We start from the raw sequence: 142,500 nt of genomic DNA, 5'->3' as shown, positions 1-142,500 counted from the left end.
ATTAAAGCTGTATATTGATCAACATCGCCTGAACTTTAACACCCACTCAAAATGTATGTTACATGTGAACAGAGATTTTCGTTTTTCACATTTGTGTCTTAGAATATAACCACTGTGAAACAGTTGGAGATTAATGGTTGATTGCTCAAATTCATTATTTTCTTGCGCCAATCAGAGCTCTCTAGTATCCCTGACAGAAACACTGGAGGAAATGTGTTTCAGCTCCATTTATTTCAAAGCTTAGAAGCTGTGTTTTTTTTTTTTTTTTTTTTTTTTTTTTTTTTAGATTAGAATACAACCACTTTGAAAAAAAAATCAGAGATTAAGATTAATTACTCTAATTTCACTGCATTTTTATTAGAATTGGAGCTTTCCCTCATTTATTCGGGGGCTTCCTTAATAAATGCAGATTGTGGCAGGTTTGTGTCTTTACAAAGTGTGTAAAGCATCATAAACAGCATCATAAACAGAATAATAGTTTCCTAATCTATCTTTATTCAAACTGAGATGACTGAGACACAAAGGTGGGACAGAGATGTCTATCACTGGAATCCCTGTCTCATAGTCTCACATTTACTAACTATCGGAGCCACTTTTGTGAGGAAAACTTTCCCCTGCAACTGTTTATTCCCTTGTTGCCTGCAGTCAAATTGAAGGGAGGAAAAGGAATGGGGGAAAAAAGGATAAAGACACTGTGCAAATTTCAAATAAAACTATAATAATTGGTTTGGAAAGATGAGTAACACCGTAAATTACAGAGGTGGTTTAGTGGGTTCCAGCTGCCTTTCAAGGCCTTTAGCTGAAGGGGGACCCTATGCTACTAGGAATCTTATAACATGATTAGACTGTTGTAGATTATTTTTTAAGGCTTCAGTTAGGAGTAAATCACACCATTCACTTTAAGCCACTTCTATTTTGAAGTTTTATGAAAGAAAGCAATTGGCTGCAGCAAAACCAATTATGTCTATTACCATTGACTAATGCGCTCTTCCAGTTCAATTAAGATTTTGCTGTGGAAGTCGTAGACCTGTGGGAGCACACCCAGTATCTCTCCCAGTCTCTGCTCATCCAGCACCAGTTCCCCTTCCTCATCCACCGTCTCCATCACCGATGACCGGAAGTCCTGTGCAAGAAAGGCCAAATAGTATTTGTCAAAGACCAAGATATGGGGTAGAACAGCAAAACAAATAATAAAGGAAATGTTTGGGATGGTGGAAGGGGGAAGCAGAGAAGGTGAGCAAGAGGAATGAAAGGCACAAAAGAAATGAGGAATGAAGATAAAAATGGAAGGAAGGTCAGATCCTCCTTAACATCCTTCCTGGCACCTTCCTTCATTTCATTTCAGTGCTTTGGGCTCCATTCAGGCATTCAGGAGAGATGATCCTGGTTTCACAAGAGCTGCACACCAAGTGTTAATAATGACCTTACTCCCTGACACAATTTTATTTCGTACCAAGCACTGACCTTTGATTGCTTTGTGACAAAAGAGACTAATATGAGTATTGGTACAAGAGAGTTTAACAATGGAGTAAAGGCTGTTTATCTGGGCGAATTGTTAGGAGATGTCAATGTGCTTTGAGAAACATCGTTTTTTTGTTATTCCTTATCAAATAATGGAACAATAGCTCATATGGGCTTCTCACCTAAGAGTGCTCTTTGTTTTGTTTTCCCATACAGTGTTTTTTTTGCACACGCCTTTGCCAGCTGAATTTCCCAATTTAATTATAATTATGACTGCATCCAAGAGTGACATCCCAAGAGACCAGTTTGAAGACTAATAAGAACACATAACGCCATCCCTTTGCAATTTGCAAGAGCATGATGAAAAAAAACATGCAATGGCACTTTTGAATGTGACAACATTGCAATAGCTGGTTTTATGAAAGAGAAATGTGAGCCAGAGTTACTTAGTATCATTTGAAGTGACAATTTCTTAAAGCAGATAATTTACACTCAAATATATTTCATGCAATCAATGCCAAATATCTCTACTGACCTATAGCACATTTTTCTATCTATTGTTTGTCACACATGAGCTAATTAATATATTAGAATTGCATGATAAAATGGCAGATTTATGATCATTATAGGAGTCCACTATATAACAATTTAATTAATTGTTAATTAATAATTGTGTGTGTGTAAAATAACTGTTTTAAGTGCTGCAGTATATATTTCTTAAATCTGTATTTAACTTTTGTGGGACTTTTTTGAAAGAGTCTGTTAGCAGGACCTTACTTCAGAGTCTCGGAGTCTTTCCTGAGTCTACCTTTAAATCCACTCTCCTATCATCTTCACTCTACTGAGTAAACTGTTCACAAGGATCTTTAGTTGTACATCTAATATCTGCAATATAAAAGGCCACAACAGTTTTGTGGAATTTCATTGGCAATTTGCCAGTTGAGGGAGCACAGACATTTGAAGTATCAGATGAGTAAGGCTGCAGGGATAGTGTGTGGTGTGGGCACACATATTACAGCTGACCACACCATAGTACAACATGACAACTTTGTTAGAACCAGGAAGTAGATCTTGCTGGAGCAACACTGATAAACTTGAACTAAGTATTACAAAGGGGGGAGGAGGAGGAGAAGGAGGAAGGGAAGATTGAGACAGAGACTGGGCAGCAGACATATAGAATATGATCCTATCAGTAGGTCAAATAGGCCTCTAAGCAGGAGACATTTTAAGTGTATGTGGCAGTAAAGGTTTTCCTACCTCCTCGATGTGTTTGAGGCGACTGACATGCCTGCAACAACAAGAAGAGATCATCATTAGATAGGGACTTGGAAGGGAACTCACAACCCTCTAAACAAGTGTTAATTTTTCTTCAGGACTATTTTAATTATTTAAATTGATGAGAAAACTGCATCAGAGGAATGTTTAAGTGTGCAGCAGGATGCTTGTGTAATTGCCTGTCAGGTTTTCTCTGTACAGCTTGATGGATTAACATAAAAGCAAGTTAGTAAACTGCAGTGTTGGGGTGCAAAAATACTAATACATTTTAGAAGATGATACAGCATGGTGTTTGTGAATGTATATGGGGAATTCGACATATGTTGGTACTTACAGTCTCTCTGAGTCTATGAGCTCTTTGGCAATGTAAAACGCTCGTGATTGACCATCAATCTGTGTGACAGGAAGGGACAATAGAGAGAGAGAGAGAGAGATACATAAACAATGTTTATGTTGAAAGGCTCACTGTGGGAACTTGTTCCACTCAAAGCTTAATAGGAAAATAACAGGGTAATAATAAAAAGTAGCTAAAAAGGCTGACAAAAAACAAATTTAGTTTTCTTTAGATTTGTGCTGATAAATTAGACTGATTATTTAAAAACAACTGTTACTCAGTCTAAAATGCTTTCTCAAATAGGAGATTTTCAAAATAAAAAATAGCTCAGTAGCACCACCTTAAAATTGTTTTAAATCGAGCCCCTTGTATGAATTTTGCCAAAATGCACACAAATTAGTGGGTTTATGGATATTGGCAACCTGCACACAAAAGTCTCATGGACCCATATTCTTGAGTGCACAGGAAGTCCCCCATTTTGAATTGAAAATGTGATTTTGCGCTGATTTTTGTGATTTGAAGACCTCATAACTCCTCCCAATAGCATGACAGGGTGCAAAAAAGCAAACAAAAACAGAACAAATGATGTAGTAAAACAGAAATCTATCAATGATTGGAATAATTTCATCTGGCAACACATAGGATACGTGGATACGTCCTGCCTCAAGTGGAGGAGTTTAGGTATCACGAGTGAGGGGAAAGATGGAGCGTGAGGTTGACAGATTGGTGCATCGAATATGGCAGTGATGGCAATGCAGGGAATTTAAACTTTTCGCCATCAAAACTGTGTTTGCTGTAGCTCCAGTGTACATTTTCTTACAGACCTGCACATTCCTGTGTATGATCAGACTCGCCCCCAAACAGATCCATTCATGCTGATACCTGATCATACTCAAAGCACCAATGTGTGGTGAAAGGACATTAGAAGGTTTGGCTGTCATGGTGTGAGAATGTGGGGGGATTTGGGGGGCGGTGGCCAAAGGTGCAAGAGCCCGATCAACGCTGCTTGCAGCTTTAATTTAAAAAGAAACCATCCATTGGGCCAACTGGTGTCCCTCCAGTGCCTTCCTTCTTAATATTTCTTCTTTAATTTATTGTACGTACTTTGAAGAGAAAGAAAACAAGGTTTTTGTGACCATGTGACAACAGGGAGGTGCAGTAACAAAAGGAGGGATATCATCTATCTCCATGTGCCTGCGTAATAGGGGTGTAACGATACACTAATCTCACGATACGGTACGATACACGATATTGAGGTCACGATAACGATACGATACGATATTATAGCAGTATTTTTTAACAACCTTGAATGAGAAACATATGACTGGAATAAATGGTCTTTTATTTGAAAGACACAAAATATAAAACAATGCTGTGCGTTTGCCTTATTGTTACAGTTTGTAATGCTTTATAACTGTTTAAGTTTTAAAGAGAAAGCCAGGCCAAACATTTTCCACAAACTGAACTGAAAGTAAATGTCAGGTTTGCATTATGCATCTTCAGTTTCATACACGTACAAATATTTTGCCACAAACTGAATAGTTTCTCTCATGTATGATTTGACTTTTTCCTTTTTTCGGATGCGCGTTACTAGTCAACACAATAGATTAATATTAATATTCCAATATCGCGATACACTTTGTCACCTCCACGACACGTATTGTGACGTTTTTGTATCACGAAATTTTGTGGCACGATATATTGTTACACCCCTACTGCGTAATGGCTGCTTTTTGTAAATCTGTGGATAATTCAAGGATCCTTTCATCTGTTCTTGCAAAATAATCTTGTGAACATGAGACACTAAATAGCAGCACATACAGTATATGAATCACCAGGTTCTACTATTTAGTGTTTGTTATATTGGCTTTTTCTTAAGCAGTGTATTGAAAATATGTTAAAAATCCAAATCAAGAGATTTTTAATGACACCTATAAAACCCAGACGTCTGTGAGTCATGGTTTTACTAGTCCAGGTGGCAGCCCAGGGGACTGCATTTATCACCTGTGTTTCTGTATCATAACACTCACCTGTCGGTCATAACTTTGCTCCACAATCCCATCTTCCTCCTCTGAAGTACGGCCGTGGTCCTCATCCACAGACTCCCCAGCAGTGATGGGGTTCATGGGGAAAGGCTCAGTATACGCACTGCCAAGTGAAAACAGCAAAATGACGACTGTAAATATGCCGAGTTTAATGTGACACCACTTATACTAACAAATACCTTAAGGAGCAATGCAGAAGTACAATTTAACAATGCAGAACAACACTGAATATTTTGAAATGTGATTGCAGGACAAGATGAAGATCGCAAATTCCCAGCTGTCATTCCCAGTAAAAGTCTACTGTATTCTCACAGGACATTCTGAAAACACTGAGCAACACTCCCAACTGTCTGTAAATATATGCTTTTCTTTTTCCCATGTGTGTCTAACTGTTCCAGTCTTCATATATGGAACCCTCCAGAGGTACATTGTAATCCCTTCCTGATTTGCACTCACTGCTAATCCTTTTAAACACTGTTATACCTGAGAGGCATGCACTGTTGGTCATTCCACATGTAATCCCTACAAATGGAAACTGCCATAGTAATGCCCTATGGCCCATTAAGACCTAATTAGTGTGTTTGACATCATTCACCTCACAAGTATTATAACTGGATAACAAAGCTGTAAATGCAGCAATGGGACATGTAAGAGTATTGATAGTTCTTACTCAGCAGTTTCATGACATATAAAAGCGTTCAGACAGAAGTTTCCACATTTAATAAGTATCTCAAAAACATGACTTTAAAAATTACACTATCCCACCCTGCACACAAGCAGAAACAAGGGAAGTTTGTGGGACAGCAGCTTTCTGCGTCTTTGTGAGCAATGTGAGAACTCAAAAACACAATGAGCTTTGATAACTTCCAGTGGACAGCGACAACATGCAGACAGCAGACACTCTAGAGTAAAGTTCATAGGCTTACTGGAAAGACACAATAAGGAAAAAGTGGTACAGTGCCTACTGCTACACTGTGCATTCCTGTAAAAAAAACATTTCAATTCCTTTCTTAAATATTTTCTATATTGGCAAGTGATGATGAAACAGTATCATGAAAATAAAATAGATAAAAAAAAACACCTGTGTCCTCATTAAATATAAACTGAAGCCATCACAAAAACGAATGATAAACTTAAAAGTAATATCTTTGGAGTATGTCAGTAATAGTAAATGTCTTCACTTACTTAGAGCTCATGAAACATAACTTTTTATTACAGAATGTACCTCTAGGGGACAAGTTGTGTTCTGTAATGACTGAAATTGTGGAAGAGGTTGTGATAATGCTGTGCAGGCTAATAGCTGTGATTTCTCTCTCCACCACACAGTAAATCCTACTGTCTCTTAAAGGTCCAGAAAGAGAAATACTCAGGACAGAGATACTTTAATAAAGGCTTCCAAAACCTATAACATCAGTGTCAGATACAGGAGAGCAATTACAGCACAACGGTTCTTATGTTCTTTCTTCTGTTCATGCAAGACGGCCTACTGTTTACGTTTTCATTATGAGCCTTATTTTCTAACTCATCTGCTCCTTTCTATTAACACTTCGACTCTCTGCTGCTCTCACCTTTTCTTTTATCCTCTTTTTTCTCGATGTGTGAAAGATCCCCACCCCCAATTCCCCACCCATGTCTTCACTTTTAATTGCATCCGTCACAACTTTTTCCAATCTGCATAAGCTGCTTCAATGAGCTACCTATTTGCGTTCCTTTTCTGGGTAAAACAGGAAAAGAGAGATAGAAAAGAGAGAATGAAGAACAGAGAGAGGAGGGGCAAGGACATATTTCTAAAAGGTACAAAAGACAATATAAAGAGTATTAATTATCCATGAGCAATTACTGAAACATGGTTAGTTGCTGTACTACAGAGATGACTATATATGTCTATACAGACAGATGGAAGCAAGCACTGGGATGGTCAGAGGGTAAGACTGCAGGTCAGCATGCAGCTCAGGAAGCACTGACCTGCAGTGAAGCTCTGGCCTGCAAAAGATGTACAGAAGAGAAAAAGAGGGGGCAGACCCACACAACACACTACAAGAACAATGGAGCACAATTATGCTTATGAGACACTTTTAATTATTAACTGAGGAGTGATCTGAAGAAAGGAAAATGAAGAAGAAGAAAGCAAAAGGGGTGAGGGGCACAGCTCAGTAGATTTTATTTTTTATTTATTCCTTATATGTTTGAGTAGGGACAATGCACTACTAGACATAGATACAACAAATGAATCTGATGTGCTGCATATAGAGACATACAGTAGCTACAGCCAATATCCAGCTGGGCTTTTAAATGATCGATAAAATCACAATATCACAACACTTTAAATACAGTTAGCCCTGGGGTCTCAGCCTCTAGTCCTCTAGGGCCGTGATTCCCAACCCCCGGTCCCCGGACCGGTACCGGTCCGTAGAGCCGTTACTACCGGGCCGTGGAATGGCTTGTGTTCCGATCATAATTAGGGCTGCAACGATTCGTCGACGTTGTCGACAAAAAAGCGATAATCAAAATTGTTGGCAATTTTCACCAGACGTTTTTTTTCCCAATGGAGTGAGGCATCTCACTTCACTTCACCTCATACAATCTCTGCCGACAGCCGCGCTGCAGGACGTCTCAGCGCAGCCTTTTTTTTTTTTTTTTTTTTTTTTGCGTCCCTGCGCAGCTGCGGGTAACAAAACTTCAAATGTTCAGGAGCATTTTAGCCTGGATACGGCGAATAAAAGAAGACTTGCAAGTAGGGTTGCCACCCGTCCGGTAAAATACGGAATTGTCCTTTATTTGAGAAAAAAATGTTGCTCGGACTTGGACTCGGGCTTCACCTCCAGGAGTTGGGAATTGGGAATTAAAAGTTCCGTATTGAACCAATACGGACATATATCATGCCAGGCCCGGTTCTACGATGGTGCATAAGCAAGCATTGCACCCTCAGTTTGTGTTTGCGTGCTCAGTTGAAAAGACGAAAAGAAAACTGACAATGCGCCCGCGTTAAGCCTGATTTATGGTTCCGCGTTAAATCGACGGCGATGGGTACGTGTGCGACGCGCACCGTACGTTCGCGTCCCCGCGTATCCTACCCCGTAAACTCTGCGTTGGTGCAACGCGGAACCATAAATCGGCCAGTGTCCGTCACTCATCTCCGTGCAGCAGTTTCCTGCACCAGCAAGACGCTGCTCTCTGATTATGGCTCACAGTTTATGAAAACCCCAAATAAAAAATAAATTAGAGAATATTTTATGAAATCAATAAACAATTCCATCATCAAAATTATAACAAAGGTTCAAAATATCATGGTTTGCATGTAATAAGACTAGGTAATATATTAGTTTCACCTTTTAAGTTGAATTATTGAAATAGATTAACTTTTACACCAAATTCTAGTTGAATTATTGAAATAAGTTAACTTTTACACCAAATTCTTCACCTAAAGCATTTTTTTGTCATATAATTTCATCCAAAACTTGTACAAATCGAAATGTGTTTCTTTGAGTGGCAGCCCTGTCATGGCTTGGCGGACAATAAGTTCTGGTACCGGTACTGAACAGCGCAATGCACAGGTGCTGTATGCAGGTTAGGTACAGTCTGCTGCTGAGATGAGCGGACCTCAGCAAACCTCCATGAGCCGTTTCTTTACTGGTTGTTCGAGTAAAAGAAATAGTGATGAACAAGTGGAAAATCCTACCAAAAAGAAAAGCAAAAGCTTTAATCGCAAGTACGACATTATGTATATAAAATACGGATTTGTTGCAATTGGCGATTTGGAGGCGCCAAACCCACTATGTATTTTATGTGGAGAAACGCTCGCCAACGAAGCAATGAAGCCATCCAAGCTTCAAAGACACTTAAATACAAAACATCCTTCTCTCAAAGACAAACCAGTGGATTTTTTCGAAAGGAAAAAACATGAGTTAGATTTGCAAAAGCAAGTTTTAAAGGCCACAACATTAGCTAACGTCGCTGCAACGAGGGCTTCATATCTCGTTGCTCACCGGATTGCAAAAGCTAAAAAGCCCTTTACAATTGGAGAGGAGCTAATACTGCCCGCCGCAAAAGACATCTGCCTCGAACTTTTGGGGGAAAAAGCAGCTGGCAAAATGTTGCAGAGGTCTGGCAATTGAAATAGGCTGTTATTTTCGTAAAATTAGTCGCCACCTGTTGGTGGATAAATATATGCACCTGAAACCATTGTAAAGTTAGTAAAACAATGATAGCCTGCATTTTAAAATGCATTGTTTTTTTCTAAAATGTTTATTAAAATTGACATAAATTGTCAACCGGTCCCTGAGCTTTTTGTTTATACTTCTGCTGGTCCTCGGCACAAAAAAGGTTGGGAACCCCTGCTCTAGGGCCCTAGTCCTGCATGTTTTAGATGTTTCCCTGTTTCAGCACACCGTGTACAAGGAGCCGTGTCAACAACAGAGCTGTCCAGACCTTGATAATATGATTAGAGCTGTCCCTTTAATCCCAACAACATGCTTTAACCTGTGCAGTAAGATGCTGATCTACGGTATCAAAAGCAGCACCGAGGTCCAGTAAAACTAGAATGGACACTAATCCATCATCTGAGGCCATAAGAAGTTCATTTGTGACTCGAACCAGTGCTGTTTCTGTGCTATGATGCAATCTGAACTCTGACTGAAAAACCTCAAACAGATCATTTCTATACAAATGATCACATAACTACCTTTTCAAGAATTTTAGATATAAATAGAAGGTTTGAGATTGGTCTATAATTTGCTAAGATGTCTGGGTCAAGAGAGGGGTTTTGATTAAAGGTTTAATTACTACAACTTTAAAAAATACGTGGCACGTATCCTAAGTTTAGGGATAAGTTGATCTGGTCCAATTTTGTCGCACAATTTAGAGTGAAAATTTTATTCAAGCACTTTCTTCAGTTTCTTAGTTGCCTCTGCCAGGACATTTACTGCAGCTCAGTGAGCTAGTTTTATTGTTGTTGATCATAGTGTTGTGAGGTGACACACAGTTGTTGCAAGGTATGAATGAGACAGGAGTCCAAAGTTACTTGGGCTGATTTAGCCAATAGTAGCGACAGGATACTACAAGAGCTAGACTATCATCTGTGCTCATGGTTAGGACACCTGTCTGTATGGAATACAAATCTGAGATTATGTTTTATAAACCAAAAGTATTGACATGTAAATGCTCGTTTTCCCAAAGCTCTGAAGTACATAAGTACGCCGAGAGCTTTCATACTTCTTGCTCTCGACAAAGAGCTCCCTCCTATTTCTGCCCTGCTGCTGCTCTCCGTCTTGTGCTGTCTTGTTAATGTATTTTGGAGCCTCTCTCTGCATATCTTCCGAATTCTAAAACAATGGATCTGTTTAGCTGGTCTCTCAACGAAACTGACCAAAATTTCTCAACGAGAAGCATGAGCAGAGGGGAGCCCTCTTGCCCCCAACAGGATGTTCGTCACTGGATACACGATGTACTCCAATGAAAAGTACTCGGAAATAAAACACTAATCCAGTGAAGTTTAGTTGAGATGTACCATCGAGCAGAAAAGTAATATTATGCTATGTGTGTTTTGTTTCATCCATTTTGAGCTGGTCGGTTAAGGTTTCAAGACCCATCTCGAAAGTCTCAAAAATAAAATAAATATCCCTGTATACCACTGGAGATTACGTAAAAGGAAAGATTATATTTAAAGTTTTTTTTTAAGATGAAGGAAAATGAGTTAACTTTTTACTTACCTTTCAGTGTCTGCTTTTGATGGCTGGCACTTGCTGTCAATCCCAGGAAAACTGTTCATATCCACATAACCATCATTCTCATTGCTGGGAACTGTTGTACGGTTTGGATTTTCAAAAAACTCTGTAACGGTGTGGGATCTGGTGGGTCTTCCTGCAATCTGGATGTTTTCATAGTCTGAGCTCATGGCTGGGATGTTTTCATAGTCTGAGGTATCTGCGCTGGGGAAGGAGATGGAGCGAGGTTTGGTCAAAGGCAGTGGCATGATAGAGCGACGAGATCGATCCTCAAAGGACTCCACTCTGGAAACGCTTCTGGCATAAGCTTTGGGGTCACCTTTCCTCCTGTGGTGGTCTTTATAGACTAAAAATGAGGATGGCAGGTCTGAAGGATGCTGTGGAGGGTTCACAATGCAAGACTGAAGCTGAGGAGAGCTGCCAGTGCTTCTATGATCAAGCTCTACAACTCTCAATGGACCATGGTGGCTGGACTCAGAGGAAGAGCGTGAGGAACGGACACTCCCATCACCGAAACCCTTTGATTCTGTCTTCTTCTTGAACTTGAGACCCAAAAAGCGCTTGAATGAGGACTTCTTCTTTTTGGGTAACTCACTGGGTTCATGCTGGATCAGGAGGGATGGTGAACTCTTGGTGACTGGTCTTTTGGTGATGTATGCTAGCTCAAAAGGTGGAGGTATGTCCACTAGAGAAGTTGGTGTGGAAACGCCACTGGAGGACTGATGGCTACGCTGAGAGAAGCTTCCAGAAGATGTTATTACACATGGAAGAGAAAGGGTATCATTCTTCCTCTTTATCCTGATCAGATCCTTTGGTGATTGGTCATTCTCTATTGAAGGTTTCAAGGATAAATCTGGACTTTCTGTTGGTCGAGAGTATAACATGAAGCTCTGGGACTTCATACCTGGAATCCCATAATTGACTCCTTGCTGTTGTAAGTGGTTAAGAGGTTCACTGTTCTTATCCAAGTCTACAGTGCAGTAGTCTTGAGTCTGGTATTCTGTCCCTGTTTCCTCTGGTACAGTTTCTGGCACATAGCCCGGAATTTTCCCAGAATAGGATCGTGATCGAGTGACAATAGTCTTCAGATCAAACGTTGCAAAATTCTCCCCTTCTGATTCAAACCCTGCCTCTTCATATATATGCTCTTCACTGTCTGAGTCTGTGTCTTCATAGTAAGGCACAATATGGCAGTCCAGTTCTTCAATGTCTTCTTCAAAGGCCTCAGTGGTGTGAGCAAATACCACCCTGTTGGTCAGCTCTGGGGTACGGCCCTGGTCTAGATCTGCAGGCACAGTGATGTTGCATAACCTGAGGCGAGGCTGGCAGCTTCTTCTCTGGCTGTCTAAGGACTGCTCTCGTTTAGCTGTCCTCTCTTTTGCACTTTTTACTCTTATATGTTTCTTTTCCTTCTCCTCCTCCTCTTCATCATCATCATCACCAATCTCAACATAATCTTCTGATGAGATACATCCTGATTGCTCAAGGTCCTCTCCTTTTGGGCAGAATGAATCGTCAATGTCTGCATACTCATCTGCTGAGTCATTGTAATTTGACTTTTCTTTTTGATCAGTAGACTGTTCAATGCCCTCCTCAACACGATGCAGTTCTGAGAGGGTTTGCTTGTCGTCCAATTTGTCCACATCGTCTGATGACACATAGTAAGGATCCTGGTTAGAGGCACCTCCTGTTTGAGCTTCATTTGCAGCTAACATTTTGTCATCATCGTCAACATAATCTGGACTCCATTCAGGATCAGCTGTGCTGTGCATATTTTCTGGAAGAGCTTCTATGACAGCATAAGGCTCAAATACATCCTCTGTGCTGGATGTGAAACGAAAACAACCAGAGGGGTCCTTTGTGGCTCGTTCTGGTTGCCACACCTCTGCATCCCCGGTTTCAACTGTGTCACATGATTCACATGTATCACTAGCATCATCTTTGGGTCCAATCATATCATAGGGATACTCCTCAGTTACAGTTGGAAGAATGCTGTATCCAAGTGTAAATCCACTAGCTACAAACTCACTCTCATTTGTGAGCAAGTGCTCACAGCCTGCTTCATTAAGTTTGTGATCACTCTTCTTATCACCACAGCTGAATGATTGTGTTTGATCAAGTGTTTGTTCTTTGACATGTTCGCGTGAGCTTTCAGGAGGGACACAGCATATTTTAGTCCTTTCTGTAGAAGTATGTTCCTTTATTTCCTCCTGCTCTGCTTCATCCTGTGGTTTAGTTGAAGGAAGTGAAGATAATGTATTCTCATTATCAGTGTGGTTGCCACCTTCAGGCTGGATGAGGTCATATTCAGTGATTTCATCCTCAATAGTGTCAATAAAATCATTAGCTGTGACTGTTTCATCAGAGCTCACGCTATCCCCATCACCATCATCATCCAAAAGGATTGTTTCTTTTTTAGTTCCCGCCACAGTTTCTGTTGTGTCCTCTTTGTTGTTCCCTCCTGGGCTGTTGTCACTAACCCCACCCTGTTCTTTTTGCTCCTCATTGTTATGATTATCCTTAGCCATATCACGGAGATCACCTGTCTCCAGATTTGGCTGAGTCAGTTCTCCATTACTGAAGTTCTGTTGAGGACAGGACTCTATATGCGGGTTAGGCTGATATGGTGGTCTGGGCTTTGGGGGGACAGGAGGTTTTGAGCAATGGACAGTGGTGCCAGGCCTTGGCATTAGCTTGGAGTGCACTTTGATAGTGAGACGATTGCAGACCTTTGGTCGAGGGACTGTAGAAGGAAGATCTGTAGAGAGAGTGAGAGTGAGAGTGAGAGAACATTAAAAGTAAAAGCTAGACAAATTGTATTTATAGTAATCCTATAGTATTTTTGTTTATTTGCAATGTCGAAACTACTTGAGGATAAAAATTCAATTCAATTGAATTTTATTTATATAGCGTCTATTACAATACAAGTTGTCTCTTGGCGCTTTCCAGAGACCCAGAACATGCTGCTGAGCAATTATTATATAATCAATGGCAAGTAAAAACTCCCCTAGTGGGAAAAAAAACCCAAAAGCCAAACAGTGGCAAAGAAAAAAACACCCCTTTAAGAGGGAAGAAACTTTGAGCAGGACCTGTGGAAGGCCAGCCAGGTAGAGCAGGAAAAGGGAGATAGGACAGAGAGAATGAGAAACAGAGAGAGCAGAGGCACAGACATATTGTCAATTGTACAAAAGACAAGATGTATCAGTATTGATTATCCCTTAGCTGGAGAAGTAAGAATTATATGTACATTTGACTGATACATAGTTGGTGGACTATAGAGAAGACTACATAAACAGGTTTAGACAGCAGACACTGAGGTGGTCACAGGGTGGGACTGCAGGGCAGCATGCAGCTCTGGAAGCTCTGGCTTGCAAACATGTACAGAGGAGAAAAAAAGGGGGCAGACCAGCACAATAAACTACAAGAAAAAATGTGGCTCATGCTTTTGCAACAAATGTTGACAGGAAGCTGGGCCTGGTACAGTAGTAAGTGACAGGCAGAAAGCGGCAGGGGACATTAACAGCAGGAAAAACAACAGTCACTTTGTACTTAGATGAGGGACAATAACATCTTAGACTGGGAAATGACACATGCAGAATGGGTGCTTATAACAGCAATGACAAATAATAGATTTTTTTCATTATGCTGAAAACAATCTCATACTGGTTCCACTAAATTACTCGCATTCATTAGAAAACAGCAACAGCAAGGGATGATTAGGAGGATTAAGCCATTAAATATCCTTATTCTGATTTCAGTTAAGTTTAAAAAAAAAAATGTGTAGCCAGTGCAAAACATTGCTTATGAAACACACCCATCCTTAACAAAGTGTGTACACCCCCAGTCTCTTCCTGTTATTTAGTACCTGCCCTGACGCACATCCTACTAAACCCTGTGTGCACTCTGGTTATCTCTTAATGTTTTCTTGCTCGCTCTTTCTACGAGTGATTTTTTTTCTCTTTCTCTTATTTCTCCAGATATCCATTTCATGCGAGGCAGTCGTCTCTTAATAACTGTTATTATTTTCCCCAATATCAGTGTCACAACACTGGCTTTCAAGAATTGCAATTGGTTGAGCAGCCAGCAGAGCCTGTATAAAGAATTCCACAGGATGTTCACAGGGGAAAGACATTAACAGAGAGAGCCACCATCACTCCTCTGTAAACCTCTAGTACACATTTTTGAAACGCAAATGGATTTCCTTCTCCTCATTCTTCCATGACTCTCTCACACACAAACATGTACACACAACACAGGTCGGTACACACTTTTTTTCTTCTGTCGACAAAAAGGCCCTTTGAGTACGGCAAAGAACAATAAAAGAGGGAGAACAAGCAAGAATTCCAGTTCGATAAAGCCCCCAACTCAAACAACAGGATGTGAATTATGCAACAAAAATTCAATTCCAACAAATATTTCAGGAACAAAGGAAGAGTCAGACACTGGGATCTTGACTTTACCAGACTTTTTCCACAGTTTTCTGACAACTTCTCTTAAATTTGAATTGACATCAAACTACAAAAAAAACATGGTTTTCATTAATGGAATAAAGATTGTTTTTGGGGGAATTCCAGTAGAATAACAGATTTGTTTAGGAATGTATTTTTTGACTTCTTCTATTTGGGATCAAAACCACAGGCTACAGGACACACACTTACTACACAGGTCATATTCTAAGAACAATCTCTGTGTTATAGTATATTGCTCATTTAAAGACTTATCCTTGTATCTTGTCAGGTTTACTTGACATTTTTCCTAGACATCCACAGAAAGCAGCTTTACTGGGTCTCATTCTAATTTAACCTATGGATTTGAACCACTCCAACGTGTGTATGCCATTAATCCTAAACTTATATTTGTGACAAAAAAAGCATCAAACTAACCAACCGGAGCAGTATGTAATTCAATACCGAACTACATTGAATATGTAACAAAGTAAATTAATTGATGAAATAAAGGCAAATTGCATGCAAACTTGACTTTCCGGAATTAAAACCATTCTCTTAGATCCACACAAGCTGTGCGGCGCACTAGTTTAGATTTTTGGAACTCTTCACAAGAGGCTCAGTAACAACCAACCTGCGCTCATTGTGGGACATCATCTTCCACGGCAAACGACGGTCGTCCTCATTTCACCCATAGATGCGCTGCCCTTGCAAATCCTCCGCAAAACCTAATATAAGCTCATAACATCAAGTTGCGGTGGAAGACTCATTGTTCTCTTGGAGAGTAATCTGCAATATGTCCCCTCCCGGTTCAGCTCTCTATGTCCACAGAAGATGCGAGTGAACACTGCTGCACTCCCCTGTGAAAAAGGGAGGGGTGTTCTCTCTTCCTGAGGCTGGACTGCACAATCCACATCAGGTTCACTCCCCCCCTCTCTCTTTTCCTCAGTGCACGGCAGACTACATTTTAAGCACCCTGAAAATCTACACTGATACAAATATTGTGATTGATCTACTTAAAAAAAAAAGTCAACTTTTTGCATGAGATTATTATGTAGATCAAGAAAGACTAGTCTTTGTATAAACTACTTAATTTTATGTATGTAAATAATACATTTTGCAAGTACAGTCAACTTAATTGTGTTAAGTTTACTTTATTTATCAAAATTAATTTGAATTTAAAAAGAAAAAAAAAGGAAAAAAGAAGAAAAAAGAGAAAAAAAGGAAAAAAAGGAAAAAAGAAAAAAAAGGAAAAAAATTAAGTTGACTTTACTTGCAAATGAATTTTGTACATACTAAAAATTAAGTAGTTTATACAAGACTAGTCCTTCTTGATCTACATAAAAAAATCTCATGCAAAAAAGTTGCATAAATTTTTTTCAAGTAGATCAAGCAAGATATTTTTTACTGTTGTGTTCAACATAAAACAAATAAAGCATGTTTCATCTAAACGTTGATCAATCTACCCAATAGATTAAAATTGTTAAAAGAAAGGTAAATACAACTAGATAATTGCTTGTTGTTTGTGTGTAAATGAAAAGATTGCCTGAGATTATATAAATACTGCTTGTTAAGGAAAAAATGCACAATGTCTTGTTTTTTGAAAAAATGCAGATTCAGTTCAAAACTAGATGTATTCATGTAAAGCAACAAACTTCATTTTTAATTGTTAATATCACAGATTTAAATATGTTATATTTACATGCGCTTAGATTTATTTTTTTCAGTGTATGCACTGAAGATATTTTTTCTTCAGAGTAATCCTGTTTATTTCATGGCACAGAATTTAACAAACAGAATCATATAATGCATAAAACCGTAAACCGGAGGATGCCAAATCCACAAAGTTTGTAGCCATAAGCCACAATTCATGTTATTTCATATTCGGTTGTCGACTTCAAATCTGTAACCACTGTTTGTTTTTTTTAAAGACAGTTGATTGCAGTCATGACTTGTCACCCTTCACTGACATGCAAATAACCTAAAACGCCAAATTGCATATAAAAAAGCATTGTTTGTACCAACACTGGCACTAACCCACCATATATATGCAGACAGTTATAGAAAATAAAGGAAGAAATAGAAAAAGACGAAGACCACATCAAAGAAGAAGAAGAAACTTCAAAATTACATTAGCTGCACAACTGACTGTCCTGCATAAAACCCTGCACCATCATTTTACTTTAAAACACATAAGCAGGAATTAACATTTTCACAAAGTTCATGGACAGGTTCCTAAAAGAAGTTTCTAAAAAAAAGTTTTTCTTGACTGCAAAAGCTTTTACTGTTGGCTGGGCTTCCTGACCCAGCATCTGTTGTGTGACTGAATGAATGCAATCCTTGAAAACCTCTCTTCATAACAGGAAACGGCTCTCCCTGTTTCCTGTACAACAGGCGACACTTCCTTAGCAACAGATGGGAATGGTTGGTAAAGTTAACCCCTTTGCTTTCAACAGAGCTGCTTGACTGGTGCTGCCCAGAGTATCACTGTTTTGAGGAACTGGATGCCAAGGACAGAGAAAGAAATTCTCAGTATGGGGGACGCTTTATTGTTGTTCTTGGTTCGATGATTTGACATCTCCCAACCGCTGGTTAAACACCCACGTATTGGGCTTAGACTGTTTTACCTCTTTTTTTCCTTATCTTCTAGACACTGGCACAGGCAATGATGATCTGGATAGAAGTGAAAGCACAATAAAGGAGTCAGACACTGAATCTCCACAGGGCTGCGGTGCTGGCAACCAGACCCATTCATTACATGCAGCACAAATGTCATTCCAGATGGTCTGCTGCAGAAAGGTGTGGGCTTTAATACACGTGCAAAGTGCTATCAAGCTCTAGGTGGTGATTAAAGTAATATCAAGTCATTAACGGCTAACACATGGCTTCTCTAATATGAGGATAATCTCATTTAATATTCAGTGTTTTGGTATGTGTTGTGATGTAGATTCTGAATTAACATGTAATTATAAAAGGTATTAACTCTTTAAAACCTAACACATGAGATAATACATAGAAAACATTTTTGTATTTGAATTGTTTACTATTTGTTTTAATTTAATTTATGTTGAAAAGTGATAACCATGTTTGCTGGATTATTACATTATTTGTATAGAATGCTGAATAATGTCGTTTTGAATCATGTTTCACGAAAAATGGTTCCATCACTGTGACTCAGTTGTTTTGCTGTAAGTGTGATCATGTGACAACCATTGTTGAAGGCTTAAGCCAAGACAGTTTTTTTTTTTTTTATGTAAACCATGTCAGTAGTAGCACATATTTTGCTTCCATGAAGTAACCTTTTGTTTTTGAATTGGATGACAAATATAGCTCTGTTCTGGTCTTTTGGCAGGTTCAAATACACAACTCTCAATTGTGCAAAATATGTTTTGCTTAAGCAGGGTATGCAAATAGATCCTGTCAAGAGTATTGTGTCATGTTTTATGAAAAAAAAGAATGGTTTTAGGGGTAAATATCCCGCCAGATGTGGAACAGATGGTCAAAACATGTTTTTGGACAGAGGATACAAGTTTCCTGGACAGCCTGTAGCTGTGAGCCGCGCTCTGGTAACCCACCTGGAACAAAGAGTGACTAGAAGAAAAAAGGAGGAAAGAAAAGATATTAAGAAAAACATGCTGTAGTAGAAAAGAAGAAGCCATCCTTATCTCCCCTCCACCTGCCTGCACATGTAACACAAAACAGGAAAGATAAGAGACGAAGGGGTCAGCAGCTTCTTCCCAAGGCTGAGACAGTCCATAACACCTGCTTACCAGTGGATGGACATGGCTCTAAATGAATGCTCTTTGTGAGTTAATGCCCTTTTAAGAGAATAAAATTATGAAACACCACACCCATATTAAGTGATTACTGGAAAGGACATGTTCAGTTTTTGATTAAAAGATGTATGTTAGTCAAAAATATGCTGCTGAAACTGCAGGCCTAAAACTAAAACAAACTATGTAGTTGTGCAAACCGGCTAGTAAATTAAATCCAGATATTGATTTATGTGATACGCAGAAGCAATCAGGCAAAGGTCTTTTACTCTTTAGAGTAACCCCAAACACCTTTGCAATTAGATTGCAAAACATTTGGCTACTGCAATGGATCAAATCGTAACCAACCAGTTGTATTGATTCCCAGGCAGACAGGAGGGGAAGCACGTATTTGTTTCAAACTTTAGATACTGATAGGAGACCTATATGTGTGTGTACACACACACACACACACACACACACACACACACACACACACACACACACACACACACACACACACACACACACACACACACACACACACACACACAATATATATATATATATATATATATATATATATATATATATATATATATATATATATATATATATATATTGTGTTGGGACTGTCCTCTTCTTAAGATGACAATGATCAAGTCAGCATGGTCTCCCCCTGCTAAAAGAGGGTAAACAATGAAAGCCTACTCAGCTGGAATTTCAGCAGTAAGGGGTGAAAGATAAATATCTCTGTTAAGGGAGCAGCAATTATTGGAGTTGCCGTTTTGAAAAAGAACGGTGCAAGCCCATCTGATCTTGCAGGCTTTTTGTCTTTTTCACTATCACAACAGAGAAAAACATCCAATCTGCCTTGTAGAAACAGAGATGAATAAAGAGAACATTCTCAAGTAGCTTTATGAATAAGAAATATTTATGTCCTTTGACAGCTTTTTCTTGTCACTGAGAAGCTGTTGTCTATATATCCCTGCAGACTTTTACTGAATTATATAATTTCTCAAACTGCCCACAATGCCTTATAGCTTTAATAGCCTTAACATTTGTTCCTTAAATTGCCACCATGTTAGTGTTTCTGAATGCTTGCTTTTTGTTTTTATGCAAATGTTTGCCGTTTATAAATGAGTGTACCAAGCAAGTGTTTGTTCTACCATACCCACAATTTATATTTGATACACTAGTAAAGGATCTGGAGTGAAAACAATGGGATCATAAAAAAAAAACCCACCCGAGCCACTGTTTACTCTTCCTGTGAGTGTTTTCATATTTCTCAGCCAAAGTGGAGAGGGAGGATGCAATTACTCTTACAAATAAAACTTTTTTTTTTTTTTTTTTTTACATAATCTCATTGAAGTCTGATTGAAAGTGTAAGCAATTATTTGACTAATACAACAAAGTGTGACAGGAGAAAGTGTGCCGGCAGGCAGGACTTAAATGCAGCATAATCCTCCATGTTTTTTTTTTCACATGTCATAGGTGTCAAGTGAAATACAGTAGTGGAAGGCTTTTTCACACGCAAAAAAAAAAGCATGATAAATCATATAGATTGGCGCTAAATATCAAATCTCTGATACTATTTGTTGCAAAAGAAGGTGCATAAATTGCATATGTTCTGAAAACAACATTACTCCTTGGCGGGGGGGGCTTTCCAACTTTCAGACAATGCATCTTTCATCATATTGCACACATGAGCTGATATGAATGAATGATGATATGTCAGTTTTCTCGTGTGTGTTCACTCCATGGTTTAGATAACTGCTCCAGTCTGAAAAAAACACTGATGTTGTTACTTTTGCTTCTTCCGTCAGATCTGTGTGACCTTTTACACAGAGCTAACAGGAAAGTGTCTTATCCCTGGGACACCCCAACTCCACCACCTCCCAACCAAAAAACAACCAGGCCTGGCAGCTCTCAGACAGAGGACTTCCTCCTCTCAAGTTGTCTGATAGAACAATATCAACAGTGAGCGCCACAACCTTCCTTCTGTGTCTCCAGCTGGCTTTTTTTTTTCTTTCTAAGATCTTTCTAAACAGTACAAAAATGGAAAATGGAAGAACTATACTAAAATCAAATCAGGCTGTGGTACTCTGTAAAATGATGTAAGACTAATTAAAATGGTCTTGTCAAGCACAGAAACATTATACACACGCTAATAAATAATTTGTTTTAATACATTTTTTTCTTATTAACAAGTTCCTCATAATTGTATTATTTTGTTAGTTAAAAGCAAAAAGTTATCGTTGGGGCATGCTTAGTTGCATAACATGCCTAGGTTTATTACATATTACTGCAAACTAACAAAAAGATCCCAGTTGTCAAATATTTTAGATTAATTTGGATATAAGGTGAGCACTGTAGTTTACAGTTAACGTAGTTACGTAGTGATGATTGAACCTACATCCTTCCAGTAGGAGGACTACTCCATCCACATGTTTACAACTATTGTCTATGCTTTAAGACACAAAGACAATACCTACTGTTAGCAAAGGATTATTTATGACTTTGTTCTTTCTGGAGGATTTTGAGATCAACAACAAAAACACCATCAAACATTTCATGGGGTGGTCTCAGTTGCTAAATAAATTTATGTAATTTGTTCTCTGTGGGCATTATTATGCATTGTTCGTGTGTGTTATTGTGTCATTTGTTTGTGCTAAATGATGCTCAAAATGATGCAATCAACTCAAACTCATCATCAACTCTCCTTTCAAGGACAGTCTCTTCCTTGGAGAGCATTGATGTCCAATCTGTAACCTATTCTCCTTTGATTTCTTTTTTCACTGAGGCACGCCCAAGAGACGTGTCCCTGGTCAGAGATTTTGCTGAGGTTTCACTCTGGTCTCTTAAGCATTCATGCGCATTGTCACATAGGAACTGGAGGCTTTGATGTCAGCATATGAAAGCTTGGTCAATTTCCATTTAATTACAAAAAACAGTAAGCCATGTATTATGCTTCAACTTGCAAATTTGATCGAGTGCAAAAACTTGATGCAGGCAACAACATTGCTATATTGCGGTGGTGTGGTTAAATCAGTAATACTAATTCTGACCTTTGAGCCTTTGAAAATATGTTTATCTTCAAGTAACAGTATTTTGTGTCGGGAAATAACTGTTGAATGAAGCTTAAAAGTGACCTGATTATTGTGAATGATTTTGAAAAAAATCTAACATTTTAAAATGTTATATGTTGATACTGAATTTTATGATTAATAATAGTTAATAATAATAGTTTATAGTCTGCTTTAATACAGAGATAATACAGATTGTGTACCAATATAGAAATTAACCTATATATATAACCTAAATGTAGATGGGTAAGCATTGACGTTAATAAGAATATCTTTTTTTTTTAGGTGTGGTTGCTTTTGGGGTGTGAATATAAGGTGAGGACAATTGAAAATGTCTATAGGCAATAACAGTTGACAAATGCAATTCTTAACACTATCTTCAGATGTAAATCCACTGCTATCCCTTACAGAGACAATGCGTGTCCATGGCAACATGGAGATTGAAAGGGTCACCTTTGATACAATGAGGGAAAAGAAAATCAATTGCTGAAACACCATGGCCTGATGATATTGTGCTGTCACTATATTGTGCAATGAAAATCCCTCCTGCTCCCTCTCCTGGGATATACTTCTCTGCTCACCTCTCATTAAACCAGCGGTCATAGCCTCTAATAGCTAAACTTGTTTTTCATGCACAGTTGTGGGTCTGGTGTGACACATTACTTTATGAATCAAGCAGAATCCTTCAATTCACATTTTTTATGAGTTCCATTACAAAGCTCAGACATAAACAGGTCCTTAAATAAACAATATCCTCCTTGGACCAACCTTCTTAATTGGAGTCCTGTTTTCCTCAGGATGGATATATGCTTATTGTACTAAACAATAAGCATTGCTGCTCTTTTTATCATTGATAAGCATTTGTTTTTGTTTTTTTTTCCATCTTAAAATTGTGTGATTATATGTGTATTTATCCACATTTGTAATTTTCTTACTCTTAAAAGGTGAGGGCAGAGTTGTACGATGTGCACATCTTCTGTCAGTGTGAAATGAAAGATAACATGTCAGGATAGTTTTTATAAACAGCATGCCTTTACGTCAGACAGTGAGCGCAGATGTGACAGGTGAGTGAATGGGGACAGGTGGGGAACCAAAGCCTGTGGTGGAGGCTCATATACTGTATGTCTCAGTCAGATGGATAACAGCAAAGTCCAAAACAGCAGAGCCACTAGCTCTCTGCAGACGCTGGCAGTTGAGGGCAAATCAGAGAATGGTCAAATCTGCACTTCTACTCAAGACACACCAGCAACTGTTGTTAATGTTATCATTAATAAGGTGTTTTCACCTGCCATATAAAAAATTTGATGAGATCATAACAGAAATAAAACAGATTTTGTTTGATGTAGCTGTGACCATTTTCCTAACCTGCAGAGGACAAAGCTTACAGAATCTCATCTGCAATATGCATCCATTACAATGTAGTATTAGTCTACAATGCGACACCGTCACCACATGGGCAAGGCCCAAACCCTTATGGTGCTTTAACACTGAAAGCGTCAAAAATCGCCTGTTGAGGCTCGGGACGCCTGCATCACGCTGCTTGCCAGAGCCTGTCGATGCCTGTCGATGCCTGCAGAACTGGAGTGAACAAAGTGCATATAGTCTACACATATCTATATATAGCGTGCACAACTTCAGTTTCCTCTTTCACCATGGATCGCACTTTGGGAAGCCTTCTTTATATTTTAGCGTTATTTCTGCATAGATAAGAGTGAGTTTGATGCTCCTTAAAGGGGACCTATTATGGTATCTAATACCTATTTTAAACAAGCCTTGAATGTCTTAAAAACAAGCTTTTGATTGTTTTTGCTAAATAAATTAGAAATTCAGCCTCTGAGCCATGTCTTTATCTTCCCATTCTCTAACCTCATTATCTATGAGGGATTCTGAGTGGGCGGGGCTATGATAATGAGGCACTGTGCTGATTGGCTGCCTGAATGACGAGATACACCACTACGAAAAAATGGTAGAAGCTCTGGCCGGCAGAGTTAGTTGTGGGCGTGGTTTCACGCATCGGAGGCCAACTGATGTAAATTTCATTTTGGTTACGCAACGAAAGGGAGCAGAATCTGAGCGGCTCGTAGATCCACATCACACTGGATGGCTCATCCGGGCGGCTGTACAGACACTGCAGAATTTGTTGCTTTCCTCCTTCTCTGAGTGAGCAGGCTGAGTGGAGACCACTTTATATATGTTAAAGCAAGAAAAAACATGTTTTTCATAATAGGTCGCCTTTAACAAGGTTGGTCCGCAGATCAACACCAACCATCGACGAGCCGTTGGTCTCGGTGAATACTGCAGTCTGTCTGCGGTGAGCAGCACTGACACACCGGGTCGTAGCAGATTTGGTCATATTGTTTAAACTGTGTTTTGTGATTAATGAGCACGGTTTTTAATTATTTTGCGTTGGATCGATGTAGCAAATAAAATCGTTCGGACCATCCAGCTCCTCAACCATCAGTAACGTGTTTCACATGAGCAGAGTTCAGGTAAAAACGGCAGTCAAATCAGCAAAAATGTTGCTGGATGAAATATATTAATTCCTGATAAAATAAGTCTGTTAGTGCACAGCTCTGCTCATTTACGCATGTGAATGAGTTTACGTTTGTGTGTACATGAAAGTAAAATCTGCATTGAAGCTTCTAGCTTTGTGAATCCCGGTCTGTGATTGGACGCTTATATATGTACTAATATATGTTTATATATTAGTATTTTTTATCAGAGATTCAAGGCTAAGAAGCTGAAGTCAGATGCCCTTCCTACTACAGCACTGCTTGGTTCAGATCCAGCTCCCAAGCCACCTGAACCATTGACCCAATTTAGACCTGACTCAAAAATGGAAAAACCAAAGAAATACTGTCCTTACTTTGATAATGTCCAACACTATTTCAATTAAGGAATTGAGTTAAAGAAATTTACCACAGTCCAAAGGGCAGCCTGGTTCAAAACTGAGAGGCACTGCTGGAGAAAGCATCAAGCGCTGGAGTGCTATCTCAAGGCCAAGTTCCAGCAATGCAATCAAACTCATCTGGAAATATTACATGGGGTCAATTCAACCACAACTACCAGATCAGAGGACCCACCCCCAGAGACTGTGCAACCAGTCACTTCCTGCTCTAAGAAGCAGCTGTGTTTTGCGGAAAATGGTCAAAGTAATTCCCTACAATGGCAAGCAGAGACTTGAGATCTATGCCGTCCTTGATGATGGTTCTGAGTGCACAATCATTCACACATACAGGCTTCTGCTGTGGTAAAAAAGGACCCTTGCAATGCTCCAAAGGAAGCAATCATGAGTCATCTGCGTGGTACAGAGAATCGCTTTGCCAAAGACTCCAGCAAAGCAGTTTCCTACAACAAAGACATCAAAAAGCTACTGGATGCTGGCTACATCATAAAGCTTACTTCACTTCAAGAGCAAAGTAGCAAATCATGGTATATACCACATCACATGGTCAACCACAAACTTCCCCTAACTCACCTTTGCCAATGCCAGCCAATTCAGCACATTGAAAGAGTTACTAGACTTTAGTAACTAGAGGCTTCAGTTCAAACATGTCACAGGGAGGCCACTAACCCCAATCCCACAGCCGACAGTTCAGACATGCCGAACTGTCTTTGCTCATCCCAGAATCCAGTCTCTTCCAATAGCAGACTGTTCACTTTAGCCTCAGAATATGACTCTGTGGCAGGGTGGAGAGGTTGATGGGACACACGCACCTGTGTCCCATCCGCCTGAGTGGCTGCCGCTCTCCACCCTGCCTGCCTTATAAGGCAGAGCTGGACAGCAGCGAGGGGTCGGAGGAGCTGCTGGTGGCTGATGCTATGGGAGAAGGTGCTTCTGCACGTGTGTGGTGGTGATCTGGGTGATCTGGTGAAATAAAAAGGGTTCTGCACTAAACTCTGTGTCCTCTCCATCCTGTCGGTCGGGCCCCGTGGCACTCGCCGTGCTACAGACTTGTAGGACCCCCTCGTAAACGAGTTGTTACAACTCAAGGGGCTTATCCTACTAGAAATAAACAACTTCAACTTCAACAACAACAGACTCCAAAACTAATTTGGGTGGGAGGCAGACTACAACGACGTGAGTATGGGTGGGACGATACGGGTAACTCACGATTCAATACTGTGGCAATATGTGGCCCACGATAACGATAATATCACGATACACGATATCTACGATATTCGATATATTGTAAGAAATTTCATCAACGACGTTTGGCAGAGACGCTGTCTGCAAGCATCAGCACAGATGCCCAGAATGCTGCAAATTGTGCAGTCAACCAGTCATTTCAAAGATGTCTGACCTCCTGCCTTCCAGTTTAAGATTACGTAAACCACCATTCTACTCAACAGGAATGGACTGTTTTGGGCCTTACTTACTTAAGCCTGTTTTGGGCCTACTTAAGATTGGGAGGTGCAATGAGAAATGTTGGGGCATAATATTTAAGTGCCTGGCAACACATGCAGTGTACCTTGATCTGCTAGCCAATATGGACATTGACTAATTTCTCATTAGCCTACGCTGTTTCATTGCCAGGCGGGGAAAGCCCACAAGCTACTGTCTGATCAAGGGACAAACTTTAAAGGTGGCAGCTCAGAACTCAAAGATGCCTTCAACTTTTGAATAGATTAGATGGTCCTTTATTCATCCCTCAGTGCGGAAATTCACTTTGAGCAGCAGCAATACACACAACACACATGCAGAGAAAAGGGATAAAAAAGTAAAAAATATATAATCAAAAAAATATAAACAGTATATACAGAAGAAGAAAAATAGTGCAGTATGAGATAATGAAAAAAACTGCAAAAAAACAGGTAGTGTTAAGCAATGTAAAAGAAAGCGCCTTTATTGATGTTATTGGCAGTACTTTTATTTTGAAGGATGTTTCTACCGAGTGTGATGTGTGATACTAACCCCGGGAAAATTGTAACCTGTTGGGTTACCTGTTGCCTTCTTCACCTTAGCCTGACCAGTCCTCTCTCCACCTGAGCTGTGAAGAGCACCATGCTGGGTGGGGGGTGGTGATTGAGCTGGGGGGGTTTCATGGAGGGCGGTTGATGGATTTGGTGGAGTAGGGAGTGGGCTGGGGGGTTGTAAAGGAGCAGCAGGGGGCGGGGGGTGGACAGGAGGGTGGACAGAGGGGTTGTGGAGGAGGAGTAGCAGGGAGGGGGGTTGAAGTGTGGGTCCTTAGAGCAGCAGGGCTGGTTGGGTGGGGGAAGGGGTGGCTGGTTGTTCAAACCTGATGAAACTTACTTACCTCTAATCTACATTCCCGATTCACCAGTCAGCAAATTCATTTTTATTTCAACCTGCCAAATTCACTGTATTTTTGGGGCTCTTGGGAGGGGGAAATTCGCTCCATCAAATCCGCTCTGCACATAATCCAAGGGTCTCGTAGCGGTTTGATCCTCATCCCTCAAATAATCATCAGAATACGGTGGTTTGTATTCTCTTCAGTAGATTCTTTCTTTACTGGGACACACATGCTTCATCATTGTTTAGGCGGCCATGCGGTTGTAAGTTTGCCTCTTTCATTTTTTGGCGAGTTACAATATAGAGTATTGAGTTCTCGAACATAATATACTTCATCAAGTTTTACCGGTTTAAATTCTGAGTGTTTTCGACATAATATTCATTATTATTACCAATGTGTATCAGTGTAATTCTTAATTTGTTCTTAATTGCATCTAATTTAGCTGTTTCCTAGGTATTTTCGTAATTTACAGGTGGTACATTTAAAGAACATAGGAATTCTGAAATTCCCCATAATCTTTCTTAAAGGGGACCTATTATGAAAAACATGTTTTCTCTTGCTTTAACATATATAAAGTGGTCTCCCCTCAGCCTGCCAACTCAGAGAAGGAGGAAAGCAACCAAATTCTGCAGTGTCTGTACAGCCGCCCGGATGAGCCATCCAGTGTGATGTGGATCTACGAGCTGATCACATTTCATTTAGCAAAAACAATCAAAAGCTTGTTTTTAAGACATTCAAGGCCTGTTTAAAATAGGTACAGTATTAGATGCCATAATAGGTCCCTTTTAATATCCAATGGTGCTTTCAAGAACAACTGGCATTTTCTGCATTTGGCGATTATTTACCAAAATATTTATATTTTCTTTCTAATTCACTCTTTTGATTAATAAACTGTAATAATGATAATTCTTACACCATCTTGGTTTATTTCATTGTGTTTACTTTGAATTTCAGTCCTCTAAAATCTGCAGTGTTACTGACAAGGAAATCAATATCTGTAGAGGTAAAACCTACTGTAGGTCACAGCCTTCAACTGCTTCCCTATGTTGCACTGTAGGAAGATGAGGAGAGATGGCCTCCCTAAATTTAGCAATAGCTTTATTGGATAATCATCTGCTAGACATATACCTCCTATTTCGCACTTTAATGTCGAGAATGTTAAATTCCAATATTATTAAATAGTGAGCTTTTATAAGAGAGTTTACAGCCGACACTAATGGCGCTTTTGCATTAGTACCGCCTTAGCCCGGCTCGGCTCTGCGCGGCTCGTCGCGCCTCTACCCGTTTGTCCCCGTTTGTTTTTCCACAGCCAGGTGAGAAGTAGGGGGGTTTGGGTGAAGCTGCTGTGACGTACTCGATCGCGCAACACCTTTGTTCGTGTCGGCGCTGATCAGAAATCAGCTGGAGCCGCGAGCGGCTGAGAAAAAAACAGCCCGTCTACATCCCTTTTTTAATTCTCTCGTCAGCCCCCAGGTTTATGAACATCTGCACCTCAGAGTTGGATCACCAAACAGACGTTTGCGCTGTATAATAAAATCGCTGCGAGCCGCGGGTCGCTCTCGCGCTGACTCCCGCTTCCTGATTCAAACGTCTGACGGCCCCGCCCCCCGACCAATCAGGGGCGAGGAGGGTGATGACGTCAGAAATAGTCCCGGCTCAGCCCTGATTAGAACCTCGGCAGAATGGTTACAGAAAGAGTATCGGCTTGGAGCGGCTCTACCCGTCTCAGCCCCTAGTGCAAAAGCGCAAAACGGGGCCGTGGCGGGTAGAACCGAGTTAAGGCGGTACTAATGCAAAAGCGCCATATCAGATTATCGGGTTCTACGCCGTAAGCGAGGACGAGATTGAGGGTATGATTAAAACACTGTCGGTTTCTTTACCTTTTGTGAAATGCCCATTGAGTCTAGACCACTATGACTAGGGGGCGGGGGGGTAGTCTAGTGGCTCCAGAGGTGGGCTTGGGTCTGGAGGACTGGAGGACCCAGGTTCAAGCCCCAGAACCACCTTGGGCCCCTGAGCAAGGCCTTAAACCTAATTGCTCCATGGTGTGTGTGTGTGTCTCAGTTGTAAGTCGCTTTGGAAAAGAGCGCCTGCGAAATGACAGTAATAATAGTAATAGTAATGATGACTTTATCTGCACTGATCAATAAACCAGATAGGACATCTGAAAACTCAGACAGAAACTCTAGATAAGCCCCAGCAGTGGGCCAGTACACTACCACTAACAAAACCAGCTTCTCTTAATATTCTTAATATTGAATAAAAGCCACAGACCAAGCAGCACATACATCATCTCCTCCAGGTTCTGCATCTTTAGTGTTGTTGTCTTCTCTGTTTAGATCACACAATCAAATACGTCACAGCAGCTTCGCTCCAACCCGCCTACTTCTCATCTGGGTGTCTAAAAACAAACGAGGGCAAGGCGAGTAGAGGCGGTACGAGGCGTGGCGAGTCGATTCGCCCTGAGTAGGTTGTAGTATAAAAGCACCATAAGTCACTCACCGCTACTTTAGCCTGGCTAGCTACCCTTTCTACCGGACTATGGTCCATTTAGCGGAAATGGACCTGTAACTCACTGAGCCTCGCTTCCAATGCTATGAATAAAGTACACTTCACACACTTACCGTTTTCACTAAAGGAGGCAGCAGAATAACTAAACATTTCACACACTGAGCAGTAAGAGGAAGAAATGCTGTGGGAAGATGAGGCCATGCTAAGAGGTTAACAGACTGAAAATGTACTGTTGATTGCAGCTAATAGCTACCACTTGGATACTTCTGGGTCATTAGATTCATTTAGGACATTAAATTAATGTAAAAAATTAATTAAGAGAAAACCCTCTTTGAATCAAATAACAAAATGGTTTTGGTCATGATATAGAGTACTCGTCTGGTTTTAGGGGGACCTAGAAGCATCCAGTCCCAAAGACAACATTGTCCCCTTTCTCCCCACCCAGTCATCTCGGTCTCCTGATGTTGGAAGGAGCCCACTCCTGCCAGGAGGAGACGTGGTTCAAAAGAATCCATGTTGGCCTCCAACACACACCATCCTGTCCCCAGGTTGGTCCCAGATGCAAACCCGTCCTGTACCCAGCTTGGTCCTGAGCACACCCCATCCTGTTCCCGGGTTGGTGCCGGACACACCCACTCTGTCTCCAGCGTGGCCCCAGATGCTCTTCACCTTGTCACCAAGCCTCTCCCTTTGCCTTAAGCCTGGGATATACTTGCAGTTCAGATCGCGTACGCGTGTGCATCATGGCCGCTACGCGTATCCTGCGTTCATTTGACGCGTCGACGTGCAAGTTCTCAAAAAGACACTGAACGCGTACGCGACCTGCAGTTCTCGCTCTGGCCGCGGTCAGAATCTGGTCTTTTCAAAAGTCTGTTTCGTGATCCAACTCTGAGGTGCAGGTGTTCAAAAACCTGGTGGCTGAGGAGAGAATTAAAAAGGGATCTAGACGGGCGATAAGGAACGACCAGATCCACCAGGAGCTCTGTCACTTCATAGCTGCTCGCAGCTCCCAGCGCCTAGACAAGCAAACAAAAAAAAAAAGCGTTGCAGCTTGAAGCTTCTCTCACTCTCATTTTTTAACTTGATATCGAACACAAGCCACAGACCCAGCAGCATATATATAATCTCCTCCAGGTTCTACATCTTTAAGGTTGTTGTCTTCTGCGTTTTGATCACACAATCAAATACATCACAGCAGCTTTGCTCCAACCCTCCTACTTCTCATCTGGGTAATGAAAATAAACGAGGGCAAGGCGAGGCGAGTCGTGCTGAGTAGGTACTAGTGTAAAAGTGCCAAAAGACATGATCAGGGGCGATCCATAGTCAAAACCACGAAGTCAATCCGATACTGAGTGCTGGAAAGCAGTGCATCCTGCAAAGACAATCTGGCAGTGAATGAGGGAAACAGGGTAATTTCCACTTGCGGGAGTTCCAGATAGATTTTTCAGAGCCGGGCTGTTTGCACCTGTCTCCATTACCAAGCCAACAGCCCAGTAATTGGCCTTCAGAAACCTTTACAGGGGCAAGAAACAGCCCTGTAGCAGGAGAGGGGCCATTTTTCAGCCTAGAGGGGCTACCTGGTGGGTGGTCTCTGATTGGGTACTCTAAAAGCAGGAAATTATGTTCACCTCTCTCTCATGTGAACTTAAATCATGTGACCACAAATCATTTAAGCATTTAGACCAGAGACATTTGATGGAGTTAGAGAGTACATGAAAATATGATGCATGGACAGACGAGTCGGTTTAGGACTTGTTGGCACATTACACCAATATAGAGGTCTGGCAAGTACCATCCGTTGTTTGTTTCTTCTTCTCTTTACTCTTCTGCTGCATTCTTCTTTTTTGTCTTGATTTATGCTGCTGGCCGTTTGCAAACTGAAAAAATGTGCATTACCGCCATCTCGTGGTCTGCTGTGCAATTTTTTTTGTCAAAGGTTCTTGTGTGGCGCTACTGTGTAATGGCGACATGCCAGCTGAAGAGGCCGAGGAAATGGTCTGCCCTATTAGAGGTGCTGTCAAGGTTGCAGCTGAGGAGGACCCAGATGTGGGAGACCAAGGAGGCAGGAGTTCCAAAAAGCATGGTTTATTTGATTAAACAAAACCGCAAACGCCATGTTGAGCAAGATTTACAAAAAACAAGAGCTTGATCATGAAAAATCCAAAACATGACATGACAAATGGAGAGGCAAAACAGTACAGACCAGCAGGGAGCAAGGGAAAGAAAAGACAAGCTTGATGAGACAGGTGCAGACAATCAAGGTAGATGGGAACAAGGGAAGTCAAGACATAACTTAAACACAAGAACATGGGGTTTCAAAATAAAACAGGAATCTAAATACAAAAACCAATGGGGGAAAAAAACAAAAAACAAAAACAAAAAGCGTGACAGGTTCCTGTCTTGCAGAATTACCCTGACCTCACCCACCACAGCATTAGCCATCAGGACAGAGTGTGACAGAAAGGTTTATGGGATACCTGTGATTTGTGTAAATGTTATCAGTTTCAGTTGAATGACTCTAAAATTGCAATAAGATGTTTTTCTTCTCCCTTCCCCAATTATCAGTTAAAAATAGCAGCTTGGGGATCCTCATGTATCAGGGATGGACCGTACACACATGTGTCTGTGTGTGTGGACTCTCTCTCTATCTATACCGGTTAAAAGTTTTATAACAACCCAATTTTTCCAGTTTATTATTGAAATTTTATGCAGTATTTTTTGGGGTACTCTGAAATGATGGCATTGACCATAAAGATTTTAATTAAATAAATCATGGAATCAATTTATAAACCAAAATGTATTCTAAAATTTTGAATTATCAAAGTAGCTGCCTTTGCCTGTGATCACTCTTTTTTGGGGATTCTTTCTACAATGGAAATCAAATATTCTTCAGGAAATTTCATAAATGTGTGACACCTCAGTTCAGTCAGGGTAGTGAACATAATTTAAACTTAACTAAGATATATATACATATATATACTCATCAATCACTTACTATAGCACAACACATCAGCCAAGAGCTTCTCCTTGGCTGATGTTCTGGCTGGCAGCACAGCTCTGCGTCAAACACAATCCATATCAGTTATACGTTATCATTGGCTATATCAACACCACTTTAAACTTCTGAGATAAAGCAATCAGAAGGCAAACTGAAATCAAGACATATGGGCCATAAACTGGACAAACTCTGATTACACACATTACACATTCATTTGCATATACAACTAATGAATACAAGAGCCTCTTTCCCTGCTTTCTATAAGACTGGATCCCAAGCAGCTCCTCTGATGTTCTTCTTTCACTTACAAAGTGTCATTGTTATTATTTTTCATCATGACCTAATATTGGCTTGTTTAAGTCAGGGCTCTTCAGTCTGTGCATGAACATTAACTGCAGGTGACTGTGATGAATGGCAGTGAAGTGGGTCACCTCAGAGGTACCGTAGAGGGATTCACAATGTCCCTGCTTAAGATACAGGAATGATGGATAGTATTTAAACAGAATCTATAAAAATGTACCAGTGCAGGAACATTTTGCCATCTGACCCTTCACTGCGCTACTTTATAGAGAATATCCAATGACTTTCAAGACATTCAAAATATCACCAAAGACTGGTGCAATTATAAACACCCTTGAGCAATCCTTTCACAGCAACAGAATTCAATCACAGCATACCTGTTACTCAAATAAATTCTGAGTTTAAATTTTTGATGACATTTTATTAACACTGATCGGCTCTTTTACATGAGTGTGGAGCTGTGGTTAAACGAAAAGGGAACATACCGGCACCATAAATACTAAACAGAGTGCTGCGATGGCAGGCAGTCTGTAAAGGACATTGACGCAGCAGTTAATTTTAGTTATCTGTTGTCAGAGGCTGTCAAAACATCTCGTAAAAAAAGATCTGACCCCGTGTCTACAAAAGCACCAACTCATGATACTGTGAAGACAAATAATCTGAGCTCGCAAGACTATCAGCTATCAGTACATTCATTAGCTGATTTTTAGTGACTGGTGCAGAAGACATCAACTTCTACATTTTCCTTAAAAAGCAGTGTTGAAAGACAGATTAATGATGTGCCCACAAGGATGTGTTTTAAAGCATACCTGCCAACATTGGGCTGTGAAAAAGAGGGAGATTTTCTGGGGTAGCGGTTGGAATGCTCCACTCACAACATCCCGCCCTGATATAAAAAAAGACGACTTTAAATTAACTTTAAATGCATAGCTACAATGAAATGTGCTAAAATGTACCTCCCAAAATAACTCTAAAGCCTTCTTGGAGCCAAATTTCTTGAAATTTTTTGAGCATAATGCATTTAAATGCATCGATCTGGTGCACTTTGAAAAGCTAGAATAACAATTTAATAGGGGTAATCTGATCAGAATGTTTGGGGCTGATCACGGGGATGAGTGAAGTTTCTGCAGTTTTTTAGTGTGAGGTAGACGACGATGTACGTGTGAGAGAATCATCCTGGCAACACGCCTACTTCTATTTTACCATCTCATCTCATCATATGGCATCATTAGCTATAACAATTAAACACACAGCAGTGTATAAAAACCTATATCATTATACTGTACTCAATTATGACTAATTATCAACTTTAGAAAATCTTATTTGTTGTTGCCACAAAGACTTATGTATGCTTTGCTTCACTGAACACAATACAAGCCATATTCATTGTACAAAATGTACAGTATAACAAAGTCACAACGTATTCTTAAATTAAAACAACACACACACACACACACACACACACACACACACACACAGACACAGACACAGACACACACACACACACCTACTATCACGGACTATTTTCATGTCAATATTATCAGCAACCTTGTTTAAGGTGATTAACAGACACGCTCACAGTAACGTTACTAGTAGTTGTGAGTTGTAGAGGACTGGGATGTTTATTACAATTTCGGGAGAGTCTGCTGCCTTAACTTACCTTGGAAACATACATATGCTCTGCGGAGCTTCTCTAACCGGCAAAACTTAATTCTCCGCTCCTCTGTTTGTTCTCACAGAGCATGCACAGCCTTCACCGTTATTGGCTGTTCCCCGTGCCTGTCTCTGTGTGTAACCAATCAGACGGAGCTGTGGGCGGGACATGCTGGACACATGCAGTGACTGCAGGCAGAGAGACGCAGCTGCATCAGCCCCAAATTAACGCAGTTTTAAATTGTACAAACACAATATTGGTATCGTTTGAAAGGGAAAAATGTGCTCTTAATTTTGGGGGGCTGATTTCACTTTAAAATCGGGAGATAAGCGGGAGAAATTACAAATCGGGAGCAGGGCGGGAGAAATGGTTGAAAATCGGGAGACTCCCGCATAAATCGGGAGTGTTGGCAGGTATGGTTTTAAAGTGCAGGAAAGTATTAATGATTGTATTAATGTATTAATTAAGTATTAATGATTATGTGCTATTATTCATTCCATCCTCACTTCTAACATTTTTAAACATTTTAAAAGGATTTATATTTCATGTTCTTTTCATTCAAAACTCACAAAACAATAATTCATGGAGAAATCTGGTCTGACAATAATAGGTAAACTGCAGAAGCAAGATATATAGTGTAGGGCTATAATAAAGTGGAAGGATTTTCCGTTATTTAACTTTAACATAATGCGATTGTTAAACTCCAGTGCTTTATGTCTTGTGGTATAAATTGACCTTAACAAAATAAAGAAGGAACAATAGGGCACTACAAAAGCCCTCTATTAATTTTTGTAAGATACAGGAACAGTCTCAGGTAAGGTTAAGAAGTGAAGTTAATTTATATTTGACAGTTGTAAGGCTCATCTGTTGATTTAATTTATATTTGAGTTAGAAATGCATTTACAATATTATGTTATGTTACATTTACATCAGTTAATTATTTAAATATTTGTGTTTAAATATTTGCAAGTACATCCTTATGACAGTTAAGATAGCCTGTTGAATCTGCCTTCTTGATTCCCTCAAGTTTACTTTAATTGAAGTGCTATCGTCTGATTGGTTAGTTCAGTCACGTGAGAAGCGTGAACCAGGAAGTAGAGAATGTCATGAAATGTGGAATGGAGTAAAGTGCAGCTTGAGAAAGTTATCTGTCTCCATCCTTCTGTTTATTCTGTTAAAGAGTGATCCAACCATCCAATCCTCACATTACACTCATAATCTGCACATCAATGTACAATTGGCCAAAATACTCTTCAAGAGCAAAACAAATTGATTGGTTTAAAAAGTATTAGAAATTCAAAAACTTTACTTCCACCTTTTTGAGACACCTCTATACTTCACTCTCTTTCATTTCCTTCATTCATCAACTCTCTAAAGTACTGGATAAGTACAGGAGAAGTTGAAATGGAGGAGGACCTATCGTGGACAGAGAAACCTTTGCACGGCATGTCACAACAGCAGATTGAAGACATTGTGGCTGACATTGAGAAATCCTACCAGTGGCTGGAAAAAGCAGAACTGAAGGACAGCATGAAGGCATTAATCATGGAAGCACAAGAACAGGCCGTGAGCACAAAAGCAATAGAGGTCAGGACCTATCACACCAGACAAGATCCCAGATGCAGGCTTTGCAAAGATGCCCCAGATACTATCCAGCACATGATAGTGGGATGAAAGATGCTGGCAGGTAAAGCATACATAGAATGGCACAATCAAGTGAAAGTTATAGTGTACAGAACATCCGCACTGAATATAATAATAAATTTTATTTGTTAAGCGCCTTTCATGGCACTCAAGTTCGCCGTACAACAATCAAAATGTAAATACACAATTAAAACAACAGAAAACAGCAGAATTTGCAGCAGAAAAAAGACAGACATCCTAATTCAAATTCCTGTCTGAATAAGTAGGTTTTGTGATCTGACTTAAAAACTGAAACAGAATCAATATTCCTGATGTCGGGGGGGAAGGGAGTTCCAGAGACGAGGGGCAGAGCGGCTGAAGGCGTGGGGAACTGGTGGAGATGAACAGCTGAACGTGATGGGGGTCAATTGCTAGTGGATAGTAGTTATTTTTAATAAAATATAAATGACTTCAGGGAGTTACAGTGGTCAGTGGAGTAGAAGTAAGCAGCAAGGGAATCTGGGGGAGATAGTGTGTTTTGTTGAGCACTGAGAATAGGGCTCTAATGTTCCCAGCGCCAGCAGCGATTATTTCAGCGAAGTATTGTGATTTGGCGAAGGAGAAGTAATCTTTGCACTGGAGAATGTGAGCATGGTACATCTGCTTGTGAACAGTGAGTCTGCATTTTCTGGAAAGCCGCTCCAGCTGAGGCCCTTTGGCTTTCAGCTGATGTAGGTGAGGGGAGAACCACGGGGCAGAGTGGGAGAATGAGATAGTCCGGGTTTTGAGGGGAGGAAGTGAATTCAGTAGTTTGGAGACCATCATTGTAAAGCTGATCCAGGGTGCATAGGATATTGATGAAGGGGAAATTACCTGTTGTGAGGTCTGCTAAATTAATATTTTTTATATTGGAGAATGACACAACAAAAGACAAACTCAAATGAAAGGAAACAAGCATATACATCAGAGATGGGGAGATGGTATGCAGAACAATTGAAGGGAGTGACACCCGAGCAACATACAGTACTAATTCTGAAATATGTCCTTTAGAGTGGGTAGGGAAACCAATATGTTGTTGGAGACCAAAACTATCCAGACAAAAAGTGAAGTCCTTAGGGAGAGTATGATTAGTGTTGTCCATGTGAATATTGAAATCACCCAACTAACCAACCGCACATAGTGGTGGTCGATAAACTCCAGGAAAGAGTAGTGGTGATTGATGGCCCTCTCTAAACGTAGAACACAAACTGTGGGTAGGGCCTCGTCTTCCAACGGGGGCCACATTTTGCGCAAAGGCACACATTTGCACAGTATGCGCTACCGTGAAGCAGAGGAGAGAGAAGGGACCTGCAATCTGACTGCGTGTGCAAGCAGAGCCGGATTAACGCAAAGGCAAACTAGGCATGTGCCTAGGGCCCGATTGACAGGGGAGGGGCCCAGACAGAGGGACAAAAAAAAACAAAAAAAAAAACATTTTTTTTTTTTGTCTGCACACATATTAATGGTTGTTACCATGCCGGTAAAAACCTAAGGCATATATATATATATATATATATATATATATATATATATATATATATATATATATATATATATATGTGCATTATTACTATATTTAGTATATATACATATTTATACGCATACACATTTTCTTTTTGGGGGGGGGTGACATCCACTGCCAATCCAGGAAGCAGGAAGCACTGGAAATCTGCAACAAAAACCAAAAACGAAACACTAAACCGACACGGAGCCGACCAAAACACGAGCAGCAATCGACCCAAATCTCGAGATCCGAACACGGTCTGAGCTAAGCTATTAACTAAGCTATTAGCAATTTTTGTTCACCCAATTTAGGCTCATTTTTCTTGGCTGTCTGAGCAGGTTTGTAAAGAAAAGTAAAAAAAAAAGTGTTCTTGGTTCTTGGTTCAATCATGGTTCAAGTTATTTAATGATTGGTAATTTTTCTACGATGTTTCTGTGATTAAATCTGCTTTTAGAATGCAGTCTAGTAAAGACCACCGTCCAGAGAAACATCCAGGCCAGTGGAGAGAACTGCTGAACAGTCCAGACCAGGAGCTGAGAGTCCTTGTCCATGAAAATAAACATCTTTACCACTACAGCACACTTTGTCTTACTGCAAATTTTATTGGTCTTTGTAGATTTGACTTCTTATTTAACTATTAAATTTAATCAACACATTTAATTAAGATTTTCTGCAAAATGCAAAAGCTTAAAGGAGCATGAGGCAGGATTGAGGCAGGATTTATGAAAAAAATTCGTATACGTTTTAAGTTTTCTAGTAATAATGTCAGATGAAGCGTTCCAAACCAAAAAGAATGTTTCCTCTAGTGTATCTCTCCGTTGCCTTGAACAGGCTGTGTGCTGCAAAATGTGCTGCAATTGTGGGGCCGAATTTCCCGCGCTGTCCTGCGGATGTGACGTCACATGACGCTGCATGCACGTTCTCCCCGTTCTCCCGTGCCGGCTTCACTGTTGGCTGCAGTACCCCCAACGGCCGTCGTGGTGAAGGGTGGCGCTAGAGAGTCTCATTTCTTAAAAGGAGCCTCATGCCCCTTTAAAACATTTATCTTATTTTACTCTGTTTACATAGCAATGCTGACACCTATTGGTGATTTACTGGTTCTAATACCTTAACAATGACACTCTCAATCGATAAGATAAGGATAATTTAATAGCATTTAATAGAGCGGTGTAATAACGTATAAATAATAAAAATCAAAAAATAGTCTGATAGACTGTTTAATATACAACACATGACTTATTTTGGAATACAAAGAACCAACTTAACTATGACTATGCTATGTAAAATGTGAATTAACTTTTATTAGTAACTTTGGTAAGTTTAAGATTTCAATTCATATATAACATCGATGGAGGGGGGCCCAAAAATCACAGTCTGCCTAGTGTAGTCCATTTATTTCATCCGGCTCTGTGTGCAAGCAGCCTGTTGCATAGCTACAAAAGGTGAGATTTCAACATGTCCAAAAGACATCACGAATCAGGAGTGAGCAAGAGAAAAAGAAAAGCAAAACAAAAGGAAACTCATGCTTCACTTGAAGGTGGGTATGTTGTTGAAATAAAACTTTGTAGCACAAACCCCTGACCTGACACTTATTAGATAGGAATCTCTCTCTCCAGTCTCTGTCTAGAATGGAGAATTGTGTTTTTCCAGCGGCCCTGATTAACATTTATTGAATGCCTTGTAACCTGTTGAAAAATAGTAGTCAAATGACTCGTTGGTCGTATATAAGCTATAGAACTATAGCCAATATATATTGGCTATAATTGTATATCAATTTATATTGTTAAGAAGTGTTCGGCCTCATTGATCCCTTCGCATCCAGAAAATAGAGACGTGTGGACCTGTAAAAGGCGCATGTTTAGTTCTGCTTTCAGACATGCTAGACCTATTTTCAGTTTTTCGTGGGGCATTGAGGAGGTGGAAGTTATTTTTTTATGAGTAATTGATGGCTATTTGTGACTCGGATTTGTGTATTTATTTCACTTTTAAGTTTTTTATTCAATATTTATTTATTTCAGGTTGAATTTTTAAAACTGTTATTTGACTCATACAGTCAAACTACTGTATCTATTCATACAGTACATTTGTTATTATTGATATAAGTAGGTTGTCAAGTTAAATGGCTTGTTATACAGCCATTTTGTACCTATGATACATTTGGGATGGAGAAAGTTGTGAGGGTGAGGGGCGGGGGGGCCTACAAATAACATTTCACTCAGGGCCCCAATTCGGTAGGGATGGGCCCAGGATGTGGCAATCCAAAGTGACAGCAATATCAAGAAAAAAGGAAGATGGATTGGACAAGGAGATAGAGAAGATCTGGAAGGTGAAGGCAGCAGTGGTGCCGATAGAAGCTGGAGCACTTGGAGCTGTGTTTCCTCCAAGCTGGGAGAGCTGCTCCAGCAGATCCCAGGAACAACATCAAAGATCTTGGTCCAGGAGAGCACAGTCCCAAAAGCCACATGGCCACATGGAAACCCCATATTACAAATTACAGAGATGGAAAATACGAATGGTAACCCAAGAGCCCATAACTTTCAAACAGATTCAAACCAAATTCCAAAGTAAAAGTACATTGCGCCATCCGTCACTGTCCGAGCCAAAGGGAACGACCAAGCTGTTAAAAGTAAATCATAAAGAAAAGAGAGAATGTATTTTGGACAAATGAGACATGACTGGAGCTTTTTGGCAAGTCACATCGGTTCTATGTTCATAGATACAAAAATGAAACATTAAAAAGAAAAAAATGACTAGAACTACTGTGAAACATGGATGTTTGGTTATTTGGGGCTGCTTTGCCATGTCTGAGACAGTGTGCTCTGAATCTGTGCAGGGTAGAAATGCAGGGTGCAAACTGCAAATCTCAAGACTATCAAGGCATTCTGGAGCAAAATGTGCCACCCAGTGAGCCAAAATAGTTGCTTGTAGGGGCAGAAGTCTGATTGGGTAACAAAAATCACTTAATAGAACTGATTACCTCAAAAAGGCTGTGCAACAAAATATTAAGCTGAGGGTCAGAACATTTTTTTGTCCAGGCCAGATTAGTTTTTTTTTAATGATTCTTATGAACTGCAATTCAGAAGCAATGTCTGAAAACTGAATTTTCAGTTAATTATAATTACTTCTGTCAGTTTCAAGTTATTTCAGTGACCATTGTGGGCTTTTCTTTCTAAATGGAAGAGTACCAACAAATGTGTCCACATGTACAATATCCATGATGTTCTTTCTAAACAGACTGATTTCAAGTCATGAAACACATTTAGAGCAAGGCTTTTCCTCAGCTGGACTAACAGTCAGTTTCCAGTAGGATCAAGCTTAGTTACTTCATGCATTAATGTCTCGTTCCACTCAGTTATAGGCTATGCAAGTTCTAAATATACATCATTTGTAATAAATGTATTTCACTTTTATAAAAACATTAGACAAAAGTATTAATTTACTCAGTTCTTAGAATTTATTTCCAATTTGGTCTAGCATTGAAAGCAAATAAAATGCTAACTTCACATAGGATTTTATACCATTTAAATTAAGTGACTTTTTCTGAAACACAAATAACTTTTTATTGATTTACATATGTATACAGTATAAAATCTCTTCTTCTGCTCTGGGGTCCACACCACATTTTGTGATTTGTACGGTGTTAAGAGTGATACATACACTTCTATGTACAATAGTTTTTTTTTCTTTTTTAAATATATGTATAATCGTTAAATCCTTCTGAATATGCATGAAAGAAATAATGGATGAGTTTTAATAGTGCAGTGGAAAACAAAACAAAAAAAAAGAATTTTCACCATGTTATATAGTTAAAACACTATATGCATACAGACTATCAAAGATTCAATCATGTCTAAAGCCCCAACAATCCCAGATGGATGCATGAATGTATGACTAGCTTTCACATTCATTCTGTGATGTGCATTATGATTTGCATATCAACATTCCCTCTTAAATATTTTATATAATGATTGAATGAAAATTAGTGTTTTTACTTCTTTGCTCTATATGTTTGTATGAAGACATTTGCAGCAGTCATGATCAACTTACTTATGCCCCAGAAATAAAACAGTGAGTGTTTATTTCTGGTTCTGCAACAATTCATCAATCTGAGTTTTATACATATTCTTGACATCTTCAAGATCGAGTCTCAGTTCCTCTGCCTCCTCAGCCTTTTCTCCATACATCTGCAAAATGGTGTTATGCCTCTGCTCCAGATCCTGAAATGCAGAGCAGCATGAATCTCAGCAACATTTACTCTAGTTCAACTTAGTCATTTAACTGTCAGTCAGAATAGACAAACGACGAATTATGTAACATTTTTTCTTTTAAAGATAACATTACATCATCACTTTCTTTATGCTGCAAGTCTCTGTACCTTGAGCTGAATTGTCAGCTTAGGAATGTCCTTTACTGATTCCTCCATCTCATCATTTTGATTTGTGAGTCGAACCAGCTCTTCTGCCATCACAGAACGACTCCTCTCCAAATTGGTTATCTCAAGCTATAAAGACAGAAATAAAAAAAATAAATATATCAGCATAAAACTTCTGACATATACAGCATGTATCTCAAACTACTAAAGGCAATCTTGGGTCTTGTCAGCAAGCACCAAGATGAGCTTCACCTTCAGGTGTTATAGCACTCTACCTGTAGCTGCGCTATTTCTCCTTCTCTCAGTTTGAGTTGAGACTGGAGGTTCTCAACGATACTGGAACCCCCAGACAATCTGGCGGCCTCGTACAGGTTTGTCCCACTCACTGACACAGACATGGTCATCACTCCCAGTGGGTTATCTAAACAGTCGTCCTGTGGAAGATTAAAACATGCTAAACTACACACATCAAATCATGCACACAATAGTTTTCTCAGTCAAAACTTTACCAATTATAAAATAGTAAGATCTGAATTCTGACTAGTGCTATAAGGAAAGAAGGTTGCACCTGGGAAAGAAGAGACGTGTGGAAACCAGAGGTGTCCACTCCACTGATGGAGCTGGAACGGGACAGGGAGGGTGTGGAAGATGCTGGGGGTTCTCCAACAAAGTGGCTCACTGCCTTCCGGTCCTTATGAAGAGAAAATAAAACAAACAAGTTAGATTTAATGAAACAGAAATAATAATAATAATAAAAAACAAGATCAAATTTGGCATTGATAAATTCTAAAATGTATCCCAAAAAATCTAAAACCTTTTCCTTTAGAGCTTCTTGTGCCAAGTAGCATTTTTTCTTCTCTTGCTCCACCTTCATCTTCTCCATCTCTAGCTGGTTGATCAGCAAGAGCTGCAAGAGCAGGAAGAACATGCACCTGAGAAAATGATTCATAAAGGATCATAAAACATATGAGAAAAAGTATCATGTTACCTTTTCTTTTTTGGCTTCCTCCAGCAAGCGATTATGTTCTCCTCGCAGATTTGCCAACTCAGCATGGCCCCTACATCAAGATGAGAGGCAATAATGATCAAAATTAATTAATAACTTAAATATGAGAAATACATTTCTGAAAATCAGTCTTCTGATCCGTAGTCAGACAAATTATCCACTGCGTCACTGGCCAAGTTACAGGACACAGCCTTCTCATAAAGGTTACTTTGTGACACATGACTGCTTCTCTAATAAGAGAGTGTCTGCTGCCTGTAGCTCCTGGATTCACAAATGGGTTTGTTGTAAAATAGAGACCATGCAGGAAGCATTACCATAGCAAAGAGTTTCTCACCCAAGTGAAGTTTCCTGAACAACTTTGCAAGTTCTATCCTTTGAATTATAAATTTAAATAATAAAACTATATCTTGGCCCCACCAATTTTTTTCTGCGACAGCAAGTGGTTTTTTTTCCTCACACTGTATTGCAACATTATCACATAAAATCTGTGAAAAACAATTGTGCAAAAACAAAAGCAGTATTTCATCATGTTGCTGAAACATTTTTTCTCCAACTTATAATCAATGGAAAATATTGTGCATAAATTATCAGTCAGAAGTACTGTGACTAAATTATATTTCCAAACAGTCTCATTTACAAGTTCACAGACTTATAACATTATTGAAATTATATGCAATCCTGAAAACCAAAATTTAAACCACTGAGAACAAGACAAAGTTAATGAATTCCATCCATATCCCACTTGCATAAAGACAACTGCATCAACACCAATGTTATGATAAGTGACTGATGGGTGGTTGTACATAATCACTCAACCTCGTAGACTCCAGATTACCTGCTGCTTTCATCCTCCAGTTTTTCTTTCTTGTTTTTCTCGGTCTCCAGTTGTGCCAGGAGCCTGGCTTTTTCCTGGCGGAGCAAGGAACTCTGGGATTCTAGAGAGACCAGCTGGGGCTTGATGGATATCAGTTCTTCTGCAGTTGATCTTTCCTTTTCCACAGCAACGGCGAGCTGTGCCTGCGCATCCACTGTCGAGAGTGAGCCCAAAATTATCTAAATTGTTTGCACACTTCAGTATGTCCGGGATGGTTTCATAAGCTTTAAATACAGTTCAGCTCCCAATTCTTACCCAGCCTGTCAGAGATGTTCTTCTCAAGGTTTTCCCAGGATGCTGTCTGTCCACCCAATGTTGCCTGCAAGTTTTCAATTTGTCGCAGTAATGGCCGTGTAGCTGATGTGACACTCTGGCTGAGCTCCTGATTCCTATTCTCTGCCTCTTGCAGTCTCTGAAAAACATGAAAAATGTATTAAATAAACCCCATCAGAATTATGGTTACCATTGCTTCTAATAAAAGCCTCAATTTGATACGTCAAGCATTTTGTTACCTGCTGTAGCTCACTGATCTCTTCCCTCAAATAATCTTCTTTCCTTGCCTGCTGTAGCTCAGCCCTCTGCAGAGCAAGCCTTAGGTCAGCCACCTGTGTAAGGTAATGGAGAAATCTTGATGATGTGATGTATTGTCCAGTAGGTAGATGTAGGTTCAACGCTGGGTCCTGTCCAGCTTTGCCCCAGCAGCTATCCAGAATTGTAGCTACTGCATTAAGTCAGTGCTTTTCAGAAGCAACTCTCTTTTCTGGTCTACAAAAATAAGTGCCAATGTCTATTTTGGTGTCTATCAGCGGCTGAAAAGTGTCACATTACACAGAGCAGATGAAACTTGCACAAGAATGGCATCGTCGATTTTCAAAATAAACACAAGGGGACTGACTCATTCATCAATATTATATTAACCTAAGGAGTCCACAAGTAAACATGTCTGAAGCTTTCAGACAAGAGTTTAACCACATATGATGAGATGTTAATTTATATTTTAAAAAGCACATTGTACTTGACACCACCTATCCTTTTCACAAGGATAAAGGAAAATACATACTGAGGAATAGCCACCGTTTTTGGAATTTTAAACTGAGTATTATCTTTAAAACAAGCAAAATACAACAGGGGTGTCATGATCTCAAAATGACATTTGAAATAAATCCAACCAAACCAGCAGGGCTTGGAGTTGCTCGGCTTCTGGGACACACCTGAGGTTGTGCTAAGTATAATTAATGTACAAGTTAAGAATTGCAATTCATTTAAACTAGTAAATGTGTCACTGATTACATTGGGCTAAGTTACCTGGTTGGCCAGTGCCTCCTGCTGCAATCTGGCCTCCTCCTGGGCCTTCTCAAGAGCCAGGCTCAGCCGCTCCTTGGCTTGTATTTCCCTGCTCAGAGCTGCCTCTTCAACTTCACTGGCTCTGCTGGCGTTCACCTTGTGAAGTTCTGCCAGCTCCCTGACAACAGAGACACAAGGAAGGACCATGACACACATTGTGATAAGACTGCACTGAATATACTCACATATACATGTTGTTTTCCAGCTCTGACAATACAATGAATGTGAATGAAACAGCTATTGGGTATTAAAAATTACAGTTTTCATTTTTATAACTAGCACAAAATTGAGAAGTAAATGTACATTGAAACAGCTAGACTGTCAAGGCTTTCAACATGCTTATTCAGGACACCAAGTGGTGCAGTTAAGAGAGAGGCCTTTAGATTAATGAATGGAACATTTTTCTACACAATTCTTTTTTTCTTTTTAACGAAAAGCAGTTCAAGTGCTGAAGTAAATTCAAATGTTGACATATACAACACTGCATGAGCTGAAAGACTGAGTTGACTTTAGGAGCTCAGATCTTAAGCCTTTAATGTCAATAGCTGATGATATTTACTTATAAGAGTTGTCAAGGGCGACCTGGAGGCTCCTATTTTTTTCCTGCAGCTCGTCTGAATCCATCTGCAACCTGGTCAGCTCTTTTTCTTGCTGTTCTACCACAGCATTCAGCTTCCTGATGTTCTCTCTATGCTGTTTCTCCAACTCTTCCTTCCCATCTAGAACCTAAAAGCACATAACAGCCAAGAAGGATTATAACAGACATGATTCAGAAGTAGAACAACTGGATAAAAGGATAATAGATTAATTAAATGGTTTAAGTGTAAAAGTGCACTTTTACACTGTTTTTACAGAAAAAAGCAGAAGTTCCTTTAACTTTGACACAATAAGAACTCTCTGCCAAACAATTTTTATGTTTGACACTCAATACTGACCTGCTGCAGTTGCGTGAGGTCGTTTTCTTGCTCCTTGATTTTTTTCAGTTGTTTTATGATCTTTGTGTCACTTTCCTTCTCTTTCACACGTAGCTTCTTGATAATGTTGCTATGCTGGAGTTGCTGCTTGGACAGTTTTTCACCTAAGTGAGGGAAATAAATAAGTATAATATTTTTTTATGTGTTGTGTGTTTTTTATATATCGTATTTGATTGTTTGTTTCACTGTGATTGTATGGGTTTGACTCTTTGCGCTGCCTCTTGCCCAGGTCGTCATTGTAAAAGAGAAGCTGTTCTCAATTGACTTACCTGGTTTAATAAAGGTTAAACTAAAATATATATATTTTTTAAATTTCCAAACAGTCCAATACTTCAAATATGTTGCATTAATGATTCTTGGAATAGATGTCACTGTTCTGCAATGAATCTATAATTTGCTAGTTCCAACTCCATTTTCAAGAATAAGACAAAACCTTTACTTTTAATTTCTGTTGCAATGATTTAGCCAGTATGTTTTTTACAGATGAGTAAGATATTTGATTTTCAATAAATGTTACTGTGAGCAGGCTGATGAAACATCTCAACTGCTATGAGAGGAAACTGAATTTCCAGCATGAAAGCAAATTTGTAATCTGGTTAGAGAGAGAGCCTTGAAGAAGAGTCTTCTTTTATGCAGGACTCACCCTCTTCCAGTAGACCTCTGATCTGCTCCTCCTTCTCTCTGATCATCTCTATTGTATCACTGGTATTTAGTCTTGTAGAAAGCTCTTCTCGTAGGCCCTTTATTTCCTGTGGAAGAGAAAATACAAATTTTGACACAAACTTCTCCATTCAGATGAATGTAGGTCAGATGGAAACTGAGTTAAAAAGCCTATGGAGTGCTCAAAAAATGTCATTAGCCCTTTTCATACAGCAGTCATGCCATATAGGCACAAAACAATGAGTCATTGCTGTTCTCATCATACAAACTAAACAATGTGTGGGCTCACATAGTATAACTAAATCGCTGAATGACAACAGGGTCCATTCTTAACAGTGGTGTGGTACACCTGCACCATCACATCTTTTATATTATGCTTGGTGACTAATTTCCTGGATCAGAGAAATAATTTACTGGGTCAGAGAGATTTCATGGACAAATCAATGTTGACCCTCATTTCTGCCTCTGCAACTACAAACAAGAAGCCAGTGCAAAACAAAGGCATATTAATGTTGTCTTGAACAAGCAGTGCGAAAAGGGCTAATCATCTGACGGTAATAATATAATCAATATCCAAGTTACCTTCTTGGCAATGTCTCTCTCTTTGCAGGCCAGTTGAGCCTTTCTCTCTGCATCAGCTATACGCTGTGTGAACTCATCTTTTAGGGACTGAACAATCGAGTTCTCTTCCTTCAGGTTTAACACTTCACTGAGGGATGAACAGTCAAAATATCAGATTAGAAAAAAAAAAAAAAAAAAGAGAGCAAATGTCAGTGATATTTTCATAGTATTGTGTGCTGAGGGGTTTCTTCCATCTACTGAAAGTTTGCTGTGTTTATACAGTAGTTTTATGAGAGCAATGTCTTGTTTGAAATTCTTTGATGCATAGCAACAAGAGCAGTTCTATTAAGCTTTTCTTTAAACAATGTACTAACTATAGTGTCTTTTGTGAACCAAATAGGGCTGCAATTAACAACTATTTTCACACACACACAAACACACACATATATATTGTCATTTTGTCATCCAGATATGTGTGGCACATACTCTTTGAAATTGTCACAATCCTCCTCCAACTTGGCCTTGTCTTTACTAAGTGCCAACAGCTGAGACTCTCTCTTCTCAAGGCGATTTGACAAATCATCAATGACCTGTAACATATTCACAATATTTTATGGATGAATGGAACATTCAAAACAAATATTACATCAAAAAAAGGAACACATGGTTAGATATTCTATATGATGAATAAGATATATAACAAATACCTTTTGGTGTAAATATGTGTCTAACTAAGGCACTGAGTCATCCTAAGGAAAATTAATAAGTACTTGCTTTTAAAGCTGAATATATTAAAAGTTTGAAATGTGTTATCCAGAAACCTCTAAATATTACCCATATTAAACCAAGCTTAAGGGAATTTGCTAAACATCCTGAGATAATATATTTCATCAGTGAAGCAAACCTAATTATTACTCATTTATTTGCATTCTAAATTAAAAATACCCACATCTTAAAAGTACATTAAAAATAATTTCATATGTATTAATCTCACTTTGTGTTTACCACAGAAATACAGTATCAGACTTCTTCATTGCCATTACCTCCCATAATTTCATAAATATGTCTCATTTGTCCTTTGCATTCTTCTGATACTGAGTGTTCACCAAAGTATTGAAAAAATTATGTAGAGCCAATGATGTATTTTAAAGTTTAACAATAAGTTCTTGTGCACTCATCAGGATTAAAAAAGCTACATTAACTTTTTGAACTTGTATTTTGCAGAAAAACAATGTCTTGAAAAGTCATGCACTTAACAGCATGTTTCTCAAATGTAAACACATGAGAAACACACATTAAAAGAATCATACTTGATGCTACAAAACAAAATTGAAATCAGCTTTTACCTTTTGAAGTTCCAATATCTGAACGGTGGAAACGCTCTTCATCTCTGCTGTGATTGGAGGAGTGATCTGTTCTTCAGCTTTGGAGGTGGAAACAAACTCTGTAAAATTAGCCTCACTTCCTAGTTCTGTCAAGTCTTCAGGCTGCTCACTATTCACCGGTGTCGCACTTCGCCCGCTTTCCTCCATCTCATCCAGTGACTGATCCCTTGTCCTCTCAGGACATCTCTCCTCCTCACCCTCACCCTCACCCTCACCCTCACCCTCACCCCCCTCATCCCCCTCAAACTCTTTATCCACTACTCCATCTTCCTGCTTCTGACATGACATTGCTAAAGAAGCAGGACGTGCAGTGACAGACGCTAGCGTCCTATTGCCAGGGATCTCATCATCTGAATTAACCTCACTGACACTCTGGCTATCCAGCGACTGCATGCTAAATGAATCGATTCGCTCAAATGCATCCGAGGAGGAACCACAGCTTTCAGTAAGTTTAGGGTAGTCTTCTAGTTGGGTAAAATCTCCACAGGTAGAGGCAGTGAGAAGCTGGAAGGATCCCTGCATTAAGTGGAGCCCAGTTTTGTTCTCCCCAGTTTCTTGTCTGGAGCTGGCTGAGCTTTCACTCAACACACTCTCATGGTCAAGCACTTCAATGTCACTAGTAGTAGAGGTTCCTGAGGAGAAAGCGCTGACTGGAGGAGAAGGTGTATCACTTTGACGGTCTTCCACCTTTAAATCTTTATGATCTGGGAGAGCTTCTTTGGAGGATGTGGAGGTTGAAGAATCTGCAGGAATATTGCTCTTAGCTTCAGATGTATTTGATGTAAACTGTTCCATCTGGTGCTCCGACACAGAGTCTGAGGGCTCTGTTTTTGTTTCCACGGAAACCATTGAACTGACGTCTGTTTTTACGTCACTTGTTTTACTGTCAAGGATACAATTGACATCAGCGGAAGAAGAAGTTGGAGAAACTGGCTGAAGGATAGTGTCTGCACACAGTGGTGCTGGTGATGACTCGGGCTCCTCCAGGTTCCTCTCAGTGACTTTCTCTGTCTCAACAGACTGATGAAAAGACACAGTATTCTCACTCTCAGTTTTTAGGGCCTGAACCACAGCTTCTTGGCTTTCCTTGTCTTTCTCTTGAGGTTGTCTTTGAGACTTAGTAGGGGGCACAGACACAACATGTGTTTTGTTGACAGCTTTTGCATCTCCCGGTGGTAGAAATGTACTGAAAAAGTTTTCAGATTCATCCACAACGGTACGAGTGACAGGAGTAGTGATGGCCCCTGAGGAGGGAGGAGTGGTGGTGGTCTTTTCTTCAACAGGTGCCTCCCACTGAGTCATCCCCCATCCTCCACTTAATGAAAGCTTCTCGGGTAATGAAACGTCTGTCAAAAAACAGAACAACTGAAACTTAATATCGTCTATTATAGCGCTTGGTGTTTATATATGATAATCTCCAGCATATATAACTACAGGCCTATTGCTCTAGCTAGCATAATTTCTTAAGTGTTAGAGCTTGGGACAGATCAGTGTGTATATGCATTAAAAGAGATTATTAGTAAATACAGACGGCAGAATTCCACCATGTTTACGTGCTTCCTAGATGCGTCAAAAGCATTTGATAGGGTCAACCATGGTAAACTGTTTTCCAAACTGCAAGAGCGTGGTGTCCCACTTTACCTGATAAGGATCCAGCTGTTCTGGTACACACAACAGACCATGAAAGTCAGATGGGGCAGTAGTATACAGTATCTGCACTAGGCATGGGGCGATATACGATATTATCGTATACCGCGATAGAAAAAAACGGCCGCGATAACGTTATCGTGGGGTACTGTAATTATCGCCAATTTTTTTTTTTTTTTAATTTATTTATTTATTTTTTTGGTCACACAAGGCTACCAGCCAGGTAGAAGCCAGTGTTATTTTTTTTCATGTATTTTAATAATATTATTTATTATTTATTTAATATTTTTTCAGAGAGTAGTCCAATCCGTGTGCATTTGACTACTGTGGCACTTTATTTTCACTCAATCTTTGTGTTGGCCATGCAGCTTTTTTTTTGTATACTACAGAGCAGTGCCTTTATTTTATTATTTTTCCGTACTAAGAGCCGTAGTAAGTAGCAGGCAGCCAGCCACTGTTAAAGTTTCAGAGAGTAATACAATCAGTGTGCATTTGGCTCTACTTTGTCACTTTATTTCTATTTGTCACTTATTTCTTTCGACTCTCAGGGAAGTATTTTCTTACAAAAAAAGAAAATTCAAATAAGTACCGGTACTATAGTTTACACTTTGTAATGCATAACATTTACAGTACACTATTTGTTCTCTACCTCAAGTGTCACTGTGTTGAGAATGATTTGAGAATAAATGTTCTGAAGGAACCAGTGGATCCACGGTTAGTGTTTTTCCTTGCATTTTAAGAATGTTATAAGCGACACGCTAATATCGTGATAATATCGTAATGGTGACATTTTTGTCCACTAATATTGTGATATGAAATTTTCATATCGTCCCATGCCTAATCTGCACCTTTCCATGTAACTAATGGGGTGAGACAGGGTGGCATTTTGTCACCTGTCCTCTTCAATATTTACATGGATAATCTTTCTATGAAGCTTGCCGGGCAAGACCGGATGTATGATAGGTGATAGTGTTATTAATCACCTCATATATGCGGATGACCTGGTCATCATGTCTCCATACAGTGCTGGGCTACAGCAACTGCTTAAAGTGTGCTCTAGCTATGGAGTCCAGTATGACATTGTGTTTAACCCTAAGAAGAGTGTTATTCTGATTGTTAAAGCTAAGGGGGATCAGAAACAAAAGTTTCCCCCATTCTTACTGTCTGACCGCCCCTTAGATGTTGTTAAGAGAGTACGGTATTGGGGTCACATCATAAATGAGGATCTATGTGATGATGATGACATCCAGCGTCAGTGCTGTAAGCTCGATGCTCAGGCCAATATGCTCCCCACAGATTCCATATGTGCACCGCTGATCTTAAAGTAAATCTATTCAGAGCCTATTGTACACCTCTTTACACAGCTCACCTTTAGTAGTAGTAGTAGTAGTAGTGTTTATTTCGAATATGAATCATATTAAAAAAAGAAAGAAAGAAGACAATCGTCTTAACATGAGACATAACATACAGTTAGTACATACACAGTGAGTACATATTCGAAAGGGAGTGAGAAGAAGTAAAACGCATAAACTCTCACCCCCTCTCCTTAAATATGACTAACTAATATATGCAATGTGTGCAACGTATTATGCAAACATAATATTGCCTATACACAATAATTACACACACACACACACACGTACACACACACACACACACACACACACACACACACACACACACACACACACACACACACACTAGTACCTACATACATAGGGATACATACTGCATATAGGACAAAATGAAAATAAAAAAAACAACAACAAACAAGACAATAAAAAACATTGTAACAATACAAGCTACTGACCAGTGTAAGAAAATAAGGATAAAAATAAATAAATACAAAATAAACACTGTATTATTGCACCCAACCTTTGGTGTAATTATACCACCAAAGCCAAGCTAAAGAAGTTGCAGGTAGCATATAATGATGCGTTCAGGATCCTCCTTAAGCTTCCAAGTGCTTGCAAGCACTTTATTTAAGTGTTATGTCCCCACCTTCCATGCTCTGCTGAGGAATTTTATGTTTAAATGTGTGTCGACTCCATGACTCAGAAAGTTTTCTAATAACTGCACTCACTAACATCAAACAGAGTGATACAAGGTACACATCTGGACTATGGAAACATTGGAACAGATGTTTGCATGCATTTTAATGTGTGACCTGTAATTTTTAAGTATTTTATATGGAACCTTTTGAGTCTGTAATAATTCATATATGCACATATAGTCCATGGGGCAGACCAGATATCAGTACCACTCACGGTGACCAAACTTACTTATGATTTTTGAAAAGATCCATGTCTGTAGACGATATTTTGATAAGATAACCCTTCCTGAGTGGCAGCTGTATCATAGTTATCAGCTCATGAAGTTAAAACCCCCTTCAGGTTAATTGATGATTCTAAATTGGGTATGTTATACATTTCCCGAATCCTTATGTTTCTGTGAGTATCCCAGTTTTTGTATTTTGTGTCTCTGTTGTTCCTAGATGACACAGGACTAAAAGATAGTAGAGATAGTATATCATTTAGGCGAAAATTATGTAAAAATGTGTGTTGTTTATAGTTTAAAGAGCTGCAGTGACCTCGATGTTGGTCAGAAAGATTCACATCTTAGCTTGAATGAATGTTTAAAAGGTCTCCTTTAAAATGATACCAAAGACAATATTGTGAAACATTGACAGATATCCTGTAAATGAGTCTAAACCAGGATATGCACCAGCATCTAAAATGTAATTTTCTGAAGGGGGTGGGTAACTTCATGAGCTGATAACTATGATACAGCTGCCACTCAGGAAGGGTTATCGTACCAACATACCATCTATAGACATGGATCTTTTCAAAAATCATAAGTAAGTTTTGTCACCTTGAGTGGTACTGACAAGTGAAATGTTGGGCTCTGGCCCCTGGACTAATATGGGTCATCTGATGTAGGTAAAATGATTCCTTACCGTTGTATGGCATTACAACCGTGTCCCCCCATTGGTCCTCCTCCTTGATGTCCAGAACCCGGTCTATGGACTTCTGGGCTGTAGTCAGGGCTTGTTTGGCGAAGCTGGACAGGTGGGAGGCGTTGAACCAGCTCATCCTGGCTGTGGAGCAACAACCACCACAGAAACGCTCACGCTCAGCCTGAACGCGTTCAGCCTTTACCAAATAAACTCTTGCATTTCCCCTTAATCGATGTTTTGACTCGTGTTCTGTCTAAACCAGTTGTTGCCAGCTCGCTCCTGCAGAGCTAGTTAGCAGGGCTGTGAGTTAACGCTAGCCAACATGGGAAGCGCTGATGCTTCCGAGCTCAGAAACTAGTGGATAAAATGTGCTGCTCGGTCGAGTTTAGTCGCGCAAAAATCATGTATTGCTGGCACAATGTCAAAACTCTGACAAAATGTTTAAATCAAAACAATTCCCGGGTTAATCCGAGCTGTTTTCGTCTTCTCTGCTCGGCTGTCATCGTTTGTTTTGGTCGCTCTAACTTGTAGCGCAGCTAGCCTTCCTGTACACGTAGCACTGTGACGTCACGACGAGGGCGGGCCAGACACGGACACGCGCAGTAAAGGTTTCTACTTGAGTTCAAAAAAACTAATTGACACCAAACAAAGTATAACATCCATCGATATATACGTTTTTTTAAATATGAATACTGTATTTACATTTTATTTATTTATTTTTTCATTTACTTTTCTTTTCTTTTTCACATTTTTATTTATTCACTCGTTTATGTGCCATTCTCCCTACTTCTGTTAATTTCACTGGAATTTTATATTTATTTTTTTTGTTACATATATATTGGAGCACTTTTCTGATGTTCTTTGTATATAACTTCTTCTCAATAAAAAAATAAATTAAAAAAAGACACTCGTGTATGTGCATGACGTCAGACAACTTCCGTTTCTGCGCAAAGCAGGATATCCCAACTTCCTGTTGGAGCCATTTTGACGGGAGAAAGCGGGAACATCAGACAGCGCTCAACAATACATGTAATTTCTGAAGGTAAGATTGAGACTATAATATTTAACGTTACGTTTTTACCATGGTCCTTGGTACCGTTAGCGATCATTATCGTTCTGTAACTGCGCTAGATACGAGGGAAAGTAACCGTACTAACTAAGCTAACTAAGCTTGTTAGCCTGCAGGCTAAAAACAAGCTGCAACACCGTAGCTGCTAGCCAGTGGTGTAGTGGAGAGTATACGTGGCTAGGGATTATACCACCTCTTATTCTGTCAGTTTACAGTGTAGGCTGCCCACTTATCAGACAAAAAAGCCACTGAAATAATAAGTGTAACGTTATTTCCACTCTTCCATACTGTCATTTTTTTGTCATACCTAGACACCACACCACTGTCAGTGCTAAAGTTTATTTACATTTCATGTTAAATATTTAGTCTTATGTATTATTGTGTATTCACTCACCTCTTTCAATAATATTGTTTGGAATAGCTTCACAGATACTTAATAAGACTAAATTGATGTAATTCATAATTTTTGCTCTTGTTCTCCTGTCCATCTCTCAACAGCAGCACATCCATCAAGCATGGCACAGTCATTGAGACACGTCTACTGCAGTGCCCCTTGCTGTTCAAATAACAAAAAAAATTTCCCCTATTTGAGTTTTCACGACTTTCCAGCTGATGCCGAGGTACGCGCCCGTTGGGTGAGGGCAATCAGACGGGATGAAGGGCCCAACTTCAAAATCCTACGTGGGAGCACTTTCGTCTGTAGTCAACACTTTTCACCAGAGGATAAGACCATCTCTGCCAGTGGACGAACTAGGATTAAGAAAGGGGCAGTGCCCTCCAGATTCGTGTGGAATGACTGGGGCAAAGGTAAGAGGATCATGTTAAAATGGTAATAAATTACTAAATAATAAAAGTCCTAACTTGACACTAACTTTCAAAAGTGGTTGCTGTTTAAAGCATGGCAACCATATTGCCAGTTTGAAATGACATCATTGTAATAACGTAACACTGTATATGCAGTGAATTACTACTCTCTGCCGGCAGTCACACCAAGTGTTTTGGAGAGAAGACAAAGACCAGAGGATGACTCAACTGAAGAGGAAGAGATGGATGTTGAGCTGTTGCTCCAGTGCCATAACTACTATAAAAAACCAGAACAATCAGCATTGGATACAGAAAAAATAGATGTCCAGCAGCGGGTGATAGAGGAGCTGCAAAAGAGGCTGGCTGGGGTTACTGTGAAGCAGTCGTTTGGCTTGGAGAGGTTTTCAGCATCGGATGACGACATCAGATTCTATACCAGGTATGTATTATGTCAGATGATACTTAGCTTGCACATCTGTGTTTATTGCTTTCTTACAGACCTAGATTGTGTACCAATCCATTCATTTATGAAAGTGTACAGTACAAACACAGTAGTGGGCAGAGTATTCAGATCCTTTAATTCAGTAAAAGCACTAATACCACACTGTGAAAATACTCCACTACCTGCATTCAAAACCTTACTTATGTAAAAGTATGTGTAGCATCCCCGACTGAGTGATGGTTGACTCTCAAACTGATGGTTCACACTGGCCATGGTTACATGATGTTTTTTAATTCGGAATTAATTATTCCGAATTAAATAATTCAGAATTAAACTATTTTCCTTCGAGTTTACATGGAAATAGTAATTCTGAATTGAGGTTTACATGGAAAACACGTTAGACCGGCTTTATCCAATTCCACTTAAGGTCTGGGGGTTGTGAAGGGTTCTGATTGGATAGGGGGGCGGACCCGAAGTTACGTCTACCGGAAGAAAAACAGACTTAGCCGCTTATCATCATTATCATCATCAACTTTATTTGTGCAGACTTCAAGCTCCATTAAAAAACAAACAGACACATAAAAACACTAAAAGAACATAAATACATAAAAACAACAGCTACAACAAGAGACACTCATACCAGTGTCTCCAGAACGGAGACTGATATCTTGTTGCACTGAGGGGTTAGCCAGCAGGGGTTAGCCAGCAGTTTGATAATAGAGTTTTGAGACTCATCCAAACAACTCATGCATGAAAAGAATCAATGCCCATGTTACAGAACAATTCACTTGCACTGCTCCTCCCTGGTTTTCTCATTAAAATTCTCATACAATCATTATATGCAACCTGTAGTTTGTGTAAGCTTTCCTTCTTGAACTTGACCCACAGGGGGGCAGTATAGAGAGGTGTACAATATTCTCTAATCAGGTTTTCCTTTACTTCATTAGAGCATGAGTGAAATTTCCTACATAGCATATTTGCTTGTGCATATAATATGCGACGCTGTCTATACAGATCATCATCATCAGACATTTGGTCTGTTATAACATGTCCAAGATACTTTGCTTTGCTACACACTGAAAGCACTTGTCCTGACAGGAAGAAAGAAGGAATGGAAAGGTCCTTATCCCCTCTCGCCCCGGAAGGTCATTACAACACTCTTTTTAGCATTATACTTAACATCGAACGCTATACCATATTCAGTACAGATATTCAGAAGCAGTTGAAACTCAGCACTGCTGGGAGAAAGTATAGCTAAATCATCTGCATACATCAGATGGTTTACTCGATTGTTCCTAACCATACAGCCAGTCTTACAGTTATTTAACTGCATGGAAAGATCATTCATATATAAATTGAAAAGGGCTGGCGAAAGTAGCCCCCCCTGGCGGACCCCATTGCCAACAGAGAAATGGGCAGACACCCCATTTCCCCATCTGACCTGCATACTCTGGTTAGCGTACCAAAATGCCAATATTCGGATAATGCTACTAAACACAGCCCTTTCTTTCAGTTTTAAAAACAGCTTTTGGTGATTTACGCGGTCAAAAGCTCGGGCCGCATCAACAAAACCTACTAAAACAGAGGAGTTCTGGCTTCTATATTTTTCAAAAACCTCTTTCAGAGCATACATACATAAATCAGTCCCATGATTGGCCTTAAACCCAAACTGATTGTCAGTAAAACCGAAATAGGAACCCAGTTGACCTAGTAGGACTCTTTTAAGGACTTTGGACATAACACTTTGGACAACGCTTAGCCACTACAACTTTGAAAAGCTTTCAATTTTTATGTTTCCTGCCATCTGTGCTTTTAATTATTTCCAGGTCCTCCAAGCTATTTATTAAATAAATGGTCTCTGCTCTTGACCACCGTTTACTGCGTGCTGACATCTTAAAACTTTGTTTCGAAAACAAGCCCAGAGCGGAATATAAGGGTGCGTCCCAATACTCCCCCTCGCCCTCCTTTTCTTCCCTAACCCTAACTTTTGCGCGTTCCCGTGAAGGTAGTGGTGTCCCAATTCCTCTTTTCACCTAGGGGGAGGGGGCATAACGAGGGCTAGGGGCTGAGAATAGCCCCTTCAAATCGAGGGATTTCAGATGCTGACTTGGCGAGCGAGGGGGTATGAAGATTTCCCAGAATGCTCTTCGTCGTCATTTGCGGGACTGAATCAAAAAAAAAAACATGGAGGACATTTCTGTTTTTTTTGGGAGTAAAATCAATATTTTGAGTTAGTTTCTGCATAAAAATGCATTTTGATTACATTTCTCGGCGCAAACCGATATTTTACTTTCATAATATTCACTCAGTGAATGTACATCATCCCTTTTTTGTCCGTTGTTCGCTAAGATCGCGCCGGAATATGGTTACGTAAGCTACGTAAGCTACGCCGTAGGTTCCGTAAGCTACGCCGTAGGCTGCTCGCCGACCGAGGAAAACATGCTTTACAGACTCGTCTCGATTTTGAGCAAGCAAGCATGAGTCAAATGGCGAACTGCAAAGAGCAGGAGGATATTGAACCCACAAATGTAAGTATAATGTCCCATGGAATTAAAAAAATCACAGTGCTTTTGTATGTTTTAACAGTTTGAACAGTACATAGAAATACCACATTGTTTATTGTTTATTTTTAATACCAAAGAGTGAAATTACCGGAGTCAAATTACTTGTTGGACAATGTTAGAACCTGGCCAATAAAGCTGATTCTGATTCTGAGTTAACGTAAGATAATATGTGGCTGTTGATGACGAGTCGGGTAGATAACAACGTCCTGTTAACTACTCGTTAACTCTCATGTTTTCTACAAATTTGTTGTATATTTCACATTACTATAAGGCAGCAACGTTATTTGGGGGGGGGGTTACGAAGTAATAACGTCGCTTGCTGCCTTGTTATCATAGTTCAAACTTTTTTTTTTTGTTGTTTGTTTTTTTTTTTTTTACGAGGACGTTTGTGCATTGCAGTAATCACATTTCACTCCAGAGACTCCGGATCAGGTCCGACACCTAATAAGCTTTAGGACTAACAACGAGGAGAATTTTACTAAGAAGAAATATGCTGCTAAACCACTGTGGGAGTGAGTGATCTAGCTATCTGCTTGCAGAATATCTGTGATGGGGTCCTTAACCATGGTATAACTACTATTCATCACTGTTTTCTGTTACAGGAAACTCATCAAAGAGCTGGAACTGGAGGGAAAGGTGACCACAGCAAAAGTTGGCAAAACATGGGAAAATCTTAAAGAAAATATAAGGTAAGCAATGGTTATGGTAATTAATATTATCTGCTGAAGAGATGATGCTTAACAAAAAAAAATCCATGTAAAGTATTTATTAATAATCTTCTGTAAATTGTGTGTGTGTGTGTGTGTGTGTGTGTGTGTGTGTGTGTGTGTGTGTGTGTGTGTGTGTGTGTGTGTGTGTGTGTGTGTGTGTGTGTGTGTGTCAGCCTCATAGCCTTTCTACAAAGAGATGCATGAGGTTTTGGGGTCCAGACCTTCAATCCAGCCTCCATGTTTGTCGGCGTCTAATGAAGATCCCTCGCAAATACTCATGGTAAGTTTAGCAGTAAAAAAGCACAATCTTATTCCCCAGTCCTTCTTCCTATAGCTAGCTTGTGCTACGACCGGTGGTTCCTCCTGATTGTGAGTGATACGACACTACAGTACCTGAAGATCTAACTGTTATTTTCTTTTCAGAACATAATCGACCCTCCATCCTCACCGGTGTCCTCTCTGACAAATTCAGAGGAAAGCACAGAGGTAATTTTTATTTATACAGTGATAATGAACCTGGTATGATGTTGTGGGTGTGTATGATAGTCCAGTCATGTGTGTAATCAACATGTGTATCCATCTTTTTTTTATCTCAGAACACTTTGGAAGACGCCAGCACATCGGCCTCAAGCTCTGCCTCACCAGCTGGAAGAGGAAGCTGGAAGCTTCAGGCATCAGGTCCACTTTCCCCCCAATCCCCCCAAAAAAAGAAACTCTCTATGCAGGACTTCCTTCAAGCTGAGGCCGCCAAAGAAGACAGAAGATGTCAAAAGAATGAAGAACACATGGACAGGTTCCTGAACCTTTTAGAGAAAATGGTGGACCAGACACCTCATCAGCAGTAGCAGCACATACACTGCAATTTTTTTTTTGTACATATTTCTGTGCAAATTTTTTTATATGGAACAGCACCTTTCTTTGTTCTGCGTGCAATGTTTACTTTTTTTCTTTTTAAAAATGTTATTTGAATATAGCAAATAAAGCCTTTTTTACTGCGGATTCTCTCACTATCCTTATTTTACTATTGATCTTGTTGTACAGTTTATAATTTGAGACATTACCTTACTTTGACAAACCCCAGAAGAGAAAACTGTTGTGAAACAAGTTTTATTAGACAATTTAAAAGTATTTCCAAGTGAGTAAAACCACACAAGTACAAAACTATATGAAGAACATATGGACAGGTTCCTAAACCTTTTAGAGAAAATGGTGGACAGGACACCTCATCAGCAGTAGCAGCACATACACTGCAAACTTTTTTTTTTGTAAATATTTCTGTGCACATTTTTTTATATGGAATATACGTGCCATATTAACAGAGCTACAGCTGAAATTAAAACAGCTTTTGGCTCTCAGCTTCCTGATCAGGCTAGGGATGGAAACGAGGGGTAGGGGGAGAATTGGGACAGGCACCTGGGCCAAGTGCCCTAGATTTCAAGTGCCCTAAAATCTCCCCCTTCTTTTTTAGGGCTTAGGGAAGAAAAGAAGTGCGAGTGGAGAAAAGAAGGGCGAGTGAAGGAGAATTGGGATTGGCCCTAAGTGTCATGGAGACAGACGGGGAAGGGAACGAGCAGCGCAGAACGACCAAATTTAATTTAAAGGGGAATGAGTGTATACACAATCGCAGAATTATTCTATTCGGATTTAAAATCGGAATAAACCAGCCACTTACTTTGCAATTGAGTTTAATTCGGAATGTCCATTTTCATTCGGAATTACGTGTTTACATGGTAATTTTAAATCAGATTGAATTTTAATATTGAATTAAAGAGGAATTAAACTTCCCATGTAAACGCACCCAATGTTTTTATTCCTTGGATGTAAACACACTGCAAACACACCGTAAGAGCTATAAAGGAATAAAATAAAATAGAGTTAGTCTTTCTACATTCATATAAGTTTCATTGAACTTAAATGGAGACCGACACAGCTGCTCACTCGGTCGGTAATAACAGCTACCGTTAACCACAATACATGACAGTAACCATGGCAACCAAACTCAAGATGGCAATAAATACGGCATAAAATACCTCCTATAAAATATCTCTAAAAAGTCAACAAGTTCAGAAAAACAGCCTGTTTTCAGCTTTGTGATGATGCATTTTCCAACTATCAATATTGGGTTATGGTTTGATTTAAAGGTATATTAATTTTCTTTCACTATTTTAGATTTGCCAGCTACCACCATCTACAGGCATTTTGGATACAGATTGAACCTGCAACAAGGAGAATCGTGCGTGTTGGTACACATTCATCCACTTCCTGCACAACAGCAGCTCCTGACAATGATCCACCTCATCGACCGGTAGGCATAGTTCACACTTAATCATTTTTCTCTTTAAAGTAGTTTGCTGATAAATCAGCATCCGTAAGAACACTACTATCTAATTCAATATAATTAAAACCACATACAAGCGGTCTCAGACTTTTTGGACCCCACTTTACATACATTTATGATGATCATGCAATGATTATTTCATTTAATTTCATTATCGTTTTTAATACTAAGACTTGTTCCCCCTGCTCCTCAACCCCCACCAGAGCCGATGCCTTCCGATGATTGATGAACTGTTCCTGTTCTTGGTGTACCTGTCGCTGGGTCTGAATGAGAAAGATCTGGGTGATCGTTTCAGCATTCATCAGTCCACCGTCAGCAGGATAATAAAAACCTGGGTACATTTTTTGTACACCTTATTGGGTGCTGTTGAGATATGGATGTCTCCTGACACAATTAGAGCCACGATGCCGAGTGTATTCTGCAATTACTCTGACACCCAAGTACTTATTGACTGTACAGAGTTGAGATGTCAGATGCCTTCATCTTTATTCTTACGGAGTGAGATGTTTTCACAGTGTAAATCCCACACTACCCTGAAAGGAATGATTGGCGTGTCACCACATGGTGCTGTTACTTTTGTTTCCTCACTGTATTCTGGTTCTGTCAGTGACAAAGAATTGTTCAGGCAATCTGGCATTATCCCTCTTTTGGATAAAGATATGGCTGTAATGGTGGACAAGGGATTCGGAATTGACGACGTAGTGCCTTGCAAAGTTTACAGACCACCTTTTCTGACTAAGGGGTCACAGCTGTCTCATGGCGAAGTGCTGGTCACTCAGGACATTGCACGGTTAAGGATACATGTGGAGAGGACAATTAAGCACATCAAAGAGAACAAACTGTTTGACACTATTATCCCTCTGACCATTTGTGGTAGTATCAACCAGCTTTTTGCAGTAGCCTGCCTCCTATCAAACTATCAAAACAAGCCACCCGTCAAGGTTTGGGCCATATAACTGTTAACCTCACTGAGCCAGTCTCTCTGGATACTTGTATACTGAATGGTCAACATTCTTGTCTCAGATCTGCTTGCTAAACTGATAATTGACCTCCCTCAATTCTGTTCCATTTGTCTCTCTCTGTGATAAACAATAACAATTTCAACAAGAACTGTATTCTCTGATGTAGATTTGGCATATGTATTCCATGATACATGTTTATGTAGCAATACAAGTTATATATTTGATTTTGAGAGGTTTAATTTGTCAAAGTGCCAACTGTTCATTCATTGTCTCCATCGCTATCTCTTGTAGTAAAATGTATGAAATCAAACCATGCATACTGTAAAATATTGTATATGAAATATAAAATGTGAAAATATGAAAACATCTTTTGTACAGTCACCATGAGACAAATTGTATATGGAATGATTTAATTATTTTTGTCACCTACAAATAAATCTGAAAAAACAAAAATTCCCTCTGTGTTTATTGCAAAATACATAGCACCTATTTATATAACAATTATGGTGTAACATAACAATAACAAAAGTTTATTGCAGGTAATTTCAATTTTTCTTCATACAAAGGCCCCCACCTGAATTATCTTCCATCGATCAGTGAGAACTTTTGGAGACAGACAAGTACTTCTGCATGTACACTTTAAAGTAAAACTGGTCCACCCTCTCTCTGATGACCGCTTTCACCTGGATCAACCTGGATACGCTGCACCAGCATGTCTTCCTGAACACAAATCACAAAGTCACACCATTGTAGGCCAGTGATCCACAGTTGACCCTGCACCTGCCAGTAGTAGGAGTGGCTTTCACGGAGGGCCAAAGTGCCATCCTGCATTTGAAGGTTTTTACAGTCAACATAGTTCTTCACATTAGGGCACTTTATCTCAACCAGTCCAAATGGTGGCTGTTTGAATGGATCAAAAACCAAGCCATCTGGCGAGGCACCAAGCCAAGGGGCATCTGGGTGGATGACGGGGCAACAGGGTGTGTAGTTGACATTTTTCATTAGGCAGTACTCCCTTGCCGCTCTTCTCATTCCTGCAGTCTGCCTTGTTCCTTTGATTATTCATTCTGCAAGAGACTCTGCAGAGCTCTCTCCCCTCACAAAACACACCTCTCTAAAACGGGAGAAGGTGATCCTAGGCCTGCGGAGCTGATGCCACTCCTGGTCTGCTGCCTGCTCTCGATCTTATAGGCCACGTTCAGTGTGACATTCAAGCTTTTAAAAGGAAACCTGGTTATTAAGACTTGTAGTCCCTAATTAGCCACAATTGTTCTCTTATACTAAAATATGTTGTTAGAAACACATAAAATAATCTAATTGCTTTAAAAATCTACAATGTTTATTACATATTTTGACCTGCGGGAGGCGCCATGTTTTACCTGCGCAATGCATTCTGGGGGCGATGACGTAGAGCGGTGGCTCTGGGAAGATAAGCCGCGTTAGTTTAACTGGGACAGGCATCCAAAACATAGATGAGCAGCACTCTCCCGGCCGTGGAGGCTGACGAGGGAGCCCATAAGACGTCTCAGTTCATTCAAACTGGATCAAAGTTCTGTGATGCACGGGAGATCTGCAAAAATGATCAATGTTGTGCGAATCTTACCAGTGCATTAGACTCCTGCGTAGACGGCGTAGGCTACGCCGTAGCCTGCGTAGCCGTGGCTCTATGAGCCCGCAGCGCACCGCCACCCGCTCTCCGCTCTCGCCGGGATGAAGACGCCGGTGGGCAGGAGGCACGTTTGGGTGGGCATAGCCCACCCCTGCAACCCCCTAAAACCGGCCTCGGTGCTGGGTCCACCGTTTGATGACAGACCAGAGGCTGAGGGGACTGGCCCGGGACTTTGACGAAACGAGAGGCGCAGACTTTGCGTCAAATAGGCAAGAACATCTTTATTTAATTTAATGAGGCCAGATCTGGCTGGGGTTTTTATTGTAGCATCGGTTATCTGCTAGTTGAAACGTGTGGTCGGTTAGTTATCTGAGTTTTATGGTGTTTTTATAGTTCATGCTGTATGGTGCGGTACTTTCTTTTTTTTTTTTTTTACTTTTTTGTTGGTGCGCGCGTCACCTTAATGTTTAGCTGTGTTTTGATCTGTGTTTCTGGTGCGCCGTCACCTGTTTAGCTGTGTTTTCATCTGTTTCTGGTTGTCAAAACAGTGGACGGGGGCTAGCAGGAGCCACCGTCTGACGTCACTACCCAGAATGTAAACAACAATGGCGACCTACATGTTAAATTATATTTTCAAATTTTATAAAAACGAAGACATCAAAAAGGTTTTTTATATCACATTGTTATAATTGATACCAACATTTATCTTTTAAGACCTACATGTCTTAATAGCCAGGGTTCCTTTTAAGGTGGAAGTGTTCCTCCTCAGTGCACACATGCACACAGTCTGACGGGTCAAGCCTGTACTCCCCAATAGGCAGTGGTGGATAAGGTGGAATAACATGGTGCATATTGACTGACTTTGTGGGCAATACCGGCTGCTTGTATGAGAGCACACTCCCCCTTTGGGCTAAGCCAAAAGCTGTCTCAACAAGGGTCTTATCGTCACAGTTGCCCATAGTTGCTGCTAGAGGTTTCTCTCTAATGCTGAAGTCTTTGTACATGTCTTTGTACATGTTTGTACAATATGCAGCTGATTAAGCTAGATTTGTGAAATATTTAGATAAAATGATGATTACAGTCCTTGATGCAGTGGACAACAGAGCAGAAGATTCTAGATTGGATTTGTGACTGACTTGGATATCTAATCCCCTTGGTCAGATTTCTGGTCATGTTTTTGTCTCTGATATACATTACAGACAAAAAGTTTGGACACACCTTCTCATTCAAACAAATGGGGTGGTGTGTTCAAACTTTTGGTCTGTACTAATTCCTTGAAAATGTGACTATAAAAACTTAAAAAACATTGTGTTGCTTGAAGAATCTTATCTCTTTTACAGTGGACAGTGGAACAGGACTGTTGTATGCAGTATGTATGTTTTTATGCTGTAATTAGCATGATTTCAGAAATATATTTCTTTGGTGTTCAGTTGTAATTCATGTGATCATTACTGCTTCTCATCTTAATGTAGGGACCATGCTGAGTTGCAAATCTGTGAGAGCACAATCACATGTTAGAGGAAGCTTAAAATAAAAGGTACCATTATTTTTTTTAATACATTTTGTCATCCTTTATGTAATATTTTCTAATGTGCATGTTCTTGCTATTTGTACCAGCTCTTGCTGATCAGACCAGCAAGAGATTGCGAAGATGAAGGTGTGAAGAAAGGTGAAGCAGTGAAGAAAAGGGTTTTAGAACTTAAAATAAGTTCCAGAATTTATCAATGCCATATTTCATCTCTTATTTTATTTAATTTTTGTTTCACTCAGTTGAACTTGTTCGTTTATTTTCTTCTCATAAAGGAGCAAAATGCAATGATCCACTCTCCTGGGAAGCCCCCAGCATCTTCCACACCCTCCCTGTCCCGTTCCAGCTCCATCAGTGGAGGGGACACCTCTGCTGTCTATTCTTTTCCAGGTGCAACCTTCTTTCCTCATAGCACTAGTCAGAATTTATATCTTACTATTTTATAACTGGTAAAGGAACTGAGACTTGATCTTGAAGATGTAAACACTATTTAATTCTCTGTCTGTTTTCTCTTTTCCTGCTCTGCCCAGCTGGTCTTCAGCAGGAGGGCCCCCCTTATGATCCAGGTCCTGGTCCAGGTTTCTTCCCTCCTAAAGGGGAGTTTTTATTGCCACTATTTGGCTTAAGGTTTTTCTCCCACTAGGGGAGTTTTTACCTGCCATTGTTTATGTAATGTATATGTAATAATTGCCCAGGGGTCATGTTCTGGGTCTCTGGAAAGATCCTAAAGACAACTTCTGTTGTAATAGACGCTATACAAATAAAATAAAATTGAATTGAATCTATAAAACTCAGATTGATGAATTGTTGCAGAACCAGAAATAAACTAGTTTTACTCCCTGTAAACTCCCTGCTCGTGCATAAATCAGTTGATTGTAGTCACTGAAAACATGTGTATATGAAGATATAGACTTTAAACTTTACATACATGTAGTGCCCTGCCATAAATTATGTTGTTTATGATGTTTGAGTTTACAGATATTCCGTATATTTTGAGATACTGCCGGTTAAATTAGTCCCATAGGGAACCAAGTGTAAATTAATGGAGAGGAAAAAATAAGTAGGCTACCTTTCATTTGGGTAAGGTAGTGAAATGTTCCATGTTTTTTCATGGTCTGTGAATGTCTCATGATGTTTCGGGTTTGTTATTTGATTAGCAAACATACAAATACAATACAAACTTTACTTCTAGCTCTCTCCTTTGTGCTTTTTTTCCTGGGCCGTGTTATGTGCGTTCTATCACAATACTATACAGCAGAGCAGTCACTAGGTAACTAAATACATCTGAATAAATAAGACTGACACCTTTGATGCCAATTATGGGATTTAATTTAATTACAATTCTGAAATGCTGGAGCATTTGTGAGGATGAGCTGCAGTAAACTCTACAGAAAGAAGGTGTCGCCATCATGTGGCCTCGAGCAGCTGCTACATGGAGGTGAGTGTGAGGTTTCCGGTGTTATGGTGACCACACGACAACAGCATCGGTCCAGTCTGAGAGCAGCAGGCTGTTTCTTTAGGTAAGCTGTCTCTTTCATTCAAATAAATGAATAAACAATCACATCGCAACTATTTAAACAGACGCCCAAGCTCGTCTTGGGGTGTTGCAAGTTTCTACAAAGGAAATATTTTTCCTGCCTAGTTTTTGTACTACCCAAGCGGTATATCTTGAATTAACGTTGTCTCCAGAAACTAGTGCTAGATGTTAGCCACCGCACATTGCATGTAAGACATTAGTCTCACTATTATCTGTCATTCTGGAGGCTAAACGCGACAAAGACCAGGGTAAATAATGCGTTATAAAGCCTGAATTATGGTTCTGCGTTAAATCAACGCAGCGCCTACGCCGTAGGGTACGGCGATGGGGCCGCGGCGACGCGCACCGTACGTGCATGTCGCCGCGTACCATACGCCGTAGGCTGTAACGCAGAACCATAAATCAGCCTTGATGCTCACTCAACGCTGGTTGAAAACTGATGGGCAGCGCCAAATCAACTATTGAGTGCTCTTGGTCGTAAAGTTAAAGTAATGTCGATTTAATTTAAGTTATTAACGAGAATCTAATTGAAAGTTTACATTATAGTTGTGATATCTTGCTCTCCTAAGACCCTGAAAGGTAAAAAATTTAATAAAGTATTTAATTTGACGAGTGCTTGTACAAAAGCAATCCTGATTTTTCTATGAATTGAAAAATCAATTGTCATCTGACTTTTTATCTAAAGCTAATGGCATTTCAATGCTGCAGTAAAGTATTTTAGTGGTGAATTCAGCCGCTCCTACATTTCCACTGCCCTCGTTTTCTAATCTTTATGAGATGTGCATGAAATTAGCAGAACTGCAACTTCCGGTTTTCAAAATAAGAGAAGACAAAAACAGTCAATATATTTAAAAGAAATCTAATAAAAATAATGCTTGAGACATTGTAAAATCTTTACTGTATAATTTTTGACAGCGAATGACTGATACTAGTTCCAGGAAACGCACACTACACACACACTTATTATTATTATTATTATTATTATTTGTAGATTTGATTTGAGAAAGGCGGGCAAGCTGGTAAAAAGTATGGATTTTTAAAAGCTTTAGTTCTCCAATTTTTACTATAGAAATGTTTGATTTGAGCGAGTGATTGTGTACATGAAATAGCTTCAAAATTTAATCTAGCAGTCTATCAGAAATTATGGTATGTACATGAACAAACAAAAGTGTCAGTCTTTTTGCTAATTAAATTTGTATGGACTTTTAAACCTAAAATGTTGACATTGAATGTGAGAACATGTCAAAATAATCAAGATTAGAAATGTATTTTTCTATAGCTCACGCACACTAGAAACAAAGGCGTTTCAGTCTTTACTAGAAATTATGGAGACATTTATTTTTAACACATTAACTCAAAGATAGTGTTTGAACCTTCATTTTTCAAATTTCTTATATGTCTTACAGTATATGGAGTGTGTGTGTGTGTGTGTGTGTGTGTGTGTGTGTGTGTGTGTGTGTGTGTGTGTGTGTGTGTGTGTGTGTGTGTGTGTGTGTGTTGTAAGCTTAATTATCAACTGAAATCTGGCATTCACTGTTAAAAATGATGGAGAACAAATTTTCGTTGTTCCTCAAACATAGTACCTGAAATATAAGACAGCAGTTGGTCTTTTTGCAGTGGAAATATTTGATTCTTTGGTACACAGTCAGTTGTTTTTAACAGACATATTGTATGCCATTAATTGTCAGATATTATGGCGTCAAGTGCTTTACTGTATCTCAAACATCAGCCATTTGCCCTTTTTTTAAAACAAAAAATATGTTAACTTAAATTTTCCTAATTACATAAATAGAAACATTAAATTTCAGAGTATGGTTCCACTCAATGTATCCTAGAATTAGAACCAGGTACTAATTGTAAGAAATTGTTAAACTTTTATTTTCATGTATATAGTTATTTACATTGTATTTCACAGATTTTAAAATTTTTAAAAAATGTTTTTGTTATATCATTTTATGTTGAAAACCGGAAGTTGGAGTTGTGCTGTTTTTTCAGTCACATCCCATAAAGATCAGTGTATGAGGGCACAATAAATGTTGGAATGGCAGATTTGACCACGCAAATACCTTACTACATATTTATAGGCGCCTGTTATGACACACAAGATAAGAGCAGAATTAACCGAATGAACAAAGAATGAACAATAATTAACAGAATGAACAAAAAAGACAGAGGCTATAGAGTTTAAAATAGTAATAATAAAAGAGAATGGATAATGAATAATGAATAGATAAAACATATTGACGATGTATCGACAATAGTTGCATCAGTCGTAGCATCAAATAAAAATTGTTTACACTCAGGCTTTATAACTATTTCACTGGTAAAAGAGCTGATCAGGTCAAAGCAGTATTGCATCAATGCAAATCTAATAAAATATGTGAAAGCTTCAGAGTAGTTTGCAGCCAGTGGTTTGCTTGGCTAGGCCTGTGTTGAAAAAATCGATTTACCGATTCTAAATCGATTCTCATATTAATTCCTAAAAATCGATTCGTATGTCTAAAGATTTATTTTTTTTCATCATTACATTACAACTTTTGGTACTTTTTTGTTTATGCCCAAAAAAGGAATGTTTTGTTGGACACAATAACTGGTGCCATGTTTTTGCCTTTAAATATGTATGAAAACATTAAAGTTTTCAGTTATAATTGCATAAATTGTCTATACTTTTTGATTTATATACTGTCTTGGGGTTACATTTGTATAAAATACTAAAAACCAAATTCTCAAAAATGGGAAAAAATAAAAGCGATTTCATACGGCCTCTGTTTGCTGCCCTGGATCTGTTTGATAATTCTGACCCACGATGTTTCTGAAAGCAGTTACCGGTATATCAGCATTCTGGGAGGTGATTGGTCCTTTCAGCATCATAAGCTGCCAATACTTGCTGTTGAATCTCAATATAATACTAGTATTAATATGTTGGATAACTACAGTCATATAATTCAGGCAACAGATAGTTAGCTCAAATAGAGTTGTGTTATTGATTCTGATGTGCCCCCGTGCTTAGACCACATTAATGCCATTTAGAGGTGCTCATTTTCCCCTCCGGTCTCAGTTATGATTACTCAGACAAGAGTCGGAAAAAGGTCAGTGTTATTTCCTGCAACAGGATCTACTTAGATCTGCCTCAAGCTATGTTCCCACACAATTGCCTGTGCCCACACATGCTGTTGTACTACGGTATTAGGCTTACATCGAGATTACACAGTCAAACTTTGACTGTGTTTCTTCTCTCCTCACAGAGTGCTGTCAAGAGAAGCAAACTATTTCACATGTCTGTGTAATTCTGACTATGGTGCTCTTGGTAACACTGGGCATCGTTATTTCCCTTGCTGTGAGCACCATTGAGAAGCCTGAGAACACCAACCACAAACCAGCTGCACCGCTTCTGAACTACAGCAGGATCTCCCTGCCGCCGGAGCACGTACCCTACTTCTTCCACAATAACAAGTGGTTTGCCCATCAATGCGGCCTGGATGCACTGTGTCCTTTTAAAGTAAGTTATGCAGTCTGGTACTGTTATTATCAGTCTTCAAATATTTGTGCTTGCTGGTGCTTGCTGGTGCTTGCTGGTTACTCTTGAGTTTTGCTGTCCTGTGAGAAAATCTCTTTGTTAATTTACAGTCCTGTATGTTCAAATTCAACTTAAAAATGTAATCCAAAACCTGTCGAATAGTGGAAAAGAGATGACTTAACAAGGAGAGCCTTTTTGTGACAATCTAATGGGGCAACTGTGTATAATTAAAGGGTGTTTGGTCAAGTTAGGAAATATGGCTGGATCAAAAATAAATATATTACTTTGAAGAAATATTTATATTTTTATTCCAGACATGGCATTAATTCAAAGCAGTATGCATATCTGAAGCTGATTATCTTTATTTACTGATTTGTACTCTTTTGTTACAATAATAAACAACTTTTGTAACAATGTGTGTGTGTGTGTGTGTGTGTGTGTGTGTGTGTGTGTGTGTGTGTGTGTGTGTGTGTGTGTGTGTGTGTGTGTGTGTGTGTGTGTGTGTGTGTGTGTGTGCATACATAATATATATATTATTTTATTGCTTATTTATTTATTTTTTATTTCAATTTTTATTTTTTTTTATTTGCACGATGATCAAATTCCCTCAGATGACTTAATCAAACAGCTTGGCCAGTGATCAAGTCTCACAGTTTAACCCCAAACATTTCATGTCATAATAATACTTTTTTGATTCATGAAGTTATGATATATAATCTTACTTTTTTATCTTTTATCTAAAACTATTATTACATTTTATTAAAAAAAAAGAAATGTAGTAACCCTGTGCCATGTTACTACATAAAACCTTTTAGCTTTCTACTCTTAAACACTGATACAATTCATGTGTGTGCTAACACTCTTAACAACAGGATGCACTGAAGGATCTGTCTGTCTGCTGGGGATATGAGAAGAACTGTGACCCGGGGAAACGTTTCAGCCATCCTGTTTGTACCAAAGCTGACTCAGGATGGTACTTTTTCTTCAATCATATTCATTTAAAACACCTTTTACATGGTGCATAATTTACTTTTCCCATCCTACTAACATTACTCCAGAATATGACAGATGTTCTGTAGTCTTGATATTATCTGAAAGAAAGGCTTCAGAATTATTCTAAAGTATAAGTTTACTCATTCAAAGGTTTGCATACACTAAGTTGACTGTGCTAAAATAGAGTGGAGAATTCCACATAATAATGTTTTGGAATTAGAAGCATCAAAGAAACTTACATAATTTGAAGGTAAGGATGTATTTTAAGGGACATCTTCAAACACTAGGGTCTCTGTTATTTAACAAACGAAAACAAAAGGACTCCTAGATGATTTAAAACAGGAAAAGTTTCCTCAAATGTACTGACAGATATGGAGGGAAAAAAGGTTTATGCAGACTTTACATTAGACATCTGTGCATATTGTGTGCAACTATAAATAGTGAGCCTTTAACTTCCTGATACATTGTACAGTTGCTAATCTGCATTCATCTCTGCCAGGGCTAAATCACTGGATGCAGCCCGGGATGTTTTCTGGAAGCAGGCTGATTTTGGCTATGTCAAAGAGCATCTCTCTGAGCTCAAAACTCTCTGCAAGGCCCACAAACATGTAAGTATACTTGTTTCTTTAGTTCCCAACGACCTCCTGAGTCAACAGGAAAAAACAACAGACAGAATGAGACAAACTGTTCAACAAAAGACGTTAAACAATGGGCCTGAAATATTTATATATAAATAGAAGAGACAGAATTCTCTGAACCTTTAAAGTATAGAATTGATTGCCGTTTAAACATGAAATATTTTTTATCATGCTATTTTTAAGGATGATTCATCATTAAGTTGCAGTAAGCACACTAGATTCTGTCGTGCAATAAATCTTTACCTCGACTTGCGGAAACCTCGTCGAAGTCATGAAAGGTCAGTGTAATTAACATTTAAAAATAGTAATAATAATTGTGTTACCACTGATAACATTGACTGAAAACTGTTATGCTACAGGTACAAAGAAAACTTCATTCAGATAGGTGAGGTTGGTGGACATTGCAAACTGAACAAGCAAGGACTTGCTGCTGAAGGAGATCATAAAAGTCCTTTGCAGTCTTGGTAAGTCAGTACTTTCACACTCTCCCTCACTGGACTTAAGCTGATTACCTAGGGTTTGTACTTTTTCAACAATAAAGGTCAGACTAATCTCAAGCAGCCTTCTATGACCCCTGATCTATAACTTATTGAACATCTGTGGAAAAAGCTGAAACATGCAGTCTGGAGAAGACACCCTAAGAAATAAAAATATATTTTTTGGTGCAAGTGACCTTTATTCAAAGTAAGCTGACAGGAAATGGGTATAGCAAGAGGGTGGAAGACACCCTTCAATGCTGAGGCAGCTGGTGCAGTTTGCTCATGAGGAGTGGAGCAAAACACAGGTCTGCAAAGTGCAAAAGTCTGAATAAGCGCTACAGATATTGCTTGATAAAAAACGAGTTGAGGGTATGTCTGTGTAAACCATATGACTAAAAGACATTAGAAATCACCATATAACGAATGTCACATGATCACACACTTGATCACAAAAACCCTTCCTGGATTGGCCATCACTGCTTGGGGTAAAAAAACTAAAACCAATTTAGTCAACGTTGGCGTCTGTATTGGCTCCTGCTGTGGCTGTGGGGATGAAGACTGGCGTTCTAAGCAGAACTGACCACAAACTGCTTTTCAAAATCCATTCAAACCTTTAACTATACCTTTGACTCAGTGGTAAGCTTTCTATATTTTTGTTTATATCAGTGTTTGATTAGTTCATTCGGGTTGTTTTCAGATTTGAATTTTACTTTAACCCTTATAATTAAATTGCACCTGGACACTGTGCACTTTGATGGATTTGCATAGATATGACATCATATCATACCAAAATTATTTTGGGTTCTATTTTTTCATTTTTTTTACTGAATTTTGGATAGAAATGCTAATCAGAACAATAATTTTTGAATACAACTGCGCAGTTAAATGAATGAGTTTTCCTATGGAATGCTCCATTGAAAGCCCATATGATTACTGGACTGCTTGTTCAAAATTTTGAATGATGTATGTATTGTTTAAGGTAAACTGATTTGAATTAATGTTTGAATTTCAATTGATGTTAATTATTGTTCTGACCCTTTACAGGTCAGGGTTTTTTTTCTACTTTCAAATGAAAACCAAACCTAACCAAACCTTGATGACCTTGCTGGTAGAATTTAGTTTTTCTTCAATGTGTCTCGGATTGCATTATAGTCCTGGGAGGACAAAAACTGAACTTTCGAACAAAAAAAAAAACACAAGGAACTTTTAGAAAACATAATCACAAAGAACTTTGAAATAAGGCCTGGAACTGAAATCGTGGACTGCACAGAAAGTGCCCTGAACATTTCTTCTCTTGACTTTTGGAATTGCATAACAAATACATAAATCAGTTAATATACTGTCAACATATATATTTTGGGAAGCGTATATTTTTTGTTTTTATTTATCTTCTCCCCCTCAAAATAATACACTTTTAAGTTTTCCCATCTCCACTGTTTGTTGGTCATTATTCATTTCAATCAGGCTCCATAAAGAACTATTTGTCTGCGTTCCAGTCATTTGTGTTTTCCTAGACAGTAAATCCAACCAGGTTGGGGCAGTGAGGGTGTTAAACTCTTCTCTTAGTTTATAAATCACAGCACAAGCAACCCAGGTGAGCAAACGCAGCACATCTAACCTGGTCTGCTGTTTTGGGAGGGTGAGATGGGGCCAGCGAATATGGTGAATAAAATGGGGGGGGGGGGGTGGGGTATAGTTGTGTGCATGTGCGTGCATTTGTGTGAGTAAGTAAGTCTGTAAACTGTCAGTTCCCAAGCTACAGTCCTTGATGTCATCAGCCGATCGATAGAGTAGAGTTCTGATTCAGCTCCCCAGGTGTCATGGGGGAAAAGAGGAGTAGTAGCGGGGCCAGAGCATCTTGTTGGCATACCATCCAGGAGAGATTGAGATTACCAGCTTTCCAGGGCCGGCAACAGGGGAGCCAATTCAGATAGCAACAATTGTTTTGGGTCAGGCCGACTCCAGTAATGTTTAAAGTCTCTGGTACATCTCAATGGCGACTCCAAACAGCCGAATTTGTGGTCAATTTCCGCCAAGCTGAGGTTGCAACTTCTCCAAGTTCTTATCCATCCTGCCAAATAGTTTAAAAACCGCAGTGAGCCTGAGATTCTGTTCAGGAATCACATCCAGTTTGTTATTTTTCTCACACAGTGTGTTGATAGCGCGACAGTATCCCTCTCACAGGCCAGGCACCCTTACAATGGCCAGAATAGCTGCCAACGTTTTCCGAATGTGTTGTTATGCCATGTAACAGCTCCAAAAAGCAGAAATCCTCTTATAATCCGGCTAAGGTTTTTCTCCCACTAGGGGAGTTTTTTACTTGCCACTGTTTATGTTATGTTTATGTAATAATTGCTCGGGGGTCATGTTTTCGATCTCTGGAAAGCGCCTAGAGACAACTTCTGTTGTAATAGACGCTATATACCGGTAAATAAAATTGAATTGAATTGAATTGACTTATCAAAAATCTAATTATGTAGACATCTTTAACATCCTCGACTGACAGTATGGACACGACCTTCCACTTCTGCCAGGAGTCTATCGTGTAACCGGTGGCAACCGTCCCATCAGGGACTCTCCTTTGCCCAGTCTTCTCGTCGAGAAAATTTGGTCAATTGCATTGAGAGACCAGCTAACTATGGTTTAAAAATTCGGAAGATATGCAGAGAAAGGCTCCAAAATATATTAACAAGACAGAGAGCAGCAGCAGGGCAGATAGGGGAGGGAGTGTTCGCCTTCTCTGAGAACAGGAAGAGAAGTGAATGTGCTATACAAATAAACTTCCCTTGCCTTGCAAATCAGTCTATCCTTGTAGCGAGTCTCTGGGCAGGCTTAACACGATGACGGCAGAGTGCCGATGTTATCTGGATGTTATCCGGATGTAAACAATTTGCAGCAATTTGTTGCAGAAAATGGCACAGAAGGTTGATGTATTTGCTGTATTACTGGCTGGCTACAGTTTGAGCTGTTGCTGTCTGGCAGGCGCTACAGAAACTTAACAGCAAGAACAAACAGACTGAGAAAAAGTTTCTTTCCAAAAGCCATCAACATGCTGAACAAATGCAAGATGTATACATTTTAAAAGAGCACAGGAGAAGCTTTACAATTTTGTTAAAGAATGTATAATAACAATAACAGGCATTCAATTCAATTCAATACAGCAAAAGTTTAATTTACTCTTCTACACAAGCCTCTGACTCGTTTCCGTTGTTCTGAATATGTCACCTTGTTTTTTGAGCTGATTTGTCGTAGTGCTAACCAGCTGTGTGCAGTTTGATGAGCAACCGTTGGTATAAAGAATAGCTGCAAGGGGAAATGATGGATTTGGAGTTTTGATTAGTTTCTGTTCTATTTGGAAAGTCTGTATTTAGTTTGCATTGACCTGATTTACTTGCCTTCCCATCCGTTCCCATCTGTCCTGATTGCACCGGTGTCTCGTCAGCCCCAGTGAGTGTGTGCATGTGTGTGTGCGTGTGTGTGTGTGTATTGTCAAGCAGGACATGGATCCAGCAGGGAAACATATGACCGTTGAATATGTTGACTTTTGAGGAGGAGTCAGGAGTTGGTTGAGGAGTACTTACCAAATTTTGGAATACACCTGGCTGCAGGTGGTTCTAAAAGCATTCGGGCACAGAGACGTTGCCATCAAGACGCTCCTCCCCAGCCAGTCATGGTGGCTCCCAGTGTTGGTGGGAGCCTGCTCGTACCAGGAGCACTCAAATATTGGGTGGGCAGTGATCTCCATATGTGGGAACTCACCTGGGTCGTGCCTCTCTTCTGCAACCACTAGTTGTGATCTCCAAGGAAGTCCTGGACGCACCTTCTTGAGTTAAACCTGTTTGAAGATGGTTGCAGTGACAAACACAGAAAGAGGCAATCAAAATTAGAACTGTCAAACTTGACCCTGCACTCAATATTTTGCATCTTGTGCCATATTTAAACATGAATGTTCTATTTACATTATTAATTTAATTGTGTTGTAGGTATGCTGAACTACAGACATATATGGAATTTAACTTCCATCCCATAAAAGATGGACATTGTGACATCATTGTCGATAAACCTACTGTTTTCATGAAACTTGATGCTGGTAAGTAAAAACTCAATTTAAAGCCTTGCTGTCAAAATAACATATCTTCTCTCTTAACACACATTCAGGAGAACAACACACATGGTCTTCTGTGAATACAGTCTGACTTAGTTTCCAAATACAGTTGTTTCTGGGGTCACTTCAGTGTCTCCAGTGTGATAGCACTGACTGCAAGGACTGGAGGCGTTAAAAAGTTGTGCTACTGTATAGAGATTCTGTAGTATATTTTTTCTTATGATTATCAGGACTAACAGATCGATGCTCACATTCACTATTTTCTTTCAGTTGGAATGACAAAAAGTAATGGTGTTTTTTTTGATAGGGGTGAACATGTACCACCATTTTTGTGACTTTCTCAACCTCTACATCTCCCAGCACATTAACAACTCCTTCAGTTCAGATATCAACATCGTCATGTGGGACACGGTGAGTAATTATTATTTTTTTCACTAGTGTAGAGTGTACAGTCTGTAGATTGGTTTTCCTTATACATTGTCTTGAATTAAACAACACACTAATGAGTTCATGAAACATGAATGTGAATGTATCTGTCATGAATAAAAAAGTACAAGAATTTGTTCAGTTCTGTTTCATTAGCATTTTATACTCAGGGTACATTTCTAAGATGCTCATTTCATTCTTTCCTTTATTTCTCAAACTTGTTCACAAGGTAGGAATTTTTTTTTCGCCAGTCTTTTTTCTTCGGTGAATATATGCTAATTTCTTCCTGAGTTAGAGAACATGGGCAGGGAGAAGGATAGCAGTACATCTAGTTCTCTTTGTTATTTTGTATTTATTTTAGGTAATTTCATTCATGTTTTATTTGTTTTTTCCTTTTCTTAGAGCTTTTATGGTTATGGAGATCTGTTCAGTGAAACATGGAGGGCCTTTACAGAGCATGACATCATCCACTTGAAGAGCTATGATTCAAAAAGAGTAGGTATCTGATTTATGCCCAGACAACCTTGTAACAAACTTTCTCAGCCCTCTTGTTCGAAAAGTATACACCTGAACAATCGTAATAGTGGTAGTAATTGATGCACTCAATAACCTCCATTAGAGTCAGAGTTTAGTGTATATTTAAAAAACGACTGTGTATACTGTATATATATATATATATATATATATATATATATATATATATATATCTTTTTTATAAGTTTTATATTGTATTATGTTTTATATGGACCTGTGTCTGCAATAAAGTTGATATAATATATATATATATAGCCCTTTGCTAAGGTGGCATTGGTGCAATAGCTTGTATATATATATATATATATATATATTATATCAACTTTATTGCAGACACAGGTCCATATAAAACATAATACAATATAAAACTTATAAAAAAGAAATACAAAAATACTAAATATACATCTATAATACATACAAGCTATTGCTTGTACAGTATATACAAAATATTCAATTTATAAAACATACAAGCTATTGCACCAATGCCACCTTAGCCTAGAGGTGAATCTATAGCAGCTTTTCAAAGGGCTGACTAAAGCTTCAATTATGTGGTTCTCTGATTTGTCCAATCGACACATAAAACTAAACATCAACTGTCTTAAGAGTGCCTCACAAGTTGGCACTCTGTTGGACACAAACAATTGACTGGCACTATGCCACCTAGGAACACGCAGGGGCAACCTAAGTGCATCATTGTTTGCTACCTTGAGCCTCTGCATGCTCTTTTTCTTAAAGTTAGACCACAAGTGAGCAGTATATAACGGTGTGATGTAGGTTCGAAACAGGGAACACTTCACAGAGTCAGAACACATATAAAACTTCCTGATAAGCATGTTAGCTTGAGAATAAATTTTACAGCGCTGTCGATACAGGTCTTTGTCATCCGTCCAGTCATCAGAAATGACATGACCTAGACATGACCATATATAATATATATATATATATATATGTATATAAAAGCCAAATAAGCCTCCTTGTTCACAGATGTCCCTATGTCAGCTGTTATACTCACGACCACAGCTTGCTGTACTTCCATTTTCACTCCTTCTCATTCCTTCTCATATTTCTTGCCCACAATTTCTTGGACAGTCTGAACATCAAACCACTTGAAGACAAAGGAAAATCAATATAATTAAATTAAATATTTAACCAATTAAATATAACTACTTCTGTAGACATTTTCCAAACAAACCTGGTTGGCGAAACATGATGGCTCAAGGACCTGAAGCAGTTCCCTGAAGCCCTCACTCAACAGTGCTGAGGGGTTGGCAGTCCTTGATGATAAACTCAACCACTGCCTGGTCCAACACATGCTTCTTGAAAGCTTGATGGTCATAAATGAAATAATAGAAAACAATATATGTATTCATTATTGATAAAGTGACCATGGGGAAGTTGTTGAATGTCTGTATTGGCCTACCTGTGTTTACTGTAGGCGTATTTGCGCCTACAGTATGCCTCGTTCTGTAATGCCTCAGCATTGATAAGGTGCTTTTATTCATAACATCAAGATGGTCCCACACAGCTGAGACTTTTCTCTTGCTTCTGAGCTCTGTATCAGAGCTTGAAAAAAGTGTGAAAAAAAAAGTGTGAAGGGATTAATATGGCAGAGACGCATCGTGTTGACGGATGCGCTTCCTTATGAACACAGTTTTGCGCCCGAATGACAGACCATTGGTTAGGTAATGGAGGTTGTTCTGGTGGTGGGGAGCAGCGAGAGCTGGCATTATGGGAGGTGTCGTGAGAGAAACTAAATGAAAAATTGGCGAAAGGACTTTCCCACCTGAAGACCCCCGAGAGATCAGTCAGTTGTTGCTGCTCACAGGTATATAGTCAAGTTATGCCAAGGCCTTTACTGAGTGGTAATCCACAAGTTTCTTGTGTCTATTTCAATGTTACAAACTTGGTCATACATGTACAAACCACTATTTTAGTTATTTTTTTTAAAGCATCTAAATATCCCCAACAAGTATGCGTACATGCCTCCCTTATACTGTATATCTATTACATTTTTCCATAGGTATGTTTTCGAGATTCCTTCTTCTCCCTTCTTCCCAGAATGAGATATGGACTTTTTTACAATACACCTCTTGTAAGTTATCACTCACGCATGCATGAATATTTGTTATGTTGTGTGTGAAAAATAGTAGAACTTAAAAAGAGAGTTAGTAATCACTTTTAGTTAAGCACAAGTTTAAAATATAAAACTGAGGTGTGCCTTTTATATTCTTTTTTTATCTTATAGTTTTACTTTTGTAGCTAGTTTTTGAAGCAACATGATGACAAGCGAGACGAGGCTCATAACATTCATGCCATGAAGATTAGACTGCCACTGCTATGTTTCACCACAGTCGAGTGCACTGGTGTACCAGACTGGTTAACCCCAATTGGCCTTTTTAATATATTTAAGTTTTATTTTTCAAGAGGATATGTTTTTTGCTTGAATGTGTATACATTTTCATAAAGAATAACTGTTGTAGAACGAATGGAGGAAAACAAAGCATGCATATTTAATGTAACTGACCCTCGAAATATTTTGTTGATTACAGATCTCAAATTGCTACTCTGAAGGGATGTTCAGGGCATTCTCACAGCACGTCCTGCATCGATTGAACATCCTACAAAACAAGCGAAAGGTAGTAAACATATCTTTAAAGAAACATATAAGCTGGTTTTATAATAGAATATATTTATATTATTATAAATTATACGTTTTTTCCTAATACTGTTGGAAAGATAATTCATCAGATTATTTCCGACTTGATGTTGGTTTAATTTTCCTCTGTTTTTTTCTACCATACTTTACCACCTTCTCATGGCACCCCCTTCTGACAAAAAGTTACAGTTTCACTGTTGACCAGGTTTGGGGTGTTTCAGCTCACCCCATTTCTTATTGTCAACAGGTGGTGCTTCAATTGTTCCGTAATATTACAATTTAAATGTGTTCAGGCTCAGACTACATTAATGCACATCAATTTTGGACCAAGTTAAACAATGTATGGCTGAGAAAAAGCCATGAAACAAAACTTGGCTGTTGACAACTCGTCAACAGCCAAGTATTTTAAATATTCTGATAACATTGCACATATTATAACGGTTTTATGCATATAAAACATATGACAGCAAATGCTTTACTGATCTGTAGCAGAAGTTTGCAATATTGACTTTTTGGGTTATTATATTATAATAATGATGATGAATTGTATTTACACAGCACTTTTAAATACAATGTTCGAAAAGTGCTTAACACAGTAGCACAGATCTAAAGCCAATAAACAACTTGAAATAGCAAAGAGAAACAATATCTAAAATGAAATCTTAGGCCAAATTCCAATCAAAGAAGGTCTTGACTCAATAATATCCCTACAAGCCAAAATTGCTTGGCCAAAAGCATCAAATATTCAGATGATACCAAAGACCCTTCAATAAAGGTAAGTTTTAAGCAGAGATATAAAAATATCTGAAATGTTGTGCATCTGATCCTTATGTCCCTTTGTCACCTTTGTGATCTGGGGATAGTTAGTACAGCATCTGTGAACGTTGTGGTCTGAAGGGAACAAACCAAGTCAACAAATCTTAGATTTAGCTTAGAACAAGACTATCTAATGCTTTGAAAGCAATCAGTATCAATCAGAAATACATATTTAATTCAACAGGAAGCGAGTGAAGGGAAGCAAGTACAGAGGAGACATGATCATACTTTTGTGTACCCGCAATAAGAATTGCTGCAGCATTTAAATTAATTGGAGAAAACAGAATGAACTCTGACTGATACCTAAATACAATCAAATTTAGTATTATTGACATCGGCAGGCCTTTTGATCACGATTATAATTGGTTGTTTTACAAACTAACTCAAACTTTTTCGATTAAATTACAACAATTGATTGTAAGGTAACGGTCTAAATTATAATTTTCTAATGAATGGTTCAAAGTGGAATTGAGATGGCAAGGATATGTTGAACATTGTGATGTAGATCCAGACAGAGAAAAAAAGAGGTTGCCATTCAGTTAAAGCACATTGGAGAGTGGTGCATTACCAGTTATGACAATGAAGATTACCCAGGTGTCACCATGGACATGGTAGGACAGTGAGTGATCTCTGGGAGGACATCAGCTGGTACCATGATGAGAATACTTTGCCTGATGTCAGAACCACAAGCTCTGGACAGGTTGTCTCTACAGATTGAGGTGTCTGTTTGCAGCATTTAGAAGACACCCCGTGGGTGCCGGAAAAATGGCAGACCACTGCTTTTAGTCTAACTAGTGATGGGTTAAAAGCAGAGGAAAATCTCAGTGTGTTTTATAAGATGTATACTGACAAATTTAACATTCTTTTTAAATATAAGCACATCATTTTTGGGTGGGGAGAGGGAGGTGGGGGGCAACTCTGATCACACACACAAAAATCTGAGGTCTTTAGGACAATGCAAAATGTAAAACAAAGCATGTTTCCATGTTTACTGATTGTACAGTACATAGCAAATCCTTGTATAATGGCTAAATTTCAATAGATCAATGAAAAATTCTGAAACAAATAAGTGCGGTTTCAAAGGAGTAGTAGTAGTAGTAGTAGCAACAGCAACATCTTCGTTTATACTGTATTCCCTCATACTGTTATCCTGAATACAGGATGATCTACAGGCTGTATAGTTTCACCTATCTTGTTTTCTTTGCACACCTATAAAATGGTATTTCGTAACACTACCTGCTATTTGTACAAATATGCTGATTGGTCTCATACAGGCAAGGAATACAATTAGTCAATTCTCACTGTATTGAGAAGCCCACTAAACAGTATGATGATAGTTCCCTTTTTATCAACAAAAATAAGAGTAATAAGTACTGTGAGCCATTTCTGTGCTTGTCAGGATTATCCGTTTGTTGTGATCTGTTCATGATCACCCTGTAGGTGATAGTTTGGTGGGTTTTTCCCACCTCAAAGCCATCCAGGAATCCAGGATGCCGCCATTAAACATCGTCAGGATAGTAATACTCGTCAACATTATCTAGAGACAGAAAAGCAAGGAGTCCACAGGGTTACACAATTTCCATGTATTAGACAAATTGATTTATTACTTTAATCTGACACAGAACAGCTTCCATATGCTACAGTCTCTGTATTTGATAAAGAAATTTAATTCATAGAAAATTCTTAGATTTTCCTTAGAAAATCTATATAGAAGTCTTGTTGAAAGTATCCTAACATTTTATTTGTACCTGGTATGGGAGTATGGGAATCTGGGAAATGAGAACCGAATCAGACTGACCAAAACAGTGAACATAGCCAGTAAAATTATTTGGAAGGAGCAGAGAAACATTGGTGAGAGACATAAACACAGATGAAGAAAAAGCCCAACAAACTGTGTCAGATTCTCATCATCCTCTTTTCAATGAATTAAAAAAAAAAAGTAATAACATTGCAGAAGTTTTTTCCCAGACACAGCTTTACTTATGCATATCAAAAAGAAGAAGAATCTGTCTCTTTTGAAGAAGAGTGATTTTCAGACTCGTGTGAAGTACAGAAATTGAGATATGAGCCTTTGAAACAGGAGGGCCTATCATTTCCGTTTCTTCCATTTAGAATTCCATTATTTTTGTGCAGATAATACTGTTTTTAAACTATCATATTTACTTAATGGTATACAGTGGTGGCTCAAAAATACATAATATATTTCAGAAAAGATGTCTGCTCATCACAGTGCTTGAAGCCAAGTTTAGGGGGCCAAAGACAGAAGTCAGGAGGTGTATCCACGTCACATACAACACGTGTGGGCATGTAGAAAGATATGTCTTATCCCCACATCGGCAGGGTGAAGTCCGCTGTCAGACAGGTGTAATTTTCATCTAGTAGACACTGCGGAATGGCGGCAGTGGAGAATAGTCCTGTGCTGCAGATGGACGTTGGTGTGGAGTGCTCTGCTGTGGTGCCGGAGCATGTCCATATCTAATTAAATTCTGCAAAAGCGCGAATAGGGACTGCAGGTCCCGTTGCATGTCAGAGAACATACTGCCCAACAGCCACATTTGTTCAGCCCACTCAATTCTGTGAGCCGGACGCGCAATTGACCCGCCCTGGGCGGTGAGTTATTGATGGGGTCAGCTTGACACACGACCCCTTGTAAGTTCATGTAAAAATGACAAGCAACATGCTAGATTTGGGTATGCAACATGCAGTATCTGCCAATGTAAAAAAAACAGGCTGCTGGCTGCAGTGTAGCACCCCAATGTTGCTCTACGTTTACCTGCCTTTCTGAGTTGACACATAAAAATAAATTCATTTCACAATGACAGTTTTCATGTGGGCAACCCTAAGTATCTTCAGCTAATCTATGAAACTTCAACTTTCAATAATAAACTTTATAGACTTTGACTAATGAAAACGTATCAATTTTCTCCTGAGGGTCATGTGGGTAAGCCCAAGTGCCACACATTTTCAAAGCATGCAAAGTTTAGGTTGAATTATCTCTTGTTGGACACTATTAATCATGTTGGCAATCCCCCAGTTTAAAAGGTGTGCAAGATTAGAGTTTTAATTACTTGTAAATAAACTTTGATTGATGAAAACTTGAATTTAAATGTTTCCTGTGGGACATTATCAAGCATGTGAGCAAACCTATACCCCAAGTTTAAAAAAAGTATACTTTATCAAAACTATATCAACTTTGACTAATGAAAACTGAAATCAGTCATCTTCTGTGGGAGATGCACTCATGTGGGTAAGCTTAAGTATCACCAGCTTTAAAAGTAGACAAAGTTCAGGTTTTATAGCTGGTAAATTAAATTTTAGTAATGACAACTTGAATTAAATATCTCCTAGAAACATGAAATTGATTGACTGTAGAATTGGCACTCCTTAAAAATTTCTTCAGAATTGTTTTCTAGTTTATGCTCCTGTTTTTTATTTTGTGATTATTTGTGCTTTTACATTATGTTTATTTATGTTGTTTAAACTACCTGTAAAACTAAAGACAAATGTCCACATCTGTAAATAAAAAAAGATTATTATTACCATTATCTTTGTAAAGGTAAAAGTGAAGGACTGCAGTTATGTACACCCCGTATTTGTCTTGTGACCCTATCAGACATTCAAAACCAACTCACCTGCTTTGTCCTGAGTCCTTTCCAGGTTAGAAATGATCATGGATAACTTTGGGGCGGCTGGGGAAAAGATCAAGTCATGTATTTGTATGAGTGTTATTGAGAATATTCTTTGGTTTGTCCTCCTGCCGAATTTGGACCCAAATAAGAAGTAGGGGAGTGAGAATGGATTTGTTTTAACGAGGCAGAGGTGGAGCGGGGGAGAGCGGGAGAGAAGGCACATGGCAGGGCTGGTAGTGCAGGAAGTCAAGAGTAGCGGCTTGGAGGCTGAGATGGGGAAAACAGTGAAAACAGGAGAGACAAAACTAGGAAGCTCTGTTTTTCAAGAAGATAGGGGGCACACACACAGATGTGTTAGGATGCCTAAAGTCAATATAATGTTGCTATGAAATGGCCTCTATGCATTGCTAATTTTCAAGACATAAAAGTGCAGTAACCTCAGACTGGCTCTTGTTATACCACAGTCAACATTTGAAGTGGATCAAAAAAATCATACATGTTATGCAAGAATTTCGAAAAAAAACCATTTGTTGTTGTCTAAGGACAACTTTGATGAAATGTTTTGATACACTTCAAATGGTGACTACTGTATATGCTCTGATCAGCGCACTGGGGTGAACATCATTCCAACCACTAAGTGAATACTGTCCTCCCCAAAGCTTGTGATTTTATGTTGACTTTTTTAATTTTATTGATGATGCTTGTCATTTTATTACAGTCCAGTACATTTCCTTATAAAGGAATGCACGCATTGAAAGTTTGTGTTATCTCTTTGATCTAAGTACAGTGAGAGTCTAAATATCTCTCTGAACACAGGGTGGCAGTAAAGGGTGCAGTAACAGAAATATCTGTCTACTAAATGTGTGCAAACTGATGAACTTCATTATCAAAAAATGACAGTTTCGTCTTCAAAAGTGACTTTCAATGTGATTTTAGAAAATGCATCTGGACATCTTTGGCGCATATAAGAAATATATGACGTAGAACTATTGAGGTTATTGTTGGTGAGCACCATGTTTTCTCGTGGCCTATCTTTTGTGTCCTTGGCTGATTGAGTTTTGGATGAATTACTATTTTCAGGCGGGGCAGGTTCGTGTCACCCTTCTGGTACGCAGCACAGAATACAGAAGGATAATAAACCAAGTGGAGGTGAGTTCACTATCCCCTCATGTTTTCTCTTTCTTCCATTCTTGGTCCTCTCTCTTGACCCTGCGCTGTAATTCATGTAATCCTTTTCCTTTCTTCCCTCTCTTCCTTTTTTCAGTTTTTTTTTCTTATCCAAATCTCCCAGTCCCTCATTCCTTACACTTCTTTTCATTATTGATTTACTGCCCACCCTTGTTATGTAGCTATTTAAAATCTTATTTGCAGTACAGCACAAAAGGCTTGTGATTTATATTGCCACCTCCCATATGTGTCTGCTCTCTCGGTGATCACAGAACATCAGCTTCTGTTGTTGTTATAGCTTGTAAATGCCCTCAAGACTGTGACACTGCTGGAAGTCACTGTGGTGGACTACAAATACAAGTGAGTTTAAGAGTGCTAACCATCTAAATGAACGAGATGTTCAGTTCCTCTTAGCATTGCTCAGAGAAGGAAAAATTATGTGTAAAAATTAATGAGAGGCGTATACATTTAAAAATGTGGCTGTGTTACACAATGAAGGAGACAAATGTGTTATGTCCTCTAGGGATGTTCCCTTTCTGGAGCAACTGAGGATCACACACAACTCTGACATCTTTATTGGAATGCATGGGGCTGGTCTCACACACCTCCTCTTCCTCCCTGACTGGGCTGTCATTTTTGAGCTGTGAGTGACATTTTTGGTCTGAGTGTGCATGTGCGTGAAAGTGAAAGTCAGGAGGAGCAGTGGAACAGGGAGAGTGTCTCTTTCCATAGTACCTCTCAACCACTTGGTTTACGACCATGAAACGCTGCCTAATTAATTAGGCATTCATCACACCTGGCAGTCCTCGGCAGGGTTGCTGATAGGCACGTCTCCGTATGTTTGTATCAGCCTATGTGTATAGTTTTGGGTGGAATTTTCATGAATGACAGAGCGTGAAGAGGGAAAATTGGAAGCAAACAAGAGATAAGTGTTTGCATCTGTCTCTCACAGATACAACTGTCAGGATGAGAGCTGCTATCGAGATCTGGCTCGTCTGAGAGGCATCCGATATGTGACCTGGCAGAAAACGGACAAAGTGGTCCCACAGGACAAGGTAGAGAACCTACTGTACAAAAACCATTAGTGCCCCAGTACCTCAGCTAAAGCTTCCTGAATTCAGTATACCGTATTTTCTGGACTATAAGCCGCTACTTTTTTCATAGGTTTTCAACCGTGCGGCTTATACAAAGGTGCAGCTATTCTGTGGATTTTTCCTCCACCGCTCGGGGCGCTCTAACCGGAATTAGAATCAAAACTAAGACAAAACAAATGCAAAGAAGAATACAATACTTCTTCTTTAGCAGATAGAAGTAGGTAGAAGCAGATTTCAAACAGATAAATAGATTAAATAAATACCGGTTATTTTCTCTTGGTTCTGTCCCGTTTTAATCAGCAAAGTTGCTGCCCTGTTAAAAGACACTTAGGAAAGGATCTATTTAGGTACAAACATGTACATCATTTACAGTTCAAAATCCTTCTGTACATGTAGTAAAAATCTAATCTAACAACATAAATATCTGCGGCTTGTATATCTTTTTTTTATTATTTTTTTAAAAATAGAGCGGATGCGGCTTATAGTCCAGAAAATATGGTACGGTACTTTTCTGCAAAAGAAAAAAAAGTGTACATTTTTATTATCTCATCAACAAGTGGCAAACACTTATGTTAACAATCATTTTACTGTTTGTATTTTCTCACATCCTTTTTCTTAGGGTCATCATCCCACCCTTGGGGACCATCCCAAGTTCACCAACTACTCCTTTGATGTGGGGGAGTTCATGCGTATTGTATTGGAGGCAGCCGATTATGTCTCCCACCATCCCAAATGGCAGCGTGGCGTCAGTCATGATGAACTTTAGAGCAGCTGAGAGTCTGGGATGGAGCTCAGACATCTTGCCGTTGAGGAACTTCTTGATCATGGAAAAGATTCTTCATGTTGGCAGAGTATTTTTTGTGTTTTTAAAAGTGACCTCATTCAGTCGTGTATCTCAGTCATGCTGCTCTCTTTTATAGTTCTGTATGAGTGAAAGCAGTGTGGGGAGAAGTGGAGTTTGAATAGATTTAAATATCTCTATTACTGTCAGACCAGTTAAAGGGCACGTGTTAATGAAGCAGCTACAGAATAAGATGTCCTATGTTTCTTCATTACCTCCACTACAGCTACTTCATTACATGCCATCAAACTTCGTAAATGAGCAGCTGTTGCATGATTCCTTCACATGTGACATCTTGTCCAGTTTGATCACTGTCACATTGATAACAGCCTCTTGAGGGCTGTTGACAATCACACAAGAGTTTCTGAGTAAAAGCAGCATACAGCCGGATATTGTGTGCAGCTTTTTCATGCTTCATTTGCACATGGAGTCATTTGCCATAAATGCTGTCAGCGATGTAAAATGCATGATTAAAGAGGCCATAAGAAATCACAAAAATGATGTTATCATAATATTTGAAAAATTAAAGATATATTAATATTACTGTTGTCAGTTAAATTCACCTTTTATCTAGTTGGTTAATTTGTTCTTTTGGAAATTAAATTAATTGTATAATACACACATTGTCAAGTTCATACCTGTGCTAAAGTGCAGAAAAAGAACAATTGTACTCTGTTAAAGGCAAATAATTGGAAATTGAAAAGTGAATCAAAAAATATCAGTCGTAAATCCACTGTCCACTGAAACAAAATCAGGTATGATTTCATCACACTTATTATTAACAAAATATACACAGTGTTGATAGTTTCACTTGTTAGCTGAATGTTGAATTTATAAGCAGCTTGTTACGTCTACTGTTACATATTTCTTTACACCTTCCTCCCACAGTTGTCACATTTACTTTTAAAACGCATAGTTTCTTTCTGATTGCTTTTAATTTTGATGCTGGTTTTAGGATAGGAAATATCTGTGATAGAATGGTCAGATGGTGAAGGCTCTGCAACTATCTGTTAATGTTCTTAAAAAATGTTGCGTCATATTAACTTTATATTTTACCATGACTGTGCCTGAAAGGAAAAAGAAAAATTGGCATGCAATATGATGAAATTTACAGGACTATTTTTAATGATAAGAAGATCATTTGTGTACCCTCTGGGTCCCCTGTGAGTTTAATGTTTTATTTATCAATGAAATTGTGTTGATCTCAGAATCAGGCAAAAGTTTTGGTTATGACTTTCCGTGACTCGCTGGAAATTTCACATTCAAGAGAAGTCTATTATATTAAAATAAACAATCCTAAAAACTGTGAAATGTGTAGGCCTATTGCCGTCTGTGCCGGACACAAAAGGCATCAGAGATTTACTTCATCCTAATTTAATTATTCCTCCTTCAAATATAACTTTAGAGGAGAAAATGCTTATGTCTTGCCAGTTTTTGCTGATATCACACAGCATTCTGTTGTGGGTTGCATTATTTCAGTGAGTTTGGGTGTAAATTGGGAAAGGGCTATTCAGAAAAAGGCATGGTTCAATCAGTTTCTAGTCACGATAATAAATCCAAACGACCACAAAAAATACCCAGGTTAACAGTTGCAAATCTCAGCCATGTGAGGGCAGTACAACATCACAAGTGAGTAGAGCTTCACTGCGCTTTGTGACCATCACTGCCTGGCAAAGTTCAGCAGTGTCAACAGTAGTAGTAATAGTAATAATAGTAGTAAGAATAATAATAATTAATAATAATAGTAATGCATTAACAAATACACCCTAAAAGAGATCATATCTGTGAAATGGCACTTGCATCACAAGTTTGCTGTCAGCATTTTCGCTCCCGGTTGATATGTAGGCCTACGGATGTTGCTGCTGAACTGTCTGCGTATTGACAGACATCGACCCTGTCTGGGATGGACACTATTTATGGCCCTGCTCGGGTTGCTGCCCGTGACCTCGTAAAGAAATGAAAAACCTCTATACTTTGGAATCAAAAACAGAGAATCAAAAACCACAATCCTATATAAATCGATGGAAAAGTCAACTTTTAACACAACAGCAGGCTGGTAGGTGAATCCAACATCCAACATGGAAAATGTGATGTGAAGAAAAAGGCGCAAGAAGGTGAGAAACGCATCCAATCCCCAACCATCCATAGATGTAAAGTGTGAAAAAAATAGGAGGGCTGAAAGTTCTAAGTAGGCTACTGTAAAATCTCTGTAGTGTGACCCTGCGAGCGAGAGTTGTTGCTTAATTGATGTTCTGTACGCGAATAAGTAGTAATTTATTGCTCGTATAATTTGATCGCATGCGCAAACACGCTTGGCCTCGTGGTTCCAATCTCAGACCTCAGATCGACATTGTATAGCTACAATTTTACAGCAGGGTTGTCATTTTTTTTACTGTACATTTTTCACGAGCAGATCTACTGGTGTGTTGCCACAGAAATGCAGAATTACTTAACTTTTATCGTCCTTGAGAAAGGCTTGATGGCTCCAGGACAGAGTGTCTGACTCTCAGCAAAGTGTTAAGTGTAATTACTGACAGCGGAGGAAGCTGAAGGCAGTCATCAGGTTCCCTCTAAACAGTCACTCTTCAAATGGACTTCACTGCTGCACCACTGAGATTTTCACGCTGGTTGATTTTCTGAGACCTCCTTTCTCATCTGATCTCTTTTTTTTCCATCAATGTAAAAAAAAATGTTATTTTTTCTCTTTTGCATTCCCCCCCTGGCCTTTTTTCCTTTTCCTTTAAGCAATCCCGAAAGGAAGTAGGATTCTGCAACTTTTAACATTGCCCTCTAAGTAAGGGACCTTAACTGTGAAAGGATAATTAGCATTTTAAGAAAAGTGTTGACTCTGTGAGACCAACAAATGTAATGGGATGTATAAAGCAAGTAAATGAAGTTACCCACCATCATCAATGTCAAGAAAAGTGTTCACATGACATGATGTGGTTTCCACTGATATCTGGCCTCTCTCAGGAAGAGTAGGTGAGTGCTATGGGTTGTTGCATCCATTAGCTGACTTTCTTTAAGATAAAAGCCCCCCCGATCCCTACTGGGACTTACAGGTTAAGTACTATAAGTACACGGAATATCAGAGGAGACAGCATGTCAAGTTAGGCTATTTTCTGTTGTTGATTTTCTCTCATTCCTTATGGTTTCCACGGTTGACTGGATTTGCTGTAAGCACATAAAAACTGAGGTGACATTACAGTGGGGAGCTGTCCAACTCACTGATGTTATGCAGTGTGTCTAGAGCTGTCCGTTGTACTTGAGCCTGCACTTTTGTCTGTTTTTTGGTTGGTAGGTGTTAAAAAGTCAACCAGGTCAATTTGTTATAGACTCAAATAAAGATTAATCGGTTGAAAAAATAAACAGAACCTTTCCCTTCAATGTTCAAGCCAAGGGGATAAATTGGAGCAAAGGCCTCAATAATGGGCTAGACGGTGATACCATATTATTATTGTAAACATCATTATAGCATGCATCACATGGGACACGCTCAAGACCCAACCAGAATACCAATGACACAGGGCATTGTATGGCCCAGCAGTGCTTGCAACAAGAAAACATGGGACACAAAGTATCAGATAACCCTCACCTTGGATTGTAAGTAGACATCAACTTCCTCTTGGTATTAAGTGACTGCAAATACAGCGCAAAGCAAACGATGACCATCGATAGACTAGGATATTGTGAGATGGAATAATTGATAAGATGTGTCCTGGTGCGTAACAGAGAGGCTGCGGTGATTAAATCCTCTTTAACGTCTAACATGTTAAAGTGTGTTTATGGCAGAAGAGGGGTGGGAGACTTGGAGCATGGATGGGTTGGCGTTACAGGTTGCATCAACTATTGATATCCATACATCATCGGTAATATGACTGAATTAAAGAGATGGGATAAACTATTGTATTACCAGGAGGAGCCTCGGAGTTACACCTTCTCCTTCAGTCAGAAACAATACATTGATCAGAGGCCATCCTCTATAGCCTACTGCCTAACAAATAAAATATATGAGTTTATACTTTTTGACATCTTGTTATTGGTGACCTAAAACTCAGAAAACTAATTTGCTCATTAAAGGATTTTTGTGCCCCCTTTACTTTGCGTTTATAATTTAAAATTAAATTATTAATCTATTTATTCATGATTAACCTATTATACAAATTTCCTGATCCTCCTCATTCTTAAGAGCCTATCGTAGTCCAGGGGCCGGAGCCCAACATTTCACTTGTCAGTACCACTCAAGGTGACAAAACTTACGATTTTTGAAAAGATCCATGTCTGTAGATGGTATGTTGGTACGATATACCTTCCTGAATGGCAGCTGTATCATAGTAATCAGCTCATGAAGTTACCCACCCCCTTCAGAAAATTACATTTTAGATGCTGGTGCATATCCTGGTTTAGACTCATGTACAGGATATCTGTCAATGTTTCTCAATATAGTCTTTGGTATCATTATAAAGGGGACCTTTTAAGCATTCATTCAAGCTAAGATGTGAATCTTTCTGACCAACATAGAGGTCACTGCAGCTCTTTAAACTATAAACAACACACATTTTTACACAATTTTGCCTTATCTTTTCTTTAAGATTTCTTTCGCTTTATCTTTTAGCCCTGTGTCATCTAGGAACAACAGAGACACACAATACAAAAACTGGAATACTCACAGGACCATAAGGATTCAGGAAATGTATAATATACCCCTACTATATCATTGTTACAGGTCATTGTGAGCCTTAAACTAGAAGAGCATCATTTAATGATGCTCTTCTAGTTGATGATCATTAGGCTCCTATGAAACTATAAAAGCCACTAGGTTAATGTCACAAACTGGTCTTTATCATGAGAATACAGGATGATACAGCTGCCACTCAGGAAGGGTTATCATACCAAAATATCATCTATAGACATGGATATTTTCAAAAATGATAGGCAGGTTTTGTCACTTTGACTGGTGCTGATATCTGGTCTGGCTCATGGACCATACTGGGACTTACAGTCCGGGTTTACATGACATCAGTGAGGAATAAAAGGGCGTGCGAGGAGTTGGTGAACTGGGCGGGCGCTGTTGCACGTGTTCTGAATTGGGAAAAACAGGCTCGCAACGCATTTCTCATGCCCAATCCATCCCTGCTCGGCAGGAGTGACGGGAGGGCAACAATCATCCCTTCATCACCAAACCATCAGACCCGTGAGCATCTCCTCGGCGCGTAAAACCCCTCTGTGACGGACTAAAGTAGGGGGATGAACTTGTGCGGCAGGATCGCCAAACGCATCCACGGTCTCACTTTCCGGGAATTACGCACTTCTGGACACTTTTTTCCCCCCCGATCTGATCTTGACATGGGACTCTGCAAGATCATGGCAATTTGGACGAAATCCCTATTGTGTGAACATTGTTTTCTGAAACGCTTTCGGAGGGCTGCTTCGCCCGTGTAATCCTTCTTTTTTGCTGTTTGTGCGGGATCTGGACACGAGCTTTAAAAATGATCCCACCCCCCCAAGGTCTGGAAAACAAAACAAGTGGAGTCAAAGCAGTAAATGATAAAGTGCTCGACTTGGATCCTTTACAGTTTTCAGTGATTATGCCATCAAGGTTATAAATTTGGGTAAGGTGTTTTTTTTTTCTCTCTCTCTCTCTACCATTTCTGTGGGTCAGATTCACGTTGTGGTTCCCCTGTCTTTCATTGCGCCCTGTCAATTAAATGATGGTGGTAGTGAGACAGTTTTTAAATATCCACCCGTTTTCCACGCAGGCAGGGAGAGCAGGGCTTGAGACTGGCACACTTTGAGATGAAACTTTACGCTTCCTCGTCTTGAAGCGGACGCCTTGGATTGGAGAATAATCTTTTAAGAGAACTGAATGTCTAGATATTCACCTTGTTCACCTTGCTGAATTATTCTGATTACCTTGAGTAAAATAATGGGACATAATTTATGACAAACCCATTCAAATGGCCAGCAGTTTCCCCAACTGTGTGTTGCGCGAGTTGTTGAGGGAGTCTGAGGTGAGATTGATGCGGTGTTTCATCACTGGGAGGTTAAATAAGCGATCGGTTAGATCTCGGTACTGAGCGCTTACGGGACTATTTATTTATTTATTTATTTATTTATTTATTTATTAACGCGCGACCTTAAACCGCTGCGCACGGATCGGAAAGGCTTGAAAGACGGAGACTGAAGTGGAGGGTCCAGATGCAGCCGGCGGCTCCATCATTACGCACGGAGACTGGGAGGTGCAATGCCACTCTATCCAACGCACATACTTTGTAAGCATAGAAGCGCACGCACGCACTCGCCCTCTGTCACACACACGCATTCTTGTATTTGCCCCTCAGGGGGGCCACCAGTTTTTTTGCTCATTTGTGGGGTCCACGTCAGTTTTTTGGTCACTTGTGGGGCCCGTTTCTAACATAACCTAACATAACCTACCTGTACGAGGTCCAGTGTCTCTACACACACACACACACACACACACACACACACACACACACACACACACACACACACACACACACACACACACACACACACACACACACACACACACACACACACACACACTGAAAGGCGAAAATAACTTAGTGCACGTTAATGGGCTCAGTAATAAGGCCCAACCCCTATTGTATTGTAACTGTTAGTCATCCTTGTCTCCTCCCTCCTGCTCCAACTCCTCATCCCTCATTCTACGCTCCTCTCTCTCTCTCTCTCTCTCTCTCTCTCTCTCTCTCTCTCTCTCTCTCTCTCTCTCTCTCTCTCTCTCTCTCTCTCTCTTTCTCCGTCCCAGAGCTCTGTTCTACAAATTGTGTTGTACCGAGAGTGTAATTATGTTTTCTCTTCTTTTCTTTTTACGTTCGGCTCTGGCACTTCAAGGAAAGTGGTGTCCTTAGGGCGGGGGAGGAGAGACAGGGGGAAGAAGAGAAGCCGGTAGAAAGAATCGGTCCACGGACTTAATTCTCAATGACAGCCACATTAACGCAAGAGGAACACTACTAATCCTTGGGAGATAAGGCTGTTCTCTCCAACCGGACGCCCTGTCAGCTATAGCCATCAAAACTCACTCTCAGACACAACACAGATTCTGGTACCTGTAGGAGTGTCTGTGTGTGGCACAGATATATCTGAAGTAATACACATAATTACTTCAGAATCCTCCACACACACTCACAGCACAACTGAGTGATGGTGACTGACGCCAGAGCAAGGGAAGCCAGGGAAATGAGCTGGAGAACCATATATATGTGTGACAGATGAGATGAAAGAAAGAAGTGAAATTGTGTGTGTCTTTGTGGCTGATATCTAAGATTCTAAACCCTGGAACATTTGTGGTGGAAGAAAAAGAAACAGTGCACGTTAGATGGTTTTATGTGTGAGTAATTGGCTCTGTAGGTGAAACACTAGATAAATGACCAGGAATTGGTCATGGATGATTGCTGAAGTGGCAGCAGTACAATAAAGAGGCAAAGAGAAAAGGAACGAGAGAATAAAAAGACCTGATAGGAAGAAAAAGTCATTATATCATGTACAGGGAGGGAGTAAGGGGGGGGGGGGGGGGGGGTCACATTTTGAAATGACAGTGTCTTAACAACCTTTCATGTCAGAGTTTCTGGGTGTATTGAATCCGAGACCTACCATTGTATCATGCAATACCAGTGGAAAATACCACTCATTTGCATGAAAATGGGCTAAAAAAATAGAAATAAAGAGGAAAATAAATCTGAAAGGAATTAAGTCACTTCTACAACACTAGATCTATGACTTAAATGGTGGAAAGAGCACGAATGGATCAATGAGTGAGTGTGGAGTGTATATTTGCTTCTAGTCACAATGGGAAAACCACAGCTCGACAGGGTCATGATCTGCGGTAGCCAGGAGTAAAAGATTTGATACCTTGCTGATTGTGTGTGATTTCAAGTGTAGGCTTCTATTAACAATGAAAGAAACACATATATCATCATTTTCCTTTTTCATCAGTACCAACACACAGTGGGGACATGAGAGGATTTAGACTGAGCACTGTACGTATTCAAAAATGAGTCAATTAAACCCTCAAATCACAATAAAATATACCTGTTACAAAATTTGTAAGACAATTCAAACACAGGTTCCAGCTCGTCCACACAGCAGAGTTCTTGTGGAGTTCCTGTGTTTTCATGTTAACCTCACATATGTGAGTGTGAATGCATGTTTTACCCTCTGCTTTCTACTCTGAGTAATTAAGAACTGGTTGAATAGTTCTCAACTCTGACTATGCTTTCTCTTTTTCTCTCTCTCTCACTCACACACACATGCGCAGACGCACACGCGCACTTCCGCACACACATACACACATTCATACATACACACGTACACACACATACCCCCCCCCGCCCCACACACACGCACATTTCCACATAGAGAAAAAACTATAATTGCTGGTTTGGAAAACTTCAACTGTCACAAATCACTGAGTTAATTCCCCCTTTTTTTAAAACGTCTGTATGGATATTTGATGCAATTTATTTATATTAGATGTGAGTCTTTTCCACTCAAAAGAAAGTCTTTACTGTCATAATCATGTCCCTAAAAAAAAACAGTAATTCATAGGCCTCAAGGTGATTTTCTCTTCAGCACTGCCTCACTTTGTCCATGACAAATCTCCATAAGTGATAGTAATGGTGGTAATTGAAGAGGCACAGTTTCTTCCACCAATGCTCCGTCACCTTGGATACAATCTGCTGGTTACATTCATGTTTTTGTACATGCATTTATGTGTGTAAAAGCCCATTTATGTGTGTTGCTTCATGAGATAGTACATCCCTGTCTCTTTCACAGCTGGCAGATGTGCTGGTAGCCATAAGCAACAGTGGGAGTGTGTTTGTGGGACTCAGAAAAGCTCCGTCCGTGCTCCGTGGGTCCAAGTTGAACGCAAAACAAGGAAGCGTTGCGGTGGTGGCAGAGCCTGGGGCCGTCATCACACCAGCCCAGTGCTGTAGCTCATGAAAGGGGAAGTTGCTTTAACCGTAAGTGAGGTAGAAGCGTGGAAGTGGACCGTTGAGAGGAGGTGTAGATTAAAAAAAGGAGAGAAATTGAAGAAATAAAACCAGGGCACAATGTTTGTGTTAACTGAGTTGAGAACACGACTGAATCAGCAGGTAATAGAAAAGTTTCTGCAGGGAGGAGTGTGGGAGGAGGTTAAAAGCTCATTTGTTTACAGCCGCCTTTGATTGAATTATTTAAAACATTCTGAATTTAAATTGAAACAACATTAATTTCAGTACTACACTTTAACTACACTGCAACTCTAGCTTAAGTTTAACTTTTCTTTTTTTTTTTATCCCCGATTTTTTACCCATTTCATCACCCAGTGCTCATACCTAAGTAACAGTCCTGGGCAAGTTTAACTTTTCTTTATTATGCCACTGCACTGTCACTCATCTTTTTTTTTCCTAGTTACTTTACATGTTTTCATTATGTAAAGTACCTTGAATTTGTTTTACAAATAAAGTTGCCTTGGGTAGTCGGGGCTGAGGTGAAACTCTTAGAGATATAAGCAAAGGTGTGTGCTGCACATGCACACAGTTCATATAAGTTCATATAAGCGTCAACAACATGCACCCAGTGGTTGAGGGTCCCTCTTGGTGGCTAACTGATGTTACCACCAGCCAACATCTGCCTTCCCCTGGGATGGTGGTTGGAAGAAGGATAATAATAGGCACACAATATTTGTGTGTATGTGCCTGTGTATGAGCATAGAGAAAATGTATTCCACTTAACTGTATTTTACTATAAATTACTATACATTAGTGGATTTTTTGCCAGTCGAGCCTACAAATGACACGTATAGTTTTTTCAAGTCATATACAATTTGGGGACACCAGTCCACTTTGATACCAACATGCTAACCTCCACAATGAAAACTATTACATTTTGTTGTAATATGAAATGAACCCTTTAAATCTCTCCAAAGTGTGTGTGTGTGTGTTGAACACACACACACATTTTGTTACTTTGTTACTTTTTCTGTTAAAATGTTTCCATGTCAGCTGACCTGTTTCTGATATCTGTGCATGGTCCCTGTATGGGATCGTTTTTTAGCGTTGGGGAAGGTTAGAGAGGTCCAGCTTGCCTAAAGGGAACAGTGTGATGGTGTCATGCTCCACAGATTCACAGACAAATTAATTCACTTATTGACACTGCTGACACATCTCAGTGACTTTGTAAAATGAACAATTGATTAGGCTTCCTCCCTTTGCTCTCTCGCACTCTATTTTCCTGACTTCTCATGTTCTCCTTTCCTTCCTTCTCCTAAGTCCAGTTTTTCCTCCTCGGTCCACTCTCGCTCACTCATCCATGACTTTATTCATTTCCCTTCATTTCATTCTCTTTCACCTCTGCTTGATCAAACTCACATTTTAATTTGACTGGTAAGTTGACAGGCACAGCACGTCTTGTAATTAATATGATTATGCACAAGCTGGTCATTGGCAGCAGAGGACTGATATTAGGACACCACGTTGTCGGCACATATGCATTTCTTTGCATTCATGGATATGCATATTTTAAAAAAAGAGATAAACTTGTGTGTGTGTCTGAGTGAGTGAGAGAGAAATAAAGATTACTTTGGTCATTCAGGTTTATAGGTGTATTGTGCATTCTTCAGTGCATTATAATTTTGCGTCATTGTTGTATGGTGCAGAGTTGGGCCTCATTAAGTATTGATCCGGGGCTTTTCTCTGGGTCAAAGAAGCCAATACAGCAACAGGGAGGCCAAATCTCATTGAAAGCTAGTTCCACATGAAGTTTGTTTATTGTCTCCTAATCATAATTCAGGCACAAAAAAAAATGAATGGATGCTCCACTCAGGATCCCCTCTGCTAGGGCTGTCATCTCCCTGTGTTTTGAAGAAGAGTCCAGGATGAGCTGGCAGACTGCTGCACAGACTGTTCCTGAATCTTTCTTTTTTTCATTCTCTGTACAGACAGTAGAGGAGCTCAGGAGCTGGTGTTACTGGGTTAGAATGTGCTGCCTCCCTTGTGCCCTGCTGTTGTTCACTAGTTGTCTTTAAATGTTCCTCTTATGATGCCTACACAGGTTGGCAGAACAATGAAAATTGTACAATAGTGTGAGTGAAATAATTGAGAGATGGAAGTTGAACTAAGTGGGAAACAAAGAAGAAAACAACAAGAACATCCTGATTTTCAGTATTCTGAACAATAATGTACATTCTGACTAGTTGTCAACAGTAGATTGACTACTTGAGTGTACTTAACAAAGCGTGCTGGTGTGAGCATGAAGGGCTGTTGAATCTTTTGTAGCCAAGAACGCAGATCAATCATGACGACAGGATGCTTATCGTCTTGTACACTTTATAAGTTTAAGCCATTTACCATTTTACCATTTGGATAGTAAATAAATATTTGTGCATTTCCAGAACAATGTCTGTTTTTGTTTCCTCCAAAAAAGCAAGCTAAAGATGTCAAGAAAAGAAAATAACAGCATTAAATACAAGGGACAAGCATCAATATTGCAAATTGTTTTGAGTAGAGATGGAAAGAAAACTTGGTAAAATGTGGATGTGCCTTGTCACCTAATAGTGTCTGGTTTCTCTTGCAGTGCTTGTTGACACTGATTTTTAATGCACTTTTATTTTTTCCTTAGACCAGTGGTCCTCATTCCTGGTCCTCGAGAGCCGCTGTCCTGCATGTTTTTGATGTTTCCCTGCATCAACACACCTGATTCTAATTAGTGGTCATCACCAATCTTTCCTCCAGGTCTGCACAGTTCTGTTGGTGACACAGTCATCTGTATCAGGGTTTACTGGAGCAGGGAAGCATCAAAAACATGCAGGACAGCGGCTCTCGAGGACCTGGAATGAAGACCACTGCCTTAGACTATGGCAGATTTATGTGATGAACCACACACTAGGGAAGGGCCTTCCACAGAGGGAAGCTCTTATTTTGCCATTGAAAAAATGGAAAAAATGTTTATTAGCCCGTTACTCTTTGTGTATATATATATATATATATATATATATATATATATATATATATATATATATATATATGGAAGATGTCATGTGGTACTTTAACATGTTAAATTTTTAATCTATATCTATATTTTAATCTATCTATAAAAGCTATAAAGATTATGTTCACACATCTTAATTTCACTGATTAATGTAAAAGGATCATTTTTTTATGGTGGGCGGGGTCACGTTGACCTGGAGTTCCATTTAGTTCAGTGCTCACAAAGGGTACCATGACAACATTCTATTGTACACAAAGCACCGATTCACCATAAATACCTGAAACTCTGCACAGAACCGTAGTCTCTTGTATCTTCAAGACACTTCCTGTTGCGAGCCTCTCTGGTGGAAACCACGTCTACGACTCGGAAAACACCTCAGAAAACGCTTAAGAACCTCCGACCCACATTTCCTGACACATTTTCTACCGTGTTGATCACAGAAATGTCTTTTAGAGGACGTCCAAGACCCAGACAGGGATTTGTGAGCTCTCCCAGGGATGGGGCTCAGTCCCGGGTCTCAGATGATCTCAGCAAACTCCAAATGGACATCAAAGACTGCAGAAGGGAAAATGCTTTCCTGACCAACTGCAACAACAAACTGGAGTTTGAACTTGTAGATCGTGAAGAGGAAATGGAAAGAATGATGTTGATCAACCAGAACTTGGACTCAAACAGAGCTGAACTGAGAGAGCAACCCCAGCAGCTGCAGGAGGAGAATAAAGCCCTCCAAGAGAAAAGCCAAAAACTGGTAGAGTACAAGATGGAGAGCCATCTCCAGCAGAAGCAGGAACAGGAAAAATCCTGGTTCCGGCTGAAGGAGGCTCTAACGAAACTGACAAGTGAAAGGCAACGGTTCAAGGAAAGAGGAGTCGAGGTTGCAAATGAGAAAATGATCCTGGAAAAGCTCAAAAGACAGACTGAAGAAATAAAACAAGAAAACCAGAAGGAAAAGAGGGATCTTAAAGAGCAAAAGGAAAGCTTGCAAAGAGAAGAACAGATATTGATGGAGGGCAAGAAAAAACGAGATGGAGATTGAAGTGTTGCAAGCAGCAATGCTTGATCTGGAGGAGAAGAGGTCAGACCTGCAGCTTTTGCAGTGCAACATGGATGTGGAGAAAGCTGAGATGAAGCAAATGAAGGTACGAGAAGAGGAACATGCTGTAAACCTGCAGAATGACCAGAACAAGCTGCAGGGAGAGATCAAGATTTTAATGGAGAATAAGAAAGAAGTGGAAACGGGTCGGAAGGACCTGGAAATGGAAAAGACCCAGATCTGTGATACCAAACTAAAAACAGACAAAGACTGTGCAGAACTCAAGAGAGAGGTGGAAAATGTGGAGGAAAAGGAAGATGAAGCAGAACAGAAGAAAGAATTGGAAGAGGAGGATGAGAAACTGCAGCTGGAGACACAATTAGAAGAGAAAGAGAGAATCCTGGAGGAGGAGAAGATTGTTAAAGAGGAGAAAAAGAGGAGACATTTCTTAAAGATATTCAAGAAGGGGAGTCACGTGAGGCGTTCAGCTAGTATGGCAGCCTGAAAGGGAGCTCCGGCGATGGAAGCAGTATAATACGCGAATACGTGAGATATGGGAACTTATTGACTTTTCTGTAATTGTAACATCGACAAGTAACCCAACAAGATGCCTAACCAAACAAAGTTAACTTGCGTTTCTACAAGGAACAGCTCAAACGCGACATCCAGATCCGGACTAGCTCACAGTGCTAATGCTAACCAGCCTGCAGAGCCCAGCGAACCCGACATTGGCAATGCCTCGCTATCTGCGGATATTGCTAAAATATATGCATTGCTCAAAGAAACATCAGGGAAACAAGAGGAAAAGCTCAGCATCATAGAGCGAACAACCACAGCTGTTGAAAGCAAGATAGCAGAGCTGACGACACGGATCGGTGATGTGGAGGGCAGACTGGACTTTCTGGAGGATGCTAATAAAGCGTTGGTAAACGACCCCCCGGCCACCAAGACCGAAGTTGAACAACTCCGCCGCAAAATTGACGACCTAGAAAACAGGAGCAGGCGTAACAACTTACGGTTTGTCGGTTTCCCTGAGGGGAGTGAAGGCCGCGACATTCTGCATTTTTTGCGCCAAACCATCCCACAACTCCTGCATCTGGACTTTCCCGGAGGAGTGGAGATCGACCGGGCGCACAGGACCGCCGCCAGACGCCGACCAGACGGGGGAGTCCTTCCGCGGCCCATCATCGCCAGGTTTCTCCGGTTCCAGGACAGAGAGAGGATCGCTACAGCAGCGCGTAAGGCAGGGAGGGTGACATGGAACAGTCACCACATCATGGTCTTCCCGGATTATTCCAGATCGGTGGTGGAGATGCGCTCCAAGTTTAATCAATGCAAGCAGCTTCTGCACGACCGAGACATCAAATTCTCACTCATGTATCCCGCCGTGCTGGTAATAAAAACAACTGACGGCCGACGCGAGTTTGAAGACCCGAAGAAAGCTGCCAACTTCATCCACTCTCTCCCAACAGCCGCGGGTTCTCCATAGAAGATCTAACCAGCGGTGGTGAGGTCTCACTCTGATCCATTCTGTTTGGCTGAACTCTTACAGCACCTTACTGAGCAAGATCGTTCAGAGATTGCTGCATGTTTTTCTATCAGAAACGTTTCCTTTGATAATTTTTTTAGGTTATCCCAGTCTCACTTAAATATTATAATGAGATTTACTGCTTCACAGCCGTCTTTCTGGAAAGCTGCGGCTGTCAGTGCTCATGGACCTAAGTGCTTTTTTTTTTCTTGTTGTGGTCGCGCAGTTTAAGCGCGCCGGGGTGAAGTTTTGTTTTGATCACCCGGATTTTGCTTTTGTGTTCTTTGAGCAGCCCCTGCTGGACACTTTAAGTTATATTTCTTCTTTTTTATTTGTTTATAAACATATGAAGATACACATGCCACTCACTCTGCACATATTTGGATGGTTCTATTATTTAAAGATTATCTTCAATATCTTTTAAAATGGCAGGAGACAATAGACATGGATTGAATTTTATGACATGGAATATAAGGGGAATACACCATCCTATAAAGAAAAAGAAAATTATGTCATTCATTAAGTCCCAGAAATGTGATGTGGTGCTCTTACAGGAGACTCACTTGTTGCCAGAGGAGGTTAAAAAGCTGTGCTGGGGCTGGGTGGGTCAAGTTTTTGCTTCTTGCGGGAGCAGCAGGAGTAGGGGAGTCGTGACCTTACTCAACAAAAGATTACAATTTAAGTGTCTTAAAGAACTAAGAGATGAAGCTGGTCGTTATGTACTGTTATTATCTGTGGTTCAAGGTCAAACATTAATCATAGCGAATGTGTACGCTCCAAATATATATGACCCTGCCTTCTTCGGAAAACTTGAATTTAATCTAAACAGTCTTGGGAATTATCCAATTATCATGGGGGGAGATTTTAACTTAGTATTAGATCATGTGTTAGACCGGAGCCCTCCTGCCTCTCAGGCAGATAGGGCTGCTCGGGTGCTAGGGGATATGTGCAGAGACTATGGGTTTGTAGATGTTTGGCGGTTACTACATCCTTCCGAGAAAGATTATACCTTTTACTCATCCCCCCATGGTACTCTATCAAGAATAGACTTCTTTCTTATCTCCAATTCTATCACTTCCTCTATAGTTTCCTCCACTATTGGTAACATACTCCTCTCGGATCATGCTCCTGTATTTTTCCGCTTGCTTCCCGTTAAAAAAACTCTGCTTGCCTCTAGATGGCGACTTAACTCTAGCCTTCTATTGGATTTGGATTTTAAAGAATATCTAACAGCTCAAATTATCTTTTACAAGGAGACTAACTTGCCCTCTGCGCCCTCTGCTGGCATAATATGGGAAACCCTTAAGGCTTTCATCAGGGGTTGCATCATACGGCATGCTTCCTTTAAAAAAAAGACAAGCATTATCAAGCAGAAGGAGCTGGAAAATAAACTTAACATAGCAGAGAGGGCGTTTAAACAAAACACATCCTCTGCCCATCTAACTACCCTTACCAGGCTCAGATATGAATTGAACACCATTCTAACACGTAAAGCCGAATTTGCATTGTTCAGGGCTCGACAAAAATTTTTTGAGGAGGGGGACAAAGCTGGTCGTTTGCTGGCTAGATACATCAAGCAGAAAGAGGCACTAAGCTCCATTTCAGCTTCAAGAGTTCAAGGTGATTTGCTGATAACAGACCCAGTGGAGATAAATAAGGCGTTTAGGGATTTCTATGTCAAACTCTACTCTTCTGAAACCCAAGCAGGTGCGCAGGAGATAGGCGCTTTTCTCACTCCTCTTGGCCTTCCTACACTGTCAAAGGACCAGATGACTTTGCTTGATCAGCCTATTACATTGGAGGAAATAGCGGCTGCGATTCAAAACCTCCCTTCTGGCAAGGCCCCTGGCCCTGACGGCTACACAGCCGAGTTTTATAAAGTCTATGCAGAGGAACTTTCCCCACTATTATTGGATATGTATAACGAGGCTAAAGACAGGGGCAGCCTACCGCCCACTCTATCTGTCGCTGTCATATCCCTAATACTTAAAAAGGATAAGGACCCTCTTGACTGTAAAAACTACAGACCAATTAGTCTGATTGGGTGCGATACTAAAATTTTAGCTAAAATCCTTGCAGCCCGTCTCACCAAAGTGATCACCACATTGGTACACCCAGATCAAGTGGGCTTTATACGCTCCCGGAGCTCAGCTGACAACTTCAGACGTTTAATTAATATAATGTGGTCCTCAGGTAGCGAACTCTCCCCTGCAGCTGCTCTTTCCATTGATGCGCAGAAAGCTTTTGACAGGGTAGAGTGGCAGTTTCTGTTCTACACCCTAGAATCCTTTGGCTTCGGCACTGAATTCCTGGGATGGATAAAGCTTTTGTACACTCAACCCAGAGCATCAGTTCTGACTAACAGCACTCTCTCTCAACCATTTGAACTCGGCAGGGGCACAAGACAGGGATGCCCGCTCAGCCCTCTTCTCTTCGCATTAGCACTCGAGCCCCTCGCTGCAGCTTTACGCAAAGACCCTAACTTCCCTGGCATTCAGATAGGTGATTCCTCACACAAATTAATGATGTATGCAGACGACACATTAGTCTTTATAACTGAACCTGAACGCTCTCTTCCATGTCTACTTTCTACTATTGACCGTTTCTCTAAATTGTCAGGATACAAGGTGAATTGGGAGAAATCTGAAGCACTCCCTCTTTCGGATTACTGCCCCAAGAATCTGTTCACACCTGGAAATTTTATATGGCCCACTGAAGGCATTAAATATCTGGGTCTTATCTTCCCTCCGCAGCTATCTGATCTGGTACGTGTCAACATCGAACCTCTACTAGAAAAATTAAAAATCAACATAGAGCGGTGGAGTCCTCTCCATCTCTCCTTATGGGGTAAAGCTAACGTCATCAAAATGAACTGTGTAACAAAATTTAATTATCTATTGCAATCACTTCCAATCCACATTCCCCTCAAGTATTTTAAACAATTTGATAGATTATGTAACGTCTTTCTCTGGAGTGGCAAACGCCCCAGGCTGAACTTGAAGAAGCTACAGAGACCCGTGGATCAGGGGGGTCTGGGTATTCCGAACCTTTTCCTATACCACCTGGCCTTTGGCCTACGACACTTGCTTCACTGGTCGTTACCACCAGAGCGTGCCCCTCCCTGGTTCACCATAGAGAGTTCCCTGTGTAAACCACTTCAACCTATTCATTTGGTTACAACTAAATTGCCAGTTAAAGAACAGACTCATCCAATTTTGTCTCATATGCAATGGCTATGGAGGAGGGTTGCAGGTATATGTAATTTTGACCCACACCGTCACCTCGCCGCATCCATATGGCTAAACCCCAAGCTGTGTATTGGGAACTCACCTGTGTTTTGGAAACTATGGCATGACAGAGGAATTAAGGTGCTGGGGGACTTGTACCAGGGTGGCACTTTTGTGTCTTTTGAAAACCTGAAGGAGTCTTTCACATTACCTCAGCATCAGTTTTGGCGTTATCTACAAATTAGGCATCTCTTTGTCCAAACATTTGGTTCCCCCTCTACACCACCCATCACTGCGGGCGCCCTCTCTGACATGATTAAGCTGTTTGGATTGGGGCATGAGGCATCGCGTTTCTACTCAATGCTCTTACACCGCTCAAATAATTCAATCATTGCTCTCAAAACAGTGTGGGAAAATGATCTGACCATAAAATTTACAGAGGAGGCATGGAATCGGCTGTTAAGGAATGTCAAAAAGATGTCCAGAGATCTTAAAACCAGGCTTATCCAATTCAAGATTCTGAATAGGGTCTACTGGACACCCTCTAAATTACATAGGGTTAAGCTGAGGGACAACCCTCTTTGTTGGAGATGCCGGGTGACAGAGGGCACTCTGCTGCACATGCTATGGGACTGCCCTAAAATTCAGAAATTTTGGATAGAAATTAGCACTCAAATTGAACATATTGTAAACTACAAAATCCCCTTCTCCCCAAATCTAATTATCTTGGGTGACTCTTCATCTCTCCATGGCGTCTGCCCTTCAGATGCGGAGTGGATCCAAACAGTCCTTATGCTGGGGCGCAAACTAATCATGTGTGAATGGAAGGCCTCAGAGGCTCCCTCTGTCAGTCTCTGGTCTAGCCAGATCGGTCACTTGGCAGCTCTGGAAAAGCTGACGTTCAGACTTATGAACAATGTAGACCTATATATGTCTAAATGGAATAAGTGGATAACCTATATTGAGAGATTAGACAGAAGTCCAATTCATACATAACCTTGTGTACCATTGCCATATATGTTAACCATCTCAATTGTATTTATTTTATCTATTTTTTTATTATCTTTTTCTTTTTTTTTTTTTTTTTTTTTTTTTTAATTTATTTATTTATTTTTTTTTAATCTGTTTTACTTTTATTTTTTTTATTTTTTTTTTTGCTTGTTTTCACATATTCCTAACTCAATTATAATCTTTCTTCATTATATCTTTCATTGGATTTAGAATTGAGCTGATGTAATTTCCTAAGGGGTTGCTCTTTCTGTTAGTGTGATGTTGTTCCTTGCTGTTTGTCTTGATGAAAAATGATAATAAAACTATGAATCTCAAAAAAAAAAAAAAGATATTCAAGAAACAAAAGGCAGATGAGGAGAGAAGAGATGAAAAAGTACAGAAAGAATTGAATGACATCAAAGAAAAAGATGAAGTACATCTTAAAGAAATGGAAAGAGGAGAGAACAAAAAGAAAGAAACGGTGGTGAAGAAGAAAAGTTGGTTCAGCCAGATTTTCAAAAAGTCCAGCAGAGAGAAGGCTGCTGGGAACCAGTAGCTCAGCGACTTCACCTCCTCTCCTCCTCCTCTCCAAACTCTTTTCCCCAACATCTCTTTTGTTCCCGTGTGTTCCCTTTATGGGATTCTTCCAAAGAAATGATGTTAAAGAAACATACTCATCTCAGTTCAACTGTTGTTTCATGTGTAACAAATTCGTTAGTTACACATTTTAAAGTTTTTATCCTCAAACATTTATCCTTCTACTATATTGCCATTTCAACATATTTAGATGAACTGCATCACCACTTGTTTTACACATTAAATACATTTCAACATCTAGGAAAAATAAATCCTCTCCATCTGAATCATAACATATATATATTTATATATATATATATACTGTGTATATACAGTATATATATATATATATCTGCTGGAGCCTATTCCAGCTAATTACAGGCGATAGGCAAGGGTTCACCCTGGACACCCTGTTTTTGTGTAGGCTATTTGTTCAAAAGTATATGAAAAGGAATTTAACTCTATGGTGTGAACCTCTGAGTAAGGTCATTTCCATTGTACCGTATTTGTCCAGACTCCTGGGAGTGACTGGCTGCCTTCTTCAACATGTGAAACACTGTAACTCTGATCATACCAGACTTTTTTCTATGAAAAGGGGTTTGAGGGGGAGGAGAAGAGCAGAAACAGTTTTGAGAAAAGGGTGACAGGATTGGTAGATAGAGAATGAGATGAGGGACACATAAAATAGCAACCTTAAATACTCCCAAAAATAGACACACACACACAAAAAAGACTCAAAATAGGTGAATTATGTTCTCCATCGAAGATGCCCCATTTCCTTCCCCCAAGACACACACGCACACACGGACGCACACACCTTTTAGTCACTGGATCCTGAAATGATGGTTTGTGCTACAAGGTGGGATTTAGACTTAAGTGCTGGCCGATCAATTGAACTGTAATGGTACCTTAGTGCCAAGACCATTCTCTGAACTCTGCAGTCGATACCACAGCCAAGTAACGGTCCTGAATTCAGACTTTTACTCACATCTGTCTTTCTTCCCTTTTGGTCATGTTCATCCAGCAAAGCATTTTTGAATTGTTTTGTTGTTGTTTTATTTAAAGAAATGCATTGGAGGAGGTAGAAGGGTATAAGGCTAATTTTGGTAACATTCTCACCGTTGCCCCAGAGAAATATTTACAGGAACATCATTAAACGTGGTGCTTTAAATGTTATCTTTTTTATTTATAAGGTGACAAAGTAAGATTTGTGATAATTGTGATAAGCTTGCAGTTTGTGGGTTACTAACATTGTAAAAGAGAGAAAACTGCAGAAAAAGACAAAGGAAATGTCTCCACAATGATAAAGTGAGTAAATGAGAGAAAATAACTAGATGGAGGAATGGATACGACAAAAATGAGATAGAAAAGGATGAAAAAACAAGAGGCAGAAAAACAATCTGAATACAGGAGACCAAATAAATCAAAGAAGCTATTCCTTATGAATAATACATTGTCCAAGTGTGCTTATTGTCTCTGTGTAATTTAGTACATTTGTTTATGGTCACACACCAGCTCTACCAAGCAACCCAAGAAGAAATGGCAAACAGCAAAATGATGTAATGGTTTAGTGCTGGAAGCAGTCAAAAAGCTGCCCATTACACACCATAACTGAACGTTAACGCTGTAAATTTGGGCAGAAATCTAAAAATGCTTCACATGTGACTACACTTGCCTTTGTGATATGCCACTTAATTTTTTAACATATTTTCGCCTTTAGGAGATGTGCTTTGTTTTACACTGTTACAATTTGTGTCTGCTTGTTCTGTGTCTCGGCAGAGAAAATCCGTGAAGTGAGATACTGGTGTGATGCTTGTGTGGTCTTCAGTCTCATTGCCTTTCCTTTCTTTTTCACAATTACACTAAGATAAATTAAAGAGCATTCTCTCTATCTATATAATGCATTTCTTCTTCTGCTATATTTTTTTAGGGTAGTTTTAAATTTCATATTAAACCATTACTATTCAGCCCAGTAAAGTATTCTCAAGAAAACTTGTCGATGTACAGGTACACTTACACAACAAACAGGTTACACTGACGTTATCAAGTAATAGTACAGTTCCAATTCTTCACAGTCCTGGTGTAGAGGAACTTCCTGTCCTGCCTTGAAAAGTGATATCTCTCCAAAAGAGACATCTTTGTGCCAGTGACAGCCTCATCATGCAGAAAGTATTTTATTTCTGATGCAAAGTAAACCTACTTATTGATGCGGCAGATGAGGTCAACGACTGCAAATGCACAAGTAATTTGAAATTTGGTGTGTGTGTGTGTGTGCACGTGTAAGTGTTTGGGATGGTGTGTGGGTGCTCATAGAGGGTCAGCAGATGATGGCGTTTGGATGCAGGGCACACAGATGTATATTTGTGGCCCAGGTAGGTTTGCCTTTTTGCATGTCAATGACCCTCCATTGTCAGTCCAATCATGATAAGAAATGACAAACTTTACCCCTCCAACCCCCAGAGACACACAGTGAAAGAGATGGAGGGGATTCAAATTCAAATTCAAAAAATACTTCATTAATCCCCTAAGGGAAATTAATTAATGGTGGTATAAAAGAAAGTTTAATTTTAGAAGGGAGTGACACTTGATGTTTTCTGCATATCTGTGCCCTATTTATTAATGTGTGCCTATTTGAATGTCCTTATTGCTGCCAAATCCAATGACCCTAACCAACATTATACATAATGCCCAGCTGAGACCCAAATATATAAAAAAAAAGGAAACATGTTAGGTACCATAAATGACCTGTGGAGGAAGTGAATGTAAACTAGTGCATTGAGATGTGAGTTAGTTAAATTAGACTTTTAGTGGGCGTAGGTGCAGTGTCATTGGAAGAAATTACATTTTCAACTGTTTCTTTATAGAATCTTTTGAAAATGCAGCTCTAACATATATACTGTATGTGAAATCGAGTACAGGTGACAACATTGCTCCTACTTATGGATTTAGTCCCAGGAATCCCAATGAACTTCATCTAGGGACCACACACATACAAACACACGTGCATAAGCACACACAGACGCACAAGCACAACTGTGCTGCTCTGAGTGTATCAGAGAACAAATCTGATAAAAATGGCACAACCTTTAAAAAGAAAACAATAAATAGACTTCTCTGCTACCATGCAGCATGCGCTAATCACTTCTCACACCACATGCATACTACCACATACTGTATTAGAATGAAACACCTCAGGCACACAAATACACTAATTAGTTTATTGTACAACAACTTGAAAGTACACATGTGATTCTAAGATTCAGAAATGTGTGAATGTTGGGTGTAAGGGTACCGAAATTAATCAAAGTTGTGTTCCACATTCTTTGCAGAGACATAAGCTGTGTGGTCGTCATGCATTAGCACATGCCCAATATACGCCTCAGTAAACACACTATCTTTCCACTTCTTCTGCTGTTTATTTTTTAAATCTTCACAGAGAAAAACTTCTCTCTTCTCTTGAACCTGTGTCACCTTTGCTTTCTGAGATTATTTTATTTTGTAACAGTGAGAAGCCCAAGACCTTAACTTGATCTCACTACATTTCCCATCTTAGTTTCTCAGATCTGTGGCCCTTGCTGTTAGATTATTTTCCACTAGGGGGAAGTGACACTTCACAAATAGCTTAACTGAGTTTGTCTTGGTTCCAGTTTCTCAGGAATTGTCCCTGGATATTAGTGGATTATGAATAATAATGAAGGTTTCAGGAAGGGAGAACATTTTGTTAATAAAATGTTGCGTTGTCTTTCAACACACACATGCGAACGCCTGTGCGCACACACAGACAGACAGACAGACACACACACATACATATATATATATATATATATATATATATATATATATATATATATATATATATATATATATATATATATATATATATATATATATATATATATATATATATATATATATATATACACACACACACATATATATATATATATATATATATATAGTACATATATATATATATATATATATATATATATAAATAGTATATATGTATATATTTGGATGTTTTTGTAAGGATAAACCCTCATTGAAGGGCACTGCTGAGCAACCCAAGGGCACTCCTCACTGACTGGGCATCTTTGTATGTCCTTTCTCCAGTGGTTTCATCTGTTTGAGCCAAGGAAAGGAGGGAGAAGAAGGAGAAGAAAGAAGAAGGAGGAAATTTGAGCTGCAAGTGAATGCATCCATGGCTTGTACACCGTGAGAAGGTGCAACGTGAAAGAGTGCTCAAAGGAGACAGACAACCAACAGGTGAGATTGCATCATATATAGATTCAGCTAATGGCTGTTTTACTTAGCTGACTTTTATTTCCTTTATTTCCCCAACAAACTTCTGAAAGCTCCACAATTCCAAAGGATTTTAACATAAACGAGAAAATGACATTTTCAAAGTCCAGTGTTGTATTGAATATTTCTTAAATTTTGTGATATCACACATTTTAATCAACTTATAAAGAACACCATCCAGTTAAAGCACTGATCAATTGTTAGCTGTAACCATGTTGTAATAATTTGTAGCTGAGGTATGTCGCTTTTACCACACTCTAAACTCAAAAAGTCAGCTCTTTTGTGTGAAGAAAAATGAAACAGTTGATATTAATGACACCACATATCATAAAAGAATACTACTGCTGATTGTTGAACTGGAGCTATTATTACAGTGCAATATGTGTATGGTGGAAGACGATTTTACTGTGTAGTCTGTTCAGTCTGCTTGTATTTCTTTCTCTTTTGACCTCAACAGATCAGCTTTGACATTGCTTCTGTTTGTTCAAAAAGGTACACATTTTCTGTTTTTCTCTAACTTCTTCTTATGCCCTGGTGCCACACCTTCAACTTCTCTTTCTTTGCACCCTTTTTCTGTCCTCAGGATGAAACTGTGGAGAAGGTCGGCTTGGCCTTGGCAGGTGGCCTTCCTTGTTGCCTTGGTGATGCTCTGGGTTGACCCGGTGTCTTCTGGCAACCGTAATCATCAGGGACCAACAGGTACACCGGTTCTTGCTCTGAACCCCCTTCCAACACAGTGAAAGGTTAATTACACTGCACTTCAGAGGTATAACACATGCTTCCCGAGCCTGATACTGACTGAGTTGCCTGAAGCAGGGGGCTATGTGGCCACACTTTGCTCCACTCCTCTGTCTGACAGAATCTAGACAAATCCTCAATGTCCCTGCAGACACACTTCTGTTTGAATGATCCGGTCCATACAGAGACCTAAGTTGTCAGGAGCTATCAACACAAGTGGATCAAATGAAGAAGAACTGATCTATTCAGTTGCAAAACTTCGGTACGTCAGAGCCGATGATGGCAAGCAGCTGGGCACTTTGTGTTTTTTCCTTCTATAAGCAATTCATGCCATAGAAGTGGGCATGGAATTGTGACTTTAATCCTCAGGCTTATAATCATCCAGGTCTACATTAATATGCATAGCCCATAGGCCCCTTTCAACTAAAACACTCTTCCCTTATTCCTCAAAAGAAATCCATGGACAAAGAAGCCACAGCCTGCTCTGGCTTAATTCAGGCCTTCAAAGCTCCATTTTTTATATTCAGCTTCTATAAGTCGTGGAGAAAAAGCCAAATCTTAGCCAAAAATGACAAACTCAAACGTATTCATATTTCACTGAGGAGGACAACAGGGACAGTTGTGCTGAGTTTCCGCATCTTGTGCCAGTCTTGTCCCTTCCTCACAACTTACGTCAATTTCCTTAATTACCTCTCAAGTTTCTCTCCTCTTACTGGTCTTGTTTGGAAGGGTGACCTTTATGTGCCAAAGAAAACTATCACTCACTGAAAAGCAGTCGGTACCATGAATGATGGTTTTAGTTTGCTTTTAACAGAAAGAAGGCTGCCTGCTTTTGGCAGGGACACAACTAATTGCAGCCCCCATAAATTGTGAAGGTCAGCATGGGTGCCTGTTCTCGTGTCACTTCATTCTCGCTGCGTAACAAGATATCTTGCTCCCAAACCAAGCAATGCTTTTTATTTTATTTTTTTTTACTCTAATTGGTGGAAGTTTAAGACCTTTCTGCTGTGAGTACAAATAAGACGCAAACACATTGCAGTTTGAAGCCAAAAAATAATTGGGTGTATGCTATGCCTTGCAGACATATTTTCAGTGGTTTCTTTTTAAGCACATTTACTGCTGTTTAGTTGGTTAATCAGTGAGATGTGCTTGTGTTTGACATGTGCTGGGATTGTGCCAGCAGCTGCCACATGATGGCTCTGTAGGTCCAGAAATTCTCCACTCCAGTATGTGTCTCACTTTATTTAATCTAAATACAACAAACTAAATGCTGTTCTTCGGGGCAATATGACAACACTTAAAAAAAACAAACAAAAACAAATTAGTAATTGAAGGAGTTATGCTACAGTATGCAGATATAGTTCTATTATGTTGAGGATGAATCCCCTAATTCTGCTTGCTAGTATGTCTTACTACTTCTCAGTAATCCAATGATTTACTTGGCAAGTGTTGTACAAAGTGTCAAAAGCTCTCTTTTTTCTACATGTCAGTGTATGTAGCTTTTCAACAAATTGTCACGCATCATTTCACAGGACTAAATAGTCCCAGTAGGTTCCTTTCTATTAATTTCCACTGCTGTTATTTAAGTTGACACAGGAAGGGGCCAACCCCTCTCCTCTCTATGTGAAACATTTGGCACACAATAAGGATCAACTAATGCACATTTACTGATTTTACTGCTGTTTGACCTCCCACAAATACAAGAAAGATGTTCAAAAAACTTGTTGTAAAACATTAAGAAAGAAAAATGTAAACACACTCATCTCTTATGTTATTCATTCAGCAACACGGAGCAATTTATCAGCAAGTCAAGCAAGAACATGCATTCCATAGGCCATTAAATAAATTGCATTAATTCTAAGCATGTTTGAATCACAAGTTTTCTTCCTGCAAACTACTTCTGTATGAAAACCACCATATAGCTAATGCTGAGGTTCTCATATGCATTGTTCTCTTATATAAATGCTTAAAATGACATTTTAAAATTGTGACCAATCTTTCCAGAACTTATATATATTATAATATATATTATTATATATAATAATATGAAATATATGACATTTTATCATAGCGTCTTATAGTATCCTTCACAAACCAAACAATCTGGGGCAGTTATGAATCTGGTACTGCAGTGTTAATGGCCCGTGAACAAATACTTGTTTCCTTCATGGAACCCCAGTTCCGTCAATGGTTCTTAAGTCTCTTAAAACTTTGACCTTCTTTGTTTTGTTGTACATTATGAATAACGTTTAATTTAATTGATTGATTTGTGTTTAAAATGTCCCTGTCACATTGCCTGCTTGATATAAGCAAGCTTGCTGCAAAGTTTGAGGCCCATGTGCCTGCATATCTACAGTATCTGATGCAAGCAGCACATCATCTCGAATGATCCAGTGTTTGTGAGAAATAAATATAGAGCTGGCAAGGTCAAGTGAGCAGATTTTATTGGAGAGAAATTTGTTGCACGGTAGCACTCATGGTACCAGCAAATCCGTAATGATCATTAGCATAAATCTGGGTGAGGCCTAATGCAAGAGTCTGTTAAACACTGATAATGTCAGAGGGATTGATGGGCTGTGCAAAAGCAAGGTAAGGAGGAGAACAAGCAAGGAAGGGAAACGAATGAAGCCTTAAAGAAGGGCAAATTAAAACAGAAGGATAGAAGGAATCAAGGAATGTGAAGTAAACCTTGTAGCATGCTGACTGATAACTGATAATTATGGTCTTTCTCACTTAAAGCTGCTTGACTGAGCTGCATGTACCTTGCTTTTTACAGCAGTGGACAGACAACAACTTCTGAATAAATTGTACATTACTCCTGCTTGCTGCCTGACTGTGTTTGTCAGAATAAATCAACTGGCTGGCTAACCCGCTAGTTGAAGATAGCTTGAATAGCCAGCTATTGTTACCACCCTCCAACACACCACCTTCCACCCGGCCTCCCTCCTGCTTGCCGCAGGAATAGAAGCATTTAGCCATGCTTGGAAAGTCTTTTCATCTTAGCGCGTTAGGCTCGATTACACTGAGATGGCCATAACAGAATGCTTTAAAGGCAACACTAAGACATTAGATACACTGTTATGTTGTGTATATAGCTGGAAGCTGCCTTCTCAGTACACAAATCTTTAGTAGATGAAGGGTGAGAGGCAGCAGCGCAGTAAAATCAGGCTGGTAGGGAATGTAAAACTGTGGGGGCTCACAGTTGAGCTAAACTATTTCTCTTTTGTCTGAGACTTGTTTGCTTTGCCCAATGTCAGTTCACACTTCTTGGTTTGGCTGCTGTTCAGCTTTATTCTTTATAGTTATACGAACTTGTAAATGCCCCAAAATGTTACTTTCAAGACAACTTCCAAGCATAATTTATTGTGAATCTCTTCGTTTCTGAACATTGCTCTAAATTAATAAAATTAAATCCAACTTGCAAACCTTTTGGCTGTAAAAACTGTCTGGCCCCTGACCTAAGTTTATTGATTAAACATGTTGGATTTCAATCATGGCAATATCTTGAGAAGGCGCAGTGCTTACAGGCTCTCAAACACATCAGGGCATACATTCATGCATAATTGCATTAATTAATTCGTACATGCACTGACTTGCCTACCATCTCAGATCATATTTTTCAGCAACCAGTTTAGTAATTTGACCTTTTCACGCCATTTTCATGCAATAAGATTAAGCTTCTCTGTACATGTACATCTACATCTAATAAAATGTCAGCTGCCCCTTATAAAAGGACAAAGAAAGGGAAAAAAACCCTGATGTGTGTATCTACATTTCAGACTAAAAACAGTTTTTTCTCATAAAGTTACCTCCATTCTCTTTTATCGCCAACATTTTATTGCTTTTATTATTGAAAACCACGCATTATTTCATGCATTTTGATATGTGCAAAAAGAACACTATGTTATAAAACATATTGTACATCATTTTATTCCTGTTGATATTAGTTATACAATGCAACAAACTTGCTCCAGGATCCATAAAATAAGTTTTCTTTTCTGTATTCAGCACCTGGTACAGCTCCCTGATGAAAGCTACATTGGCAACATTTGAAAGACAGTGAAGTTATTTTGAGTGTCCTTTTTAACTGGCCATGAAAGACAGCCTTTGGAAAGTATTTTCCTGAAGAGCACCTTGGGCTCTTTTTCTTTTCATTAAGCTGCATCTGTACACCAAAAGAAAACCCAGTGGATGCTCTCTCTCTGCTGTCTTCAGTAAATAAATGAAATCCCTCTCAAAGATGCACATTGGTTGTTCTCATATCTTACACCTGCCCGAATCTACCTCATTTGCATTAATACATGCTTTGTTAAGATTTTAATTAGGGTACAAGCCACAGGCAGACACACACATGCACACACACACGCCCGCAAAAGATGCATAAATTGAATTTAGGCAGGTTTATCATTCACAGTTAACGATTCTCTAACGCCTTAACAATTTAAAATACACACAGCCTCTGCCCTGTCCTGATGCAGGCATTAAAGAAAGGAGATCAGTGCACCTTCTGACCTCATTATGTCAGTAAAAGGCAAGCCACCCTTTGTTCTCTTGGCTGGTTGTGACACTACTTTTCCTCCACCTGTTTGGCTCCCTCGTTTCTTTTTTTCTTACTAACAAGCTGTCTATTGTGTAAGATGGGGTCAGCAGATTGAGCAGTCTTATCTAGTTACAGTTCTGTAATAGCATTGACATAAATTATCAGTAATTATCAGGAGGGATTTAATAGAGTAAGTTGATTGTGCTTGAATTAGGCTTTACTTTTCTGTTTTTACATTGTGACTTGATGATTTAGTTTTGGCAATTACTGTTGCAATTATAGCTATGCTGATAGTTGTATAGTTGTCCTATTGAGTTATTCTCTCATTTATTTTATTCAATTCTTATTTTTTTTCTTTGAGTGTTAGCAGTAAATGGAGGCTTTCTGTGTGTGTCAATCTGGCAGCCGCTCCAGCTTCTGAGAAGTTAGAGACAGAAGTGGGGGAAATAAAAGTGGAGAGATGATAGTGGAGGGGTGCCCTCATAGAGCCAGGGATCATGGATGAGACTCTCCAGAGAGAAGAACAAACAAACTTTAAATCTGAAAGGATGACCTGCAGAAAAGGAATCCTCTACGTACTGTAAATGTTTTTTTGTGTGCATTGTATTTGGACACACTTTTGTGTCTGTCTGCAAAGCTCATTCAGCTAAGTGTGAAAAGTTTCAGTCTGGTTAAAGTCACGTACATAAATGAAATCTGGGCTTATAGTGCAGTATAACAAAGGTTTTTCCAGGGTTATAAAGAGGCTTAGGTTGCTGGTAATGTCACCAGCAGGGTTTGCTGTGCTCCAGAAACAGTGCCAGCGACTCAGAAGTGCACAACAAGTTTTAAGAGGGAAGACAATGCAGCTGGAATCCAATCAGAAGAGATTAGATTCACAAAACATTTTATCCAACAGTTGGTGCCTATGATGGGCACAAAGGGGGGGGGGGTTATTTAATGTACTGAAAGAAATGTAACTTTAACACAGACATCAGAGTTGTGAGCATTGACTTACAACATATTTACACATTATACTTGCAGGATTGTAATGCTTGCTGTCACTGTTTGTTGTTCGGAAACACTGCTGCTATTATAAAGGATGACAAAAGGCATGGAAACAATAGCGGATCGCCTGAAGACGTGAATAGCCTAAAATACACATTTTCTAACCACTACTCTTAACAGAAAAAATTATAATCATATCATTCAAGAATTTGCCTGACATTTGCACAGGTTAACAACTTTAAACTTATAAATGAACAGTGGAAAACTGTAATGTGGGTATCTGACAGGATTAATTATTGTTACTTGTGTCCTGGATAGCTCATTGGGGAGAGTGGGCATCATTTACAGAGGCTGTTGCTCTCATGCAGGAAGTGCTGGGTCGAATCCTGGTCTGTGGCTTTTTCTTGTGTGTTCCCCCCTCTCTCTATACCCATTTCCTGTCCACTTCCTTACCACTTAAAAAAAAATAAATGAATGTTACTCTTTTTTTGTTACACACATCTCATCAATATTTATACAGTATGAACATTACTGGACCAAAGAGGACTTGGCAACAAGTCAAGATTAGATATAAAACATTTTGCAGACTGGTAAGCATCTGGAAAAAATGTTGACTACAATGTACAAATGACTTGTATTGACTTTGAAGGTGCCTGCTCACAGATTTCATCCCCATATTTATTTTAACCATTGCCACTGTCTGTGTCCCACGCATAGAAACTGCCCCCTCAGACATTGTACATCATTCCACAACTGAATATGCAACATAATCACACATTTCTTTCTGACTGGTTAACATTAATCCAATGAGTATTATTCAAAGGCATATAGACTATTGGCACATTTCCACACTAAGGTTAATATGAGTTGTATTAATGGTGGAATGACTGAAATAAATTCTTCAATTAAAAAAAATCTATGTGGGCGGGGAATGTTATGAAGATGTGCATACATTCTTTTAATGCCAAATACACTCTTATGATGGTGCATCCCTGGCTGCATTTAGCACCACTTGCGACATGGCAAGCGCTCCGCTCAGTGCGGTGCTCAATTTTGGGACCCAGTAGTCTGCACAGTTAGCGGATGGCATCCCCAGAAAAGCGACAGCGCCCATGAAGGTAATTGTCAGGAAAAGCCAGCTGGTCAAACCAGTCCCGAAACACTCCTTCTCATCTGAAAGCCCTTCTCTATACAAGTTCTTCATCATTGACAATGTAATTCAAAAATGGGCAAAGATTTGATTGAATACTGGACAAAACACGTTGGTTTCTGATCGGCGTGACCCCTCACTGAACAAATAAGACCAGGCTTAACCAGGCTTAGCCTGGCTATTAGCCTGGTCGGGAGCAGGCTAACAGAAAATGATATATCACCACGATAACATATGTGCTACTGCTTTTGTGAAACCGAATCCAGGCTTAATTCAGCCAGGATATCTGGAAAATCCAGGTTTAACCCACTATCCTGGTTTTGTGAAACAGCTCTCTGGGTCCTACTCAGCCTCACCTTGACACATAAATGGCAGATGTATTAAGGTTAGAATGTACACAGCTACATACAAGACCTGTAAACTCTTTTTAGAATATAATGTGAAGACTGCAACCCTGCTCAACAAGCACAGCCCCAGTGGAAGAGCCAGACTTATCAGTTTGAAATGAACTGATGCTGCAGAAAGTACTGTACAGTCACAGTTATATCACATATACTTTAAGACCACCTGAGTAGAATGCTTCCCATTACATTTGCTATGAGTTCAGCATGACCTTCTGTTAAAATTACTGTGAGGAAAATGTTATAATTAAACAGACCAAGGTCCCAAGGGAATTGTTAGGATAACCAGGTAAGATAAGTGAGTGACTGTATTGGAGATGTCTCATAAAAAGTAATTATCCTAATATAAATAATAGCTTTGTTTTATACACAGGAATCACAAACATTTAAATACAACGTTAAATGCAAGTATGTGCTAAAGCACATATCGGCAGGCTGACATTTGGAACATAAATGAAGATACTGACTGGGATACTGGGTTCTGTCAAAGATTCATAGTCATTTAAGTTTATCCAAGTAGAGAGGGGCTTTCTTTACACTGCTTTTTCATAAAATATGCATGTCTGCTTTGATCAAGTAGTTCACTTTGTCTGCAAAAAGTGAAAAGACATTAGATTTTCCCATGTCCTTGTGTTTAAGTTTTGTCTTGACTTCCCTTGTTCCCATCTGCCCTGATCGTTTGCACCTATGTCGTATGAAGCCCCTCTTTGTTTATCTTGTCTTATCTTTCCCTTGGTCCTGGCCGATCCGTACTGTTCTCCCCTCCATGGGCCCGATTTACTAAGATCCTAAATAAAGAGTACTAAATTGCGTGTGCACTGAAAAAGTTTGCGCGTGCTGTTGTTGTGTGTTTTGCGGGTGATCAACTAAGATTGCGTGCGCAATTGATAACAGGTGCAAACCTCAGTATTTAAATGAGGTGTTGCACGTCTTACGGTTTGCGGCGCAAACTTTGCGCCATGGAGAGTGGATGGAAAGCAGGATATAGTCGCAAGCGCAAAAAATGAAATTTGACGAGTTAGAGTTATAGAGATATTAGTGGAAGAGGCAAATTGTTGTGCCGTATTCAGCACCCCTGCCGTGAAAAGCACCCCCTCGTATATTCAATGATAAGTAGACCAAGAAAAAAAACAACACACTGACACTTCAATATATTTATATATACACACTCACACAAACACATACTTAGGAGTTTATATTATATATATTTACAAATATTATGGAAGACAACACAGTAAGCAGGCTATTAATTAATGACATCAATAACCATTTACCCGATTTTTTTTTTTTTACCCGAATCCATGAGCGCATTTAAACATGAATCATTAACACAAAACTGGACGCTAAACAGAACATGGACAACAGAACATGAACAGAACACGGAATGAGAATATCATTTTTGTCAGACGAGGGGGTGCTTTTCACGCCAGGGGTGCTGAATACGGCACAACACCAGGGTATGACTGCAGAACAAGTATAGGCGCACAATGAGAAACACTTTTTTCTCCATGAAAACACGTGATTTATTTATTATCACGAATAAAAAAATGAATGTGCCTCCTGTGGCAACCTTTTGCTGAATAATACTCATTTTAACATTCAAATAAAATATTTCTCCTTTTGCATGTGGAGATTAGCACCTTCCTTTCGAACGTATTAAATACAGACGCAATCACAATCCACGCAAAAACTTTCAGGCTTGGTAAATCTCATTGCGCGTGGTAAATGGACAAATTTGCATCTTCCCCTCCCAGGATTTAGCGATTTCTGGTGGGTACGCCCCATATTGATTATTCATCAGGGCAAAAGTACTAAATGAACAGCGTGTGCTATTTTGCGCATTTGAGAGACGCAGTCCTCTTTGCACGCTGTTAGTAGATCAGCTGGCACTTTGGTTTGCGGGTGCTGTCAAGTTTGCACACGTTTTTACACACGCAAACCTTTAGTAAATCGGGCCCCATGTGTCATGTCATGTTTTTGGTTTTGTCAAGTTTAAGCTCGTGTTTTTTTTATAGTTCCTGATCAGCAGGGCTTTAAGTCAATTAAATCAAGTTTCTTGGAACTCCTGCCGCCTCCGTCTCCTGTATCTGTGTCCTTCTCATCTACGCCTTGATAGAACAGATCAGCCAGCATGGACCCAGCGGGAGAGACCATTACTCTGCATGAGTACTTCCGCCGGGAGGCGGCAAAAACAATGCCACATTGGCCAAAGGAAGAGCAGTCCCTTTCTGGGGAATGCATCTGGCTCTTGGCAGGCCCAAGAGCGTACAGGCTATAGGCTAAAATGGCGACAACGTCAGAGCCAACAATCCCCTCCTGTCCCCATTCCAGAGGTGATCCCGGACGCACCCCACCGTATTCCTTTCCCGAGGAGGTCCCGGATGCGCCCCAACCCATCTCTGTTCCACTGCCTGCACCAGAGCCGGTGCCAAGGCCCCTGCCCCAGAGCCTGTGCCAAGGCCCCTGCCCTGGACTCTTCCACAGCCCCAGCCAAGGACTCTGCCCCTGCTCCATCCCCAACGTCTCTATTTGCACATTTTGCTTTATGATTTAGGCCATATATAAAAGATATTTTATGCATCAGGTCATGAGCAGGCCCGGCCAAGGACTGCCCAGAGCCAAGACCCTGTGAACTCTGTGTGTCCTGGGCTGTTGTCTGACCCAACCTGTTCTGGGTTTTGTTTGTTGGGGGGATGTTCCTGCACAGTTTTGTCATGGTTTTTGTATTTATTTTGAAATCCCATGTTCTTGTGTTTAAGTTTTGTTCTGACTTCCCTTGTTCCTTTCTGAAGTTGAAGCAATTCAGATTAAAAGAAACCCTCCGCCAGACCTTTATTGGTGTAATATGACAGCAAGACCTGAATCGACTCGTGTTCAAATGTACTCATAGCAAAATGTTCTCTCCTACTATAGGGCTGTTTTTTTTTTGGCCCCGTAAAGGTTCCTGAAGCCCACATTATGGGGTTGTTCCTGGTAATGGAAACACGCCCAAATGGCCCAGCCCTGAAAAATTGACCTGGAACTCTCGCTCAGGCCAGCTGACAGTCTTGCCTGGGACCCGGACAAAATAATCTAAGATGGGCCCCCCCTGCGCCCAGATCTCTCCTTCTCCCTCTTCCTCTCCTCTCCTCTCCCTCTGCTCTTCAGGTTTTTATACAAGCTAATGGACGTTAGCATTAGAGCTAGCCAGTTAGGTTAAGTTACAAGGTTGGTAAACGTTGGCTGCGCTGTTTCTTACCTTGCTCTACGCTGACTTTATTAATTCCAGCTTCACCGTCACCACTCTTTTTAAAATATTTGTGTAGAGAATCTCTGAGGCCTCTATTTTCTTCTTCTCTTCTTCTCTTTTCTCTTCTTTTCTGAGCACCGGACTTGTGCTGACCGGACATTTTGACCATTCTAATGGTTGAATTAAATGATAACTTCAAATTTTGATCAGCGGCCAAACCATTTTTGTGTTGGGGGTTCTTGACCACAAGGACAATTAGGAAGAAAACAAATAACAAGCTTTTATTTAACTCAAATACTACATATTTTTTCCACAATTGTTTGTTTTTTTTTTTTTTTCAGTTCGGGGCCCCCCCCCCTACCCTGGACCCGGGACAACAGACCCGTTTGTCCCCGCCTATCGGCGGACGTGCTCCCGCTAGAGGAAACGCCTCAAATCTGTTTATTTAGTCATCCCTGTAGTGCAACCACAAACCATTGTGTCTGTGTCTCTCCTCTCTCTCTTCTTCACTCTCTCTCTCTGTTCTTTCTTTTCCTGGTTTCCCTCCTATAGGGGAGATTTTTCTTGCCACTGCTTGGGTTAAGGTTTTTCTCCCACTAGGGGATTTTTACCTGCCATTTTTTATGTAATAATTGCTTGGGGGTCACGCTCCAGGTCTATAGACTTCTTTTTTGTAATAGATTGCTATAGTGCCAGTAACAATTATGTTTGGAGAGGCACAGGAATGTTTTTTTTAAAGTGATTATATTATAAAGAAAAAAAAAAATAAGGACATTTAAGGGAAAATACTAATACGGGAGGACGGCGAGAAAGAGGGGTAAAATACGGTAGTTTCCCAGCCAAAACGGGAGACTTGACGGGTATGATCATCACTAAAAACAGTCATAATGCTCGGGCCTTATTTACTACAGTTGACAGTCTAACAAACCTTCCTTGTGTCAGTGGCAACTGAATTGCATTTCACCATGGCCTGCAATGACTTTGCCAAATTCTTCACAGACAAAACCCAAAATAGATACACTGGTACTTTTCAAAACTTAATCATATTTTACCTACGGATTTTATCTGATTTTCATCTATTTTTCTTATTTATTATTTCTTTACATTTTAAATCATGCTCTTTATTTATGTTTTAATGTCTTTGTAATGTTGTGTGTATTTTTGAACAAATACACAAAAACATGGTGTCCAGGGTGGACCCCTGCCTCTCGTCTCTAATGAGCTGGGATAGGCTCCAGCAGACCCCCGTGACCCTGCAAAGGATAAAGCGGGTATAGAAAATGGTTGGTTGGTCTTTGTAAAGCACTTCCAATCACCTTGTTGTTGAACTATGCAATAGAAATAAACTTGCCTTGGACTGCTCCCAGCCAACCCGTACTGTTCTCTCTGCCATCTGTCATGTCATTGTTAAGTTTAGGTTCTTGTTTTTTTTTGTAGTCCCTGCTCAGCAATGATTTTTGTTCAATAAACCACATTTTTGAGAATATTTCCGCATCGGTCTCCAGCAACTGGGTCCAACTAATCCACACTGTGACATCTTTTTCTGTCTCTCACAGTATCGTATCAGGTGAAGGAGGGGACATGTGAGGTGGTGGCTGTCCATCGCTGCTGCAATAAAAACAAAATTGAGGAGCGTTCGCAAACTGTCAAGTGTTCCTGTTTCCCAGGGCAAGTTGCTGGCACCACCAGATCCAGACCCTCTTGTGTGGAAGGTAAATGTATAATTAACACACACATATACTGTGTGCACCCCATTGCACTAGCCTGTCATGTTCTTTCCTGCGGGTGGTGAGCCTACTTGAAGGCGGGCCCACGCCGCGGTTTCAGGCTGAGCGAGCTCCAACCCCAGGCCTGGCTCCAGGGAGGGCCCTGGTGACGCCAATCCGGGCGATGTAATGGTCCCTGATTTTTAATTTCCATGATTAGCTTGTGAAATTTGGTCTGGGTAGCAGTCGTGGCAGGGTGCCTCGACGACCCAATCCATGGACCAAAACCCTTGCAGTAGGGACATGGAATGTCACCTCGCTGGAGGGGAAAGAGCCGGAGCATGTGCGGGCGGTTGAGAGATACCGTCTAGAGATAGTCTGGCTCACCTCCACACATAGCTTGGGCTCTGGAACCCAGCTCCTTGAAAGGGACTGGACCCTCCATTTCTCTGCATTTGCTGAGGGTGAGAGGTGGCAAGCTTGTGTGGGCTTCTTTTTAGCACCCCAGCTCAGCCACAATGTGTTGGGACTTTACCCCAGTGAACGAGAGTGGCACTTCCTTGCGCCTTGGGGTTGGGAAAAGTTGTCTCACTGTTATTTGCGCCTACGGGTCGAACAGCAGTATGGAGTACCCGGCCTTCTTGGAGTCCCTGGGAGGGGTACTTGACAGTGCTCCAACTGGAGGACTCCAACTCCGTTGCTACTGGGGGGACTTCAACGCTCACGTGGGATTGACAGTGATACCTGGAGGGGTGTGATTGGGAGGAGCGGCCTCCCCGATCTGAACCCGAGTGATGCTCTGTTATTGGACTTCTGTGACAGTCACATTTTGTCCATAACGAACACCATGTTAGTTATGGACGAACACCATGATCATGTGTGGTGAGGGTGAGGTAGTTTGTAAACTCCACAGTGGCAGGGCACTGGGCCCTGAGTCTCTGGATGTCGTGGGGCTGTCTTGCTTGACTCTACAACATTGCATGGAAGAAGGGGACAGTGCAAACCGGGGTGGTGGCCCATGTTTTTAAAAAGAGGGGCTGGATAATGTGTTCCAACTATAGGGGGGTCACACAGCCTCCCCGGGAAAGTCTATGCCAGGGTACTGGAGAGGAGAATAGGGCCGATAGTCGAACCTCGGATTCAAGATGAACAATGCGGTTTTCAACCTGGTCGTGGAACACTGGATCAGCTCTATACCCGCCGCAGGGTGTTGTAGGGTTCATGGGAATTTGCCCAACCAGTCCACATGTGCTTTGTGGATCTGGACAAGGCATTTGACTGTGTCCCTCGTGCCATTCTGTGGGGGCAGCTCAGTGAGTATGGAGTCCATGGTCCTCTGTTAAGGGCTCTTCTGTCTCTGTATGATCGGAGCAGAAGTTTGGTTCACATTTTATTAATTATTATTTTATTAATTGTATTAGCCATTATTTATTTATTTGCAAATGTCCATTTTCATATTGACAATAGGGATACTGGACATACCCTGTTCTATTCCATTAGAAAGTGAACAGTATACATAACTGTGAGAAAAGTGGCCTGACTCATAAGCACAAGGAGAAAGGCCCGATGCATGTAAAACCTGACAGGTGTTCTGCAAACCTGTATATAATATGGGTTTTTCTTAATAAATCGCTGCTGCTCAATAATTTCCCGATCCTGGGATCAATAAAGTCTTATCTTAAATTGATTAGCAGGCTCTTTATTATCTTAGAACTTGTGTGAATGTTTGATGAGTTTAAAGTGTTATTTATACCAAAATAGAAAAAAAAAAACCATTTAGGACCACTGAGTCCACAGAACTCTGTTCGCACAAACACACTTTAACTGTATCTGTGTCTGCTGACTGACAGGCAAAATCTGGAGTGTTGTTTTCACAGAGTTTTGTTACATTAGTTTGTGTGCTCCATGAGATCCTGCCCAGCAAGAAACAAGCAGCATCACTGACTCCTATCATCCACAGATGCTCAGCTAAGATCAAATGCACAGTAACAGCCAACCTGATCAAAACAAACGGTGTTACTACCCTGCCAGCAGAAGATACAAAAATGTTGACTTCTATGAAAATATAATTACATTTGATAAAAGTGTAGTACAGTTTTTGCAAATTCAAACACATTGTGCTTTGCATGTACAGGTTCAGTTGACATTCATGTAATAAAGCAACAGTAACTAAAACTATAGCTGTGTGGGCTGAAAAATCAGTGGATCAAATCCTATGTTATATAAATTTTTACAACTTTCGTAGATGTGTTGACCTAACTGAAACCGGACTTCCATAAAGGTTATGTAAACTTCTACTTGATGCACTTACAATTTGGTTAAAAGAGACATAATAGAGACAATAATTAAGACATTTTTATTGAAACAGGTCAGGAAATATCTGAATAAATATCCCTCTTAGTTCGCCTTCAAGTCCCTCTTAAACATATTGTTTAATACACAGACTGAAACAAATAACTCCTTAATATAGACATATTTTCTATATAGAAAAGACAAATCATATATCTGAATTTAAGTGCAGTATGTACGGACATCAAGCGTTTTCCACATATTGTAATCACAACTAACTATAAAGTCTCAATTAATCAACCATCTCTAGTCTTTGTTTCATGTGACTAGTAGAGGGTGTTTTTTTCCACTTTTTCCAAAAAGATACTCACTGGCTTATTTCTTCACTATTTTCAGCGAAAGAAAAAAGTGGATATACTTTTTTCACCTATTTGATGAGTTCCTGCATGGGAAATTTTTTTGATAATGATGAAATCATTGCTGGCAGTAAGTCAGACTTGTTCCCAGTGCATCTTGGACTTCAGCAGGGCTGCTCTTTGTCACCGGTTCTGTTCACAATTTTTATGGACAGGATTTCTACACGTAGCCGGAGGGGATCCGGTTTGGGAACCAGAGGATTTAATCTCTGCTTTTTGCAGATGATGTTGTCCTGTTGGCTTCATCAGACCGGGATCTTAAGCATGTGCTGGGGCAGTTTGAAGCCAAGTGCGAAAGGGCGAGGATGAGAATCAGAACCTCCAAAACCGAGGCCATGGTTCTCCACCGAGAAAAGGTGGCGTGCCTTCTCCAGGTGGGTGGAGAAGTCCTGCCTCAAGTGGAGGAGTTTAAATATCTCAGGGTGTTGTTCACGAGGGAGGGAAAGTTGGAGCGTGAGATTGACAGACAGATTGGTGCAGCATCTGCAGTTATGCGGTTGGTGTACTGAACCATCGTGGTGAAGGAGGAGCTGAGTCGAAAGGCAAAGCTCTCGATTTACCACTCAATCTATGCTCTCACCCTCACCTATGGTCATGAACTTTGAGTAATGACCGAAAGGACAAGATCGCGGATACAAGCGGCCGAGATAAGTGTCCTCCGCAGGGTGGCTGGTCGCTCCATCAACGTTTTCCACATATTGTAATCTTGACTAACTATAAAGTCTTAATTAATCAACCATCTCTATTCTTTTGTTTCATGTGACTAGTAGAGGATGTTTTTTTCCACTTTTTACACAAAGATACTCACTGGCTTGTTATCTATTATCAGCAAAAGAAAAATGGATATCATTTTTTCACCTATTTGATGAGTTCCTGCATGGCAAATGTTTTTGATCATGATGAAATCAAGCAACCATAGCAAAGATGATTGTTTTTATAATGAAAGCAAGTAGAAATAAGGAATCATGTCAATGTTGCTAACGTTTTGGAATAGGTGTTGTCTTGATACTTTGCTTTTGTTGTTCAATTTGAGGGATTAGTATAGGTTGCTTAAGAAAAGAAATGGCGTGGATGAGCGATGAATAGATTCACCTTTTTGCAGAAAGTCAGTTAATGAATGAAATGAAATTCACTTTCATGTTTGGTAAAAAAAAATTTCAAACTCACAAATCCCACAATCAAACATCTTCACAAGAGCACAGTTATCTTCCAATGTAATATTTACATCTCAGCTGTGGATTTCACCACCTCCCACTTCCAGTACCAGTGCTCGGTATACAATTTATCATGAGTCAGACTTGACCTAAGAGTTTGAGAAACAAGATCCCATCACAACTGATTTTTTCTAATGCATTCAATTCAGATTTATTTTTATAGCATCTATTATGATACAAGTTGTCTCTAGGCGATTTCCAGAGACCCAGAACATGACCCCTGAGCAATTCTTACATAAACAATGGCAGGTAAAAACTCCCAGAGTGGGGAAGAAAAACCAGAAGCCAAACAGTGGCAAGGAAAAACTCCCCTTTAGGAGGGAAGAAACCTTGAGCAAGAACTGGCCCTTAAGAGGGGACCCTCCTGTTGAAGGTCAGCTGGGTAGAAGAAGAAAAAGGAGATAGGAGGAAGAACACAGAGAGGAGAGGCACAGATATATTGTCAAAACCTACAAAAGCCACATATATTAATATTATCTGTTAGCTGGAGAACTAAGAGTTCTATATACATATGACTGATACATGGTTAGTTGGTGTACTACAGAGACTAAACAGGTGTAGACAGCAGACCCTGAGGTGGTCAGAGGGTGGGACTGCAGGTATGACTACTGGCCCTAACACACTGGAGTTTACACTAACTAAAGGCTTTACTAAACAGAAAGGTTTTAAGTTTAGTTTTAAAGGTGGAGGTGGTGTCAGCCTCCTTAACCCAGATTGGAAGTTGGTTCCATAGTAACGGTTCCTGCAGAAGGCCCGCCCTCCAGATCTACATTTGGATACTCCAGGAACTACCAGTAAACCTGCACCCTGGGAGTGGAGAGCTCTGTTAGGAAAATAAGGTACTATTAGGTCTTGCATATATCATGGAGCTAGGCCATTAAGGGCTTTGTACGCTAGTAATTTAAAACACATTCAAAAAAACAATGCACACACATGCCCACTCAATTTGCAGGCTTCCAAACTGATGGAAGGAGACAGTCGGCTATCAATAGACAGTCTTTGTGGGAAAGTCACAGTGTAAATGGAGATACAGTACATTATTGATAATACCTGAAAAACAAGTAAATGGTTTGAACCGCTGTTACTGGCTGCTGTGAAGTGGGGCAGACTTTCTCCACATAATTTCTGTTTATCACAATAACCCTGTTATCTCTTTTTTATTCCAAATGTATATTAGAACTATAATTGGTACTGGTGTTTAAGAATGAAGACTTTGCTGTGCAGTAAAGTGTTGTATAAAATGTTCCATCCCAATGAAGAATTTGGTAGGCAGAGCGGATAAATGCCTAACAGCTGTTGAGAAGTTGATATTATGTTTGTTAGAAAAGTCTGATGCTTGACTTAAGGATGTTTTCACCAGCAGGGAATGAGTGCAAAACTGAAATGTATAAAAAATTAAAATAAGGACACGCCTATCTTGTGTTTATATAAATCTTGGTATCAATAGAATGATTAAAATCCCTCCATTAGGAGTGGTCAATAATTTTCTTGAAGAACAATATAGATATTATACGATTAAAGTAATCAGATGGTAAAGCAGTTGAGTTGACTTGCAAATTATTGAGTAACTGAATCCATCCATCCATTTTCTATACCCGCTTTGTCCTTTGCAGGGTCACGGTGGTCTGCTGGAGCCTATCCCAGCTAATTTCAGGCGAGAGGCAGGGGTTCACCCTGGACAGGTTGCCAGTCCATCACAGAGTAGAGTAACTGAATAATTCTTTGATAAACATTTTGTTTTGTTTTTAAATTTGAATTTAAACTGAGCATTAACATTTACAGAACAATTTTATATACGTCTTGAATGCCTCTCATGAAAATCTGTCTTTTCTGCTCTCTGCTTTAGCGATGCCCATACATGCATCACTAAAAGTAACACATAATATATTATAATAAATACACATTTTATGATAAAGAGTTGTTTTGAATTCATGAAAAAAACTTTAAATCTTTCCAAAGACAATGTCATTTAAGTGCATTTAGTGGTCGGGAAAGAAGACAGAGAACACTGACCTGATAAAACTGTAGCTGAGTGGATTTTGTTTGGTGCATGAGTTGGTGACTGACATTGTGTGTTTCACTGCTGGGCCACTAAATTGAGTATAGTCTTGCAGCACACATCAGCCAGCTGTTGTTTAATATCTTCTACTTAATGTCATGCTTTTTTCATTTTGTCAATCTCTTTTCTTGTTTGCATGGAACTGTTCACGTCTAATCTTTCAGTGCACTTTCCAACTGGGTTTTCTTGTGGTGCACACATGCATGTGTTGGAATGAATGTGAGAGCTGTATCTACAGAGATCCTGTATAGTGTGTTAGTAAATAATGTTAGAAAGAGATGGATACTGCTCTCCAACTGTTTTTGCACACCAGAGATTGGAAAAGGGGTAAAGCACTCACACGCATATGTTTATGCGTTCACACACGCATGAACGCGCACACACACGCATGCACGCATACACACACACACACACACACACACACACACACACACACACACACACACACACACACACACACACACACACACACACACACACACACACACACACACACACACACACACACACACACACACACACAATTGAATAAACAAACACAATCCTTAGTGCACATTAGGCACACACAAACCTGCAATTACATGTCACCCAGGGACAGAGAAATGGGAAACTCCTTTATGTAGTTTCTACTTCCTGTTCGCTGATCAGGTTCGGCCAGGCTTTTATAAAGTATCAATGGGAAAACTCCAAATGACATACTGTATTTCCATGCCCTACCTCATATCAAGTAAGCGTTTACTGGAATTATACAGTGATATATAGTCTTTGAATTAGTTTTGGAATATCAAGGCCTAATCTGCTACTTATTGATTTTTTTAATGTGAACGAAATGCCTACAGATATAAAAATCTCTTTAAACATGTTTTTTTTATCTAATCAAAAATGGGTCTCTCTATCATTGTTGGGTGGGATAAGAAATTTACTGTTCTAGTGCTACATCTTTTACCTTAAACAGAATATAATTAGACTAATTATAAACTATACGTTATATGTTTTAAACATAAATACAAATGTTTCTTCACATATTTCCATGAGTTTGTATGTAATTCAGTGTATTGACATTTGGTAGTTTGTATAGCTTTTGCATATGGAAGGTCTGCATATGGAAAAACATATTAACATTAAATACCTGTGAGGAAGACAGCTTTCTTTTATCAAATTGTTAAGTGGTAGGAAGTAATAGCTAAAGAGTTTACTATTTAGCCACAAGAATCTGAAAAATACATACTCACTGTTTTATGCCATGAAGATGAGTTCAACTGCAGTTTCAGTTTTGTCCACTTGATGTCACAAACATTACAACGACAGGGCGAGTAGTGACAGGAAAAAAGTGATCAGATTCTGAGTATGGGATGCATATTCTTGCAGCACATGTACCTATTTTTGCAAATGAAAATTGGGAAAAAAATGATAAATTTTAGCCTCAACTTGTATAACAATAGAGAGACATAATAAGTGTGTGCTAGATCGACATGTTGTGATCAGTAGAAGAGATGGAGCTGCAGGCGGCCTTTTTGTTTGCACCCTTTGTAGACCTTATTCTTAAAACCCCAGAATAGGTGAGCACCCAGGGAATAGTATTTTGTTTTGCCAAATCACCTGCACATTAAGCAAAGTACAGTCTTTTCCTCAGATGATCTCATTCTGAAAGTATCTTAAAGAACATAAAAGGAAGTCATTTTGAGTGCAGCTTATATTATAATGAGCGGAGAGAAAATGTGGTGTATGCATGTACTGTACTTTTTTTAAATTAGCATAAGCACCTTTCTTGAATGCAAATTCAAATCTTAATGAGAGTAATGAAATTATGGTAGAAAGGATCCTGGGTATTACATTTTCTTTCTTTTCGTAAGACTCATTTTCATATTGACTTGTTGACTTTCACAATGAAAATGTTGTAGGAAAGACTACAATTAAAATGAAAATGTGTTTGTTTTTTCTACATGCAAGTCTAGAGAAAGTAAACTGCAGAATGTGACAGATTGCCACGCTTATATCCTTGGAAAAGTGAAACAAGATAGTTATAGTTTAGCATAAAGGTAAAAGGTAAAACAGAGGGAAGAAGCTAGCTCTGCTCTGTCTGGAGGTGTTGTCATTGACTTACCACCTTTCTAATTTGGCTTACAAATGATATTGTGCTTTAAATGGGGTTATGTTTACGTTGTTCTTCTCTTCTTCTGAAGGCAGTTAGTCAGCCCAGAACTGGCAGTCAAGGAGACTCCAGGCTGCATGGCCCTGTCGATTTTCTGACTTAACTACATGGTTTTTATGTACAATGTCTGCCCTGCCCTCCAAATCATAGTATGAGATAAGGTGTGGGGAATGCTAGTTCCACAATAGCCTTCAAAGGCATACTAAAATAATGCTTTTTATTATTATATAACTCTAAAAGTACAAGACTGTTGCCAAAACTGTAATGGGCACATTGATGCATGATACAGCCATTGGTTTTTAGAAACATTTACTGCTACTAAGCTCATGTATCATGAAATTGTCTTCAACAATAAGCCATGTAATAGCTGTAAGGTTTTTTGTGGTGACTGGGAAACTTTGTTCATGCCTTTTTTTTTTCCTTTGTATCATGTTGATGCTCTCCTTATCTGTGTCCGTCCCTTGCTCCTTGCAATAGGCACAGTGATAGTCATTCTGAAATGGCCTGTCTTTCTTACATGTCACTGCCTTTCTTAGCCCTTCTTGCTGCTAATTTCATCACTATAGAGATGTTTTGCTCTTGAAATAGCTATTATTTAACCTTGTCTTACATGAGGCTTGAGTGGATTTCACCATGTTCCTTTGCATGAAAATACAATTTTCTGACAATAAACAACACCATCAGTGTAACAACTCAATGATGTTGGAAAAATGGGTGTGCTCTTTTATCCCTCCCTGGGGGATAAAATGTAAATGTAAAAATACATGGATGATGACTTTGAGGAGAGAGAATGGAGTTATTGTCAACCGTCAAGCCGTCTAGCATCTAGACAGGGGGTCAGATGATCATTAAGACTTGAATGAGACCATTTGCAGATGTCTTGTATAGATTGTCTTTTAAACTGGGTTTAGCCTTTTACAACAGACCTTTTTAATGTGCAAAACTTCACTTTCAAAACCAAATACAAACACATCCATCTCCATTTACTTACTAAACAACACATATCTGTGATGCATATTATGTTATGTCAGAATTTCATTCTCAGTTCTTATCTTATAAATGAGTTCTATTCTAGGATCATACTTAATATCATAGGATCATATATAAATAAAGTACATTACATTAGGGCCCTCCTCACCTACCTTTGAACAGGACGATCTTTAGATTCCACTGCTGCTGCCACATGGTGGAATAAAGAGTAACATGATATTCCTTAGAGATATGCTGCTCCCTTTAGTTTATCTCTTTATTGTGAAGGGCTCATAGAACACAGAGAAGTACACACATCTATAACTGTTGCTGGCCTAAAATCACCCCCAGGGAACATTTATTTATTGGCCTAAAGAAAAAGAAAGCCACAGAAGATCTCGGGATCATTGTTAGATCATGCTGGAATAACATGGGTTGTCTGCTTTGGTTCAAGGATGGAGCTCAAAAAAGCATTTTGTCTTTAGAACAGAAGCACGGCTTTGAAAATATTGTAAGGTAACATTCAGTGCAAGTTATTGTTACACTGAATCGTCAAAAATTGATTTAATTACAATCCCAGTTTCATAAAAATTGAGACATCGTCTAAGATATACAGTAGATACAAACAGAATGCAACGGATGGCAAATCTCACAAACCTGTATTTTATTTCTAAATAGCCATTAAAAAAAAAATTAAAGTGAGAAAAGTTCTTCTAACATCGTAAGGAAAAAAAAGTAGTTCTGAATTTGACAGCGGCAACACATCTCACTTGGGACAAGGCGATGTTTACTACTTTGTAGCATCCAGTCTTCTTTTAATAGCCCATAAACATTGAGGGACAGAGGAGACCAGTTGTTTAAATTTTGAGAAAAAATTGATATTTATGGATATTTAATGGAGTGGTAAAGTGCAAGTGTGTTTGTGTGAAAAGGTAAATTAGAACGTTTGTAAAGCACTTTGTAGAACCATGGTTAAGGTTTGTAGGGACATTTTATTGCAGACTATTAAACGTTTGCCTATTTTACTACTGAGAGATCCTGTCGCTATAGAATGCTGTTTTTAAATGAGATGTTGTTGCTAATCTGTTTATATTTACCTGAAAATGTCCAATATATTCATGCAGGCATTTCTTTTTAGTACAAATTAACTTTTCCAGGAATTGTTGCCCTTGTCCAAACCTTTTTGAGACATATTGCTGCTATCAAATTCAAAATGAGCTAATATTTTTCATTAAATGTCCTAAATGTGTCTCTTTGAACAGTTGTTTTCAGTGTTTGTTGTGAATAAAATAAAAGCCTTGAGGTTTGCATATCAGTGCATTCTGTTTTCAATTACATTGTATACAGCATTCCCACTTTTCAGAATTGGGGTTTTATAAATAAATACAAAATCGAAGTATCACAGATGAGAACCCATCTGTGTTGTCATTACCTGAGAAATGCCCTTTCCGTTGTCTGTGTCTCTACACATAGAATGTATGAGGGGTGTTTCAAAAAGTTACTTTATGCATCAATGTAATCACATTTCTTTACTACCAATACCGAAAGGCAAAGAAAAATCTTGCTTCATATTGCAAATATTTTATTTTTGTTAATGCACTGGTGGATGTTGCTATTTATGGTTCCTATTTTGCTGTAGTCCTGGTAATAGAATCTGCAACATAATCATCTGTCATATTCTTACCATAGCAAAGCATGGTTATCACATTATTCAGGCTATTCTAAAATGACATAGTGTGATGGAAAATTAAGCCTTGGCCTCTTGGATTAAACCAAAACTACTGCGAGGAGCAAATTTAGCCTTGTACAGAGAACAGAGTCTGCACACCGATACTTTGTCCCTAAAAGATTTGCTCTGTTTATCTGAATCATAACAATGAATCATCATTTATACCTTAAAATCATTATGCTTCCTTTCCTCCTTTGTCATTTCTGCACCGAGATGCCTGATGTATGTTCTGACCCATTTGCATGCAAATACTTAATAAAATCTATTAAAATCTGGCTCATTTCTCTTATTCTTGGTAACTTAGATGCACTCAGTTTGAGTCCAGATATTCACCTAGTTGGAAAGAACATATAGTGTTTGCAAGTTTCAAATAAGTACTATTTGAAGCTTGCAAATACTGATTGTATTACCAAGTAGTTGTTATATTTATACAGACAAGTTAATATGTGTCCATTTATGTGTGTTGAAATACTACCACATTCTGCCATATTACCATAGTCTTTTGATCTTTATTTCCTGATATTATGACAAAGAAGTAGCAAAATGTCAGTAACAATAATCAGATGTCTCTGTTTTCCTTATGATCCCATCCCCATTCTCCAGCCTCTATTGTAGCTCAGAAATGGTGGTGCCACATGCACCCATGCATGGATGGAGAGGAGTGCAAGGTCCTACCTGACCTGACTGGCTGGTCATGCAGTACTGGCAACAAAGTAAAAACCACCAAGGTAAGAGGGATATCCCCCGCATTTGCACATCTGCAAACATGATCATGTACACGCCTGTCTCTCTTTTTTTTCAGTGTCCAGTTTGATACATTACATTTGACATAATTAGCAGACTTACAATCAAGCCAAAAAGTAGAAGGAGGACTTTCAATATGCCAAAAGTGTCAATTCTAAAAGTGTATAAGGAATTACAAAGTGCAAGTTGAACACATTTACATCTAGAAAATCACCTATGGGAAATGTGTGTCAAGAGCTTCTTGAAGATCCAGACGTACACCCCTACTCTAATAGTAATTGGCAGGTGTTCACACCAGTGTGGAATACTACTTTGAGAAATGTCTGGACTGAGACTATCTTGTGCATAAAGAGGGCACTGAGAGACCGTGTGTTCCTGTGAAGAGCGCAACAAGCAGCCTGAAGTGTAAGCCTGTATGATTGATGTGAGCTGACCTAGACATGACTCTATAGCACAGCACGAATTATTAAAATGTTATTTGAGCTGCTACCAGAGTCACATGACCCTTTAAGATTAATAAAAAAGAAGACGCCACTGCATTCTGGACCACTTGTAATGATTTTGCGACACAATCTGAGCAGCCAGGAGGCCATTATAGTAGTTAAGGTGCTAAATGACAATGGCCTGTACCAGAACTTAGGTGGCAAAGTTAGTTGGGTACAGCATGACTTTCTTTATGTTGCACAATGTGACAACCTGGTTAGAGAAGATAGCTGGTCATCAATCATAACACCCAGATGTTTAAGCTGTCATAACCATTTGAAGATGTACAGTATTAAATGTTGGCAATCAGGTAATGATGATTTTGAAATCTTCAGAAATTCTTGCCGATAATCTGGCAGGAATGACAGGAAAAGCTAAGTATCATCTCCATAACAGTGAAGAAAGGGCTACAGTTCTCCAATCTAGGGGGAACCCCTGTGAAGAGGCAATAAGAAAGGGATGTCTGCCCTTGCCATGAAAAGTAAGGAGTATGCTTTCCTCAAGTTGCCCATATCAGAGAGGACTTGTAGCAGAAAACAATAAAGGCAGTAATAGGAGAATGAGGACTGAGGATTAATCTGTAGCTTCGGCGGTTCTTAGCTGTTTGGATAAAGCGACCCCCTTTTGAAGCCAGACAGGTAAGGGTTTAGGAGGTTAAGAGAGAGGATCTCTAAGACCGGTTTGAACATCACTCTTTCAATGACTAATAACATGAATAACATAAATCTATTGAGTGTGGAAGTTTTGCACACACAATAGATTTATGGCACCAGTGTACATAGCAAGCTGTCCAGGTCAGCTATTTTATTATATTCCTTGGTATTTGTTACCAAGATGTCATTGCCATACTCGCATACTTCCCACAAGAAACGTGCCCCAAAGAAGTATAACTGATAGTGTTTGGAATTAAGCATTAAATGTGAATACACTGAACCTTTATCTTGAATCAAGTTTTATTTTGCAATGAAATTGCAGTTAATTGGTGGATGGCAAAAAAAAACAACAAAAAAACCTTCCTGCTTCATCACTCCACCTGCTACTTTTCTCACTTGAAGTGATTGTATACGCAGAGAAAGTTCTCAACAAGACTAAGCACGTAAATCAGCGATAATCATGTGAAAATGTGAAATGTGTGGATCTTTAAGATGATGATTTAACTGTCAGTTTAAAATGTTAATTATAAATTAATAGGAAACTACAGACAAAATCAAAAAGCAAACCTCATGTTTATTGTTATTTGTGTCGGTAATGCAACTAGTAAATTGTAAATTGGCACTTCTCAGATTAGATACATTGATTTAAAGGAGGGTTCTTCATGGCTCTTTGTAAGTTGTTGAAGTGTGAAAGTTAATTTACGGGACTGACAACTTGGTTGTGTATATGTATGCGGGAGAGTGCGTGCCATGGGATAGAGCAGGTGCCGTTTATTTACAGGTGAAATATAAAAAGAAACAGTTGGCGGGGAAAGTGATGCAGGCGCCACAAGAGTAATTGCTCGAGAGATGGCAGAACAGCACAACATCTGTCGCATTGATTAGAATGCATTATGGCTGGGCCCTTCCACAGAGGCTGTACAATTAAGAGTCATAATTAAATTGGTGAGTTGGGTAGACTGAGTAACAGAAGCGCTGCTGGTCTCAGTCACAGGCAGAGAAATTAATGACCCTGAGCTGAACACCAACTCTGGGAGCGATAGGTGCAATTATCCTCATTCTGTTTTAGGTGATCCCTCTTTTCTTTTTTCCCCTTTTTTCTCAGTTTTTCCCCCAACTACACTGACTTGCTGATCAACTGACTGCATCAGTGGACATTAATTGTGCAATTTCAATGTGCTCTGGGACTAAGGAGTAGTTACTTTGAGACTTGCTGGCAGATGTCACTGAAAATAGTTGCACTGAGAGATCGATTCCCTGGCACCTGCTCACATGGCCGCACTGTCGCTTTTCACTTAATGTTGCATCTCTCTCTACTCATGACCTTCTTTCACTACCTGAACATCTTATTAGCCATGGTAATCTGTGATCTGTCCATTTTTCTTTCACTCTCACTCTGTGTGGGTGTATAAAGACAGATGGAAAGGCAGTCTAGCTGAGGCATTATTAGTACTGTTTAACCACCGCAGATTTGTAATATGTTTCATACAGTGAAAGCACTTTGTATCTATAATTACCGGTATATGCCTAGAACCTACTGCCAACAGACTGTAAACAAATGGTTACAGCTCCCAAACATGAAGTCTAGCTTTTGACACTGTGGTGATCCCTGTCATTAGCCTCCCAGACAGACTTCAAACAAGTAGTTTTCCATTGTAGGACAAGGACACAAAGCCAAAACTAAAGAGAAAATTGTTTCATTTAAGATATATTTCTCTGACTTCGAATTGTGCTTTGTAAATGGAAACAATCTTTTAGTGTCAAGTGGGACACCATGACATTCAATGTAACATGTCCATGTGACACGGATTCTCTTTACTGAACGCTTTTTTGTTGTTGTTCTTTTATAGGTGACACGATAGCAAAAAAGCCACTGAGCCACGAGAAAACCGAAAACTCTCCAGGTGGAGAGGTTGGATGACTCACACATATTCACTGTACGATGTGGAAAAGTATCACAGAAAGGAACTGCTGTCAGGATATCCATCGTAAAAACAAGCAGAAAAAAGTGTTGTCATCAAAAACTGTGTACACTAAGGGCCACACATGCAGCATATGTACTGTGCCAGTTATCAGGACTAATGGACTACAAACAGGGTACATATGGACAACAAGGTACTTGTATTTTGTAATTATGGACAGTATGGTTTGATTAACCTTGGATGCTAAATCCCTAATGACACATTTCAGAGTATGTATGTTTTATGTAAGCATTTGGAGATGAGTGTGAAATGTGAACTATAAAAGCTGTGCTGACAGTGTTGCTGACCACAAGACCTGACCTGTATTCAGTATGTAAAACAAGAAATAGTGGGGATGATCTGTTAAGAATGAAACAGATAACAGCTCATTAGTAGCAAATAGCAAATTAGCATCAGTTTGCTGTTGTTGGTCAAATCCCAACCATAAAGACTGTTTTGCAGGAGTCATTTTGCAATTCTAATTAGGAATTGCAGCAGGATCATAACAGCACATCAAAAATTCATGTAAGATATTTGCACTAGTCGAAACCATTTGGGAATGTTTTGTTTTTCTAGATATCTGCCATCTTTTGCTGTGGATGTCACTTTTAATTGGAGGTGAGCATTTTGTAAAATGTCTTAAACTTGAAGTACTGTAGGTAAATATGTATATCATGCAACACTAATTCTAAGTAGCTAGCTTGAAATTGGTTCAGATTCTTGAGCTTTGCATAAATACAGCTTGGTACGGTGTGAACTAACAAAGAGTGATTCATCTGTCTCATCTTTGCCCAGACACCTCTAAGAGCTCAGTCTTCAAGGAAATGTCTTCGATCTGTTATGTTCCGTCTGTGGCACCTCTAATGTTAATGGTTAAAAGGACCATAAATGTTCAAAAAAGGATGGCTTGTCTCCATGTTGTTTTTCTCTTTTTTTAATTTTCTCGTTGTTCAAAAACACTTAAAATGTAAAATAATTGTATGATTTCTATGTAGCTACGTATATCAGGACATTAATGTTTTTGTTTCCCATTAATCATATCCAGAATTTAACTTGATCAATGCTTCAGTAATTTCTGCTGAAATAATTGCCACAGCTTTGCAAATCTGATGTTTTGCTTTTTCTACAGAAACTAATCCTTACTTCTCTTGGTACAACAGTCCAGCTCCCCAACTAACCATCACAAATCTCTCTCCTAATTCCTATGTTTTTCCCTTATCTTTTCTAACATACTGACAAGACATGGCACTAAAAGAAAAAAGTTTTGTTTCACACAATTTCTCATGTTTGAACTAGATTGTTTACCCTCCCTCTTTCCACATGAAGTCCTCTCTCATGGACACACATCCAAATGTAAATGTTTCTCAAGCCATATCAGTCTGCCATTCAAATATGGGAATGAGTTGGTACAGTTTACCCAGAGGTTAGTTTGCCTGGGTCTGTTCCTGTGTTACTGAAAGCCTTTACTTTGAGACATGCTGCCTTGTGAGATATGATGAATCTTTGGGACTTGAGCCGCTGACTCTCCAACTCCAATGCTGAGCTCTGAGCCAGAGGGAGTTTGGGGACAGCAGGGCTACCAGCGACAGGCAGCTCCACTCTCTTATTACTGAGAGGCCTGAATAGCGCTGGGCTTCTCTCGGGACCACTGACATGGAATATTTTTAGGTTTCCAATGCAGCACTGCAGTTAGGCCAGTCACACCACACTGCCCTCTTTCCATATACAGCAACAATAGCACACTTGGAAATACAATTACTTTCTGCAGCTGCATTCTCACAAAAACAGTGACACATAAACCACTTTTTTTCCTCTTTATACGCTTTGACCAGCCTTCTCATCCATGGAGACCCATGTGTGCATAATGATGTGGGAAATCTGTAATCAACAGAAAGAGTAATATCGCTTAATTACAGCAATTGTCTCCTGTAAAACAGTGTCACACGTCTCCTGAACTGTGCATCATCAATCTGTATGAAGGATCTACTTGTACTCCCCTCCATCCGAAGACTGCCCTCTGAGATTTCTTATTCTCCAGATGAACCTGGCACCTTGCTCCCTCTGTCCTACATAGCTCTGCAGTAGAATCAATATTTGAGGACCATTTGCACTGCGCTGCTCCCTGGTGGCTGGGGTTTGACGATGCAGCGCCATCCTCAGTTTCAACTGTGTTAAAAGGACTGTGGCCAGGAAAAGATTCACACCCCATCTCTGGTTACCAATATTTAAATAGAAAATACGCACTGTACATACATTTACTATTGCTGTGTTGACTGGGCTGGGTAGTAGTACAGAGACACACTCCTTTCCTTTTGCCAATTTATAGAAAAGAAGTTAACTGAGGTTTAAAAGCCTCAAAGTATCTTGGAGAAATTCATGTTACTATATTCACCTTTAGAAATCTACATTCCATGTAAATTTAGAGAACATCAGTGCATGTATGTAACATGCATTGTAACTAAACCATTCTCATGCTTTGCATACAAAAGCTTTTAAAAAATTGAACCGCTTTACAGGCTTATGATTTAACTTCTGTCAAATTTGGTATTAATACTTCTTCTCAACATTTTTCCAAAATGCTCAGTTTGAGCTGCATCTTTAAAGTCACACCTTGAGTTCGTTGTGGCAAATTATGTTTAATATTAATATATAATCAAGAAAGTAATAATGGGAGATAAAACATAAACATTTGTGGACAGTCATTAAAGCAACTTAACCCACACGCCTATAAGAGCACTCTGAACTATAAATTGCAAAGATTCAGTTTTGTTGTATTAAAACCCTTCCCTTTAAAAGGTTCAAACTGCTTTTATTGGTCTGTTAATTTATTAAATTGAGTTATTAAATGACAGAATATTGAGGTCCAAGATAGCTCACATGGTTGAGTAGGCACTTCACTTATGGATGCTAGTCCTTGTGTAGCTGCCTGGCTGAGGTTTCAGTCCTGGCCTATGGCCCTTTGCTGCATGTCTTCCCCTTCTCATTCTAACCATTGTTTGTATGAAGTATGCTAAACTAAATTAAATTATTGAAAGTTGAAAAAGGAAAATCTTGGTCTACAAATTACACTGCGAAAACAGCACAACTAGTTATAAGCCTATTATTCCATAAATCTAGTCAAAATTGTCCTATTTTCAGCAAAAATGGCTTTGCCAGTGGGGTAAGAAAAA

The 142,500-nt window shown here is 39.5% G+C and overlaps 5 protein-coding genes across 6 annotated transcripts in view; 3 read left to right on the top strand and 2 right to left on the bottom strand.

The window, feature by feature from the left end:
* fgd5a (FYVE, RhoGEF and PH domain containing 5a) overlaps window positions 1-16,118 on the bottom strand; it is a 37,159-nt gene extending 21,041 nt beyond the window's left edge. For both annotated transcript variants that reach the window (XM_061727870.1, XM_061727871.1), the window contains exons 1-6: window positions 15,918-16,118; window positions 10,824-13,596; window positions 5,101-5,218; window positions 3,071-3,129; window positions 2,719-2,749; window positions 972-1,123 (exon numbers count right to left, since the gene is read on the bottom strand). In XM_061727870.1, coding sequence (XP_061583854.1) covers window positions 972-1,123; window positions 2,719-2,749; window positions 3,071-3,129; window positions 5,101-5,218; window positions 10,824-13,596; window positions 15,918-15,927 — 3,143 coding nt within the window. In that variant the 5' untranslated portion in view covers window positions 15,928-16,118. The remainder of the gene's footprint in view (window positions 1-971; window positions 1,124-2,718; window positions 2,750-3,070; window positions 3,130-5,100; window positions 5,219-10,823; window positions 13,597-15,917) is intronic.
* A 25,318-nt stretch (window positions 16,119-41,436) lies between these two features.
* On the bottom strand, window positions 41,437-54,332 carry tmf1 (TATA element modulatory factor 1). Its single transcript, XM_061727867.1, has 17 exons — window positions 53,785-54,332; window positions 49,143-50,527; window positions 48,283-48,386; window positions 47,818-47,944; window positions 47,219-47,324; window positions 46,537-46,679; window positions 46,161-46,327; window positions 45,563-45,719; window positions 44,770-44,862; window positions 44,513-44,669; window positions 44,219-44,411; window positions 43,366-43,435; window positions 43,192-43,284; window positions 42,946-43,068; window positions 42,653-42,811; window positions 42,381-42,506; window positions 41,437-42,222 (listed from the first exon to the last, which is right to left on the bottom strand). The coding sequence occupies exons 1-17, from the start codon at window positions 53,918-53,920 to the stop codon at window positions 42,082-42,084; spliced, it is 3,480 nt and encodes a 1,159-aa protein (XP_061583851.1). The 5' UTR covers window positions 53,921-54,332; the 3' UTR covers window positions 41,437-42,081.
* Window positions 54,333-54,772: 440 nt separating this feature from the next.
* Window positions 54,773-62,667, top strand: LOC133449172 (uncharacterized). The gene is made up of 6 exons (XM_061728307.1): window positions 54,773-54,826; window positions 55,352-55,660; window positions 55,814-56,096; window positions 61,543-61,678; window positions 61,915-62,046; window positions 62,227-62,667. Exons 2-6 carry the CDS (start codon window positions 55,369-55,371, stop codon window positions 62,665-62,667), a joined length of 1,284 nt encoding a protein of 427 aa, XP_061584291.1. The 5' UTR covers window positions 54,773-54,826; window positions 55,352-55,368.
* A 4,591-nt stretch (window positions 62,668-67,258) lies between these two features.
* On the top strand, window positions 67,259-89,501 carry eogt (EGF domain-specific O-linked N-acetylglucosamine (GlcNAc) transferase). The gene is made up of 16 exons (XM_061728678.1): window positions 67,259-67,330; window positions 70,593-70,846; window positions 71,737-71,837; window positions 72,357-72,465; window positions 72,679-72,773; window positions 72,855-72,959; window positions 76,958-77,064; window positions 77,387-77,490; window positions 77,908-78,000; window positions 80,060-80,131; window positions 80,589-80,675; window positions 86,221-86,289; window positions 86,606-86,667; window positions 86,831-86,950; window positions 87,260-87,362; window positions 88,021-89,501. The coding sequence occupies exons 2-16, from the start codon at window positions 70,643-70,645 to the stop codon at window positions 88,165-88,167; spliced, it is 1,578 nt and encodes a 525-aa protein (XP_061584662.1). The 5' UTR covers window positions 67,259-67,330; window positions 70,593-70,642; the 3' UTR covers window positions 88,168-89,501.
* A 3,928-nt stretch (window positions 89,502-93,429) lies between these two features.
* On the top strand, window positions 93,430-140,240 carry tafa4b (TAFA chemokine like family member 4b). Its single transcript, XM_061728677.1, has 6 exons — window positions 93,430-93,854; window positions 111,722-111,874; window positions 112,494-112,609; window positions 124,512-124,667; window positions 136,093-136,217; window positions 139,220-140,240. Exons 3-6 carry the CDS (start codon window positions 112,495-112,497, stop codon window positions 139,229-139,231), a joined length of 408 nt encoding a protein of 135 aa, XP_061584661.1. The 5' UTR covers window positions 93,430-93,854; window positions 111,722-111,874; window position 112,494; the 3' UTR covers window positions 139,232-140,240.
* The last annotated feature ends 2,260 nt before the right edge of the window (window positions 140,241-142,500 follow it).

This window comes from Cololabis saira, chromosome 8 (assembly GCF_033807715.1).
Source record: "Cololabis saira isolate AMF1-May2022 chromosome 8, fColSai1.1, whole genome shotgun sequence".
NCBI lineage: Eukaryota > Metazoa > Chordata > Actinopteri > Beloniformes > Belonidae > Cololabis > Cololabis saira.
The sequence above is the reverse complement of the archived record's forward strand: the minus strand, read 5'-3'. Positions and strand labels throughout refer to the sequence as shown.

Excerpts from the sequence above, each read along its gene's own strand:
- tmf1 (XM_061727867.1), bottom strand. The coding sequence starts at position 53,920 with ATGAGCTGGTTCAACGCCTCCCACCTGTCCAGCTTCGCCAAACAAGCC. Across the intron at positions 50,528-53,784 it reads GGTTGTAATGCCATACAACG|ACGTTTCATTACCCGAGAAG; the intron begins GTAAGGAATCAT and ends GTTTTTTGACAG. Across the intron at positions 47,325-47,817 it reads AGAGAGACATTGCCAAGAAG|GAAATAAAGGGCCTACGAGA; the intron begins GTAACTTGGATA and ends TCTCTTCCACAG.
- LOC133449172 (XM_061728307.1), top strand. The coding sequence starts at position 55,369 with ATGGCACAGTCATTGAGACACGTCTACTGCAGTGCCCCTTGCTGTTCA. Across the intron at positions 55,661-55,813 it reads GTGGAATGACTGGGGCAAAG|TGAATTACTACTCTCTGCCG; the intron begins GTAAGAGGATCA and ends CTGTATATGCAG. Across the intron at positions 61,679-61,914 it reads ATGATCCACCTCATCGACCG|AGCCGATGCCTTCCGATGAT; the intron begins GTAGGCATAGTT and ends AACCCCCACCAG.
- eogt (XM_061728678.1), top strand. The coding sequence starts at position 70,643 with ATGGTGCTCTTGGTAACACTGGGCATCGTTATTTCCCTTGCTGTGAGC. Across the intron at positions 77,491-77,907 it reads ACATCGTCATGTGGGACACG|AGCTTTTATGGTTATGGAGA; the intron begins GTGAGTAATTAT and ends TCCTTTTCTTAG. Across the intron at positions 86,951-87,259 it reads TGGGCTGTCATTTTTGAGCT|ATACAACTGTCAGGATGAGA; the intron begins GTGAGTGACATT and ends TGTCTCTCACAG.
- tafa4b (XM_061728677.1), top strand. The coding sequence starts at position 112,495 with ATGAAACTGTGGAGAAGGTCGGCTTGGCCTTGGCAGGTGGCCTTCCTT. Across the intron at positions 112,610-124,511 it reads TAATCATCAGGGACCAACAG|TATCGTATCAGGTGAAGGAG; the intron begins GTACACCGGTTC and ends TGTCTCTCACAG. Across the intron at positions 124,668-136,092 it reads CAGACCCTCTTGTGTGGAAG|CCTCTATTGTAGCTCAGAAA; the intron begins GTAAATGTATAA and ends CCCATTCTCCAG.